This window comes from Hyperolius riggenbachi, chromosome 12 (assembly GCF_040937935.1).
Source record: "Hyperolius riggenbachi isolate aHypRig1 chromosome 12, aHypRig1.pri, whole genome shotgun sequence".
Classification (NCBI taxonomy): Eukaryota; Metazoa; Chordata; class Amphibia; order Anura; family Hyperoliidae; genus Hyperolius; species Hyperolius riggenbachi.
In genome coordinates this window covers 63549523-63693701 of record NC_090657.1, presented here as the reverse complement: position 1 = coordinate 63693701, position 144179 = coordinate 63549523, and the positions used below count along the sequence as shown (strand labels likewise).

Genomic DNA, 144179 nt, shown 5'->3' with positions numbered 1-144179 from the left:
TGAGGCATAGGGGGTGGCAGTTTTGAAGGGGGATAAGGGGGATAGGTGGTCATCATGAGTACCACTCTTACACCTTCAAGTGTAAAGTCTGGAACCCATGACAACCACCTGATAAATAATTGGGACCCAGTTGGTCCCCCTTAGGCCTGGTTCAACATTGGGATCGCAAAAGGAAAATCACAATCGCCTATGGAGTGTGATTGCGTTTTTACCAAGCAATTGTGGCTCCATGTTGCAGTGATTGCGTTTTTCGAGTCTCATTCCAAAGAATGAGAATGGCATTCTAACTGCCACCGAAATGTTGCACGCAGTGCACCTTTGCGACATATGCACACCGCAGGCACTGCAAGGATTTACCACATTGCTTTGCTGAATACCGGCTATCAGCAAAGAGCAGAAATGCTCCCCACCATAAGCACACCAAGTGTGAACTGGCCGTAAGAGAATTTGCTTGGTGATTACAAATTGTTGCAGCCTGCAGTGTAGAACTCAGGGGCATATTTAAAATGATTTAAATATACCCCCAAGTTCTACGTATGGCCTCCTCCTCCCCACAGCCATACCAACCCTCACCAAAAAGTTACAAAGCATAGAAGCGCAAACAAAACAAAAAAGATGCAGGCCGACAATCGTAATTATTGAAAATACCAATTGCACTAGCAAAAACCAGGCAATGCAATTTACATGTTCATCGCCGTGCTGTTGCTATTGGCAAAATGGGCACGATACCTTTTTTTTAATTGTAACGTGCCTAATACTAAAGGGCTCTAATTAGTTGATCTCCCTCTCAGATGGTTTATTATATTCTTTTTGGCAGAGTACTTTGGCTAATCCAATTGGCTAAAAGTAAATCACATTTTGGCCAATAGGATTGTAAGCCGGCCCACCATGGCAAGGTAGACTCTTAGGGCAGGTTGGGGGAAGGGAGTGAGTGAGGCATAGGGGATGGCAGTTTTGAAGGGGGATAAGGGGGATAGGTGGTCATCATGGGTACCACTCTTACACCCTCAAGTGTAAAGTCTGGAACCCATGACAACCACCTGATAAATAATTGGGACCCAGTTGGTCCCCCTTATGCCTGGTTCAACATTGGGATCGCAAAAGGAAAATCACAATCGCTTATGGAGTGTGATTGCGCTTTTACCAAGCAATTGTGGCTCCATGTTGCAGTGATTGCGTTTTTTGAGTCTCATTCCAGAGAATGAGAATGGCATTCTAACTGCCACCGAAATGTTGCACGCAGTGCACCTTTGCAACATATGCACACCGCAGGCATTGCAAGGATTTACCACATTGCTTTGCTGAATACCGGCTATCAGCAAAGAGCAGAAATGCTCCCCACCAAAAGCACACCAAGTGAGAGGTCCAGGCCCACCTACACTCCCCTCCAGGTATCGCGCATTGGCCTTGGGGCCCCGGCAAGTGAGAGAGGTCCGGGGCCCCTGGCCATCGTGCGAACCAATCGTGTGTTTTTAAACGTTATTTTTTCAGCTCTAGGACATGGCAGACAGGTGAGCGGTTAGGGAGGGACCCCTGTGGGAGGGATGCCTGCACGGGGCGGTCCTGCTAGCGACGCAATCTTGCGATTTGCGTCCAACTGAAGCCTCCCACCTGAATGCTAATGGCTGCTAGATGTGGTATGGCAGGTAAAGGGTGTATGACAGTGCATCCTGATTGGCTGACGAGCACCTGCTGACGACTTAAATGTAGCTGCATGCATGTATTGCTGTGTTCTATTGCTTGTGTGTGTCGAATTTAGCATTCAGTATGGAGGCAGTGTTGGTGGGTTTTCTGGATGTGAGAGGTCCAGAGCCTGGGTGTGAGAGGTCCAGGCCCACCTACACTCCCCTCCAGGTATCACGCATTGGCCTTGGGGCCCCGGCCAGTGAGAGAGGTCCGGGGCCCCTGGCCATCGTGCGAACCAATCGTGTGTTTTTAAACGGTTTTTTTTCAGCTCTAGGACATGGCAGACAGGTGAGCGGTTAGGGAGGGACCCCTGTGGGAGGGATGCCTGCACGGGGCGGTCCTGCTAGCGACGCAATCTTGCGATTTGCGTCCAACTGAAGCCTCCCACCTGAATGCTAATGGCTGCTAGATGTGGTATGGCAGGTAAAGGGTGTATGACAGTGCATCCTGAGTGGCTGACGAGCACCTGCTGACGACTTAAATGAAGCTGCATGCATGTATTGCTGTGTTCTATTGCTTGTGTGTGTCGAATTTAGCATTCAGTATGGAGGCAGTGTTGGTGGGTTTTCTGGATGTGAGAGGTCCAGAGCCTGGGTGTGATGGCCCATACTCACGAGTGACATTTGTCGCCGCAACACGCGGCGCGCGCGTGTTGCGGCGACAGGTCGCCCGTGAGTATGGGCCGCCGCACGCGCGCGCACCCCGAACTGTCGCCCGCCGCTCTTGTCGCCATGCGATTGAAAGTTTCAATCGCATGGCAACAGTCGCCGCCGCACCTCCGCCGCAACTGTCGCTAGTCCGCGTGAGTACGCGGACTAGCGACAGCAACCTCCATAGAGGTGAATGAAGCTTCCGGCGGGGGGAGGAGGAACGTCGGCGACAGCTTCCGTCTCGCCGCTGGTCCCTCTTCCGCGTGTGTACGCGGAGGGACCTGGAGAGAAGCTGTCGCCGGCCTGTCGCTAGCACGCTCACGTGTGCTGGCGACAGGCCACTTCTGCAGCCCGTGAGTACGGGCCATGAGAGGTCCAGGCCCACCTACACTCCCCTCCAGGTATCGCGCATTGGCCTTGGGGCCCCGGCCAGTGGGAGAGGTCCGGGGCCCCTGGCCATCGTGCGAACCAATCGTGTGTTTTTAAACGGTTTTTTTTCAGCTCTAGGACATGGCAGACAGGTGAGCGGTTAGGGAGGGACCCCTGTGGGAGGGATGCCTGCACGAGGCGGTCCTGCTAGCGACGCAATCTTGCGATTTGCGTCCAACTGAAGCCTCCCACCTGAATGCTAATGGCTGCTAGATGTGGTATGGCAGGTAAAGGGTGTATGACAGTGCATCCTGATTGGCTGACGAGCACCTGCTGACGACTTAAATGTAGCTGCATGCATGTATTGCTGTGTTCTATTGCTTGTGTGTGTCGAATTTAGCATTCAGTATGGAGGCAGTGTTGGTGGGTTTTCTGGATGTGAGAGGTCCAGAGCCTGGGTGTAAGAGGTCCAGGCCCACCTACACTCCCCACCAGGTATCGCGCATTGGCCTTGGGGCCCCGGCCAGTGAGAGAGGTCCGGGGCCCCTGGCCATCGTGCAAACCAATCGTGTGTTTTTAAACGTTTTTTTTTTTCAGCTCTAGGACATGGCAGACAGGTGAGCGGTTAGGGAGGGACCCCTGTGGGAGGGATGCCTGCACGGGGCGGTCCTGCTAGCAACGCAATCTTGCGATTTGCGTCCAACTGAAGCCTCCCACCTGAATGCTAATGGCTGCTAGATGTGGTATGGCAGGTAAAGGGTGTATGACAGTGCATCCTGATTGGCTGACGAGCACCTGCTGACGACTTAAATGTAGCTGCATGCATGTATTGCTGTGTTCTATTGCTTGTGTGTGTCGAATTTAGCATTCAGTATGGAGGCAGTGTTGGTGGGTTTTCTGGATGTGAGAGGTCCAGAGCCTGGGTGTGAGAGGTCCAGGCCCACCTACACTCCCCCCCAGGTATCGCGCATTGGCCTTGGGGCCCCGGCCAGTGAGAGAGGTCCGGGGCCCCTGGCCATCGTGCGAACCAATCGTGTGTTTTTAAACGGTTTTTTTTCAGCTCTAGGACATGGCAGACAGGTGAGCGGTTAGGGAGGGACCCCTGTGGGAGGGATGCCTGCACGGGGCGGTCCTGCTAGCGACGCAATCTTGCGATTTGCGTCCAACTGAAGCCTCCCACCTGAATGCTAATGGCTGCTAGATGTGGTATGGCAGGTAAAGGGTGTATGACAGTGCATCCTGAGTGGCTGACGAGCACCTGCTGACGACTTAAATGTAGCTGCATGCATGTATTGCTGTGTTCTATTGCTTGTGTGTGTCGAATTTAGCATTCGGTATGGAGGCAGTGTTGGTGGGTTTTCTGGATGTGAGAGGTCCAGAGCCTGGGTGTGAGAGGTCCAGGCCCACCTACACTCCCCTCCAGGTATCGCGCATTGGCCTTGGGGCCCCGGCCAGTGAGAGAGGTCCGGGGCCCCTGGCCATCGTGCGAACCAATCGTGTGTTTTTAAACGTTTTTTTTCAACTCTAGGACATGGCAGACAGGTGAGCGGTTAGGGAGGGACCCCTGTGGGAGGGATGCCTGCACGGGGCGGTCCTGCTAGCGACGCAATCTTGCGATTTGCGTCCAACTGAAGCCTCCCACCTGAATGCTAATGGCTGCTAGATGTGGTATGGCAGGTAAAGGGTGTATGACAGTGCATCCTGAGTGGCTGACGAGCACCTGCTGACGACTTAAATGTAGCTGCATGCATGTATTGCTGTGTTCTATTGCTTGTGTGTGTCGAATTTAGCATTCAGTATGGAGGCAGTGTTGGTGGGTTTTCTGGATGTGAGAGGTCCAGAGCCTGGGTGTGAGAGGTCCAGGCCCACCTACACTCCCCTCCAGGAATCGCGCATTGGCCTTGGGGCCCCGGCAAGTGAGAGAGGTCCGGGGCCCCTGGCCATCGTGCGAACCAATCGTGTGTTTTTAAACGTTATTTTTTCAGCTCTAGGACATGGCAGACAGGTGAGCGGTTAGGGAGGGACCCCTGTGGGAGGGATGCCTGCACGGGGCGGTCCTGCTAGCGACGCAATCTTGCGATTTGCGTCCAACTGAAGCCTCCCACCTGAATGCTAATGGCTGCTAGATGTGGTATGGCAGGTAAAGGGTGTATGACAGTGCATCCTGATTGGCTGACGAGCACCTGCTGAGGACTTAAATGTAGCTGCATGCATGTATTGCTGTGTTCTATTGCTTGTGTGTGTCGAATTTAGCATTCAGTATGGAGGCAGTGTTGGTGGGTTTTCTGGATGTGAGAGGTCCAGAGCCTGGGTGTGAGAGGTCCAGGCCCACCTACACTCCCCCCCAGGTATCGCGCATTGGCCTTGGGGCCCCGGCCAGTGAGAGAGGTCCGGGGCCCCTGGCCATCGTGCGAACCAATCGTGTGTTTTTAAACGTTTTTTTTTCAGCTCTAGGACATGGCAGACAGGTGAGCGGTTAGGGAGGGACCCCTGTGGGAGGGATGCCTGCACGGGGCGGTCCTGCTAGCGACGCAATCTTGTGATTTGCGTCCAACTGAAGCCTCCCACCTGAATGCTAATGGCTGCTAGATGTGGTATGGCAGGTAAAGGGTGTATGACAGTGCATCCTGATTGGCTGACGAGCACCTGCTGACGACTTAAATGTAGCTGCATGCATGTATTGCTGTGTTCTATTGCTTGTGTGTGTCGAATTTAGCATTCAGTATGGAGGCAGTGTTGGTGGGTTTTCTGGATGTGAGAGGTCCAGAGCCTGGGTGTGAGAGGTCCAGGCCCACCTACACTCCCCTCCAGGTATCGCGCATTGGCCTTGGGGCCCCGGCCAGTGAGAGAGGTCCGGGGCCCCTGGCCATCGTGCGAATCAATCGTGTGTTTTTAAACGTTTTTTTTCAGCTCTAGGACATGGCAGACAGGTGAGCGGTTAGGGAGGGACCCCTGTGGGAGGGATGCCTGCACGGGGCGGTCCTGCTAGCGACGCAATCTTGCGATTTGCGTCCAACTGAAGCCTCCCACCTGAATGCTAATGGCTGCTAGATGTGGTATGGCAGGTAAAGGGTGTATGACAGTGCATCCTGATTGGCTGACGAGCACCTGCTGACGACTTAAATGTAGCTGCATGCATGTATTGCTGTGTTCTATTGCTTGTGTGTGTCGAATTTAGCATTCAGTATGGAGGCAGTGTTGGTGGGTTTTCTGGATGTGAGAGGTCCAGAGCCTGGGTGTAAGAGGTCCAGGCCCACCTACACTCCCCTCCAGGTATCGCGCATTGGCCTTGGGGCCCCGGCCAGTGAGAGAGGTCCGGGGCCCCTGGCCATCGTGCTAACCAATCGTGTGTTTTTAAACATTTTTTTTTCAGCTCTAGGACATGGCAGACAGGTGAGCGGTTAGGGAGGGACCCCTGTGGGAGGGATGCCTGCACGAGGCGGTCCTGCTAGCGACGCAATCTTGCGATTTGCGTCCAACTGAAGCCTCCCGCCTGAATGCTAATGGCTGCTAGATGTGGTATGGCAGGTAAAGGGTGTATGACAGTGCATCCTGATTGGCTGACGAGCACCTGCTGACGACTTAAATGTAGCTGCATGCATGTATTGCTGTGTTCTATTGCTTGTGTGTGTCGAATTTAGCATTCAGTATGGAGGCAGTGTTGGTGGGTTTTCTGGATGTGAGAGGTCCAGAGCCTGGGTGTAAGAGGTCCAGGCCCACCTACACTCCCCACCAGGTATCGCGCATTGGCCTTGGGGCCCCGGCCAGTGAGAGAGGTCCGGGGCCCCTGGCCATCGTGCAAACCAATCGTGTGTTTTTAAACGTTTTTTTTTTTCAGCTCTAGGACATGGCAGACAGGTGAGCGGTTAGGGAGGGACCCCTGTGGGAGGGATGCCTGCACGGGGCGGTCCTGCTAGCAACGCAATCTTGCGATTTGCGTCCAACTGAAGCCTCCCACCTGAATGCTAATGGCTGCTAAATGTGGTATGGCAGGTAAAGGGTGTATGACAGTGCATCCTGATTGGCTGACGAGCACCTGCTGAGGACTTAAATGTAGCTGCATGCATGTATTGCTGTGTTCTATTGCTTGTGTGTGTCGAATTTAGCATTCGGTATGGAGGCAGTGTTGGTGGGTTTTCTGGATGTGAGAGGTCCAGAGCCTGGGTGTGAGAGGTCCAGGCCCACCTACACTCCCCTCCAGGTATCGCGCATTGGCCTTGGGGCCCCGGCCAGTGAGAGAGGTCCGGGGCCCCTGGCCATCGTGCGAACCAATCGTGTGTTTTTAAACGTTTTTTTTCAGCTCTAGGACATGGCAGACAGGTGAGCGGTTAGGGAGGGACCCCTGTGGGAGGGATGCCTGCACGGGGCGGTCCTGCTAGCGACGCAATCTTGCGATTTGCGTCCAACTGAAGCCTCCCACCTGAATGCTAATGGCTGCTAGATGTGGTATGGCAGGTAAAGGGTGTATGACAGTGCATCCTGATTGGCTGACGAGCACCTGCTGACGACTTAAATGTAGCTGCATGCATGTATTGCTGTGTTCTATTGCTTGTGTGTGTCGAATTTAGCATTCAGTATGGAGGCAGTGTTGGTGGGTTTTCTGGATGTGAGAGGTCCAGAGCCTGGGTGTAAGAGGTCCAGGCCCACCTACACTCCCCTCCAGGTATCGCGCATTGTCCTTGGGGCCCCGGCCAGTGAGAGAGGTCCGGGGCCCCTGGCCATCGTGCGACCCAATCGTGTGTTTTTAAACGTTTTTTTTTTCAGCTCTAGGACATGGCAGACAGGTGAGCGGTTAGGGAGGGACCCCTGTGGGAGGGATGCCTGCACGGGGCGGTCCTGCTAGCGACGCAATCTTGCGATTTGCGTCCAACTGAAGCCTCCCACCTGAATGCTAATGGCTGCTAGATGTGGTATGGCAGGTAAAGGGTGTATGACAGTGCATCCTGAGTGGCTGACGAGCACCTGCTGACGACTTAAATGTAGCTGCATGCATGTATTGCTGTGTTCTATTGCTTGTGTGTGTCGAATTTAGCATTCGGTATGGAGGCAGTGTTGGTGGGTTTTCTGGATGTGAGAGGTCCAGAGCCTGGGTGTGAGAGGTCCAGGCCCACCTACACTCCCCTCCAGGTATCGCGCATTGGCCTTGGGGCCCCGGCCAGTGAGAGAGGTCCGGGGCCCCTGGCCATCGTGCGAACCAATCGTGTGTTTTTAAACGTTTTTTTTTCAGCTCTAGGACATGGCAGACAGGTGAGCGGTTAGGGAGGGACCCCTGTGGGAGGGATGCCTGCACGGGGCGGTCCTGCTAGCGACGCAATCTTGCAATTTGCGTCCAACTGAAGCCTCCCACCTGAATGCTAATGGCTGCTAGATGTGGTATGGCAGGTAAAGGGTGTATGACAGTGCATCCTGATTGGCTGACGAGCACCTGCTGACGACTTAAATGTAGCTGCATGCATGTATTGCTGTGTTCTATTGCTTGTGTGTGTCGAATTTAGCATTCAGTATGGAGGCAGTGTTGGTGGGTTTTCTGGATGTGAGAGGTCCAGAGCCTGGGTGTAAGAGGTCCAGGCCCACCTACACTCCCCTCCAGGTATCGCGCATTGTCCTTGGGGCCCCGGCCAGTGAGAGAGGTCCGGGGCCCCTGGCCATCGTGCGACCCAATCGTGTGTTTTTAAACGTTTTTTTTTTCAGCTCTAGGACATGGCAGACAGGTGAGCGGTTAGGGAGGGACCCCTGTGGGAGGGATGCCTGCACGGGGCGGTCCTGCTAGCGACGCAATCTTGCGATTTGCGTCCAACTGAAGCCTCCCACCTGAATGCTAATGGCTGCTAGATGTGGTATGGCAGGTAAAGGGTGTATGACAGTGCATCCTGATTGGCTGACGAGCACCTGCTGACGACTTAAATGTAGCTGCATGCATGTATTGCTGTGTTCTATTGCTTGTGTGTGTCGAATTTAGCATTCAGTATGGAGGCAGTGTTGGTGGGTTTTCTGGATGTGAGAGGTCCAGAGCCTGGGTGTAAGAGGTCCAGGCCCACCTACACTCCCCTCCAGGTATCGCGCATTGGCCTTGGGGCCCCGGCCAGTGAGAGAGGTCCGGGGCCCCTGGCCATCGTGCGAACCAATCGTGTGTTTTTAAACGTTTTTTTTTCAGCTCTAGGACATGGCAGACAGGTGAGCGGTTAGGGAGGGACCCCTGTGGGAGGGATGCCTGCACGGGGCGGTCCTGCTAGCGACGCAATCTTGCGATTTGCGTCCAACTGAAGCCTCCCACCTGAATGCTAATGGCTGCTAGATGTGGTATGGCAGGTAAAGGGTGTATGACAGTGCATCCTGATTGGCTGACGAGCACCTGCTGACGACTTAAATGTAGCTGCATGCATGTATTGCTGTGTTCTATTGCTTGTGTGTGTCGAATTTAGCATTCAGTATGGAGGCAGTGTTGGTGGGTTTTCTGGATGTGAGAGGTCCAGAGCCTGGGTGTGAGAGGTCCAGGCCCACCTACACTCCCCTCCAGGTATCGCGCATTGGCCTTGGGGCCCCGGCCAGTGAGAGAGGTCCGGGGCCCCTGGCCATCGTGCGAACCAATCGTGTGTTTTTAAACGTTTTTTTTTCAGCTCTAGGACATGGCAGACAGGTGAGCGGTTAGGGAGAGACCCCTGTGGGAGGGATGCCTGCACGGGGCGGTCCTGCTAGCGACGCAATCTTGCGATTTGCGTCCAACTGAAGCCTCCCACCTGAATGCTAATGGCTGCTAGATGTGGTATGGCAGGTAAAGGGTGTATGACAGTGCATCCTGATTGGCTGACGAGCACCTGCTGACGACTTAAATGTAGCTGCATGCATGTATTGCTGTGTTCTATTGCTTGTGTGTGTCGAATTTAGCATTCAGTATGGAGGCAGTGTTGGTGGGTTTTCTGGATGTGAGAGGTCCAGAGCCTGGGTGTGAGAGGTCCAGGCCCACCTACACTCCCCTCCAGGTATCGCGCATTGGCCTTGGGGCCCCGGCCAGTGAGAGAGGTCCGGGGCCCCTGGCCATCGTGCGAACCAATCGTGTGTTTTTAAACGTTTTTTTTTCAGCTCTAGGACATGGCAGACAGGTGAGCGGTTAGGGAGGGACCCCTGTGGGAGGGATGCCTGCACGGGGCGGTCCTGCTAGCGACGCAATCTTGCGATTTGCGTCCAACTGAAGCCTCCCACCTGAATGCTAATGGCTGCTAGATGTGGTATGGCAGGTAAAGGGTGTATGACAGTGCATCCTGATTGGCTGACGAGCACCTGCTGACGACTTAAATGTAGCTGCATGCATGTATTGCTGTGTTCTATTGCTTGTGTGTGTCGAATTTAGCATTCAGTATGGAGGCAGTGTTGGTGGGTTTTCTGGATGTGAGAGGTCCAGAGCCTGGGTGTAAGAGGTCCAGGCCCACCTACACTCCCCTCCAGGTATCGCGCATTGGCCTTGGGGCCCCGGCCAGTGAGAGAGGTCCGGGGCCCCTGGCCATCGTGCTAACCAATCGTGTGTTTTTAAACGTTTTTTTTTCAGCTCTAGGACATGGCAGACAGGTGAGCGGTTAGGGAGGGACCCCTGTGGGAGGGATGCCTGCACGAGGCGGTCCTGCTAGCGACGCAATCTTGCGATTTGCGTCCAACTGAAGCCTCCCACCTGAATGCTAATGGCTGCTAGATGTGGTATGGCAGGTAAAGGGTGTATGACAGTGCATCCTGATTGGCTGACGAGCACCTGCTGACGACTTAAATGTAGCTGCATGCATGTATTGCTGTGTTCTATTGCTTGTGTGTGTCGAATTTAGCATTCAGTATGGAGGCAGTGTTGGTGGGTTTTCTGGATGTGAGAGGTCCAGAGCCTGGGTGTAAGAGGTCCAGGCCCACCTACACTCCCCACCAGGTATCGCGCATTGGCCTTGGGGCCCCGGCCAGTGAGAGAGGTCCGGGGCCCCTGGCCATCGTGCAAACCAATCGTGTGTTTTTAAACGGTTTTTTTTTTCAGCTCTAGGACATGGCAGACAGGTGAGCGGTTAGGGAGGGACCCCTGTGGGAGGGATGCCTGCACGGGGCGGTCCTGCTAGCGACGCAATCTTGCGATTTGCGTCCAACTGAAGCCTCCCACCTGAATGCTAATGGCTGCTAGATGTGGTATGGCAGGTAAAGGGTGTATGACAGTGCATCCTGAGTGGCTGACGAGCACCTGCTGACGACTTAAATGTAGCTGCATGCATGTATTGCTGTGTTCTATTGCTTGTGTGTGTCGAATTTAGCATTCGGTATGGAGGCAGTGTTGGTGGGTTTTCTGGATGTGAGAGGTCCAGAGCCTGGGTGTGAGAGGTCCAGGCCCACCTACACTCCCCTCCAGGTATCGCGCATTGGCCTTGGGGCCCCGGCCAGTGAGAGAGGTCCGGGGCCCCTGGCCATCGTGCAAACCAATCGTGTGTTTTTAAACGTTTTTTTTTCAGCTCTAGGACATGGCAGACAGGTGAGCGGTTAGGGAGGGACCCCTGTGGGAGGGATGCCTGCACGGGGCGGTCCTGCTAGCGACGCAATCTTGCAATTTGCGTCCAACTGAAGCCTCCCACCTGAATGCTAATGGCTGCTAGATGTGGTATGGCAGGTAAAGGGTGTATGACAGTGCATCCTGATTGGCTGACGAGCACCTGCTGACGACTTAAATGTAGCTGCATGCATGTATTGCTGTGTTCTATTGCTTGTGTGTGTCGAATTTAGCATTCAGTATGGAGGCAGTGTTGGTGGGTTTTCTGGATGTGAGAGGTCCAGAGCCTGGGTGTAAGAGGTCCAGGCCCACCTACACTCCCCTCCAGGTATCGCGCATTGTCCTTGGGGCCCCGGCCAGTGAGAGAGGTCCGGGGCCCCTGGCCATCGTGCGACCCAATCGTGTGTTTTTAAACGTTTTTTTTTTCAGCTCTAGGACATGGCAGACAGGTGAGCGGTTAGGGAGGGACCCCTGTGGGAGGGATGCCTGCACGGGGCGGTCCTGCTAGCGACGCAATCTTGCGATTTGCGTCCAACTGAAGCCTCCCACCTGAATGCTAATGGCTGCTAGATGTGGTATGGCAGGTAAAGGGTGTATGACAGTGCATCCTGATTGGCTGACGAGCACCTGCTGACGACTTAAATGTAGCTGCGTGCATGTATTGCTGTGTTCTATTGCTTGTGTGTGTCGAATTTAGCATTCAGTATGGAGGCAGTGTTGGTGGGTTTTCTGGATGTGAGAGGTCCAGAGCCTGGGTGTAAGAGGTCCAGGCCCACCTACACTCCCCTCCAGGTATCGCGCATTGGCCTTGGGGCCCCGGCCAGTGAGAGAGGTCCGGGGCCCCTGGCCATCGTGCGAACCAATCGTGTGTTTTTAAACGTTTTTTTTTTTCAGCTCTAGGACATGGCAGACAGGTGAGCGGTTAGGGAGGGACCCCTGTGGGAGGGATGCCTGCACGGGGCGGTCCTGCTAGCGACGCAATCTTGCGATTTGCGTCCAACTGAAGCCTCCCACCTGAATGCTAATGGCTGCTAGATGTGGTATGGCAGGTAAAGGGTGTATGACAGTGCATCCTGATTGGCTGACGAGCACCTGCTGACGACTTAAATGTAGCTGCATGCATGTATTGCTGTGTTCTATTGCTTGTGTGTGTCGAATTTAGCATTCAGTATGGAGGCAGTGTTGGTGGGTTTTCTGGATGTGAGAGGTCCAGAGCCTGGGTGTGAGAGGTCCAGGCCCACCTACACTCCCCTCCAGGTATCGCGCATTGGCCTTGGGGCCCCGGCCAGTGAGAGAGGTCCGGGGCCCCTGGCCATCGTGCGAACCAATCGTGTGTTTTTAAACGTTTTTTTTTTCAGCTCTAGGACATGGCAGACAGGTGAGCGGTTAGGGAGGGACCCCTGTGGGAGGGATGCCTGCACGGGGCGGTCCTGCTAGCGACGCAATCTTGTGATTTGCGTCCAACTGAAGCCTCCCACCTGAATGCTAATGGCTGCTAGATGTGGTATGGCAGGTAAAGGGTGTATGACAGTGCATCCTGATTGGCTGACGAGCACCTGCTGACGACTTAAATGTAGCTGCATGCATGTATTGCTGTGTTCTATTGCTTGTGTGTGTCGAATTTAGCATTCAGTATGGAGGCAGTGTTGGTGGGTTTTCTGGATGTGAGAGGTCCAGAGCCTGGGTGTGAGAGGTCCAGGCCCACCTACACTCCCCTCCAGGTATCGCGCATTGGCCTTGGGGCCCCGGCCAGTGAGAGAGGTCCGGGGCCCCTGGCCATCGTGCGAACCAATCGTGTGTTTTTAAACGTTTTTTTTTCAGCTCTAGGACATGGCAGACAGGTGAGCGGTTAGGGAGGGACCCCTGTGGGAGGGATGCCTGCACGGGGCGGTCCTGCTAGCGACGCAATCTTGCGACTTGCGTCCAACTGAAGCCTCCCACCTGAATGCTAATGGCTGCTAGATGTGGTATGGCAGGTAAAGGGTGTATGACAGTGCATCCTGATTGGCTGACGAGCACCTGCTGACGACTTAAATGTAGCTGTATGCATGTATTGCTGTGTTCTATTGCTTGTGTGTGTCGAATTTAGCATTCAGTATGGAGGCAGTGTTGGTGGGTTTTCTGGATGTGAGAGGTCCAGAGCCTGGGTGACGACTTAAATGTAGCTGCATGCATGTATTGCTGTGTTCTATTGCTTGTGTGTGTCGAATTTAGCATTCAGTATGGAGGCAGTGTTGGTGGGTTTTCTGGATGTGAGAGGTCCAGAGCCTGGGTGTGAGAGGTCCAGGCCCACCTACACTCCCCTCCAGGTATCACGCATTGGCCTTGGGGCCCCGGCCAGTGAGAGAGGTCCGGTGCCCCTGGCCATCGTGCGAACCAATCGTGTGTTTTTAAACGGTTTTTTTTCAGCTCTAGGACATGGCAGACAGGTGAGTGGTTAGGGAGGGACCCCTGTGGGAGGGATGCCTGCACGGGGCGGTCCTGCTAGCGACGTAATCTTGCGATTTGCGTCCAACTGAAGCCTCCCACCTGAATGCTAATGGCTGCTAGATGTGGTATAGCAGGTAAAGGGTGTATGACAGTGCATCCTGATTGGCTGACGAGCACCTGCTGACGACTTAAATGTAGCTGCATGCATGTATTGCTGTGTTCTATTGCTTGTGTGTGTCGAATTTAGCATTCAGTATGGAGGCAGTGTTGGTGGGTTTTCTGGATGTGAGAGGTCCAGAGCCTGGGTGTAAGAGGTCCAGGCCCACCTACACTCCCCACCAGGTATCGCGCATTGGCCTTGGGGCCCCGGCCAGTGAGAGAGGTCCGGGGCCCCTGGCCATCGTGCAAACCAATCGTGTGTTTTTAAACGTTTTTTTTTTCAGCTCTAGGACATGACAGACAGGTGAGCGGTTAGGGAGGGACCCCTGTGGGAGGGATGCCTGCACGGGGCGGTCCTGCTAGCAACGCAATCTTGCGATTTGCGTCCAACTGAAGCCTCCCACCTGAATGCTAATGGCTGCTAGATGTGGTATGGCAGGTAAAGGGTGTATGACAGTGCATCCTGATTGGCTGACGAGCACCTGCTGAGGACTTAAATGTAGCTGCATGCATGTATTGCTGTGTTCTATTGCTTGTGTGTGTCGAATTTAGCATTCAGTATGGAGGCAGTGTTGGTGGGTTTTCTGGATGTGAGAGGTCCAGAGCCTGGGTGTAAGAGGTCCAGGCCCACCTACACTCCCCTCCAGGTATCGCGCATTGGCCTTGGGGCCCCGGCCAGTGAGAGAGGTCCGGGGCCCCTGGCCATCGTGCGAACCAATCGTGTGTTTTTAAACGTTTTTTTTTTCAGCTCTAGGACATGGCAGACAGGTGAGCGGTTAGGGAGGGACCCCTGTGGGAGGGATGCCTACACGGGGCGGTCCTGCTAGCGACGCAATCTTGCGATTTGCGTCCAACTGAAGCCTCCCACCTGAATGCTAATGGCTGCTAGATGTGGTATGGCAGGTAAAGGGTGTATGACAGTGCATCCTGATTGGCTGACGAGCACCTGCTGAGGACTTAAATGTAGCTGCATGCATGTATTGCTGTGTTCTATTGTTTGTGTGTGTCGAATTTAGCATTCAGTATGGAGGCAGTGTTGGTGGGTTTTCTGGATGTGAGAGGTCCAGAGCCTGGGTGTGAGAGGTCCAGGCCCACCTACACTCCCCTCCAGGTATCGCGCATTGGCCTTGGGGCCCCGGCCAGTGAGAGAGGTCCGGGGCCCCTGGCCATCGTGCGAACCAATCGTGTGTTTTTAAACGTTTTTTTTTCAGCTCTAGGACATGGCAGACAGGTGAGCGGTTAGGGAGGGACCCCTGTGGGAGGGATGCCTGCACGGGGCGGTCCTGCTAGCGACGCAATCTTGCGATTTGCGTCCAACTGAAGCCTCCCACCTGAATGCTAATGGCTGCTAGATGTGGTATGGCAGGTAAAGGGTGTATGACAGTGCATCCTGAGTGGCTGACGAGCACCTGCTGACGACTTAAATGTAGCTGCATGCATGTATTGCTGTGTTCTATTGCTTGTGTGTGTCGAATTTAGCATTCAGTATGGAGGCAGTGTTGGTGGGTTTTCTGGATGTGAGAGGTCCAGAGCCTGGGTGTGAGAGGTCCAGGCCCACCTACACTCCCCTCCAGGTATCGCGCATTGGCCTTGGGGCCCCAGCCAGTGAGAGACGTCCGGGGCCCCTGGCCATCGTGCGAACCAATCGTGTGTTTTTAAACGTTTTTTTTTCAGCTCTAGGACATGGCAGACAGGTGAGCGGTTAGGGAGGGACCCCTGTGGGAGGGATGCCTGCACGGGGCGGTCCTGCTAGCGACGCAATCTTGCGATTTGCGTCCAACTGAAGCCTCCCACCTGAATGCTAATGGCTGCTAGATGTGGTATGGCAGGTAAAGGGTGTATGACAGTGCATCCTGATTGGCTGACGAGCACCTGCTGACGACTTAAATGTAGCTGCATGCATGTATTGCTGTGTTCTATTGCTTGTGTGTGTCGAATTTAGCATTCAGTATGGAGGCAGTGTTGGTGGGTTTTCTGGATGTGAGAGGTCCAGAGCCTGGGTGTGAGAGGTCCAGGCCCACCTACACTCCCCTCCAGGTATCGCGCATTGGCCTTGGGGCCCCGGCCAGTGAGAGAGGTCCGGGGCCCCTGGCCATCGTGCGAACCAATCGTGTGTTTTTAAACTTTTTTTTTTTCAGCTCTAGGACATGGCAGACAGGTGAGCGGTTAGGGAGGGACCCCTGTGGGAGGGATGCCTGCACGGGGCGGTCCTGCTAGCGACGCAATCTTGCGATTTGCGTCCAACTGAAGCCTCCCACCTGAATGCTAATGGCTGCTAGATGTGGTATGGCAGGTAAAGGGTGTATGACAGTGCATCCTGATTGGCTGACGAGCACCTGCTGACGACTTAAATGTAGCTGCATGCATGTATTGCTGTGTTCTATTGCTTGTGTGTGTCGAATTTAGCATTCAGTATGGAGGCAGTGTTGGTGGGTTTTCTGGATGTGAGAGGTCCAGAGCCTGGGTGTGAGAGGTCCAGACCCACCTACACTCCCCTCCAGGTATCGCGCATTGGCCTTGGGGCCCCGGCCAGTGAGAGAGGTCCGGGGCCCCTGGCCATCGTGCGAACCAATCGTGTGTTTTTAAACGTTTTTTTTTCAGCTCTAGGACATGGCAGACAGGTGAGCGGTTAGGGAGGGACCCCTGTGGGAGGGATGCCTGCACGGGGCGGTCCTGCTAGCGACGCAATCTTGCGATTTGCGTCCAACTGAAGCCTCCCACCTGAATGCTAATGGCTGCTAGATGTGGTATGGCAGGTAAAGGGTGTATGACAGTGCATCCTGAGTGGCTGACGAGCACCTGCTGATGACTTAAATGTAGCTGCATGCATGTATTGCTGTGTTCTTTTGCTTGTGTGTGTCGAATTTAGCATTCAGTATGGAGGCAGTGTTGGTGGGTTTTCTGGATGTGAGAGGTCCAGAGCCTGGGTGTGAGAGGTCCAGGCCCACCTACACTCCCCTCCAGGTATCGCGCATTGGCCTTGGGGCCCCGGCCAGTGAGAGAGGTCCGGGGCCCCTGGCCATCGTGCGAACCAATCGTGTGTTTTTAAACGTTTTTTTTTCAGCTCTAGGACATGGCAGACAGGTGAGCGGTTAGGGAGGGACCCCTGTGGGAGGGATGCCTGCACGGGGCGGTCCTGCTAGCGACGCAATCTTGCGATTTGCGTCCAACTGAAGCCTCCCACCTGAATGCTAATGGCTGCTAGATGTGGTATGGCAGGTAAAGGGTGTATGACAGTGCATCCTGAGTGGCTGACGAGCACCTGCTGACGACTTAAATGTAGCTGCATGCATGTATTGCTGTGTTCTATTGCTTGTGTGTGTCGAATTTAGCATTCAGTATGGAGGCAGTGTTGGTGGGTTTTCTGGATGTGAGAGGTCCAGAGCCTGGGTGTGAGAGGTCCAGGCCCACCTAAGCTCCCCTCCAGGTATCGCGCATTGGCCTTGGGGCCCCGGCCAGTGAGAGAGGTCCGGGGCCCCTGGCCATCGTGCGAACCAATCGTGTGTTTTTAAACGGTTTTTTTTCAGCTCTAGGACATGGCAGACAGGTGAGCGGTTAGGGAGAGACCCCTGTGGGAGGGATGCCTGCACGGGGCGGTCCTGCTAGCGACGCAATCTTGCGATTTGCGTCCAACTGAAGCCTCCCACCTGAATGCTAATGGCTGCTAGATGTGGTATGGCAGGTAAAGGGTGTATGACAGTGCATCCTGATTGGCTGACGAGCACCTGCTGACGACTTAAATGTAGCTGCATGCATGTATTGCTGTGTTCTATTGCTTGTGTGTGTCGAATTTAGCATTCAGTATGGAGGCAGTGTTGGTGGGTTTTCTGGATGTGAGAGTTCCAGAGCCTGGGTGTGAGAGGTCCAGGCCCACCTACACTCCCCTCCAGGTATCGCGCATTGGCCTTGGGGCCCCGGCCAGTGAGAGAGGTCCGGGGCCCCTGGCCATCGTGCGAACCAATCGTGTGTTTTTAAACGTTTTTTTTTTCAGCTCTAGGACATGGCAGACAGGTGAGCGGTTAGGGAGGGACCCCTGTGGGAGGGATGCCTGCACGGGGCGGTCCTGCTAGCGACGCAATCTTGCGATTTGCGTCCAACTGAAGCCTCCCACCTGAATGCTAATGGCTGCTAGATGTGGTATGGCAGGTAAAGGGTGTATGACAGTGCATCCTGATTGGCTGACGAGCACCTGCTGACGACTTAAATGTAGCTGCATGCATGTATTGCTGTGTTCTATTGCTTGTGTGTGTCGAATTTAGCATTCAGTATGGAGGCAGTGTTGGTGGGTTTTCTGGATGTGAGAGGTCCAGAGCCTGGGTGTGAGAGGTCCAGGCCCACCTACACTCCCCTCCAGGTATCGCGCATTGGCCTTGGGGCCCCGGCCAGTGAGAGAGGTCCGGGGCCCCTGGCCATCGTGCGAACCAATCGTGTGTTTTTAAACGTTTTTTTTTCAGCTCTAGGACATGGCAGACAGGTGAGCGGTTAGGGAGGGACCCCTGTGGGAGGGATGCCTGCACGGGGCGGTCCTGCTAGCGACGCAATCTTGCGATTTGCGTCCAACTGAAGCCTCCCACCTGAATGCTAATGGCTGCTAGATGTGGTATGGCAGGTAAAGGGTGTATGACAGTGCATCCTGATTGGCTGACGAGCACCTGCTGACGACTTAAATGTAGCTGTATGCATGTATTGCTGTGTTCTATTGCTTGTGTGTGTCGAATTTAGCATTCAGTATGGAGGCAGTGTTGGTGGGTTTTCTGGATGTGAGAGGTCCAGAGCCTGGGTGTGAGAGGTCCAGGCCCACCTACACTCCCCTCCAGGTATCGCGCATTGGCCTTGGGGCCCCGGCCAGTGAGAGAGTTCCGGGGCCCCTGGCCATCGTGCGAACCAATCGTGTGTTTTTAAACGTTTTTTTTTCAGCTCTAGGACATGGCAGACAGGTGAGCGGTTAGGGAGGGACCCCTGTGGGAGGGATGCCTGCACGGGGCGGTCCTGCTAGCGACGCAATCTTGCGATTTGCGTCCAACTGAAGCCTCCCACCTGAATGCTAATGGCTGCTAGATGTGGTATGGCAGGTAAAGGGTGTATGACAGTGCATCCTGAGTGGCTGACGAGCACCTGCTGACGACTTAAATGTAGCTGCATGCATGTATTGCTGTGTTCTATTGCTTGTGTGTGTCGAATTTAGCATTCAGTATGGAGGCAGTGTTGGTGGGTTTTCTGGATGTGAGAGGTCCAGAGCCTGGGTGTGAGAGGTCCAGGCCCACCTACACTCCCCTCCAGGTATCGCGCATTGGCCTTGGGGCCCCGGCCAGTGAGAGAGGTCCGGGGCCCCTGGCCATCGTGCGAACCAATCGTGTGTTTTTAAACGTTTTTTTTTTCAGCTCTAGGACATGGCAGACAGGTGAGCGGTTAGGGAGGGACCCCTGTGGGAGGGATGCCTGCACGGGGAGGTCCTGCTAGCGACGCAATCTTGCGATTTGCGTCCAACTGAAGCCTCCCACCTGAATGCTAATGGCTGCTAGATGTGGTATGGCAGGTAAAGGGTGTATGACAGTGCATCCTGAGTGGCTGACGAGCACCTGCTGACGACTTAAATGTAGCTGCATGCATGTATTGCTGTGTTCTATTGCTTGTGTGTGTCGAATTTAGCATTCAGTATGGAGGCAGTGTTGGTGGGTTTTCTGGATGTGAGAGGTCCAGAGCCTGGGTGTGAGAGGTCCAGGCCCACCTACACTCCCCTCCAGGTATCGCGCATTGGCCTTGGGGCCCCGGCCAGTGAGAGAGGTCCGGGGCCCCTGGCCATCGTGCGAACCAATCGTGTGTTTTTAAACGTTTTTTTTTCAGCTCTAGGACATGGCAGACAGGTGAGCGGTTAGGGAGGGACCCCTGTGGGAGGGATGCCTGCACGGGGAGGTCCTGCTAGCGACGCAATCTTGCGATTTGCGTCCAACTGAAGCCTCCCACCTGAATGCTAATGGCTGCTAGATGTGGTATGGCAGGTAAAGGGTGTATGACAGTGCATCCTGAGTGGCTGACGAGCACCTGCTGACGACTTAAATGTAGCTGCATGCATGTATTGCTGTGTTCTATTGCTTGTGTGTGTCGAATTTAGCATTCAGTATGGAGGCAGTGTTGGTGGGTTTTCTGGATGTGAGAGGTCCAGAGCCTGGGTGTGAGAGGTCCAGGCCCACCTACACTCCCCTCCAGGTATCGCGCATTGGCCTTGGGGCCCCGGCCAGTGAGAGAGGTCCGGGGCCCCTGGCCATTGTGCGAACCAATCGTGTGTTTTTAAACGTTTTTTTTTCAGCTCTAGGACATGGCAGACAGGTGAGCGGTTAGGGAGGGACCCCTGTGGGAGGGATGCCTGCACGGGGCGGTCCTGCTAGCGACGCAATCTTGCGATTTGCGTCCAACTGAAGCCTCCCACCTGAATGCTAATGGCTGCTAGATGTGGTATGGCAGGTAAAGGGTGTATGACAGTGCATCCTGAGTGGCTGACGAGCACCTGCTGACGACTTAAATGTAGCTGCATGCATGTATTGCTGTGTTCTATTGCTTGTGTGTGTCGAATTTAGCATTCAGTATGGAGGCAGTGTTGGTGGGTTTTCTGGATGTGAGAGGTCCAGAGCCTGGGTGTGAGAGGTCCAGGCCCACCTACACTCCCCTCCAGGTATCGCGCATTGGCCAGGGGCCCCGGCCAGTGAGAGAGGTCCGGGGCCCCTGGCCATCGTGCGAACCAATCGTGTGTTTTTAAACGTTTTTTTTTCAGCTCTAGGACATGGCAGACAGGTGAGCGGTTAGGGAGGGACCCCTGTGGGAGGGATGCCTGCACGGGGCGGTCCTGCTAGCGACGCAATCTTGCGATTTGCGTCCAACTGAAGCCTCCCACCTGAATGCTAATGGCTGCTAGATGTGGTATGGCAGGTAAAGGGTGTATGACAGTGCATCCTGATTGGCTGACGAGCACCTGCTGACGACTTAAATGTAGCTGCATGCATGTATTGCTGTGTTCTATTGCTTGTGTGTGTCGAATTTAGCATTCAGTATGGAGGCAGTGTTGGTGGGTTTTCTGGATGTGAGAGTTCCAGAGCCTGGGTGTGAGAGGTCCAGGCCCACCTACACTCCCCTCCAGGTATCGCGCATTGGCCTTGGGGCCCCGGCCAGTGAGAGAGGTCCGGGGCCCCTGGCCATCGTGCGAACCAATCGTGTGTTTTTAAACGTTTTTTTTTTCAGCTCTAGGACATGGCAGACAGGTGAGCGGTTAGGGAGGGACCCCTGTGGGAGGGATGCCTGCACGGGGCGGTCCTGCTAGCGACGCAATCTTGCGATTTGCGTCCAACTGAAGCCTCCCACCTGAATGCTAATGGCTGCTAGATGTGGTATGGCAGGTAAAGGGTGTATGACAGTGCATCCTGATTGGCTGACGAGCACCTGCTGACGACTTAAATGTAGCTGCATGCATGTATTGCTGTGTTCTATTGCTTGTGTGTGTCGAATTTAGCATTCAGTATGGAGGCAGTGTTGGTGGGTTTTCTGGATGTGAGAGGTCCAGAGCCTGGGTGTGAGAGGTCCAGGCCCACCTACACTCCCCTCCAGGTATCGCGCATTGGCCTTGGGGCCCCGGCCAGTGAGAGAGGTCCGGGGCCCCTGGCCATCGTGCGAACCAATCGTGTGTTTTTAAACGTTTTTTTTTCAGCTCTAGGACATGGCAGACAGGTGAGCGGTTAGGGAGGGGCCCCTGTGGGAGGGATGCCTGCACGGGGCGGTCCTGCTAGCGACGCAATCTTGCGATTTGCGTCCAACTGAAGCCTCCCACCTGAATGCTAATGGCTGCTAGATGTGGTATGGCAGGTAAAGGGTGTATGACAGTGCATCCTGATTGGCTGACGAGCACCTGCTGACGACTTAAATGTAGCTGTATGCATGTATTGCTGTGTTCTATTGCTTGTGTGTGTCGAATTTAGCATTCAGTATGGAGGCAGTGTTGGTGGGTTTTCTGGATGTGAGAGGTCCAGAGCCTGGGTGTGAGAGGTCCAGGCCCACCTACACTCCCCTCCAGGTATCGCGCATTGGCCTTGGGGCCCCGGCCAGTGAGAGAGGTCCGGGGCCCCTGGCCATCGTGCGAACCAATCGTGTGTTTTTAAACGTTTTTTTTTCAGCTCTAGGACATGGCAGACAGGTGAGCGGTTAGGGAGGGACCCCTGTGGGAGGGATGCCTGCACGGGGCGGTCCTGCTAGCGACGCAATCTTGCGATTTGCGTCCAACTGAAGCCTCCCACCTGAATGCTAATGGCTGCTAAATGTGGTATGGCAGGTAAAGGGTGTATGACAGTGCATCCTGATTGGCTGACGAGCACCTGCTGACGACTTAAATGTAGCTGCATGCATGTATTGCTGTGTTCTATTGCTTGTGTGTGTCAAATTTAGCATTCAGTATGGAGGCAGTGTTGGTGGGTTTTCTGGATGTGAGAGGTCCAGAGCCTGGGTGTGAGAGGTCCAGGCCCACCTACACTCTCCTCCAGGTATCGCGCATTGGCCTTGGGGCCCCGGCCAGTGAGAGAGGTCCGGGGCCCCTGGCCATCGTGCGAACCAATCGTGTGTTTTTAAAGGTAGACTCTTAGGGCAGGTTGGGGGAAGGGAGTGAGTGAGGCATAGGGGATGGCAGTTTTGAAGGGGGATAAGAGGGATAGGTGGTCATTATGAGTACCACTCTTACACCCTCAAGTGTAAAGTATGGAAACACAACGACCACCTGATAAATAATTCGGACCCAGGTGATCCCCCTTAGGCCTGGTTTAACATTGGGATCTCAAAAGGCAAATCACAATCGCCTATGGAGTGTGATTGAGTTTTTACCAAGCAATTGTGGCTCCATGTTGCAGTGATTGCGTTTTTTGAGTCTCATTCCAGAGAATGAGAATGGCATTCTAACTGCCACCGAAATGTTGCACGCAGTACACCTTTGCGACATATGCACACCGCAGGCACTGCAAGGATTTACCACATTTATTTGCTGAATACCGGCTATCAGCAAAGAGCAGAAATGCTCCCCACCAAAAGCACACCAAGTGTGAACTGGCCCTTAAGAGAATTTTATTGGTGATTACAAATTGTTGCAGCCTGCAGTGTAGAACTCAGGGGCATATTTAAAATGATTTAAATATACCCCCAAGTTCTACGTATGGCCTCCTCCTTCCCACAGCCATACCAACCCTCACCAAAAAGTTATAAAGCATAGAAGCGCAAACAAAACAAAAAAGATGCAGGCCGACAATCGTAGTTATTGAAAATTCCAATTGCACTAGCAAAAACCAGGCAATGCAATTTACATGTTCATCGCCGTGCTGTTGCTATTGGCAAAATGGGCACGATACCATTTTTTAATTGTAACGTGCCTAATACAAAAGGGCTCTAATTAGTTGATCTCCCTCTCAGATGGTTTATTATATTCTTTTTGGCAGAGTACTTTGGCTAATCCAATTGGCTAAAAGTAAATCACATTTTGGCCAATAGGATTGTAAGCCGGCCCACCATGGCAAGGTAGACTCTTAGGGCAGGTTGGGGGAAGGGAGTGAGTGAGGCATAAGGGATGGCAGTTTTGAAGGGGGATAAGGGGGATAGGTGGTCATCATGAGTACCACTCTTACAACCTCAAGTGTAAAGTCTGGAACCCATGACAACCACCTGATAAATAATTGGGACCCAGTTGGTCCCCCTTAGGCCTGGTTCAACATTGGGATCGCAAAAGGAAAATCACAATCGCCTATGGAGTGTGATTGCGTTTTTACCAAGCAATTGTGGCTCCATGTTGCAGTGATTGCGTTTTTCGAGTCTCATTCCAGAGAATGAGAATGGCATTCTAACTGCCACCGAAATGTTGCACGCAGTGCACCTTTGTGACATATGCACACCGCAGGCACTGCAAGGATTTACCACATTGCTTTGCTGAAAAACGGCTATCAGCAAAGAGCAGAAATGCTCCCCACCAAAAGCACACCAAGTGTGAACTGGCCCTTAAGAGAATTTGATTGGTGATTACAAATTGTTGCAGCCTGCAGTGTAGAACTCAGGGGCATATTTAAAATGATTTAAATATACCCCCAAGTTCTACGTATGGCCTCCTCCTCCCCACAGCCATACCAACCTTCACCAAAAAGTTACAAAGCATAGAAGCGCAAACAAAACAAAAAAGATGCAGGCCGTCAATTGTAATTATTGAAAATACCAATTGCACTAGCAAAAACCAGGCAATGCAATTTACATGTTCATCGCCGTGCTGTTGCTATTGGCAAAATGGGCACGATACCATTTTTTTATTGTAACGTGCCTAATACAAAAGGGCTCTAATTAGTTGATCTCCCTCTCAGATGGTTTATTATATTCTTTTTTGGCAGAGTACTTTGGCTAATCCAATTGGCTAAAAGTAAATCACATTATGGCCAATAGGATTGTAAGCCGGCCCACCATGGCAAGGTAGACTCTTAGGGCAGGATGGGGGAAGGGAGTGAGTGAGGCATAGGGGATGGCAGTTTTGAAGGGGGATAAGGGGGATAGGTGGTCATCATGGGTACCACTCTTACACCTTCAAGTGTAAAGTCTGGAACCCATGACAACCACCTGATAAATAATTGGGACCCAGTTGGTCCCCCTTAGGCCTGGTTCAACATTGGGATCGCAAAAGGAAAATCACAATCGCCTATGGAGTGTGATTGCGTTTTTACCAAGCAATTGTGGCTCCATGTTGCAGTGATTGCGTTTTTCGAGTCTCATTCCAGAGAATGAGAATGGCATTCTAACTGCCACCGAAATGTTGCACGCAGTGCACCTTTGTGACATATGCACACCGCAGGCACTGCAAGGATTTACCACATTGCTTTGCTGAATACCGGCTATCAGCAAAGAGCATAAATGCTCCCCACCAAAAGCACACCAAGTGTGAACTGGCCCTTAAGATAATTTGATTGGTGATTACAAATTGTTGCAGCCTGCAGTGTAGAACTCAGGGGCATATTTAAAATGATTTAAATATACCCCCAAGTTCTACGTATGGCCTCCTCCTCCCCACAGCCATACCACTCCTCACCAAAAAGTTACAAAGCATAGACACGCAAACAAAACAAAAAAGATGCAGGCTGACAATCGTAATTATTGAAAATACCAAATGCACTAGCAAAAACCAGGCAATGCAATTTACATGTTCATCGCTGTGCTGTTGCTATTGGCAAAATGGGCACGATACCTTTTTTTTAATTGCAACGTGCCTAATACAAAAGGGCTCTAATTAGTTGATCTCCCTCTCAGATGGTTTATTGTATTCTTTTTTGGCAGAGTACTTTGGCTAATCCAATTGGCTAAAAGTAAATCACATTTTGGCCAATAGGATTGTAAGCCGGACCACCATGGCAAGGTAGACTCTTAGGGCAGGTTGGGGGAAGGGAGTGAGTGAGGCATAGGGGATGGCAGTTTTGAAGGGGGATAAGTGGTCATCATGGGTACCACTCTTACACCTTCAAGTGTAAAGTCTGGAACCCATGACAACCACCTGATAAATAATTGGGACCCAGTTGGTCCCCCTTAGGCCTGGTTCAACATTGGGATCGCAAAAGGAAAATCACAATCGCCTATGGAGTGTGATTGCGTTTTTACCAAGCAATTGTGGCTCCATGTTGCAGTGATTGCGTTTTTCGAGTCTCATTCCAGAGAATGAGAATGGCATTCTAACTGCCACCAAAATGTTGCACGCAGTGCACCTTTGTGACATATGCACACCGCAGGCACTGCAAGGATTTACCACATTGCTTTGCTGAATACCGGCTATCAGCAAAGAGCAGAAATGCTCCCCACCAAAACCACACCAAGTGTGAACTGGCTCTTAAGAGAATTTGATTGGCGATTACAAATTGTTGCAGCCTGCAGTGTAGAACTCAGGGCATATTTAAAATGATTTAAATATACCCCCAAGTTCTACGTATGGCCTCCTCCTCCCCACAGCCATACCAACCCTCACCAAAAAGTTACAAAGCATAGAAGCGCAAACAAAACAAAAAAGATGCAGGCCGACAATCGTAATTATTGTAAATATTAATTGCACTAGCAAAAACCAGGCAATGCAATTTACATGTTCATCGCCGTGCTGTTGCTATTGGCAAAATGGGCACGATACCATTTTTTAATTGTAACGTGCCTAATACAAAAGGGCTCTAATTAGTTGATCTCCCTCTCAGATGGTTTATTATATTCTTTTTTGGCAGAGTACTTTGGCTAATCCAATTGGCTAAAAGTAAATCACATTATGGCCAATAGGATTGTAAGCCGGCCCACCATGGCAAGGTAGACTCTTAGGGCAGGTTGGGGGAAGGGAGTGAGTGAGGCATAGGGGATGACAGTTTTGAAGGGGGATAAGGGGGATAGGTGGTCATCATGGGTACCACTCTTACACCCTCAAGTGTAAAGTCTGGAACCCATGACAACCACCTGATAAATAATTGGGACCCAGTTGGTCCCCCTTAGGCCTGGTTTAACATTGGGATCGCAAAAGGAAAATCACAATCGCCTATGGAGTGTGATTGCGTTTTTACCAAGCAATTGTGGCTCCATGTTGCAGTGATTGCGTTTTTCGAGTCTCATTCCAGAGAATGAGAATGGCATTCTAACTGCCACCGAAATGTTGCACGCAGTGCACCTCTGCGACATATGCACACCGCAGGCACTGCAAGGATTTACCACATTGCTTTGCTGAATACCGGCTATCAGCAAAGAGCAGAAATACTCCCCACCAAAAGCACACCAAGTGTGAACTGGCCCTTAAGAAAATTTGATTGGTGATTACAAATTGTTGCAGCCTGCAGTGTAGAACTCAGGGGCATATTTAAAATGATTTAAATATACCCCCAAGTTCTACGTATGGCCTCCTCCTCCCCACAGCCATACCAACCCTCACCAAAAAGTTACAAAGCAAACAAAACAAAAAAGATGCAGGCCGACAATCGTAATTATTGAAAATACCAATTGCACTAGCAAAAACCAGGCAATGCAATTTACATGTTCATCGCCGTGCTGTTGCTATTGGCAAAATGGGCACGATACCTTTTTTTAAATTGTAACGTGCCTAATACAAAAGAGCTCTAATTAGTTGATCTCCCTCTCAGATGGTTTATTATATTCTTTTTTGGCAGAGTACTTTGGCTAATCCAATTGGCTAAAAGTAAATCACATTATGGCCAATAGGATTGTAAGCCGGCCCACCATGGCAAGGTAGACTCTTAGGGCAGGTTGGGGGAAGGGAGTGAGTGAGGCATAGGGGATGACAGTTTTGAAGGGGGATAAGGGGGATAGGTGGTCATCATGGGTACCACTCTTACACCCTCAAGTGTAAAGTCTGGAACCCATGACAACCACCTGATAAATAATTGGGACCCAGTTGGTCCCCCTTAGGCCTGGTTTAACATTGGGATCGCAAAAGGAAAATCACAATCGCCTATGGAGTGTGATTGCGTTTTTACCAAGCAATTGTGGCTCCATGTTGCAGTGATTGCGTTTTTCGAGTCTCATTCCAGAGAATGAGAATGGCATTCTAACTGCCACCGAAATGTTGCACGCAGTGCACCTGTGCGACATATGCACACCGCAGGCACTGCAAGGATTTACCACATTGCTTTGCTGAATACCGGCTATCAGCAAAGAGCAGAAACGCTCCCCACCAAAAGCACTCCAAACACCAATAAATTACTGTGCGCGGTACAAAGTAAGTAAAAATATGGGGTGTACTGTAATATAGAAAAATTTATATGTTACGGCCAGAACCCGAAGTTTCAGGTTTTGGTCGGCCAATGTGCGAAGTGGCCACTGCGCTGCGGCCAGTGTTAGAAATGAAATGTTTCCTGATAGATGAATGTATTTTCTGGCCGTCTCGCTGCGGCCGAATGTATGAAAAGTTAATTAATTTAATGAAATTAAGACGGCAGCAATGTAGCCGCCGGCTTCCTCTCTGCCTCTCTCTCCTCCCCCCTGCCTCTCTCTCTCTCCTACTGGCAGCCGGGGGGGGGACACGCGTGTCCCCGAGAGTCGTTCGTCGCAGCAGGGAATCCTGCCGTTCTTGCAGAGCGGGTGTTGGCACAAGCAATGTCTGCAGCCTTCCCCGCTATGCTTCCCTGGTGTGACGAACGACTCTCGGGGACACGCGTGTCCCCCCCGGCTGCCAGTAGGAGAGAGAGGCAGGGGAAGGAGAGAGAGGCAGAGCTGAAGCCAGCGGCTTCATCTGCTACATTTGCCGCCGGCTTAATTTCATTAACATTAACTAACTTTTCATACATTCAGCGAGACAGCCAGAAAATACATTCATCTTTCAGGAATCATTTCATTTCTAACACTGGCCGCAGCGCAGCAGCCACATTGGCCGGCCAGAACCCGAAGTGGCCAGCCAGAACGCGAAGTGGCCAAACTTCAGGTTCTGGCCGTAACATATACACCAAATATAAACACACTGGCTCAAAATTCAGACTTGGTAGAAAAAGTAATTACAGTGACAAATGTTACATGATGAATAAAATGTATAACACATTTCAAGACACAACATGTTGAGAGAGCCTTGTCCTTGTGAGTTTACTATCTATGGGAATTCGGGGGATGGGGTAGTAAACAACATGTATACCAAGAGGTGATGTGTTTTTAGGTTTGCTAGTGAGGAGCACAACTTGGCCAGAGGCTGATGTGGGAGTGGCGTAAGTTGTAGTGTGTATACTTGTTGGAAAATGTAGCTATCAAGTGTGATGCTTTTTTCAGGACCATATACTAGCACAGAGTAATAATTCATAGCAGCAATTCATAGCTGTTGCATGAAATAACTGGAGAATTGTTGCCACCCTGTCATCCTATAAATTGTAACACCAGATTACTATCAAGTGTGACCATGTTTCAGGGCCGTATACAGTCACGCTCTGTCAGTCAGTTGTAAATGGTGGTGAGAAATGACTTTGCGGTACCTCTCCCATTTGTAGAGCTGCAGGACTGTCTTACAGGATGTATACTCTGCAGAATCTGGCACCTGGCCTCCAGTACTGCAGAGTGACCAGGATCTGCTTTCCTTTCCGTCCTCTTCCCCAATGTGCATGCATACTAGAACAGCAGTGAAAAGCACCACCTGAGAGGGCGTGGACCAGAGGTTCCCAGCATCCTCTATCTATACCCAGCTGAGTATTGTGAGGTCATCAGGTAATCCTGACCAGGGCAGTTTCTAGGCAAAAATACACTCAGGGCGAGGGTGTGAAAAGTGCACCCCCTCCACGTGGAGCCAGGTATAGGGGCCTGCAGTATAGGTTAGCAAGGTCTAGTTGCACTAAGTATAGGTAGCCAACTATAAGTCCCCTCAGTATAGGTAGCTAGGCATAGGTGCCCCAGTATAGGTAGCCAGCTATAGGTCCCCACAGTATAGGTTAGCCAGGTAGGTGCCTCCAGTATAGGTATGCAGTATTGTTGTCCCGGCATAGGTTAGATAGGCAGGTGTCACCGCTATAGGTTAGATAGGTAGGTGCCCCCAGTACAGGTTAGCTAGGTGGGTGTCTCCAATATAAGTAGCCAGAATAGTTGCCCCAGTATAGGCTAGCTAGGTAGGTGCCCCCAGTATAGGCTAGCTAGGTAGGTGCCCGCAGTATAGGCTAGATAGGTAGGTTCCCCCAGTATAGGTTAGATAGGTAGATGCCCCCAATATAGGTTAGATAGGTAGCTGCCCCCAGTAAAGGCTAGATAGGTAGGTGCCCCCAGTACAGGTTAGATAGGTAGGTGCCCCCAGTATAGGCTAGATAGGTAGGTGCCTCCAGTATAGGCTAGATAGGTAGGTGCCTCCAGTATAGGCTAGATAGGTAGGTGCCTCCAGTATAGGCTAGATAGGTAGGTGCCTCCAGTATAGGATAGATAGGTAGCTGCCCCCCGTATAGGTTAGATAGGTAGGTATGACAAAAAAGGGAGCCTCATATACAACGTATCAAAAATATTTTTTATTCAAAAAGCATAGTGTGAATAACCCCCCCTGCCCAATTTAAAACCATAAAAATGGCTGCGGTTCCCATAGAGGATGGTAGGCCTAGCGCTAGATGAATTTGGAGTGCACTTCTATTATTCAAGCATAAGCAACAGTTACCAATAGCGTATTTCTTCTGGATCCCCTTTATGTACACTCAGGATGCTAACAATCCTTGTGATGTTCTCTATAGGTATCCAGGTCATGTGCCATATGTCATGGATAGCATATGATGAATAGACTTCAGCCTCTTACTTTAGCTCCCCTTTTTATATGCAGAACATCCACAGCAATTTTTCTAAGCAGACCGGCACTTGCCGGGACTCACCTGTCCTTTTGTATAAGTGTATTACGCTATAATGGCGGGTACTTCCGGCACTAGCAACGTCCATATGCCAGGTTCCCTTGCGTGCCACTCGTCTGCCGCCGTCCGTTTATGTGCACCGGCTACTTCAGCTGTTCGGGCGTTTTGAAGCAGGAACCAGGATGCTGGGAGGAGAGAGCGAGGCCGTACACCGAGATCCGTCACATGACCGTAGCCTCACGTGACGCATTTCACCCGGCGTCGGGTTTCTTCAGACAGGTAGGTACCTGCAATATAGGTTAGATAGGCAGCTGCCCCCAGTATAGGTTAGATAGGTAGGTACCAGCAATATAGGTTAGATAGGTAGCTGCCCCCAGTATAGGTTAGATAGGTAGGTACCAGCAATATAGGTTAGATAGGCAGCTGCCCCCAGTATAGGTTAGATAGGCAGGTACTTCCAGTATAGGTTAGATAGGTAGGTGCCCCCCAGTATAGGCTAGACGGGTAGGTGCCCCTAGTATATGTTAGATAGGTAGGTACCCCTGTATTGGTTAGATAGGTAGGTGCCCCCAGTATAGGTTAGATAGGTAGGTACCTGCAATATAGGTTAGATAGGTAGGTGCCCCCAGTATAGGTTAGATAGGTAGGTACCTGCAATATAGGTTAGATAGGTAGCTGCCCCCAGTATAGGTTAGATAGGTAGGTACCAGCAATATAGGTTAGATAGGCAGCTGCCCCCAGTATAGGTTAGATAGGCAGCTGCCCCCAGTATAGGTTAGATAGGTAGGTACCTGCAATATAGGTTAGATAGGTAGGTGCCCCCAGTATAGGTTAGATAGGTAGGTACCTGCAATATAGGTTAGATAGGTAGCTGCCCCCAGTATAGGTTAGATAGGTAGCTGCCCCCAGTATAGGTTAGATAGGTAGATGCCCCACAGTATAGGCTAGATAGGTAGGTGCCCCCAGTATAGGTTAGATAGGTAGGTGCCCCCAGTATAGGTTAGATAGGTAGGTACCCCCAGTATAGGCTAGATAGGAGGCTGCCCCCGTATAGGTTAGATAGGTAGTTTTTCCCCGGATAGGCTAGATAGGTAGGTGCCCCCAGTATAAGTTAGATAGGTAGGTACCTCCAGTATAGGCTAGATAGGTAGGTGCCCCCAGTATAGGTTAGATAGGTAGGTGCCCCCAGTATAGGTTAGATAGGTAGCTACCCCCAGTATAGGCTAGATAGGAGGCTGCCCCCGTATAGGTTAGATAGGTAGTTTTTCCCCGGATAGGCTAGATAGGTAGGTGCCCCCAGTATAAGTTAGATAGGTAGGTACCTCCAGTATAGGCTCGATAGGTAGGTGCCCCCAGTATAGGTTAGATAGGTAGGTACCCCCAGTATAGGTTAGATAGGTAGCTGCCCCTAGTATCAGCTAGATAGGTAGGTACCCTCCTCCCCATCATGGAGGGGGGAGTCAGCCGAGGGGAGAGCGACCCAACCTCTCCCTTCCTTCCTCTCCCGGGCTGCCCTCCGTGCTCCCCCTTTGATGCAGAGTAAAGCGCAGCAGGAAGCAATGTAGAGAGCAACAGGAAGCAATGTAGAGCGCATCTGCCTGTGTTCCAATCGCCGGTCACTAGCCGCTGGTCTCCTCCTCTGCATAGCCGCTTATACACACACTATACTTCCTGCTAAACCAGTACCCCCAAACAAGAAGTATAGTGTGTATAAGCAGCTAAGCAGAGGAGGAGACCAGCGGCTAGTTACCGGCGATTGGAACTCAGGCAGGTGAGTTGCTCTCTACATTTTCAATTTCACCGTGATGTTGCGCTCAGTCCTCAAGCTCCTGTGTGGCTGCTGACTATGCACAGAGACAAGTCCCAGTGAAACAAATCCAATCAATTAGACGTGCCAATGGTCCACACACGCCCAATTCAGATTGTGTTTTTATTTTTAAGGTCTCACAGACAAGAGGGTCTCCTCATAGTGAGTATTGCCTCAATACAGTACACCCTAGTGCCAACACACACTGCGTGAGGGTAATAGCTATCACCAAAAGGCAGGAGATCACCCCCCCTCTCAATCCCCACTCACCGGATGGCTTCTTTTAATAATTACACATCAAACATTTCATTCCGGCTGCACATGAAGATCTGAAGAGATGCACACCCCGCTGAAGGTCTAATGAAGATGTGCCCAGGCTGCTCGATCACCACTCGAGTACATATAGCAAAGAAGTAAAGCCGGCACCATCAAAGCTCTTTTACTTTTTATTAAAGACTGTCATACATAACAGCGACGTTTCGGAGCAGATGTTATGCTCCTTTATCAAGCTATGGCAGTCTCAAAGTGTAAGTTTTCAACAGTAGTTTATATAACACACCCACATTTTAAATTCACCAATTGTAGGCTATCAAAATATAATAGACCAATCCCCTGTCTCCACACAAGGGAGGACCTGATGGGGAACTATGCACGAAAATGTAGGAGCCAATGGAGAAAAGGAGAACTCACCTGCGTCATATGCAATCACACTCCACATCCGCATCACGCCAGGTCTGCCCCACAGCTCGGCGTCACAGTGATGGAACCACTCCCACCAGTCGCACGGACCAGATGGGAAACTGAGCGTCGAGTAGGCGGTGCTACAACGTCACATGGACGTTGTCAGGGGAACAGTGAAGACGCCACGGAGAGAGCCCCGTGCGTCTATCAAACCAGTGGATGACGTCACTGTGGTCCTGGCCAATCAGGTGGCTCCATGGTCCACCAATTGGCCGGCACGCTGTTACACCACATGGCTACGTGTAGACCAGCTTACACGTTGCCATAGCGATGTACACGCCGGGGCAGAGATGCGGATGTAGAGAGGAACACACAGAGCATAAACAGCCCAGAATAGCCACCGCGCAGCAGCAGTCACCGGGTCTCATCCAAACACAGCACATCACTTGATCTCTATAGTCCAGATTAGGAATAAAAATCAAACCACAGACATTAAGGGGAAGAATGCCCAGAAAAAATAAAAGAAAAAAGATAAAAAAGGATATGATCTTAAGATGAGATCAGTTGTAAAAAAATCTATTGTTGCAAAAAATTACAAGGAATCACAAAAGGGGCAATAGATCGTATTCACGATTCATGCCCCGTGGTTCCAAAGTGTCAAGAACACGTATCCAGTGAGCCTCGCGGCGTAACAGTAGCCTGTGTCTATCGCCACCCCCGTTTTAAAGGAGGCACGCTGTCAATAATTTGACAGCGTAACTGACTAACAGAATGGTTAACTTGGGCGAAGTGACAGGCCACTGGTTGCTCCACCAGGCGTTCCCGGATAGCATGTTTATGAGCAGACAGTCTAATCTTGAATTTTTGAGTAGTCTCCCCCACATAGAGAAGGCCACAAGGGCACTTCAATATGTATATCACATATTGGGAATCACAGTTATAGATACTCCTAATCTCAAACTTGGTACCCAATCTAGGATGAGTGAAAAAGTTGCTCCTGATAACTGAGTTGCAGTGCACACAATTAAGGCACGGATACATGCCTCTCCTAGAGCCCCCACATTTTTTGTCAGAAGGTTTAATTTCAGCGTGTACAAGTTTATCCCTGAGTGTAGGGGCCCTTTTGTAAGAGAATAAAGGCGGATTCTGGAACTCAGGGACAGCGGGGAGCGACTGCGAAAGAGCACCCCAATGTTGCTTAATAATTCTCCCAACTCTTCCGGCTGCACATAAAATAAACTGGTATGTTTGCATATCACAATACCCATCCGCCGACACCGGTCACCTCACACATGCCCAGGCCGCGTCTGGTTCAGTATTCAGTTTGTGTGCGTCCTCCAAGCTCCGCCCTACGCATTTCGTCAGGATTGTGACTCAGTCAGGAGGACGCACGCAAACTGAATACTGAACCAGACGCGGCCTGGGGATGTGAGAGGTGACCGGTGTCGGCGGACGGGTGTTGTGATATGTAAACATACCAGTGTATTTTATGTGCAGCCGGAATGAAATGTTTGATGTGTAATTATTGAAAGAAGCCATCCGGTGAGCGGCGATTGAGGGGGGGGGGGGTGATCCCCTGCCTTTTGGTGATAGCTATTACCCTCACGCAATGTGTGTTGGCAGTAGGGTGTACTGTATTGAGGCAATACTCACTATGAGGAGACCCGCTTGTCTGTGTTTTTATTTTTAAGGTATCACAATCTTAATTGGGCATGTGTGGACCATTGGCGCCACTAATTGATTGGATTTGCTCTCTACATTGCTTCCTGTTACTCTCTACATTGCTTCCTGCTGCGCTTTACTCTGCATCAGAGAGGGAGCATGGAGGGCGGCCCGGGAGAGGAAGGGAGAGAGAGGTCGGGCCACTCTCCCCACAGCTGCAGCTCCCCCTCCATCACTGCGCCCCCCTCAGGGTGGCCACACGGCCCTACAAAACGGGCCTGATCCTGACTCTATGGAAGGAGTTAATAAGCCTGAGGTAGAGAATATAACCTTGTGAGCCAATCATAACCATAAAGAAAAAGTAATATTAATAAGCAGAGATAAGATGGAACTGTGCCCCATTGTAGAATGGAATCTCCACTTTCACACATATCATACTTGATCAGATATCAGATACTTGACTCAGATGCTTCCAGCTAGTTGTTATGCCTGGTACATACACACCATGCAATTTCCCATCTGATAGACGGGTCCAAACGATGATTTCTGACAGGTCCAATCTGATCTGATTTCTGATCATGTTTCTGATGCATTTTTTGTAGAAGTTTTTGGAAAGTTTAATTGGAAAAACGATCTGAAATCAGATCTAATCTGTTGGAAATTATCAATTCGATCCGTCCATCTGAAGGAAATTGCATGGTGTGACCCAGGCATAACACCTATAGGATGTAGTCTTCCCAGTGAGTAAATCCTGGTACACACTTTCAATTATGATTGGCCAATCACTAACTAACCTTACCAAAATGCACTATGGGAGCCAACAGATATTGGATTTAATGAGCAGATTGTGCAGGTAAACAATCACACTACATATAGCTAGGTTCACACTTGGTCCGTTAACATATCTGTGGCTCTGTTTTTCAGGCCGGATCAAAACTGGAGCTACGGATACCAGTGTTAAAGATGGCAGTTCTCTTCACCCATAAAAAAAAAACGGATCTGTCTGCGTTCAGGGGGACCCGTTTTTAAAACCTGAACGGACGGTCCGTATTTGCAACATTTTCAAGGACCCCAACTAGCTGGAGGGAGAGCGGGGACGGGGGACCCAGGTGAGGGGGGAATGACCCCCCTCCCCACTGACGTTTCCATGGACTGGAAACGTCACCTGTGGCTTTACCCTAGCCTCTGTTTTGTTTAGAGAAAAAAATAAAAAAGGACCCTTTTAAAACGGATTTGATCCTGAACTGACAAGTGTGGACCTAGCCATAGGTGGTAATTGGTAAGTTATTGGCCAATCATAATTGAAAGTGTGTACCAGGCTACTAAACATGTCAAACGTTCCATCGTTCTGCCATGATTGGCCTGCTTGGTGTTAGTAGTTTTCAGATCATCAAATCATTATATTTGTGATCTGTTTATATAACTTTCTATTTGGCTACTAATTACCATAATTTCTGTGAACAGATCACAAATATGATTTGATGATCTGAAAACTACTAACACCAAACTGGCCAATCAGGAATCCACAGTTATGGTTACTAATGCACTTAAGGGGCCCATACAGTGGTTGATTTCAGCGATCGATCGATCAGAAATCGATTCTATCAAATTCCCCATTCGATCGATTTGCGGCCAAGTTCGATCGATTTGATCTATCTGACAGGATCGACCTAAATTTTCCATCCTGTCAGATAGATCAAATCGATCGAAAATTGGCCGCAAATCGATCGAATGGGGAATTTGATAGAATCAATTTCTGATCGATGACCCATAGAGTTGCATTGGCTCTAATGGTCCAATAATGAGTGAGTTTACTATCTATGGGAATTCGGGGGATGGGGTAGTAAACAACATGTATACCAAGAGGTGATGTGTTTTTAGGTTTGCTAGTGAGGAGCACAACTTGGCCAGAGGCTGATGTGGGAGTGGCGTAAGTTGTAGTGTGTATACCTTGCATTGGATTTAATGGTTCAATAATGCATTTAGATTGATTTTCAATAGATTTCAGGAAATCTGTTCCTATTGTGTGGTACATCAGATAGATTCCTGTCAGATTGGACTTGACAGGCATCTGCCATAAATCTATCTGATGGTCAAATCTGCTGCAAATCTATAAGTGTATGGCAACCTTTACACTCAGCTCATACTCAGTGCTTAAAACTGACTGAGGCTGGGTGCACACATAACAGCGTGAAAGGTTGCGTTTTCTGTCATGTGTGGGGTTTTTTGTGTGTGTTTTTAGTACGTTTGCGGTTTTTCCTTGCAGATGCGTTTTTCAAGCGTTTGTGTGCATTTTTATGCATTTGTGTTTGGTATATACAAAACCCATATGTGTTTTGTATGCGCTTTTCAATTGCGTTTTATGCTAATCCCTAGGAAGACAACAGGAAGCGGAAATACATAAGAAAACAATTTTTTAAAATAAAAACGCATATAAAAGCGCATGTAAAATGCAAACATAAAACATAAAAAATGCATACCATTGCGTTCCCATTGACTTTCATTATGTGTGTTTTTTAATATTATGCAACAAAACCTGAATTTTAAAAACGCATGTTTGAAAACGCATATGCGTTTTTATATGCATTTTTCCTGCGGCCCATTGACTTCCGTTCTGCAACGTTAGCGTTTCTGCTAAGTGTGCACCTAGCCTGTATGTTCTCTATTCCATATACTTATTCTTCCTACATGCATCCTCTATGTATAACCAGCTGAGTACTGTGAGGTCATCAGGTAATCCCAGCATTCTCTATACCCAGCCGAGTTTATTGTGAGGTCATCAGGTAATCCCAGCATCCTCTATACCCAGCCGAGTATTGTGAGGTCATCAGGTAATCCCAGCATCCTCTATACCCAGCTGAGTATTGTGAGGTCATCAGGTAATCCCAGCATCCTCTATACCCAGCCGAGTTTATTGTGAGGTCATCAGGTAATCCCAGCATCCTCTATACCCAGCTGAGTATTGTGAGGTCATCAGGTAATCCTAGCATCCTCTATACCCAGCTGAGTATTGTGAGGTCATCAGGTAATCCAAGCATCCTCTATCTGTACCCAGCTGAGTATTGTGAGGTCATCAGGTGGGAAAAAACAGCTATAACTGATCAGTCAAGTTTTCATCTGGAAAGACAATTTACAGCATGTCAGGACTGTTTGCATGTAAATGATAATGTATTCTGTACTAGGGATTTGATTATATTTTCTTTTCATAATTCACGCTGATGTAATGCTTCCTGAGTGAGGTTTGTTGACTTTTTTGTATATATGGACTTTGCTTACCTTTTCAATAAAACGTTTAAACAAAAAATACACACACACACATATATACATATATAGCCATATATATATATATAGCCATCATTTCTTATGTCATTTGGTATATCTGCTTACATCGCTTTTTCTCTGGCTGCTATATATATATATAACGCTTTCATTAATATATTTGCTGTATTAAAATCCTTATGTGACTCTATGATTGATGTTTAAATAATAAAAAGAATAATTACTAAAACATTCCTTCCTTCCGTTGCAGCATCGGAGCTGCGATCAGCGGCAGAGGTGCCCCTCGGCTCGGCGGTCTCTAGGCGAATGCCTCGCTCCCGCAGCGGAGCTTTATACAGCCACAGAGCGGACCACGTTGAGAACACACACAGCCACCGCGTGCCGCTGCGCCACATTTGTGTTTCTTCTCCCGCCTCTTCGCGGGGTTTTCAGGCGATCGGTGACCCCCAAACCCGGGACCACCGGCATGTCTCCATCTCCGGACTCCGCCCCGAAGACCCGAACAGGAATCCCGGAGGAATGCCGCCGCTTTCATGTGGAAATCATACGATCCATGGGCGCCCCCTGGCGGTCACAGCGCCAGCGGTGTGAAGACGGCTGTTCGGGGGCAGATTGCGGGGGTGAGAGGGGGCAGAGAGGAGAGATCGCTGCTGGGGGTGGAGGAGGGCTCTCTGATAGACAGGTGTAATGCTATTTGGGGCCTCCAGGGGGCGGTGATGGGGAGTTATGAGCAGTTTAGTGTGATTGGAGAAGCACAAAGCCTGTCACGTGACCCCGGAGCTGTCGGCACTGGAAGCACAGATGCGGCTCCGTCACGTGCAGAGGGGAGGGGCTCTGGCACATCCCCCCCCGACCCCCACATGCCTTTTTTTACATACAACAAAGGTGGCTGCAAGAAGCCACGCCCCCGCCGCGAGAAGCTCCGCCCCCCTATCCAGGACACTTTGGAGAGGCAGGCAGCCCTGACAGGAATTTGGGATCAGGTGAGAATGTGCATCCCCCATTGCAGCACCCTCACTGAGCTCCACCCCCTTCCAACTAACTTCTCCTTTATCCACACACCGACACTGACCCCTCCCCCCACCTGCACCCACAGTACTTTCTCCCTCAAGAACCCCCCCCCCACACACACACACACACACTGACCCCTCCTTCCACCAATCAACACACACTGATCCCTCACCCCCCCCCCCCCCCACCCCACCCCCAAAACCCACAGTAACTTCTTCCTCATCCAACACACACACACCCTACACCCACACTGGCCTCTCCCTCCACCAATCACCTACACTGACCCATCACCCCCCCCTAGAACCCACAGTAACTTCATACCCCCCCCCACACACACACCCACACACACACACACACTGACCTCACCCTCCACCCACACTAACCTCTCCATCATCCACACTGACCTCTCCCACCCCCCACAATCCACTCTAACTTCTCCCTTCCCTGACAATCATACTGACCTCTCCCTTCCCCGACAATCACAATGACCTCTACCTTCCCCCACCCCCTACACTAACCTGTCCCAACCCCCGGAACCCACACTAACCTCTCCCTTTCCCGACAACCACACTGACCTCTCCCTTCCTCGACAATCACACTGACCTCTCCCTTCCCCCACCCCCTACACTAACCTCTCCCACCCCCCAGAACCCACACTAACTTCTCCCTTCCCCAACAACCACACTGACCTGTCCCTCCCCCGACACCCACACTGACCCCCGCCCAGCACCCATCCTGACCTCTTCCTCCTCCCAGCACCTACACTGAGTTCTCCCTCCTCCAGCACAAGTGGCATAGGAATCTCCATAGGAGCCATAGTAGCTGCTATGGCGGCCTTAGCCAAGGGTCCTATTCTCTTTACCGGCGATAGGGGGGTCTGCTGCGAGCCTCATGGAGACCCATGGCGGTCTACCTGAAGTGTACAGCTAGCAAAGGGGGGACATTTCACCCTGGGCCGGCTGCACTAATGCAATAGAAAATACAGCTGTAACACCGCGACCACTCGATTAGCTCCGCCCCCTCCTCTGTACCTTTCCACCTGGCTGTCATGCCTCTTTGTTGCTTTCTGTGTTGGGTGCCAGGGATGTGATGCTCCTGTCATGCTCCTGCTATTTGCTGCTGTAGTGCTGTGCTCCGCCCCTCCGTCCTGGAACTTTCAATCTGGAAACCGTGGCACAAGTGCCACATGTAACATTGCTGCATTTTCCCTATGGGCTAAAGTGCTGTATTTTCCCTATGGTCTAAAGTGCTATATTTTCCCTATGGGCTAAAGTGCTGCATTTTCCATATGGTCTAATGTGCTGCATTTTATATATTGGCTAACATGCTGCATTTTATATATGGGCCAATATGCTGCATTTTATATATATACTAACATGCTGCATTTTATATATGGGTCAATATGCTGCATTTTATATATGGACTAACATGCTGCATTTTATATATGGGTCAATATGCTGCATTTTGTTTATTGGCTAACGTGCTGCATTTTGTATACGGGCTAACGTGCTGCGTTTTATATATGGGCTAACGTGCTGCATTTTGTATACGGGCTAATGTGCTGCATTTTGTATACGGGCTAACGTGCTGCATTTTGTATACGGGCTAACGTGCTGCATTTTGTATACGGGCTAACGTGCTGCATTTTGTATACGGGCTAACGTGCTGCGTGTTGTATATGGGCTAACGTGCTGCGTTTTGTATACGGGCTAACGTGCTGCGTTCATTATACGGGCTAACGTGCTGCGTTTTGTATACGGGCTAACGTGCTGCGTTTTGTATACGGGCTAACGTGCTGCGTTTTGTATACGGGCTAACGTGCTGCGTTTTGTATACGGTCTAACGTGCTGCGTTTTGTATACGGTCTAACGTGCTGCGTTTTGTCTACGGGCTAACGTGCTGCGTTTTGTCTACGGGCTAACGTGCTGCGTTTTGTATACGGGCTACCGTGCTGCATTTTCCCTATGGGCTAAAGTGCTGTATTTTCCCTATGGTCTAAAGTGCTGTATTTTCCCTATGGGCTAAAGTGCTGCATTTTCCATATGGTCTAATGTGCTGCATTTTATATATTGGCTAACATGCTGCATTTTATATATTGGCTAACATGCTGCATTTTATATATTGGCTAACGTGCTGCATTTTATATATTGGCTAACATGCTGCATTTTATATATGGGCCAATATGCTGCATTTTATATATATACACTAACATGCTGCATTTTATATATGGGTCAATATGCTGCATTTTATATATGGACTAACATGCTGCATTTTATATATGGGTCAATATGCTGCATTTTGTTTATTGGCTAACGTGCTGCATTTTGTATACGGGCTAACGTGCTGCGTTTTATATATGGGCTAACGTGCTGCATTTTGTATACGGGCTAATGTGCTGCATTTTGTATACGGGCTAACGTGCTGCGTGTTGTATATGGGCTAACGTGCTGCGTTTTGTATACGGGCTAACGTGCTGTGTTCGTTATACGGGCTAACGTGCTGCGTTTTGTATACAGGCTAACGTGCTGCGTTTTGTATACGGGCTAACGTGCTGCGTTTTGTATACAGGCTAACGTGCTGCGTTTTGTATACGGTCTAACGTGCTGCGTTTTGTATACGGTCTAACGTGCTGCGTTTTGTATACGGGCTAGCGTGCTGCGTTTTGTCTACGGGCTAACGTGCTGCGTTTTGTCTACGGGCTAACGTGCTGCGTTTTGTATACGGGCTACCGTGCTGCGTTTTGTATACGGGCTAACGTGCTGCGTGTTGTATACGGGCTAACGTGCTGCGTTTTGTATACGGGCTAACGTACTGCATTTTGTATACGGGCTAACGTACTGAATTTTGTATACGGACTAACGTGCTGCATTTTGTATTCGGGCTAACATGCTGCGTTTTGTATTCGGGCTAACGTGCTGTGTTTTGTATTCGGGTTAACGTGCTGCGTTTTATATATGGGCTAACGTGCTGCGTTTTGTATACGGGCTAACGTGCTGCGTTTTGTATCCAGGCTAACGTGCTGCGTTTTGTATACGGTCTAACGTGCTGCGTTTTGTAATCGGGCTAACGTGCTGCATTTTGTATTCGGGCTAACGTGCTGCATTTTGTATTCGGGTTAACGTGCTGCGTTTTGTATATGGGCTAACATGCTGCGTTTTGTATACGGGCTAAAGTGCTGCGTTTTGTATACGGGCTAACGGGCTGCATTTTGTATACGGGCTAATGTGCTGATTTTTGTATACGGGCTAATGTGCTGCGTTTTGTATACGGTCTAACGGGCTGCATTTTGTATACGGGCTAACGTGCTGATTTTTGTATTCGGGCTAACGTGCTGCGTTTTGTATACGGGCTAACGTGCTGCGTTTTTTATACGGGCTAACGTGCTGCGTTTTGTATACGGGCTAACGTGCTGCATTTTGTATATGGGCTAATGTGCTGCATTTTGTATATGGGCTAATGTGCTGCATTTTGTATATGGGCTAACGTGCTGCATTTTGTATATGGGCGAACATGCTGCATTTTATATATGGTTTAAGATGCTGCATTTTCTATGTGGGCAAACATGCTTCTTTTTGTATATGGACTGCATTTTCTATATGGGCTAACATGCTCATTTTATTTTTGGGCTAGCCAACTTATTTTCTATATAGGCAAATGTGCTGCATTTTCCGTATGGTCTAACGTGCTGCATTTTATATATGGGCTTACGTGCTACATTCTCTATATGTGCTAACATGCTGCATTTTCTATATGAGCTAACATGCTGCATTTTATATAAGGGCTTACATGCTGATGACCTGGCGTTACCCGGGTATGTATTTGGCTGGTGTTGGCTCTGCCCACTTTTTCTAACCCTAACACACAATTACTCAATGACCAAGTTTGTGAGCTTTGTGGTCTTTGGCATCAATAATTTGCATTGAAATGAAACAAATCTGATTGGCGGTGGCTCCACCCCTTTTCTGAATTTGATCCCCAGTCACCCAATGACCAACTGTACCAGGTTTGAGGTTTGCGCCATTAACAGTGCAAGAATGGCAGCAATTAAATATTCCCTGTGAAAATCAATAGGTGAATTCTGATTGGCTTTTGTAGGCTCCACCCACTTTTCTGAATATTAATCCCAGTCACCCAGTGGCCAACTGTGCAAAGTTTGAGAACCCTGCTATTACCAGTGTAAGAATGGCTGCAGTTTACATTTTCCCAGTGAAATTTGTATTTGTCTCCGCCCACTTTTTGGTTATGGGGATAAAAAGTATCCTATATGTTATTTCAGGTAATATACTATGTGTGTGCCAAATTTCATTCAAATTCCTTCAGCCATTTTTGCGTGATCGAGTAGTAAACATCCGAACTTCCCCTTTTATAATATTAGTAGGATATGCTGCATTTTATAGATGGTCTACATTTTCTGTCTGGGCTAATATGCTCATTTTATGTGTGGCCTAATCTTTTTAACTTCTATATGGGCTAATGTGCTTCATTTTCTGTATGGGCTAATGTGCTGCAATTCATATATAGGCTGCTGTTTCTATATGGATTAACCTGCTTATTTTCTATATGGGCTAACATGCTTCATTTTATTAATGGGCTGCATTTTGTTTATGGGCTAATGTGCTGCTTTTTATATATGGACTGCATTATGTATATGGGCTAACGTGCTGTATTTTCCATATGGGCTAATGTGCTGCATTTTCCATATGAGCTAAAGTGCTGCATTTTCCATATGGGCTAACGTGCTGCATTTTCCATATGGGCTAAAGTGCTGCATTTTCCATATGGGCTAAAGTGCTGCATTTTCCATATGGGCTGGTAAAAAGAGTGGCACTCATATAAAGCAGGGATATGGGTGCCAAAGCCTCAAAGGATCCTCACACCTCTGGATCCAATTCGTGTAGTAGAAGTATTGGAGGCTGACACTTCCAAACGTGAAAAAAGCTCTTTATTGAAGCATTAAAATTAGTGGTAATACAGCTGTATTACCACAAATTTTAATGTTTCAATAAAGAGCTTTTTTCACGTTTGGAAGTGCCAGCCTCCAATACTTCTACTCTTCCATATGGGCTAACGTGCTGCATTTTGTATATGGGCTAACGTGCTGCATTTTGTATATGGGCTAACGTGCTGCATTTTCCATATGGGCTAAAGTGCTGCATTTTCCATATGGGCTAAAGTGCTGCATTTTCCATATGGACTAAAGTGCTACATTTTCCATATGGGCCAATGTGATACATTTTATATATGGGCTGCATTCGGAGAAGTGATTTTTAGCACTGCTAGATTTGAGCGCAGCCGGCGCCACCATAGACTATTATAGGAATCACATCACACAGCGCTCAGTGAGTAACGTTGGCGCTGTCAGAAGACAGAGCCGAAGTTGCTTAAATCACACAATAAATCGGCCTCCAGCAATCGCTGGAAGCCAAATTATATCATTCCCCCCTATCCATGGCGGCCTGGAGGAGGAATAGTAATTAACACGGCCCGGACTTGTGCAGAAGCAGGATCAGCCAGGGCCGGCCCGCTCATGAGGCGGGGTGAAACTTTTACCTCAGGCGGCAAATTTCTAGGGGCGGCATCCGCCCGTCGGAGGGTGCGGGGAGCCGGCCGCCCAGCTGGAGGGGTAGCGGGCAGGACGGGGGTATTGGGCCTAGCGGCGGGGAGGGGGGTCGGACCCCCCCTCCATCGCCTGGGTCCCCGTCCTCCGCTCCCCTCCAGCCTTAAATACATCAGAACTAGCGCAACTCGTAAGAGGCAGTGGGCGGGGAGGACTCACCTCTTCCTCGCTCGATCCAGCGTGCGCTCCACTGACGTCACTTCCTGCACGCCGCCCACTGTATTGTAAATGGACGGCGCTGCAGGAAGGGACGTCAGTGGAGCGCACGCTGGATCGAGCGAGGAAGAGGTGAGTCCTCCCCGCCCACTGCCTCTTACGAGTTGCGCTAGTTCTGATGTATTTAAGGCTGGAGGGGAGCGGAGGACGGGGACCCAGGCGAGGGAGGGGGGGGGGTCCGACCCCCCTCCCCGCCGCTAGGCACAATACCCCCGCCCTGCCCGCTACCCCTCCAGCTCGGCGGCGGCAGCAATAATTTTTTTTAAAATTTGCCTCAGGCGGCAAAAAGTCTCGGGCCGGCCCTGGGATCAGCTATATACCTGCTGTGTCCTGTGCCCAAGTCTACCGGGCTGATTTCACATGTATGCACTACATTTTCTATACTGGCTAATGTGCTGCATTTTATGATATGTGAGATGGGCCCCTGTATTGGAGGGGGGGGGGAGGTTAGAAGCTGTGCCCCCACAGCTCTGGAACCCCCTGCAGTCACTGGGGCTGCTCTCTGTGGTTACACCTCTGGTATAGATATTGTGGGGACTGCTTGAGTGTCCTGAACGTAACTGCACAACACTTATAAAGCATATACAGTATATTAGAATCTTGCTGCTCAAATAAATTGTTCAAGTAGTCTGAAGTGTGTGTCCAGGTGCCCCCAATGTTCCTGGCATTCCCTTCAGCCATTGCACACTTTAGGTCAGCATTGTCTGACAGTTATCTTCTATTGTTTTTCCTACACCTCCAGCTCACCCCTTTTCCCCTCCCCTTTCCATACAACAGAACAGGCTACTCAGCAGATAGCCCGCTAGCATGCCTATACAGAGATCATTCCTAAATTACCACCTTGAAGTAATGTTTTTTATGTGAATGGAGTCATTCATATTTTAATAATATTAATCAACGTTTATAACAGTATTGATAAATTAAATGTTTTGTTTCCATAACCTCCTCAAGCCCTTGTCGAATAAGTTCTGGATCGGTGGGATCAAGGAGGATTGAGAAGACTCTGAACTCTCCAGAGGCTTCCCACTACTGAGGTAAGTGTTCAATTATCTTTTTTTCACTTCAGGTACCCTTGAAAGGATGCACGAGGTGACATGATGACATAGACATGTGTATGTACAGCGCCAAGCATACAAATAACTATGCTGTGTTCCTTTTTTTCTTTCCCTGCCTGAAAGAGTTAAACATCAGGCATGCAAGTGACTGGCTTGGGACTGGGTGGGACCACAGCGTAACCCTCACTGATAAGGAATTCCAGCTATAATACAGAAAATGGCTTCTGAGAGCAGAAAATAGATTAAAAAGGGTCAACAGTTCATAGATTGTAGCTCTGGCATACTTCAATAAAGGGCTATTGAGCAGAGACAATGAAACAGTAAAAACTTAAAAAGTAGATTTAAATATTAAATAAAACTGGGATATCTAAAAAAACAACAACACATTTTTAGGAGGAGGATCAGGGCATAGGGGCCAAGGTCGCAGCAGTTGCCTGTGCAACCGGGCCCCTGAGGGGCCCGCTTGTTCCTACCACAGTGCTGCCATTGAGGGAGTCATCAGATACTAACTTCGCCACGAACCACGCTCTGCAGCTACAAACTTCTTCCTGTTCTTGTGCTCCATCTCACATTAAGAGTGCTCCCTAGGGGCGCTCTTGCTGTGAGCTGGAACATAGGACAGGAAGAATTTTGTAGCTGCAGAGCGTGGATCTTGGCCGAAGTGACTATCCGATGACAGCTGAGCCACTGCTGCTGCATACCCCCTCCGCCTGGCTACCTATATAGAGGCATCTGATTCTGACTATCTATACAGAGCCATCTAATCCTGGCTACCTATAAAGAAGCATCTAATCCTGGCTATACAGAGGCATCTAATCCTGACTACCTAACCAAAGGCATCTAATCCTGACTATCTGCACAGAGGCATCTAATACTGACTATCTATACAGAGGCATCTAATCCTGGCTATACAGATGCATCTAATCCTGACTACCTATACAGAGGCATCTAATCCTGACTATCTATACAGAGGCATTGAATCCTGACTATACAGAGGCATCGAATCCTGACTACTATACAGAGACATCTAATCCTGACTATACAGAGGCATCGAATCTTGACTACCTATACACAGCCATCTAATACTGACTACCTATACAGAGGCATCTGATCCTGACTACCTATACAGAGGCATCTAATCCTGTCTACCTATACTGCGGCATCTAATCCTGACTACCTATACAGAGGCATCTAATCCTGACTACCTATACAGAAGTATCTAATCCTGGCTACCTATACAGAGGCATCTAATCCTGACTACCTATACAGAAGCATCTAATCCTGGCTACCTATACAGAGGCATCTAATCCTGACTATCTATACAGAAGCATCTAATCCTGGCTACCTATACAGAGGCATATAATCCTGACTTCCTATACAGAAGCATCTAATCCTGGCTACCTATACAGAGGCATCTAATCCTGACTATCTATACAGAGGCATCTAATCCTGACTACTTCTACAAAAGCATCTAATCCTGGCTACCTATACATAAGCGTTTCCTTCCGGGTACCACTTAACTATGCCGCCCATGCCCCCTGCATCAGCGTGTAGCTGCATACGGAGGTCCACCAAGTTTGTAGCTGCAGAGAGTGGATCCTGGCCGAAGTGACTATCCGATGACAGCTGAGCCTCTGCTGCTGTGTCCCCCCTCCGCATGGCTACCTATCTAGAGGCATCTAATACTGACTATCTATACAGAGGCATCTAATCCTGACTACCTATACACAGCCATCTAATACTGACTATCTATACAGAGGCATCTAATACTGACTATCTATACAGAGGCATCTAATCCTGACTACCTACACAGAGGCATCTAATCCTGACTATCTATACAGAGGCATCGAATCCTGACTATACAGAGGCATTGAATCCTGACTATACAGAGGCATCGAATCCTGACTACCTATACAGAGCCATCTAATCCTGACTACCTATACAGAGCCATCTAATCCTGACTATCTATGCAGAGGCATCTAATACTGACTATCTATACAGAGGCATCTAATCCTGACTATACAGAGGCATCTAATCTTGACTACCTATACACAGCCATCTAATACTGACTACCTATACAGAAACATCTAATCCTGACTACCTACACAGAGGCATCTAATCCTGACTATCTATACAGAGGCATCTAATCCTGACTACCTATACAGAGGCATCTAATCCTGACTACCTATACAGAGGCATCTAATCCTGACTACCTATACAGAAGCATCTAATACTGGCTACCTATACAGGGGCATCTAATCCTGACTACCTATACAGAAGCATCTAATCCTGGCTACCTATACAGAGGCATCTAATCCTGACTATCTATACAGAAGCATCTAATCCTGACTACCTATACAGAAGCATCTAATCCTGACTACCTACACAGAGGCATCTAATCCTGACTATCTATATAGAGGCATCTAATCCTGACTACCTATACAGAGGCATCTAATCCTGACTACCTATACAGAGGCATCTAATCCTGACTACCTATACAGAGGCATCTAATCCTGACTATCTATACAGAAGCATCTAATCCTGGCTACCTATACAGAGGCATATAATCCTGACTGTATAGGTAGCCAGGATTAGATGCTTCTGTATAGGAAGTCAGGATTATATGCCTCTGTATAGGTAGCCAGGATTAGATGCTTCTGTATAGATAGTCAGGATTAGATGCCTCTGTATAGGTAGCCAGGATTAGATGCTTCTGTATAGGTAGTCAGGATTAGATGCCCCTGTATAGGTAGCCAGTATTAGATGCTTCTGTATAGGTAGTCAGGATTAGATGCCTCTGTATAGGTAGTCAGGATTAGATGCCTCTGTATAGGTAGTCAGGATTAGATGCCTCTATATAGATAGTCAGGATTAGATGCCTCTGTGTAGGTAGTCAGGATTAGATGGCTGTGTATAGGTAGTCAAGATTAGATGCCTCTGTATAGTCAGGATTAGATGCCTCTGTATAGATAGTCAGGATTAGATGCCTCTGTATAGGTAGCCAGGATTAGATGCTTCTGTATAGGAAGTCAGGATTATATGCCTCTGTATAGGTAGCCAGGATTAGATGCTTCTGTATAGATAGTCAGGATTAGATGCCTCTGTATAGGTAGCCAGGATTAGATGCTTCTGTATAGGAAGAGGCATCTAATCCTGACTATCTATACAGAAGCATCTAATCCTGGCTACCTATACAGAGGCATATAATCCTGACTTCCTATACAGAGGCATCTAATCCTGGCTACCTATACAGAGGCATCTAATCCTGACTACCTATACAGAGGCATCTAATCCTGACTACCTATACAGAAGCATCTAATACTGGCTACCTATACAGGGGCATCTAATCCTGACTACCTATACAGAAGCATCTAATCCTGGCTACCTATACAGAGGCATCTAATCCTGACTATCTATACAGAAGCATCTAATCCTGGCTACCTATACAGAGGCATATAATCCTGACTTCCTATACAGAAGCATCTAATCCTGGCTACCTATACAGAGGCATCTAATCCTGACTATACAGAGGCATCTAATCTTGACTACCTATACACAGCCATCTAATACTGACTACCTATACAGAAGCATCTAATCCTGACTACCTACACAGAGGCATCTAATCCTGACTATCTATACAGAGGCATCTAATCCTGACTACCTATACAGAGGCATCTAATCCTGACTACCTATACAGAGGCATCTAATCCTGACTACCTATACAGAAGCATCTAATACTGGCTACCTATACAGGGGCATCTAATCCTGACTACCTATACAGAAGCATCTAATCCTGGCTACCTATACAGAGGCATCTAATCCTGACTATCTATACAGAAGCATCTAATCCTGACTACCTATACAGAAGCATCTAATCCTGACTACCTACACAGAGGCATCTAATCCTGACTATCTATACAGAGGCATCGAATCCTGACTATACAGAGGCATTGAATCCTGACTACCTATACAGAGCCATCTAATCTTGACTATCTATGCAGAGGCATCTAATACTGACTATCTATACAGAGGCATCTAATCCTGACTATACAGAGGCATCTAATCTTGACTACCTATACACAGCCATCTAATACTGACTACCTATACAGAAGCATCTAATCCTGACTACCTACACAGAGGCATCTAATCCTGACTATCTATATAGAGGCATCTAATCCTGACTACCTATACAGAGGCATCTAATCCTGACTACCTATACAGAGGCATCTAATCCTGACTACCTATACAGAAGCATCTAATACTGGCTACCTATACAGGGGCATCTAATCCTGACTACCTATACAGAAGCATCTAATCCTGGCTACCTATACAGAGGCATCTAATCCTGACTATCTATACAGAAGCATCTAATCCTGGCTACCTATACAGAGGCATCTAATCCTGACTTCCTATACAGAAGCATCTAATCCTGGCTACCTATACAGAGGCATCTAATCCTGACTATCTATACAGAGGCATCTAATCCTGACTATACAGAGGCATCTAATCTTGACTACCTATACACAGCCATCTAATACTGACTACCTATACAGAAGCATCTAATCCTGACTACCTACACAGAGGCATCTAATCCTGACTATCTATATAGAGGCATCTAATCCTGACTACCTATACAGAGGCATCTAATCCTGACTACCTATACAGAGGCATCTAATCCTGACTACCTATACAGAAGCATCTAATACTGGCTACCTATACAGGGGCATCTAATCCTGACTATCTATACAGAAGCATCTAATCCTGGCTACCTATACAGAGGCATCTAATCCTGACTATCTATACAGAAGCATCTAATCCTGGCTACCTATACAGAGGCATATAATCCTGACTTCCTATACAGAAGCATCTAATCCTGGCTACCTATACAGAGGCATCTAATCCTGACTATACAGAGGCATCTAATCTTGACTACCTATACACAGCCATCTAATACTGACTACCTATACAGAAGCATCTAATCCTGACTACCTACACAGAGGCATCTAATCCTGACTATCTATACAGAGGCATCTAATCCTGACTACCTATACAGAGGCATCTAATCCTGGCTACCTATACAGAGGCATCTAATCCTGACTATCTATACAGAAGCATCTAATCCTGACTACCTATACAGAAGCATCTAATCCTGACTACCTACACAGAGGCATCTAATCCTGACTATCTATATAGAGGCATCTAATCCTGACTACCTATACAGAGGCATCTAATCCTGACTACCTATACAGAGGCATCTAATCCTGACTACCTATACAGAGGCATCTAATCCTGACTACCTATACAGAAGCATCTAATACTGGCTACCTATACAGGGGCATCTAATCCTGACTACCTATACAGAGGCATCTAATCCTGACTATCTATACAGAAGCATCTAATCCTGGCTACCTATACAGAGGCATCTAATCCTGACTATCTATACAGAGGCATCTAACCCTGGCTACCTATACAGAGCTATCCAATTCTGGCTACCTATACAGAGCCATCTAATCCTGGCTACCTACACAGAGCTATCTAATCCTTGCTACCTATACAGAGCCATTTAATCCTGACTACCTTTACAGAGGCATCTAATCCTGACTATCTATACAGAGGCATCTAATCCTGGCTATCTATACAGAGGCATCTAATCCGGACTACTTCTACAGAGGCATCTAATCCTGGCTATCTATACAGAGGCATCTAATCCGGACTATCTATACAGAGGCATCTAATCCTGATTACTTCTACAGAGGCATCTAATCCTGACTACTACAGAGGCATCTAATCCTGGCTACCTATACAGAAGCGTTTCCTTCCGGGTACCACATAACAACGCCACCCATGCCCACTGCATCAGCGTTAAGCTGCATACGGAGGTCCACCGTGTGTCATCCACCCAGCACTCTGAAGCCCTGTGTTATGGACTTAGCAGCATCTTGAGACCAGATAGGAAGCAGTTGTCCAATGGATTGAATAGAGATTTCTGCTTTACAACAGTAGCTTCGTTTGTCTCTGGGCGGCAATGTCTTGTGCTTCCACATGCTGCATCGCTTGCTTTTGTACACGCTTCATGGTGCCATATTCCATACTCAAGAGTGCTAACTGATTCAATAACTACGATTGAGTTGTGATCTGGACACTCTGCTGGAATAGTGTGGACACTGCCGGAATTATTGCGTTGGCAATTGTTTGAGGAATGAGAGCATCAGCTTAAGGTGCCAAGCATTATTGCTTTTTCATCATGAATTGTGCTTGATGCTATTAACATGCAAATAAATATCTGGGGATTGCGACCAGAGATACCTGCTCTCTGAAATGTTGCTTATAGCTAGTAGGTGTAGTCCAGCGGACCATTTCTGGCAGGTAGTTGTAGGTGGTGTATGAATGACATTACAACGTTGGCCGGCCATACTGTTTTTAATATTTTGACAGATCTGTCAGATATTTTACAAGATGTTTGTCTGAGTATGCACTTTAACTTTTTCTAATGCACTAATAAAGTGACAACACAGTGGGTTTGTTGGACATACACGCTCATTAGTGTTTTATTTTTTGGGCAACTTTTAAGAAGAAAATAAACGCAGTGGGCAGCATTTCAGCAGAAAATAAACGCAGTGGGCAACATTTCAGCAGAAAATAAACGCAGTGGGCCACATTTCAGCAGAAAATAAACGCAGTGGGCAACATTTCAGCAGAAAATAATGCAGTGGGCCACATTTCAGCAGAAAATAACACAATGTGGGCAACATTTCAGCAGAAAATAAACGCAGTGGGCAACATTTCAGCAGAAAATAAACGCAATGAGGGCAGCTTTTCACCAGAAAATAAACACAGTGAGTGCAGCTTTTCACCTGAAAATAAACGCAATGATGGCAGCATTTCACCAGAAAATAAACACAATGAGGGCAGCTTTTCACCAGAAAATAAACACAGTGAGTGCAGCTTTTCACCAGAAAATAAACGCAATGATGGCGGCATTTCACCAGAAAATAAACGCAATGAGGGCAGCTTTTCACCAGAAAATAAACGCAATGATGGCAGCTTTTCACCAAAAATAAACGCAAAGATGGCAGCATTTCACCTGCAAAGAAAAAAAAATTTACTCACCTGACAGAAGTCTCCTCTCCCGGCGGTCTCTGGTGTGCAGTTCCCCAGATGATGCTCCTGCAGTCTCCCGCGCTGACAGGCAGAATGCAGGGCTACAAGAAGATGGCGCCCGAAGCCCTGTACTGGAGACACAAATAGTCTCCAGTGCAGGGCTTCGGGCGTCATCTTCCCGTAGCCCTGCAGACTGGAGCGGGGCTGCGGGCTATGAACTGTTAAATCCGGGACATAGCGCAGCAGCAATGGCGTGTCTGCAGATGAGGCTATGCGTGCTGGGTCTAGCACGCGTGCCATAGGTTCGCCATAGCTGATCTATACTAAGGTACCTATTCCTGACTACCTATAAAGAGGCATCTAATCCTGACTATCTATACTGAGGTACCTATTCCTGACTGTAGAGAGGCATTTAATCCTGGCTATCTATACTGAGGTACCTATTCCTGACTATATACAGAGGCATATAATCCTGGTGTATACTGAGGTAACTATTCCTGACTATCTATACAGAGGCATCTAATCTTGGCTATTTATACTGAGGTACCTATTCCTGACTATCTATACAGAGGCATCTAATCCTGACTATCTATACTGAGGCATCTAATCCTGGCTACCTATAAAGAGGCATCTAATCCTGACTATCTATAGAGAGGCATCTAATCCTGGCTACCTATACTGAGGCCTCTAATCCTGACTATACAGAGGCATCTAATCCTGGCTATCTATACTGAGGCATTTAATCCTGACTATACAGAGGCATCTAATCCTGGCTATCTATACTGAGGTACCTATTCCTGACTATGTATACAGAGGCATCTAATCCTGACTATACTGAGGCATCTAATCCTGGCTACCTATACTGAGGTACCTATTCCTGACTATAGAGAGGCATCTAATCCTGGCTACCTATACTGAGGTACCTATTCCTGACTATGTATACAGAGGCATCTAATCCTGACTATACTGAGGCATCTAATCCTGGCTACCTATACTGAGGTACCTATTCCTGACTATAGAGAGGCATCTAATCCTGGCTACCTATACTGAGGTACCTGTTCCTGACTATCTATACAGAGGCATCTAATCCTGACTACCTATACAGAGGCATCGAATCCTGACTACCTATACAGAGGCATCTAATCCTGGCTACCTATACTACGGCATCTAATCCTGACTACCTATACAGAGGCATCTAATCCTGACTACCTATACAGAAGCATCTAATCCTGGCTACCTATACAGGGGCATCTAATACTGACTACCTATACAGAAGCATCTAATCCTGGCTACCTATACAGAGGCATCTAATCCTGACTATCTATACAGAAGCATCTAATCCTGGCTACCTATACAGAGGCATATTATCCTGACTTCCTATACAGAAGCATCTAATCCTGGCTACCTATACAGAGGCATCTAATCCTGACTACTTCTACTACAAAAGCATCTAATCCTGGCTACCTATACATAAGCGTTTCCTTCCGGGTACCACGTAACAATGCCGCCTATGCCCCCTGCATCAGCGTGTAGCTGCATACGGAGGTCCACCAAGTTTGTAGCTGCAGAGAGTGGATCCTCGCCGAAGTGACTATCCGATGACAGCTGAGCCTCTGCTGCTGTGTCCCCCCTCCGCATGGCTACCTATATAGAGGCATCTAATCCTGACTATACAGAGGCATCGAATCCTGACTATACAGAGGCATTGAATCCTGACTATACAGAGGCATCGAATCCTGACTACCTATACAGAGCCATCGAATCCTGACTACCTATACAGAGCCATCTAATCCTGACTATCTATGCAGAGGCATCTAATACTGACTATCTATACAGAGGCATCTAATCCTGACTATACAGAGGCATCTAATCCTGACTACCTATACAGAGCCATCTAATACTGACTACCTATACAGAAGCATCTAATCCTGGCTACCTATACAGAGGCATCTAATCCTGACTGTATAGATAGTCAGTATTAGATGCCTCTGTATAGATAGTCAGGATTAGATGCCTCTGTATAGATAGTCAGGATTAGATGCCTCTGTATAGGTAGCCAGGATTAGATGCTTCTGTATAGATAGTCAGGATTAGATGCCTCTGTATAGGTAGCCAGGATTAGATGCTGCTGTATAGGTAGTCAGTATTAGATGGCTCTGTATAGGTAGTCAGGATTAGATGCCTCTGTATAGATAGTCAGTATTAGATGCCTCTGTATAGATAGAGGCATCTAATCCTGACTACCTATACAGAGCCATCTAATACTGACTACCTATACAGAAGCATCTAATCCTGGCTACCTATACAGAGGCATCTAATCCTGACTATCTATACAGAAGCATCTAATCCTGGCTACCTATACAGAGGCATCTAATCCTGACTATCTATACAGAAGCATCTAATCCTGGCTACCTATACAGAGGCATCTAATCCTGACTATCTATACAGAAGCATCTAATCCTGACTATCTATACAGAGGCATCTAATCCTGGCTACCTATACAGAGCTATCCAATTCTGGCTACCTATACAGAGCCATCTAATCCTGGCTACCTACACAGAGCTATCTAATCCTTGCTACCTATACAGAGCCATCTAATCCTGACTACCTTTACAGAGGCATCTAATCCTGACTATCTATACAGAGGCATCTAATCCTGGCTATCTATACAGAGGCATCTAATCCGGACTACTTCTACAGAGGCATCTAATCCTGGCTATCTATACAGAGGCATCTAATCCGGACTATCTATACAGAGGCATCTAATCCTGATTACTTCTACAGAGGCATCTAATCCTGACTACTACAGAGGCATCTAATCCTGGCTACCTATACGGAAGCGTTTCCTTCCGGGTACCACGTAACAACGCCACCCATGCCCACTGCATCAGCGTGTAGCTGCATACGGAGGTCCACCGTGTGTCATCCACCCAGCACTCTGAAAGCCCTGTGTTATGGACTTAGCAGCATCTTGAGACCAGATAGGAAGCAGTTGTCCAATGGATTGAATAGAGATTTCTGCTTTACAACAGTAGCTTCGTTTGTCTCTGGGCGGCAATGTCTTGTGCTTACACATGCTGCATCGCTTGCTTTTGTACACGCTTCATGGTGCCATATTCCATACTCAAGAGTGCTAACTGATTCAATAACTACGATTGAGTTGTGATCTGGACACTCTGCTGCAATAGTGTGGACACTGCCGGAATTATTGCGTTGGCAATTGTTTGAGGAATAAGAGCATCAGCTTAAGGTGCCAAGCATTATTGCTTTTTCATCATGAATTGTGCTTGATGCTATTAACATGCAAATAAATATCTGGGGATTGTGACCAGAGATACCTGCTCTCTGAAATGTTGCTCATAGCTAGTAGGTGTAGTCCAGCGGACCATTCCTGGCAGGTAGTTGTAGGTGGTGTGTGAATGGCATTACAACGTTGGCCGGCCATACTGTTTTTAATAGTTTGACAGATCTGTCAGATATTTTACAAGATGTTTGTCTGAGTATGCACTTTAACTTTTTCTAATGCACTAATAAAGTGACAACACAGTGGGTTTGTTGGACATACACGCTCATTAGTGTTTTATTTTTTGGGCAACATTTAAGAAGAAAATAAACGCAGTGGGCAGCATTTCAGCAGAAAATAAACGCAGTGGGCAACATTTCAGCAGAAAATAAACGCAGTGGGCCACATTTCAGCAGAAAATAAACGCAGTGGGCAACATTTCAACAGGAAATAACGCAGTGGGCAACATTTCAGCAGAAAATAAACGCAGTGGGCAACATTTCAGCAGAAAATAATGCAGTGGGCCACATTTCAGCAGAAAATAACACAATGTGGGCAACATTTCAGCAGAAAATAAACGCAGTGGGCAACATTTCAGCAGAAAATAAACGCAATGAGGGCAGCTTTTCACCAGAAAATAAACACAGTGAGTGCAGCTTTTCACCTGAAAATAAACGCAATGATGGCAGCATTTCACCAGAAAATAAACAAAATGAGGGCAGCTTTTCACCAGAAAATAAACACAGTGAGTGCAGCTTTTCACCAGAAAATAAACGCAATGATGGCAGCATTTCACCAGAAAATAAACGCAATGAGGGCAGCTTTTCACCAGAAAATAAACACAGTGAGTGCCGCTTTTCACCAGAAAATAAACGCAATAATGGCAGCTTTTCACCAGAAAATAAACGCAATGATGGCAGCTTTTCACCAAAAATAAACGCAAAGATGGCAGCATTTCACCTGCAAAGAAAAAAAAATGTACTCACCTGACAGAAGTCTCCTCTCCCGGCGGTCTCTGGTGTGCAGTTCCCCAGATGATGCTCCTGCAGTCTCCCGCGCTGACAGGCAGAATGCAGGGCTACAAGAAGATGGCGCCCGAAGCCCTGTACTGGAGACACAAATAGTCTCCAGTGCAGGGCTTCGGGCGTCATCTTCCCGTAGCCCTGCAGACTGGAGCGGGGCTGCAGGCTATGAACTGTTAAATCCGGGACATAGCGCAGCAGCGATGGCGTGTCTGCAGATGAGGCTATGCGTGCTGGGTCTAGCACGCGTGCCATAGGTTCGCCATAGCTGATCTATACTAAGGTACCTATTCTTGACTACCTATAAAGAGGCATCTAATCCTGACTATCTATACTGAGGTACCTATTCCTGACTGTAGAGAGGCATTTAATCCTGGCTATCTATACTGAGGTACCTATTCCTGACTATATACAGAGGCATATAATCCTGGTGTATACTGAGGTAACTATTCCTGACTATCTATACAGAGGCATCTAATCTTGGCTATTTATACTGAGGTACCTATTCCTGACTATCTATACAGAGGCATCGAATCCTGACTATCTATACAGAGGCATCTAATCTTGGCTATTTATACTGAGGTACCTATTCCTGACTATCTATACAGAGGCATCGAATCCTGACTATCTATACTGAGGCATCTAATCCTGGCTACCTATAAAGAGGCATCTAATCCTGACTATCTATAGAGAGGCATCTAATCCTGGCTACCTATACTGAGGCCTCTAATCCTGACTATACTGAGGCCTCTAATCCTGACTATACAGAGGCATCTAATCCTGACTATACAGAGGCATCTAATCCTGGCTATCTATACTGAGGTACCTATTCCTGACTATGTATACAGAGGCATCTAATCCTGACTATACTGAGGCATCTAATCCTGGCTACCTATACTGAGGTGTAATAAAAAGGAGTTTGAAGTGCAAAGCGTGATTAAACCAATACTTGACAAGGGATTAAATGGTATGAAAAATCATCGCTTTATTGTATCAAAAAAGGGTAAAATGCAATATTGGATGTCAGAAGCCCGATGCCTGTCCAACCCACCCACCAATAAAAACCCAAATGTCCGTGGAGCGAGGATCACCCAAGTGTTGGAAGCCAACACTGGGAAAATGCAGCCAAAGAAATATAAATTCACTGCCAGTTCAATAATGACACGGAAGGTAAATGGCACTCCAGATAGCTGTCACAAACTGGGTCTAGCACGCGTGCCATAGGTTCGCCATAGCTGATCTATACTAAGGTACCTATTCTTGACTACCTATAAAGAGGCATCTAATCCTGACTATCTATACTGAGGTACCTATTCCTGACTGTAGAGAGGCATTTAATCCTGGCTATCTATACTGAGGTACCTATTCCTGACTATATACAGAGGCATATAATCCTGGTGTATACTGAGGTAACTATTCCTGACTATACAGAGGCATCTAATCTTGGCTATTTATACTGAGGTACCTATTCCTGACTATCTATACAGAGGCATCTAATCCTGACTATCTATACTGAGGCATCTAATCCTGGCTACCTATAAAGAGGCATCTAATCCTGACTATCTATAGAGAGGCATCTAATCCTGGCTACCTATACTGAGGCCTCTAATCCTGACTATACAGAGGCATCTAATCCTGGCTATCTATACAGAGGCATCTAATCCTGGCTATCTATACTGAGGTACCTATTCCTGACTATGTATACAGAGGCATCTAATCCTGACTATACTGAGGCATCTAATCCTGGCTACCTATACTGAGGTACCTGTTCCTGACTATCTATACAGAGGCATCTAATCCTGGCTATGTATACTGAGGTACCTATTCCTGACTATAGAGAGGCATCTAATCCTGGCTACCTATACTGAGGTACCTATTCCTGACTATCTATACAGAGGCATCTAATCCTGGCTACCTATACTGAGGTACCTATTCCTGACTATCTATACAGAGGCATCTAATCCTGACTATGTATACTGAGGTACCTATTCCTGGATATCTATACAGAGACATCTAATCCTGGCTATGTATACTGAGGTACCTATTCTGGACTATACAGACTATGTATCCTGAGGTACCTATTCCTGACTATCTATACAGAGGCATCTAATCCTGGCTACCTATACTGAGGTACCTATTCCTGACTATCTATACAGAGGCATCTAATCCTGACTATGTATACTGAGGTACCTATTCCTGGATATCTATACAGAGACATCTAATCCTGGCTATGTATACTGAGGTACCTATTCTGGACTATACAGACTATGTATCCTGAGGTACCTATTCCTGACTATCTATACAGAGGCATCTAATCCTGGCTACCTATACTGAGGTACCTGTTCCTGACTATACAGAGGAATCTAATCTTGGCTATCTATCTGAGGCATCTAATCCTGACTACCTATAAAGAGGCATCTAATCCTGACTATACTGAGGTACCTATTCCTGACTATCTAGACCAGTGGGCCTCAAACTAAGGCCTGCGGGCCGAATGTGGCCCCCAGAGGCATTTTTACCGGCCCCCCACACACAAAATGTATTACTTAAAGATGCGATCAGCTACATCTTTAAATATTGGTGGTCCGCATATAAAATAGCAGTGCTGGCACCACCCATCCACATGGAAGCCAGAAAGCAGTAATTCGCTGCATTCCAATTATATAGGTAGAAAAAAACAACGTTTTGTAAAAAATAATACCTTTTAATGGCTAACTAATAGAGTTAAATGATGCAAGCTTTCTGGGATCTAGTCCCCTTCTTCAGGCATATTTCCAGATGTATATTTCCAACTTTTTTGCTGCTTTCCATTCAAATTCCACATCAGATGACACTGCTGTCCAATTGGACTGCAGGTTGTTACCTGGGTATGCTTTACTGTCTGGCCCGCAGACTTCTACATCATTTTATATATACTCCGGGCCCCCAGCTGTCTGAAGTATGTTGACCCGGCCCTCGACCCAAAACATTTGGGGACCCCTGATCTAGACAGAGGCATCTAATCCTGGCTATCTATACTGAGGTACCTATTTCCTGACTATCTATACAGAGGAATCTAATCCTGGCTATGTATACTGAGGTACCTATTCCTGGCTATCTATACAGAGGCATCTAATCCTGGCTATGTATACTGAAGTACCTATTCCTGACTATCTAGACAGAGATAACAATGAAGCAACGACCTTATTATCTTCTTGTATGTAGGTAGGCATAGGTAGGAGTCCCAGTATAGGTAGGTAGTCCCAGTAGTTAGCTAGGCATAGGTAGGAGTCCCAGTATAGGCATGTAGGCATAGGTAGGTGCCCCAGTAGTCAGCTAGGCATAGGTAGGAGTCCCAGTATAGGTAGGTAGGTAGACATCTAATCCTGGCTATCTATACTGAGGTACCTATTCCTGACTATCTATACAGAGTCATCTAATCCTGACTATACTGAGGCATCTAATCCTGTCTATCTATACTGAGGCATCTAATCCTGGCTACCTATAAAGAGGAATCTAATCCTGACTATACTGAGGTACCTATTCCTGACTATCTAGACAGGCATCTAATCCTGGATATCTATACTGAGGTACCGATTTCCTGACTATACAGAGGCATCTAATCCTGGCTACCTATACAGAGGCGTTTCCTACCGGGTACCACGTTGCAACACCGTCCATGCCACCTGCATCAGCGTGCCATCAGTGTGTAGCTGCATACGGAGGTCCGCCGTGTGTCATCCACCCAGCGCTCTGTGCAGCGCGGCTCTGAGCTGAAGCCCTGTGTTATGGACTTAGCAGCATCTTGAGACCAGATAGAAAGTGGTTGTCCAGCGCATGGGTGAGAGACTTCTGCTTTACAACGGTAGCTTCGTTTGTCTCTGAGCCGCAATGCCTTGTGTTTTTACACATGCTGCATTGCTTGCTTTTGTACACGCTTCATGGTGGCATAATCCTGACTGAGGTACCTATTCCTGGCTACCTATAAAGAGGCATCTAATCCTGACTATCTATACTGAGGTACCTATTCCTGACTATCTAGACAGAGGCATCTAATCCTGACTATCTATACTGTGGTACCTATTCCTGGCTATCTATACAGAGGTATCTAATCCTGCCTATCTATACTGAGGTACCTATTCCTGACTATCTATACAGAGGTATCTAATCCTGACTATCTATACTGAGGTACCTATTCCTGGCTATCTATACAGAGGCATCTAATCCTGACTATCTATACTGAGGTACATATTCCTGGCTATCTATACAGAGGTATCTAATCCTGCCTATCTATACTGAGGTACCTATTCCTGGCTATCTATACAGAGGTATCTAATCCTGACTATCTATACTGAGGTACATATTCCTGGCTATCTATACAGAGGTATCTAATCCTGCCTATCTATACTGAGGTACCTATTCCTGACTATCTATACAGAGGCATCTAATCCTGTCTACTGTATGTATAATGAGGTACCTATTCCTGACTATCTATACAGAGGCATCTATTCCTGGCTATCTATACTGAGGTACCTATTCCTGTCTATCTATACAGAGGCACCTATGGTACCTATACTGAGGTACCTATTCCTGACTATACAGAGGCATCTAATCTTGGCTATGTATACTGAGGTACCTATTCCTAACTATCTAAACAGAGATAACAATGAAGCAACTACCTTATTATCTTCTTGTATGTAGGTAGGCATAGGTAGGAATCCCAGTATAGGTAGGTAGGCATAGGTAGGTGTCCCAGTAGTTAGCTAGGCATAGGTAGGAATCCCAGTATAGGTAGGTAGGCATAGGTAGGTGTCCCAGTATAGGTAGATAGGCATAGGTAGGTGCCTCAGTAGTTAGCTAGGCATAGGTAGGAGACCCAGTATAGGTAGGTAGGCATAGGTAGGTGCCCCAGTAGTTAGCTAGGCATAGGTAGGAGTCCCAGTATAGGTAGGTAGGCATAGGTAGGTGTCCCAGTATAGGTAGATAGCCATAGGTAGGTGCCTCAGTAGTTAGCTAGGCATAAGTAGGAGACCCAGTATAGGTAGGTAGGCATAGGTAGGTGCCCCAGTAGTTAGCTAGGCATAGGTAGGTGTCCCCGTATAGGTAGGTAGGCATGGGTAGGTGTCCCAGTATAGGTAGATAGGCATAGGTAGGTGCCTCAGTAGTTAGCTAGGCATAGGTAGGAGACCCAGTATAGGTAGGTAGGCATAGGTAGGTGTCCCAGTATAGGTAGGTAGGCATAGGTAGGAGTCACAGTATAGGTAGGTAGGCATAGGTAGGAGTCACAGTATAGGTAAGTAGGCATAGGTAGGTCCCCTAATGTAGGTAGGTAGGCATAGGTAGGTGTCCCCGTAAAGGTAAGTAGGTGCCCCAGTAGTTAAGAAGGCATAGGTAGGTGTCCCAGTATAGATAGTTAGGCAGGGCCTGGCTGGCACAGTAATAACAATTACCAAGGTCCAGCTGCAACAGATAGGGCTGTATAATGTCAGTGTCAGTGAGCAACACAAAAAAAAAACACATCAGGAGAATATTAGCTCTCAAAAGAGCTGTTGGTTGGTACTATTTTAGCAATAACAATCAGCCAGGAGCAAGCTAACAAGCCAAGAGCCTAACTAATCTTTCCCTAGGAGAAACAGTCTGAAGCAGCTCACCCTACTCTCACTATTGCAGGCACACGAGTGAGTGTAATGGCCAGCGGAGCCTGCCTTATATAAGGGGGGAGTGGCTCCAGGACTGAGTGTAGCCTGATTGGCTACAATGTGCCTGCTGACTGTGATGTAGAGGGTCAAAGTTGACACTAATGGAGCATTTTGGGGTGAATCGAACTTCCAGGAAAGTTCGCCGGCGAAGGCGAACCACCCAAAGTTCGCCTCGAACCATTCGGGCCATTTCTAATTGGCAATTGTTTGAGGAATGACAGCATCAGCTTAAGGCGCCAAGCATCATTGCTTTTTCATCATGAATTGTGCTTGATGCTATTAATAAATGAATATCTGGGGATTGCGACCAGAGATACCTGCTCTCTGAACTGTTGCTCATAGCTAGTAGGTGTAGTCCAGCGGACCATTCCTGGCAGGTAGTTGTAGGTGGTGTGTGAATTGCATTACAGCATGGGCCGGCCATATTGTTTTTTTATATTTTGACAGATCTGTCAGATATTTTACAAGATGTTTGTCTGAGTATGCACTTTAACTTTTTCTAATGCACTAATAAAGTGACCACACAGTGGGTTTGTTGGACATACACGCTCATTAGATTGTTATTTTTTCCCCTTACCTTTTTGAATTACCTATACAGAGGCATCTAATCCTGACTATCTATACAGAGGCATCTAATACTGGCTACCTATACTGTGGTACCTATTCCTGACTATCTATACAGAGGCATTTAATCCTGGCTATGTATACTGAGGTACCTATTCCTGTCTATCTATACAGAGGCATCTAAACCTGGCTATGTATACTGTGGTACCTATTCCTGACTATCTATACAGAGGCATCTAATCCTGGCTATGTATACTGAGGTACCTATTCCTGACTATCTACACAGAGGCATCTAATCCTGACTACCTATACTGAGGTACCTATTCCTGACTATCTATACAGAGGCATCTAATCCTCCTGGCTATGTATACTGAGGTACCTATTCCTGACTATCTATACAGAGGCATCTAATCCTCCTGGCTATGTATACTGTGGTAGCTATTCCTGACTATACAGAGGCATCTAATCCTGGCTATGTATACTGAGGTACCTGTTCCTGACTATCTATACAGAGGCATCTAATCCTGGCTATGTATGCTGAGGTACCTATTCCTGACTTGGTATCAGCGAATAATTGCGCACAGCGCCTATGCATAAAATTGGCGCCGCATTAAAAAGATACGCTTATCGCTATTTATCGTTAGTACTGCATAATAATGGCGCACAGGGAAAAAAGAAGAAAAACGGCACACAGTAACGTTATTTATCAATAGTGCTGTTCATATGCCAAACAGCAGACGTTATTGTGCACAGTAACATTATTTATCAATAGCGCCCTACATAAGCCAAACTGCAGAAGTTATTTAACTGCAAAACAGTGAATGGATTTAATGTAACACTGTCAAGGTTAGGCACCACCAGGGGAGATTTAGGGTTAGGCATCACCATGGAGGTCTTAGGGTTAGGCACCACCAGGGGAGTGGTTAGGGTTAGGCACTACCAAGGGGGTGGTTAGGGTTAGGCATCACCAGGAGGGTGGTTAGGGTTAGGCACCACCAAGGGGGTGGTTAGGATTAGGCACCGCCAGGGGGGTGGTTAGGGTTAGGCACCACTGGGAGGTCTTAGGCTTAGGCACCACCATGGAGGTGCTTAGGGTTAGGCACCACCAGGGGAGTGGTTAGGGTTAGGCACCACCAAGGGGGTGGTTAGGGTTAGGCACCATCAGGGGGGTGGTTAGGGTTATGCACCACCATGGGGGTGGTTAGGGTTAGGCACCACCAGGGGGGTGGTTAGGGTTAGGCACCACCAGGGGGGGGTTAGGGATAGGTACAGAGAGGGTTCTGTGTGTTAACGCTAAATAACAATAAGGCTTTAACGTTAAATAGCGATAAGGCTTTAACGTTAAATAGCAATAAGCGTCAAACGGATTAGCAACAACACCGTGCGCCATTATTCGCAGGTGCCATTTTCAGATGGACCCTTACCCGGGGCTTCCTTAAGCCCCTTGTGGCCACTCGGCCCCTCTACAACTCCCCTGGTGGCTCCTGCTGCACGGGGCGATAGCCTGGCCAAGTCACGTTTTGTCGAGTATGTGTGGGCTGGCTGCAAGCATGCCCCCGTCGCTGGGAGCGTCCTGAGCCTGCTGGAGCATGACTGGGGCAAGTGTGCAGCCGGGCCGTAAACGCGCGACAAAGCACAACGCAGCCAGGCTATCGGTAGTGGCGTGGCTAAGGAGCAATGGGCCCTGGTGCAAGTTTTACATTGGGGCTCCCCAAGCACTCTATACACAACAATTGATAGGGCGCACCAAATCCTGCCAAGGAGAACCACAGTGTCAGAGGTGCAAGAAGGAGATGGGGACAGTGTGCTAATAATTACTATTACTATTCAAGGCATCTATAGAAGTGATTATTACAAGCACAGGACCAATAGAGAGCTAATACTGTGGTTGAGGTAGGGCCCCTCTGGCCCAAGGGCACTGATGCAGTTGCAATCTCTGCACCCCCTATTGCTACGCCACTGTTAGTACAAAACACCTATTGGGCTATTGTAATATACTACTTTTTGGACCACCAACTACCAGACAGGCTCCCCTTTAATCTGCACTGAACATGGCTGAAATTGAAAACGTCAGCGATTTTCAATTTTGTGGGCAAATGTTTTTCCTCTGCCAGCGCTTGGGGGGGGGGGGGAGCTGCGTTTTTTATCCGCTTTTGCAGAGCGATTTGTTTTTTCACTACCTGACGTCAGTCAGGAAGTGAACTCTTTGAACCGGAAAATAATTAATACAATGGGCTTGATTCATAAAAGCGTGATAACTCAGTTATCACGCCTAAAAACTTAGTTATCACGCCTAAAAGCTTTGCACGTGCAAACTAGGGTGCTGAGTAGTTTGCACCCTAGTTTGCAAGTGCAAAGCTTTTAGGCGTGATAACTCAGTTATCACCCTTTTGTGAATCAAGCCCATTGTATTTATTCTTAAAAGCGCCTGGGAAATCGCTAAGCAAAGCGCTTTTTCAAGGGTTGTGCGATTCCCCTATACTTTCCATTGAGGCATACTATACTTTTCCATTGAGCGGATCGGAAATGAGAAGCTCAAATGTGAACACTCTCATAGGGAATCATTGCACAAGCACTTTGAAGGGGATTTTCAAAATCGCCGGTGCTTGAAAAAAACGCAAAACGCCCTAGGAGTGAACAAGCCCTTAACCCTAACCTACAAAGCTCTCTACAATCTCTCTCCCCTCTACAGGTAGCCATACACTGGTTGATTTGCCATCAGATCCGACCAACAGATAGATCCCTCTCTGATCGAATCTGATCAGAGAGGGATCGTATGGCTGGCTTTACTGCAAACAGATTGTGAATCGATTTCAGCATGAAACTGATCACAATCTGTGGTGGTGGTGCTGCCGCGGCCCCCTCCCCTTGCATACATTACCTGCTCTGGCCGGCGCATGTCCCCTGGTCTCCGTTGTCCCTTCTCTGTGCTCGGCTCCTCCAGCTTCACTGAACTTCCTGCCGGGGAAGTTTAAACAGTAGAGGGCGCTCTACTGTTTAAAGTTCCTGCCGGGACACTAAGTTCATTGAAGGTGGAGGAGCAGAGCACAGAGAAGTGACAGCGGAGACCAGGGGACATGCCCCGGCCGGAACAGGTAATGTATTGCAGCTAGCGTCGGTCGTCGGGCATTCGAACGCCGCTATAGCTGTGTAGATACATGACGTCATAATTATTGGTTTATTAACATGATCATCACCTGATCATTGCTGATAGTGCCGGCTTTGGCTACTTATGGCCACCCAGCACATACCTTACTGGAATCTTTAAAACACTGTATTGTTTGCTATCAAATGGCGATCACCTGCCATCTATAGGTCGCTTGGAAGTGAAAGCAAATAAATGAGCTTTGCCTTAGGTCTTGCCATGTTTTCATTTCACACCGGTAATCACCGATAGAATCAATACAGCGCTGCACGTTAAGCATGAAGATGCCCTCGCGTCGTATCAGCTTGTGTTTGTTGAATAACATCATTTCTGATTACCGCACTGCTCACTTGCAGGTAAACAGCTGAAGTGGGTCAGAAGCTATTAGTGCTACACATAGACAAAACTTATAGTCAATACAAGAGACTGCCTCTTCCGCACCTATTCTCCAAGCTCTCTAATGCAGATGTGAATATTTATTTCCGATGTCAGTGACTCAGTCACAGGGTACAAGTTACTTACAGACAGCAGATGTTTGCCAACTGACAGTATTTGAAAGAAAGGAATAAATAAAATAAATTCCAGTATTTGTATAGTGCTTTTCTCCTGTCGGACTCAAAGCGCCTTGCGAGGCAGCCACTGGAGCGCACTCATTAGAACGGTGTAGTGTTAGGGTGTCTCACCCAAGGTCTCCTTACTGAATAGGTGCAACTTACTGAACAGGAAGAGTAGAGATTTGAACCCAGGTCTCGTGTCAGAGGTAAAGTCCTTGACCATTACACTTTCTAGCCAAAGGAAGGATCTGAGACTAATTGATTACAGGTTTGTTATCACTATCTGCCGCGCGTGGCAGCACTTCCTGTTCTGCGAGGACACAGATGAATCCCAGAAGCTGTGCCATGCACAGCTATGGTATTAGAAATATCATCCAATATCAATGGAATAGAAATATCATCATTGAGCTGTAATTTGGGTGCTCCCAGTGCCCAATTAATAACGGGCACTGCATCGGCTATTTATTGGGCAATCAAATCACAGCTCAATGCCAATATTCCTATAGGTGCCTACGGCGGCGCCCAAGCTTTCAGCATTAGCGGGGAACCCAAATTGCCTGCTTCACCCCTCCATCCCACTCTAACCTTGGGAGAAAAAACAAATATGGAAATATTTAAAGGACCACTGCTGTGAAAATCTTTACTTTTAAAATACATGTAAACACATACAGATAAGAAGCAGATAAGAAGTTTCTTCCAGAGTAAGACGAGCCATACATTACTTTTCTCCTGTGTTGCTGTCACTTACAGTAAGTAGTGGAAATCTGACATTACTGACAGGTTTTGGGCTAGTCCATCTCTCCATAGGGGATTTTCAGCATGGCCTTTATTCTTTATAAAAACACTCCTTGGAAAAGATTTATAAAAAGATGCTGGCCAGCCTGCCTGCTCGCTGCACACTTTCTTGGCAGTTGGGCGGAGCAACTGCCATTAACTAAGTGCTTTTCAAAATAAAGAAAACCCATGAGGAGATGAGCTAGTCCAAAACGTGTCGGTTCTGTCAGTTTTCTACTACTTACTGTAAGTGACAGCAACATAAGAGAAAAGTAATTTATAGTTCATTTTACTCTGGAAGAAAAGTACTGTACTTCTTATCTGTATATGTTTACATCGATTTAAAATTTTAAGATTTTCGCAACAGAGGTCCTTTAAGTAATTGCTATAATATCTCCAAATCGGATGGCAAATTTTCCCCAAATTTCCTTGAATACAATTGCTCTGGGATTGCGGCAAAAATGGTGCAGGCAGCAGCTGTGGAATCACCTTCCCAGGGTTCTACTGCTGCAGCGCTTTTCTGACCGCAGCTGATCGCAAAGTGCCGGGATCCCAGCCCTTACTCTTAGGTCACAGATACATTCTATCATCCTGAATGGCTTCTTTGTGCAACTCGAGGTCCCAGTTTTTGCTGAAACAGAAGCTCGACTCTGCAGATGACAATAATTGGTGGTCAAATATATTTTATTGATTTTCCTGTAACCATAACACACACAGCTGAAGCACAGGTATAAAAGCATCACCTAGAGTAGATAAACAGTTCATACATGACAGATGTAAGAAATATTAGGTAATATGGATTTCATTTTACATCATGAGTCCTATGGGAGAAAAGTGCTAAAGAAATGTTATTGGTATTGTTGTTATCACTTCATAGCTATAATGCAGTACAATATAATTTTTGTTTGTTTGAAAAACACAGACAATAACGTCAGCATAAAAGAAACGCAATAACATCATACTGAACAAGAGCAAAGAGCAACACCTATCAGCGTTAGGACAGCACCCAAACAACAAATAAACAGTCTTAGTGATTTACTGCAGTAGTGTAGTTGGCATGGCTTGTCCTATACAGAGCACTTGGCAATAACAAACATAGCCTGGCTGTCCACCAAGCTGCGCTCTAAACTCAATATTTTACTAACGTGATTGTAGTTGTCAAAAGCGAGAGACTTGCCTGGATATTGTGGATTTACCTTTCTTTGATTAGGTAAGAAGGGGAATAGGGTTCATAAAAGTTGCCAGGGCCGAGGCAGAGGCGAGAGAGGCTCCATCCTCAGGGCGCAGTGTAGGAGGCGGCGCACAACTCATTCAGCTATCAATACCCTATTGTGTCTGAAGCAGAGAGAAATAAGAAAAGGGGATACATGGCAGTGACTGCAAGCCAGATTACTAGAGATTAAGGTGGTGGTGGGGCAGGGGGGGGGGGGGTTTCTAGTAATCAAATAGCAACCAGAGTGTAAAGACTGTGGTAGGGGTGATGGAGGGCACCCTTTGGTGTCTCAGTCTTGGGTGCTGGAGGACCTTGTCCCGGCTCTGGTTGCCAGCCAGGCCCCTGAACACGGATTAGGCTCTAGGCACCTGCCTTGGGTGGCCTTGTGAATGATACAGCTTTGGTGTGATGTGTGAAGTACAGAGATAGGCAATAAGATGTCTATAATTCCAGTTTACGTGCACATTGTATGCAGCTAGAAACTGAGTTAATCAAAACGGGTAGGAACTGATTACATAGCTTCAACTGTCCCTTTCAAAAACTGCAAGCAGTTGTGCTTTTGTGTCTAATGACTTGAAGAAGCATCACCAGATTTGAAAGGAGTTGTCATGGTAGATCTGGTACATTTGATGCTTTAATGTGATTTTAAGAAGATTAAATAAAGTGGCTTTAACTGAATGGTGCGGATCCTTATGTGAAGAGATTCAACGCAATTCCCTTTAAACTCCAGGGGACAGATCTTGCACACCAATACAGGGGCTGGACAAAATAATGGAAACACCTTTTGGCATCATAATCTTTGAACATGTTTTAAGCAATCAAAACTTGACATATGTTAATTTTTATTATTTTTGTCATTTGATGTTTAATGAAAATAATAGTTTTTTACAGATATTTAAACAAAAGTTGGTTATCTATATATATAAAATCGTATGTATGTATGTATATGTGTGTGCATGTATGTATGTGTGTATGTATGTGTGTGTGCCGCGATCACGCGAAAACAGCTCGACCGATTTGAACTAAACTTGAACCAGGAGGACCTGGGAATTCACACTGAGCCAGATTACTTGTGTTTATTCTGTTATACTTCAGACTAGTTTCAGGGTGTAGAGACCACAGATCCCTTACTACCTGGGATGATATGTTCTGGGGGTCTCGCGGCACCCCTGCACACCTGGGCGGAGCTACAAACAGCCAATCAGATTTCACCCATTCAAGTCAATGGAAAAAATGTAAAAGGCTGTGTGAGAAAACGCGGAAAAGCCGCCGCGTGTACTAGCAGCAAGGTGGCTGATTCCGCGTCCAATGCGGCGGTCTGCACGCGGAAGCGTGCATCTAGTGACATGGCAGAACGCGGAAAAGCTGTCGCATGTATTGATAGCGAGGCGGCTGGTTCAGCGTCCAGCGTGGCGGTTTGCACGCAGCAGCGTGCAGCCGGGGTGGCTGAGCCTGTTAGTTCACATAGGTTTAGGAATACACGCGCGCGCGCTGAAAAGCAGAACTTTTATGATGGCCAAGGGGGGATCAGCTGACCAGGCTGGTCAGCTGACCTCAGAGCTGGTAACCATTGGTTGATCATTTTAGGGCGGCGCCAGTGAGCACTGCTCTATATATGGTTACTGCTGGCCACTCTCAAATTGTCTGCCATTGCGATCACTACGTGGAAGCACTCAGACCTTAGTCAGATCCTACAGTGTGTTTGAACCAGGAGGACCTGGGAATTCACACTGAGCCAGATTACTTGTGTTTATTCTGTTATACTTCAGACTAGTTTCAGGGTGTAGAGACCACAGACCTCACACCCAAGACTAGGGAACTTGTGTTATCATTCTGTTATACATCAGACTAGTTCCAGGGTGTAGAGACCACGGATCTCACACCCAAGACTAGGCATTGTTTGATATTTGTTATGACCTGTTACTTTCCTGACTATCCCTCTGCTCTCTGAATCGGTACCACCCATATCTGATATACCGTTGCCAAACCCTGCCTGCCCTGGATACCGAATCAGCCTTCTGTCTTTTGTACTTTGTCTGTCCGTGTGTTGCCGACCTGGCTTGTCCGACCTCGAGAGCTATCTCTCTCCACTTAAGAGATAGTCTCCAGATCTGTCAGTGACATCCACCTCCAGGTGTCACTCACTCTCTGGTCCTTCCTACCTTCAGCCTGATTCCACCCCTTGGAGAGTCTCAAGCTGCTGGAAGGTTTCTGTACTCTCTATAGCAGTACTTCCTGTACTGCCTAGGGCCACCTGCTCTTCAGGTGGGTTACTCAAAGTTATACTGTTACACCAAACACTCACTATATACTTTAAGAGGTGTCCAGAGGTTAGCACTATATCTGTATTGTTGGTGATTCTGCAGATCATCCATAACCAGGTATAGATCTGTATTCTTGGTGATACTGCAGATCACCAATAATCAGATTCTCTCTGCGAGCTGACACCGATCGTTACAGGCTGCCATTCTCACAGTAATCAAGCCAGAGTCCCCACACTTGGCACAGTTGGTCACTTGGTGACTGAGGTTACAAATCCAGGAAAAGTGGGAGGAGCATAACACAGCCAATCAAATTTCAGCCATTCATTTTAAATGGAAACATGTAAATGCCATTCTTAGACTGGGTTCTCATACTTGCCACAGTTCGTCACTGGGTGAATGTGATTAAGATTCAAGAAAGTGGGTGGAGCCTACAACAGCCAATCAAAATTCACCTATTGATTTTCAAGGGGAATATTAAAACTGCTGCCATGCTTACACTGTTAGCGGCAGAGGCTTCAAACCTGGTACAGTTGGTCATTGGGTGACTGGGGTCCAAATTCACTAAAGGGGCGGGGCCACAAACAGCCAATCAGATTTCCTTGCTGGATAAACTGCTTCCATTCACACATTTTTGATGCCAGGAACCTGAAAGCTCACAAACTTGGTCATTGAGTGACTGTGTGTCAAGGTTACAAAAAGTGGGCGGAGCCAAAAATAAAGTTCACTAGGAAAATATAAACTGCAGCCATTCTTACACTGTTTCTGGCAGGGGTCTCAAACTTTGCACAGTTGGTCAATGGGTGAATAGGATGAATATTCAAGAGAGTGGGTGGAGCCTACAACAGCCAATTAAAATTCACCTGTTGATTTTCAAAGGGAATATTTACATTGCTGCCATTCTTACACTGTTAATGGCAGATGCTTCAAACCTGGTACTGTTAGTCACTGGGTGACTGGGGTTCAAATTCAGAAAGGGGGCGGAGCCACAAACAGCCAATCAGATTTATTTAATTTCAATGGGAATACACAAATAATTGATACCAAAAGCCCAAAGCTCATAAACTTGATCATTGAGTGACTGTATGTTAAGGTTAGAAAAAGTGGGCAGAGCCAACAACTATATTTTATTCCAGGGGAAAATATAAACTGCAGCCATTTTTACACTGTTAATGGCGGGGTTCCCAAACTTGACACAGTGGGCCACTGGGATTAATATTCAGAAATGTGGGTGGAGCCAACAGCCAATCAAATTTCACCTATTGATTTTCAAGGGGAATATTTACATTGCTACCATTCTTACACTGTTAATGGCAGAGGCCTCTTAGCTGATAGGTGACTGGGGTCCAAATTCACTTAAGGGATGGAGCCACAAACAGCTAATCAGATTTGTTAGATTGATTTCAGCCATTCTGTTATTGGCAGGGTTCTCAAACGTGACACAGTTGGTCAATGGATGAATGGGATTAATATTCAGGAAAGTGGGTGAAACCTACAACAGCCAATCAAAATTCACCTATTGATTTTTAAGGGAAATATTGAAACTGCTGCCACTCTTACACTAATAATGGCAGAAGCCTCAAACCAGCTACAGTCGGTAATGAAGTGGCTGGGGTTCAAATGCACTAAAGGGGTGGAGCCACAAACAGCCAATCAGATTACTTTACTGGATAAACTGCTTCCATTCACACAATTTTGATGGCAGAAACCCAAAAGCTTAAAACTTGGTCACTGGGATTTTCCGGGATTAATATTCAAAAAAGTGGGTGGAGCCTAAAAAGAAAATCAAAATTCACCTGTTGATTTTCAAGGGGAATATTTAAATTGCTGCCATTCTTGCACTGCTAATGGCACAAGCCTCAAACCTGGTACAGTTGGTCATTGGGTCACTGGGGTTCAAATTCAGAAAAGGGGTGGAGCTACAAACAGCCAATCAGATTTGTTTCATCTCACTGGTAAATTACAAATTAATGATGCCAAGGACCCCAGAGCTCACAAACTTGGTCATTGAGTGACTGTGTGTCAAGGTTACAAAAATTGGGCAGAGCCAAAAACAAATTTCAATAGGAAAATATAAACTGCAGCCATTCTTACACTGTTAATGGCAAGGGTTCTCAAACTTTGCCCAGATGGTCACTGGGTGACTGAGATTAATATTATGGGAAGTGGGTGGAGCCTATAATAGCCAATCAAAATTCACCTGTTTATTTTCAAGGGGAATATTTAAATTGCTTCCATTTTTGCTCTATTAATAGCAGATGCCTCAAACCTGCTACAGTTGGTCATTGGGTGACTGGGGTTCAAATGCAGAGCCACAAACAGCCAATCTGATTTGCTCAATTTCTATGGGAATATACAATTTATTTATTTTTAACAGAGAATTTTTATTGTTTTTTTTTAAAGCAGTACAATAAAAACATAAAATAGAGAAAGAAAAAAAGAAAAACATTCCAGCGTACATACGAATATTGGCACAGATCAATGATTTGATTATAATCAGCAGTTGGTCATAAACATTAATATTTTAGACAAACTTTGATTTCTCACAGGGTGCATGTATTATTGACATTCGTTGTGGTGAAGGTGGCATTGATGCCCATAAATGTGTCTGCAAACATCTTTTTTAAACCCATTGTAGGTCTTGAACAGCTACGCTTATATCGAGATTAGGGATTGTAGTTTCCGTAGCATCTACCCATCTATACCAGATTTTATCGAATTTTTTGAATTGGTTTCGTGACTGGTAGGTGATTTTGTAAAGTGGGAGCGCTGAATTTACCAGTTTTTTCCAGTCTCTTATTGAGGGAATTGTAGGTAGTTTCCATTTTAAGGCTACAGCTTTTCTGGCATAATATAGAAGAATTTTAACTAGGATAGACTGATATTTGCTACAGGGTATGTCTCCCAGGATCCCTAACAAGCACAGCTGTATATCTAGCATCACCGGTAGTTGTAGAGTATCTCGTAGAAAATGTATGACAGATTTCCAGTAGTTATTGACTAAAGGACAGCTCCATACGCAGTGGAGGAAGTCAGCGTGGGGGGCTTTGCACTTAAAGCAACAATCATCATAAGAGGAACTCATTTTAGCTAATCTTAGTGGTGTATAGTAAACTTGGTGAAACCATTTAATATTTGTAATTTTGTCATATGAGGCAATGATATTCTTATTAAAGCCTTCCGCATGTTCTGACCATTTCTCTTGGGATAAATTTGGATCGATAGCCGACCATCGGTTTCTCGAAACCAGGATTCTCCTGTTATTTCCGTGGGTGCTTAAAAAATTGGATAAGGTGGATAGTTGTTTTGTGTGATCTTTTTTGAGGAGAAGTTTTTCTAGTTCCGAGGGTTCAAGGGTTACCCCTGTTAGCCCAATTTGTGCTTTTAAGGCGTGTCGTAATTGAAAATACCGAAATAGAGCATGTTTGGGTAGACCAAATTCTAAGCGTAGAGTATTAAAGTCTTTAAAAGTGCCACTGTCATGCAGTTGGGATATATACTTGACATTATGTGTATGCCAGAAGATAATATCAGGCAGTGTATGTAATTCAGGGAGCTTGGGGTTGCCCCATAAGGGAGAACTAAGGGAGACATATCTCAGGGGTTCATCTAGTAGTTTTCGCGCTTTTTTGTACATTCGTATGGTGTTACAAATGAGGGATGTTCCCTCTAGACCTCCAGAGACTTTATATCGATAGACCGCACCGCATAATGATTCATAGGAGCCTGCAATGTCCGCTTCCACCGCTAAGCTGGAATTTGATCTGTCATCACTCAGCCAACTTTGAATGGGAATTAGTTGTGCCGCCATGTGATATAGCATAAAATTAGGTAAGGCCAGGCCTTCTAAAGCTGGGGGGAGTTGGAGTGTAGCTAATGATATGCGCGTTGGGGAGCCGGACCAAATGAATGAAAGTATCATAGAGTTGATACGTTTAAAAAAGGATTGTTGGATCCAAACTGGGGACATCTGCATAATATATAGTATTTTGGGGGCTATTACCATTTTAATAATACATATTCTACCAGCTAGATTTAGGGGCAAAGAGGCCCACTTTCGTAGTTTTAATTCAACCTGTGTCATAACAGGGTCGAGATTTGTCTCTATGAAGGATTTTAGATGGCGTCTTACCCATATTCCTAGGTATTTAAATTCCTCCACTACCTGTAGTTGAGAGAGTTTGGAAATTCTCTGGTGGTCAAAGGTATCCAGAGGAAACAAGATTGATTTGGACCAATTGATAGAGAGTCCCGATATTTTATAAAAGGCATTATATATATTTAAAGTGGCCTCTAAAGAGGGACCTGGATCTGCCAAATATACCAGCATGTCATCGGCATATAGGGAGATGCGTTCTTCAACATTGTGTATTTTGAGGCCTTGAATTAAAGGGCTGTGACGGATAGCTTGGGCAAGGGGTTCAATAGCAATGGCAAAAAGAAGAGGTGAAAGTGGGCATCCCTGCCTCGTACCTCTAGAAATAGAAAAAAGAGGGGAAATCAAAGAGTTAATTCTTATCTTGGCTTTTGGTTTGTTATATAAAATCTGGAACCAATTTTGAAAGACTGGACCAAAGCCGAAGGCTTTGAGAACTGCTCTTACATATATCCATTCGATTGAGTCAAGCGCTTTATTAGCGTCGAGTGATAAGATTACTCTTGAACCAGAATTTTTGTGTGGAAATTGTAAGTTTGAAAAAAGTCTCCTTATATTAAGCCTGGTAGAGCGATTGGGGATAAAGCCCGTTTGGTCTTGGTGTATAATGGAGGTAATGCAGTTATTGAGTCTAGAGGCCAGAATTTTAGTGAGAATTTTTATATCAGTGTTAATAAGTGATATTGGACGATATGAATCACACGAGGTGGGGTCTTTGTTAGGTTTAAGAATTAACGTAATTAAAGCTTCATACATAGTATCAGGGAGAGAGCCAGTGTCATATATGTGTTGAAATAAAGATACTAGGTGGGGAATTATAGAGGACTTATTTTTTGCATACCATTCGATAGGTATACCATCCGGTCCTGGGGCTTTGTTATGTTTAAAGGAGGAGATGGTTATACTTATTTCCTGGGGTGTTATGGGAGCATCAAGGGTTTTAATTGCCTCTTCTGATAGAGTTGGCAGATCCAGATCTCGAAGAAACACCTCGATTTCTGTGTCTATATTTCCAACTTTAGTGGAGTATAGGTCTGTATAGAAATTAGTGAAGGCATGAGCAATGTCAGGAGATTTATTACATACAGTGCCAGCGGGGGACTTGATGTTGGGAATTGCCATAGACTCTGACGTAGATTTTAATAGATATGTTAGCAATTTGCTACACTTATTCCCATATTCAAAATACCGCTGAGACTGAATGATGTCCTTGCGTTTGGTTCTTTGTAAATTGATTAATTCAAGCTTTCTGCGGGCTATTTGCCATCTGGTATAGTTGTCATCCGAGGGGTTATTAATTAAAGCGGTTTGGGCGTCATTGGTGGCTTCTTCATGATATTCCTGCGATGCGGTTTCGTTTTGTCTAATTCGTGAGAGAGATGCACGAAAGTGGCCTCTAAGCACCGCCTTGCCTGCATCCCAGCATATGTTCTCCCCAGCTGTCCCTGTGTTAATGCGCCAGAAGTCATCCATACCCCTCTGACATTCCTGAAGAACCATCTCGTCTTCTAGCCAACATGGATTCATTCGCCACAATGTTTGGGAGGTCAGGGTAGGGAGCCGTAGTTTGCAAAGCAGGGGGAAATGATCTGATATACCATGTGGTAAATAGTTAATAGAGTCTATTAGTGGTAGGGTATCTGAGGAGCCTAGGCACATATCAATTCTAGACATAGTTTTATATGGGTCTGAGAAACAGGAAAATACTTTAGAGTCAGGGAATTTCCATCTCCATATGTCCTGTAAATTGTATGTGTCTAGCCAGTTTAGTAATGTTGGAAAGGATCTCCCCCCTGTTTTTAGTCTATCTATGTCTGGGTCTAGAACTGCATTAAAATCTCCGATTATGATTAATGGACCGTCTAGCAGGGAATGTGTCTTGGACATCAGTGCTGATAATACAGATATGTCAAAAGGAGGTGGCTATATATATGGATGCAAATATAAATGAGCGCCCTTCTATTAGGCATTTAATTATTACGAAATTTCCCTTGGGATCCACCCTGACCTCCGAGACACTACCCTGGAATGTTCTAGTGACCAAAATGGCCGTGCCCCTCGAGTAGGAAGAATAGTGTGCCAAGTAATATTTGGCTACCCAGGGTTTTTTAAGGAGAAATGCTCTGGCTCCTAATAGGTGGGTTTCTTGCAGGCAGATTATTTGTGGGGCTAATTTACGGATATGGTTGAACACTAGTTTACGTTTAATAGGATTATTCATTCCCCTGACGTTCCACGACAGTATTGGAATCAGAGCCATAGATATATTGTTTCATATGTCTTAAAGAATGGGTTATTCACTATTATTCCTTCTCTAATGACACTGTGAGACAAAAGTTGTCTATCACATTTTGCTGGAATGGAGTAAAAGAAGAAAAGGGAAAAAGAAAAGGGAAGAGAAAAATAACCAAAAATCCCTAGGAGGACGTCTCGTCATTACGAGATTACCTACCTAAAACAAACTCAAACACCCTACTCCCTGTTCCAACTACAGAGAGTCTTGTGCCCTAAACTAACGAAAGGAGTAAGCAACAAAGGGTCGACTATGTCCAACTCACCATCAGAAAAAATGTTTTTCTCCCATTATTTGAGATAGAATAGTACCTTCATGTTTAGAGAAAACAAACTCAATGACATTAGTGTCTTAGCAGTCTCAGGTTAAGGGGAGGGGGGGGGGGAGGTTGAGGGGAGGAGGGTACAGGGGGGAGGGGAGCATATATTGCTAGAATAACAACATACATGGATAAAAACATATAAGTGTCAATGTAACATTTCAGCCTGCTACCATAATAGTTAACTAAAAGAGATTATTCTGTGTAGATAGTTAAAGATTATTATGTTATCCGGTGTCCAATACAGCAAGAGGTAGTATGCGGTTGGATATTTGAAATCAGAGAACCATTTGGAGTATGAGAAAGCAGCTGAGAAAAACATTTAAACCATTAATTCAAAAGCATGCCAGTAGGTGTCGCTGTTGTATTACAAATGGTTATATGGTGCTGATAAACTTATATTCAATTGAAAGTTGAAAGTGGGAACCTGTGGAAAAAAAACAAAATAGGGAAGTCATCCCAGGAGGAAAGTTATCTTGGTATGCTGTTATTGGTTGGGGAAGAGAGTCAGTAAACTGATTTGAATTATTACACAGTTAGTTTGTAATTTAAGGAAAACCAGCACACATCTATGCTATGAACATTGGAGCATGAGAAAAAAAAAAGGATCTAGTGGGCTGGTGTATTGATCCAGTGTCAAATTTTCCAAGGACCTAAATTCCAGACCTGTAAATCAGTGTATATAAGTAGATAGGTTGCTGCATTACTGTTCAGCGTTTTGGCTTGTTGGAGATGATTGGAATTGGAATATCCTGTTCCTCCATCCAAGCAGCTGCTTCAGCAGAAATTGTAAAGAAGAGTGCTTTGCCTTTAAACAGGATCTTCAGCTTGGCTGGAAAAAGCATACTGTAATTAATCTGTTTGTCCCTGAGGCCTGCTTTAACAGCTTGGAATGTGGCCCTGAGTTTTTGTATTTCAGCAGAGAAATCTTGATAGATGGAGATTTTTTTGCCGTTATATTCCATTTGAGGAGCCAGCCTGGCTTTCTGCAGAATCTCGGTTTTGTCTCTGTAATTTAGCAATTTAGCAATCATAGGTCTCAGGGGTTTGCCTGGTGTTGGGTTCCCACCTGGGATTCTGTGCGCCCTTTCTATTGAAAAGGAGTGTGTGAGAACTAAGTTTGCATACCCCCCAACCGTCCCGTTTTCGTCGGGATTCTCCCGATTTGGGGGGGCCCTCCCGCTATCCCGGGCCCCCCCTCTCGAATCCCGACGGCTGGCAGAGAATAGAGGCGGAAAAACTGATCGAGGCTCCAGCCGCGGTACTGAGGGATGCGGGAGCCCGGCTTCAATACTTCCTCCCTCCCTCCCTCTGTGAATGCCCCCTAATGTATGTCCGTGTGCCCCCCTCTCCTCCCCTCCCTATAGGCAGAGTGAGCGCAGCGGAGCGGGCAGTCGGGTCCTCTTACCGCTGGCTGATGCACGCGTACTGTCTCTGGCATCGGACTTCCATGTGCTTCCTGTTTACTATGACGTCACAGGAAGCACATGGAGGTCGGATGCCAGAGACAGTACGCGTGCATCAGCCAGCGGTAAGAGGACCCGACTGCCCGCTCCGCTGCGCTCACTCTGCCTATAGGGAGGGGAGGAGAGGGGGGCACACGGACATACATTAGGGGGCATTCACAGAGGGAGGGAGGGAGGAAGTATTGAAGCCGGGCTCCCGCATCCCTCAGTACCGCGGCTGGAGCCTCGATCAGTTTTTCCGCCTCCATTCTCTGCCCAGGCGCCCCCCCCCCCCCACCTAAAAGTGGCACCCTCCTCCCCACCCACGGTGACGGGCATTCTCCCCCCCTCCACTGACAACCCCCCTAATTAATCACATAATGGGACACTGGGGGCACATTAGGAGGGAGGGAGGGAGAAGCTTAATAGCGTCCATGCGGCATCCATGCCGCATACGCATCCCCGGGCTGGTGCCTCGATCGGGTTTTCTTTTCCCCCCCTCGGCCACCCTCACCACCCTCCTCCCCCTCCCACTGGCACCCTCCCTTTCGGGAGTAATTAATTACATTTTTTTAATAAAAAATAAATTAAAAAAAATAACATAAAATAGTGGGCGTGACTAGGGGGTTGGGGGCGTGGCCTAAGTGTCCCACTTTCGACACTTAAAATGTTGGGAGGTATGACGTTTGGAATGGTGGACTTCAGCCATTGTTCTAGAAAGTTCTCTGGGGCGGTTCCCTCTGACTTTTCAGGGAATCCCACAAACCGTAAATTGGATCTCCTTGATCTATTCTCTAGGTCATCTAATTTCAGAGCGTGTGAGGCTGAAGTTTTTATCATGGTATACTGTGCTGCTTGCATGGGTTTTATAGCATCTTCAATGTCACTGATTCTTCTATCTGATGCTGCAGCCTTTCCCTTAGTTTTCTCAAATCATCTTTTACCAGAGATAAGTCAGATTGTACTGTATCGAGTTTGGCTGTCACATTAACTTGTAATGCTCTTATTGCTTCTAGAAGCTCGGCTCTGGATGGCTCCCTCTCCCCCTTGTCTGATTCCCCATCACTAGATGTTTCTGCCCGCTTTTTTTTCCTGCTGGATTCCCCTTCATGAATCTTGGGGCTGGGGCATCTACTCACAGTTTGAGAGGTTGTGTGTTCTGTCTCCCCCTCCTGTTCCATGTCTGTGTCGTCGCTCGAGAGAGTGTCAGCTTGTATGACGGGCGGGTTGGCTGGGAACGGAGCGGCGCCATCTTGGCTGGCCCTGTGCGCATATTTAGCCAGCTTCTCTGCCGCCTCCTCGGCTCTGGCTTGCGCGGATTTCGGCATGTCGGGGCTCAATTGGGAGCTGAGGTGATCCGCCGTCACTGGGGCAAGGTTGCGTGGCAGTTGGGCTGCTGGGAGAATCAGGATACCGCAGGATTAGAGGTGAGGTGGAGGAGCCGCGGGAGATCGCGTCTTCACTCCTGCATAGCCGGCCACGCCCCCGGGAATATACAAATTTTTGATGACAAAGACTCCAAAGCTCACAAACTTGGTCATTGAGTATTTGTGTGTTAGGGTTAGAAAAAGTGGCCGGAGCTAACACCAGCCAAATACATACCCGGGCAACGCCGATTCATCAGCTATTATTCATAAAAGTGGATGGAGCCTACAAAAGCCAATCAAAATTAATCTATTGATTTTCAAGGGAAGTATTTCATTACTGCCATTCTTGCACTGTTGATGGCACAAGCCCCAAACTGGGTACAGTTATTTATTGGGTGACTGGGGTTCAAATGCAGAAAAGGGGTGGAGACACAAACAGCCCAAGACTGCAAAGCTCACAAATTTGGTCACTGAGTAATTAAGTAATTGTCTGTTACTATTAAAAAAGTGGGCATAGCCATCACCAGCCTAATACATACCCAGGCAATGCTGGGTCATCAGTGGGCGGAGACAAATAGAAATGTCACCGGGAAAATGTAAACTACAGCCATTCTTACACTGTTAACGGTAGAGTTCTCAAACTTTGCACAGTTGGTCACTGGGTTACTGGGATTAATATTCATAAAAGAGGGTGGAGCCTACAAAAGCCAATCCAAATTCATTTATTGCTTTTCAAGGGGAATATTCAATTGCTGCCATTCTTGCACTGTTAAGGACACAAGCTTAAAACCTGGTACAGTTGGTCATTTGGTGACTGGGGTTCAAAATCAGAAAAGAGGGTGGAGCCACAGCCAATCAGATTTGTTTCATTTCAATGCAAATTATTGATGCCAAACAATGCAAAGCTCACAAACTAGGCCATTGAGTCATTGTGTGTTTGGGTTAGAAAAGTGGGCGGGGCCAACACCAACCAAATACATACCCGGGCAATGCCGGGCAATCAGCTAGTAATTTATAAAAATGGCAGATCTCTCAGACTTTCAAAGAGGCCAAATTGTTGGTGCTCGTATGGCAGGCGCTACTGTAACAAAAACTGCCCGAATGCTTGGATATTTCAAGAGGTACTGTCTCAAAAGAAAGGACTGCCTTTGAGAGAGAAGGAAAAACGTCCTCAGCAAAGCACAGGTGTGGCCGAAAGTCGAAGTTGTCTGAGAGAGACCGTCGGACTCTAAATCGAATTGTTACAAAAGCTCGCAAGACCACGGCTCCTAAAATCACTGCAGAGCTGAATGAACACCTGCAGAACCCAGTTTCCACAAAAACTGTTCATTGGGAGCTGCACAAATCTGGATTCCACGGAAGAACTGCAATTAGAAAACCTCTGCTCTCAATGACAAATGTTTCAAAGCGTGTGAGAAGAGTGGTGTAGAAACCACCAGAATTGGTCCCTCGAGCAGTGGAAAAATTAGATTTTCTCTGACGAATCATCGCTTACCTTATTTCTGGCCGAGTGTACGTTTGGAGACAGCCGAAAGAAGCATTTCATCCAGACTGCCTTCTCCGAACCATAAAACATGGCGGGGTTCTGTGATGATCTGGGGTGCTATTTCTTGGAAATCCGCCAGGCAAATGATTTCCCTTTTGTAACGATGGGTGTCAACACGCAGAGAGAATCTGATTACTGGTGATCTGCAGAATCACCCGCAATGCAGATATACACCAGATTATGGATGATCTGCAGTATCACCAATAATCCGGGTATGTCTAACCTCTGGACACCAGTATAATGTGAGTGTTTGGTGTAACAGTACAACTCTGAGTATAGACCACCAGGGACCCCGGTGGCCTGAGTGACTTGAGGAATACTCCCCTGACTGTGGGGAATATTCCTGTAGCCTGAGGACTCCCTAGGAGAGGGACCCAGGCTGGGTTGCAGGAAGCCCTGCTGCTAATATGAACAAACTGGCCCTAACTAGGTGTGAGGGCCTATTCTCTATGCCCTGGAACCGGGCTAAGGCAAATACACATACAATACAATCCTAGCTCTGGGTGTGAGGTCCGTGATCACAACACCCTGGAACTAGCCTACCGAATACCCTAGTCTTGGGTGTGAGGTCCGTGATCACAACACCCCGGAACTAGTCTAGAGCATAACATAGAACTGACACAATATCCTAGTCTTGGGTGTGAGGTCCATAGTCACAACACCCCGGAACTGGGCTAAAGCATAACATAGAACTGACACAGTATCCTAGTCTTGGGTGTAAGGTCCGTAGACACAACACCCTGGAACTGGTCTAAAGCATAACATAGAACTGACACAGTATCCTAGTCTTGGGTGTGAGGTCCGTAGTCACAACACCCTGGAACTGGTCTAAAGCATAACATAGAACTGACACAGTATCCTAGTCTTGGGTGTGAGGTCTGTAGTCACAACACCCTGGAACTGGTCTAAAGCATAACACAGAACTGACACAGTATCCTAGTCTTGGGTGTGAAGTCCGTAGTCACAACACCCTGGAACTGGTCTAAAGCATAACATAGAACTGACACAGTATCCTAGTCTTGGGTGTGATGTCCGTAGTCACAACACCCTGGAACTGGTCTAAAGCATAACATAGAGCTGACACAGTATCCAAGTCATGGGTGTGAGGTCCGTAGTCACAACACCCTGGAACTGGTCTAAAGCATAACATAGCCACAAGAGTAATCTAGCTCAGTGTGAATCCCTAGGTCCACCTGGCTCTTAACACACTGTAGGATCTGACTGTGGTCTGTGTGCCAACACATAAGCATTCGCAACGGCAGACAACGTGAGACTGAAGGACAAGCAGCTATATAGTGCAGCGCAGATCAGCGCCGCCCAGTCCCTTTCAGCCAACCGCCGTTCGTTCTGGGATCAGCTGACCAGTAGAGTCAGCTGACCCCTTTCTGCTTCCCATAAAGCTTCTGCCTCTCAGCGCGCGCGTGCGTATTCCTCAGCCTATGTGCACAGGAAGGCTGAACCACATCAGACACATGTCGCCGCGCAGAAACCGCCGGGCTGAACGCGGAACCAGCTGCCGCGCAGTCAGAGCACGCGGCGGCTTTTCCACAATCCTTCACAGTACCCCCCCCCCCCCCCCCGAGGAGTGGACTCCGAACACTTCCCGCCAGGCTTCCCAGGATGTAAGTCATGGAACTCTTTCCTTAACTCCTCTGCGTGCATGCGACATTCTGGCACCCGAGTCCTATCCTCCACATCATAACCTTTCCAGTGCACCAGATACTGCACGGAGTTCTGCACTAGCCGTGAGTCCAGAATCTTTTCAACCTCATACTCAGGTTGATCATCAATCAACACAGGGGGGGGGGAGCAGAATCCACCTGTACTGCCGGCTTGAGCAATGACACGTGGAAAGATCTTACACCTCGCATACTGGTAGGAAGATCTACAGCATAAGTGACAGCATTAATCTTTTTGGTCACTGGAAAAGGCCCAACAAACCTAGGCCCCAATTTGGGTGACAGTTGTTTCAGTGCCAGGTGTCGCGTAGACACCCAGACCAAATCTCCTGGTGAAAAGTCCCATTCAGTAGACCGCCTTTTGTCCGCCTGTTTTTTCTGAGACTTGAATGCCTACTCCAAATTTGTTTTCACCATAGCCCAAATCTGTTTTAACGCCCCCTGCCAATCCTCTAATGCTGGGAAAGGACTAGATGTCACTGGCAAAGGAGCAAACTTAGGTGACCTTCCTGACACCACCTGAAATAGGGAAAACCCAGAGGAAGAACTTCTCAGATTGTTGTGCGCAAACTCTGCAAAAGGCAAAAACTTAACCCAGTCGGTTTGCGCATCAGCCACATAACATCTGAGAAACTGTTCCATGGATTGGTTGACTCTTTCTGTCTGGCCATTGGTCTGCGGGTGGTAGCCTGATGAAAACGAAAGATCCATGCCCATTAGATGACAAAATGCCCTCCAGAACTTAGAAACGAATTGGACTCCCCTATCTGACACCACATTCTCCGGAATGCCGCGCAGCCGGAAAATGTGCTGGATGAAGAGATTAGCCAGCTCCTGGGCTGAGGGGAGTCCTTTCAGAGGGACAAAATGGGCCATCTTGCTGAATCTGTCTACTACCACCCAAATGACAGACATGCCTTCTGACCTGGGGAGTTCACCCACAAAATCCATGGACAGATGAGTCCACGGTTCATTTGGCACCGGCAAAGGCTGCAAAGTTCCCACTGGTGCCTGATGGGAAGGTTTACTCCTAGCACACACAGCACACTCTCTCACAAACTCCTTACAGTCCGTGGCTAAAGATGGCCACCATGCACACCTGGCAAGGAGATCCTGTGTCCTGGTGGCCCCTGGATGACCAGCATTCTTATGAGAATGAAATAACTGTAAGAGCTGTAGGCGAAAAGGCAGGGGCACAAACAACACTCCCTCAGGCTTTCCTTCAGGAACATCCTGCTGATATGGGGCCAGTGTGGCAGCCCAATCCTTCCAGGTATCTGTGGCTGCCAAAACCACCTTCCAAGGCAGAATAGTCTCGGGTGCTGAGGGCTGTGCCGTCTCGGGCTCGAAACACCTGGACAAGGCATCAACCTTAACGTTTTTACTACCAGGAGTGTATGTAATTACAAAATTGAATCTGGAAAAGAACAGTGACCACCGGGCCTGTCGGGGACTGAGTCTCTTAGCGTTTTCTATGTACTCTAAATTTTTATGGTCCGTGTTAACCATAAAATAATGATAATGTGTTCTGCTCCCTCTAGCCAATGCCGCCATTCCTCAAAGGCTAACTTGATGGCCAGGAGTTCTCAGTTACCTATATCGTAGTTTCTCTCTGCTGGGGAAAACCTACGAGAGAAGTAGGCACATGGGTGAAGCTTACCCTGCAAACCAGAACGCTGAGACAGCACAGCCCCCACCCTCACCTCTGAGGCATCGACCTCCAGTATAAAAGGGAAGGTGACATCAACGTGTCTCAAAATTGGTGCAGAACAAAACAGTTTCTTCAGTGTGTCAAACGCCATAAGAGCCTCCTCGGACCAGTGGTAAGTATCAGCCCCCTTCTTGGTAAGACTGGTGAGGAGCGCGACCACTGTAGAGTACTCCTTTATAAATCTCCTGTAGTAATTTGCAAAAACCCAGGAATCTCTGGATGGCCTTCAAACCCAGAGGCTGCGGGCAGTCCAGCATTGCAGAGACCTTCCCAGGATCCATAGATAGGCCCGAGGTGGATATTAAATACCCCAAGAAAGCAACAGAGGTCACCTCAAAAATACACTTTTCCAGTTTGGCATACAATTGATTTTGTCTTAGTCTTCCCAGCACGAACTTGACATGTCTCCGATGCTCTGAAAGAGTAGCTGAAAAGATCAGTATATCATCGAGATATACCAAGGCAAATTTGCCCAAAATCGGTCTAAAGACCTCGTTAATCAGCTCTTGGAAGACGGCAGGAGCGTTGCACAACCCGAAGGGCATCACCAGATACTCGTAATGCCCATCGGGTGTATTAAAGAATGTCTTCAACTCATCACCGTCCCTGATATGTACAAGGTTGTATGCACCCCTTAAGTCCAATTTCGAGAAAATTTTAGCATTTGTGATCTGAGAAAATAAATCATCAATCATAGGCAGGGGGTAACGATTTTTTACTGTGATCTTGTTTACGCCCCGATAGTCAATGCAGGGACGTAGGCCCCCATCTTTTTTCTTGCCAAAAAAGAACCCGGCCCCCGCAGGTGACCGAGAGGGGCGGATAAAACCCTTGGCTACATTTTCTTTGATGTATTCTTGCATTGCCAATTTCTCTGGCCCGGACAAGTTATATAGATGACCCCTAGGGGGCATACAACCAGATCTTAAGTCAACTGGACAATCAAAGGGACGGTGAGGAGGCAGTCTATCTGCTCAACAAAAGTTAGATGGCGCTGCCTGAATAAAGCTAAAAAGATCCTGATACTGCCCACCTGCTGCTTCCCAGATGAGGTGGGTATCCCCCTCCTCCCACCTTAAAAAACACTACTTTCAAATCCTAATTATGGGTGCGCAGGTGCTGAATAATATGGATGGAGAATTAATCGATAATAAATGGATCAATATTTTATTATAAAAGTCAAAATTACATGCATAATCCACATGCATTACCCTCAATCACACTGTATCCACACATGCATGGGAGTCATATGGTGTCCATTAAAAAATGTGTAAATTACATATATACTTAGAGACTCCGCAGGGTTTTTCTTTAAAAATACTAAAAGACTGAAAGAGTATCTCTAATCAATCCCACAGTTCCGTGGCTGTTATCAGCTTTCCCTGTATATGTTTATGTCCCAAACAAATTGTTGTCCACAAATATGCACTATATATACTGTTTGGTGGGTTTTGAAAAAAAAAGGTTGATGTCACCTGACACTGTGGTATTCCTGATGCTTAGTTCGTTTTGAACTCCCGACCTGGGTAGCGGCGAGCTACGCTTTGATCTCCGTGGCTCCACGTAGGTACTGGACGGTGTCACCGGCCGAGTTCTCCTATAGTCTCGTGGGAACTCGCCGGACTCTCCAGTCATACAACTCAGAGCGCTCCTGCGCGGTGACGTCACGTCTTTTCCCAGTGGTATGGAGCTGCGTATTGGTCAGTACTGATTCTGAGGAAGACAATAGTTATTGTCGAAACATGTCAATCAAAGTCAGTCTGTAGGGGCGCCCCATTGACTGCTGAAGTACCGAGCACTAGGAGGTTTGACTGACATCTGAAGTTGATGCTAAAAAATCTGCTGTTTATTTCAACTCTTGCAATCCAGGAAGCGCTGTGGAACGCATCCAATCCAGGAAGCGCCGTGGAACGCAAAACAGCAAGGTGAAAACCCGGAGCTTAACACAAAATAGAGCGGACCAATACGCAGCTCCATACCACTGGGAAAAGACGTGACGTCACCGCGCAGGAGCGCTCTGAGTTGTATGACTGGAGAGTCCGGCGAGTTCCCACGAGACTATAGGAGAACTCGGCCGGTGACACCGTCCAGTACCTACGTGGAGCCACAGAGATCAAAGCGTAGCTCGCCGCTACCCAGGTCGGGAGTTCAAAACGAACTAAGCATTTTTTTTTCAAAACCCACCAAACAGTATATATAGTGCATATTTGTGGACAACAATTTGTTTGGGACATAAACATATACAGGGAAAGCTGATAACAGCCACGGAACTGTGGGATTGATTAGAGATACTCTTTCAGTCTTTTAGTATTTTTAAAGAAAAACCCTGCGGAGTCTCTAAGTATATATGTAATTTACACATTTTTTAATGGACACCATATGACTCCCATGCATGTGTGGATACAGTGTGATTGAGGGTAATGCATGTGGATTATGCATGTAATTTTGACTTTTATAATAAAATATTGATCCATTTATTATCGATTAATTCTCCATCCATATTATTCAGCACCTGTGCACCCATAATTAGGATTTGAAAGTAGTCTATCTGCTGCCTTTGGACAAAATACATCAGCAAATTCTTTATACTGCTCTGGCAATCCTTACACCTGAATTCTGGTGTTACCCATGGTTACCTTCGCCAAACAATGATGATGGCAGTGGGTAGACCAGTTTGTTAGCTGACCAGAGGCCCAATTAATCTGAGGGGCGTGAAGTCGTAACCACGGCAGGCCAAGGATAACCGTGGAAGTTGCCATCCGTAACACAAAAAACTGCAGACTCTCTCTATGTAAAACCCCTATGGTGACCCCCAACTCTGGAGTCTGAGACAGAGGGTATTTACTCTGCAGAGGAGAGTCATCCACCGCAGTAGCCAACACTTTATGATCTAATGGGAGAATAGGAATTCCCAATTTTCTGGCAAATTCGTAGTCGATAAAATTGGCCGCAGAGCCAGAGTCAAGAAAGGCCTCAGTAGAAACTGTCTGACCTTCCCATGAAATTATACATGGGAGAAGCAACCGATCATCATGAAGAGATAAATTCTGCACGCCTAGGGTATTACCTCTGACTACTCCTAGGCGGCAGTGTTTCCCGACTTCTTGGGACAGTTCTGCCCTTTATGACCCTCCTCTGCACAGTACAAACAGAGCTGCTCGGCTTTCCTGCGACTCTGCTCGACCCGAGACAATTTTGACCTACCAATCTGCATGGGTTCAGGAGGAGGTGACGTAGGTGGAGACGAGGCATAGGAAACATATATCACACTATTCCTGCCCCGAGTCTGCCTCTGATATCGTAAGCGACGATCCACTCTGACTGCTAGTGTAATGGCCTCATCAATGGACTTTGGTTCAGGATAGCCTAACATCAGACTAGAAACTGCATCTGATAATCCTGACAAGAAGCAGTCTAACAGTGCGAATGAGCCCCATCTAGCCGACACCGCCCACTTCCTGAACTCAGCTGCATAAATCTCTACCGAATCCTTGCCCTGCCGCAGAGTCTTGAGATTCCGCTCAGCGGTCGAAGCAATATCCGGATCATCGTAAATTATAGCCATAGCTTTAAAAATTCCTCCACCGAGGTCAGGGCCTTATCCCCTGGTTGCAGACCATATGCCCAGGTCTGAGAATCCCCTGTCAACAGAGTCTTAATAAAGATAATTCTCTGTGCGACAGTACCAGATGAATTAGGTCTTAACCCAAAGTATGATAACACTCGATCTTTAAAGTTTCGAAAGTCAGATCTGTGACCAGAAAACTTCTCGGGCACCGGCATGCGTAAATCGGTAACAAGAGGGGACCGCACTGCATTAACAGTCGTCTGAAGGGCTTGTATAGACCCAGACAAAGCATCGATCTGGGTCTAATGACTATCCAGCACGCTGATGCAATTCTCCACCGAGGTGGTGAATGCAAGCAGACGACTGTCAAGTGCGTCCATATTGTTTTGGTCTGCCGTTCTGTATCGATGGGTGTCAACACGCAGAGAGAATCTGATTACTGGTGATCTGCAGAATCACCCGCAATGCAGATATACACCAGATTATGGATGATCTGCAGTATCACCAATAATCCGGGAATGTCTAACCTCTGGACACCAGTATAATGTGAGTGTTTGGTGTAACAGTACAACTGTAAAGTATAGACCACCAGGGACCCCGGTGGCCTGAGTGACTTGAGGAATACTCCCCTGACTGTGGGGAATATTCCTGTAGCCTGAGGACTCCCTAGGAGAGGGACCCAGGCTGGGTTGCAGGAAGCCCTGCTGCTAATATGAACAGACTGGCCCTAATTAGGTGTGAGGGCCTATTATCTATGCCCTGGAACTGGGCTAAGGCAAATACACATACAATACAATCCTAGCTCTGGGTGTGAGGTCCGTGATCACAACACCCTGGAACTAGCCTACCGAATTACCCTAGTTCTGGGGTGTGAGGTCCGTGATCACAACACCCCAGAACTAGTCTAGAGCATAACATAGAACTGACACAGTATCCTAGTCTTGGGTGTGAGGTCCGTAGTCACAACACCCCGGAACTGGTCTAAAGCATAACATAGAACTGACACAGTATGCTAGTCTTGGGTGTGAGGTCCGTAGACACAACACCCCGGAACTGGTGTAAAGCATAACATAGAACTGACACAGTATCCTAGTCTTGGGTGTGAGGTCCGTAGTCACAACTAGTGTTGGGCGAACAGTGTTCGCCACTGTTCGGGTTCTGCAGAACATCACCCTGTTCGGGTGATGTTCGAGTTCGGCCGAACACCTGATGGTGTTCGGCCAAACCGTTCGGCCGCATGGCCGAACTAAGAGCGCATGGCCGAACGTTCCCCGAACGTTCGGCTAGCGCTGTGATTGGCCGAACGGGTCACGTGGTTCGGACCCGAACGCGCTCTGATTGGCCGAACTGTCACGTGGTTCGGGTAAATAAATACCCGAACCACGTCATATTTCCGCCATTTGTCTGTGGGTTTAGCTTTGGGTAGGCAGGCAGGGTAGTTCGCACTCCAGCCACGCTAGCCAGGGTCCCCCCAGTCATTGTGTCGCTGCTGGGAATAGTAGTACACCGCTCGCTCAGCATTGTGTTTACTGCCACTGTGTACCTCGCTCAGCCACACTATATAGCATTCTGTTTACTGTTCTGTGTCTGCTGGGAATAGTAGTACACCGCTCGCTCAGCCACACTATATAGCATTCTGTTTACTGCCACTCTGTCTTCTGGGAATAGTGGTACACCGCTCACCCGCCACTGTATAGCATTGTGCTCTGTGTTGCTGCTGGGAATAGTGGTACACCGCTCACCCGCCACTGTATAGCATTGTGCTCTGTGTCGCTGCTGGGAATAGTGGTACACCGCTCACCCGCCACTGTATAGCATTGTGCTCTGTATCGCTGCTGGGAATAGTGGTACACCGCTCAGCCACACTATATAGCATTCTGTTTACTGTTCTGTGTCTGCTGGGAATAGTAGTACACCGCTCGCTCAGCCACACTATATAGCATTCTGTTTACTGCCACTCTGTGTACCTCGCTCAGCCACACTATATAGCATTCTGTTTACTGTTCTGTGTCTGCTGGGAATAGTAGTACACCGCTCGCTCAGCCACACTATATAGCATTCTGTTTACTGCCACTCTGTGTACCTCGCTCAGCCACACTATATAGCATTCTGTTTACTGTTCTGTGTCTGCTGGGAATAGTAGTACACCGCTCGCTCAGCCACACTATATAGCATTCTGTTTACTGCCACTCTGTGTACCTCGCTCAGCCACACTATATAGCATTCTGTTTACTGTTTTGTGCCTGCTGGGAATAGTAGTACACCGCTCGCTCAGCCACACTATATAGCATTCTGTTTACTGCCACTCTGTGTACCTCGCTCAGCCACACTATATAGCATTCTGTTTACTGTTCTGTGTCTGCTGGGAATAGTAGTACACCGCTCGCTCAGCCACACTATATAGCATTCTGTTTACTGTTCTGTGTCTGCTGGGAATAGTAGTACACCGCTCGCTCAGCCACACTATATAGCATTCTGTTTACTGTTCTGTGTCTGCTGGGAATAGTAGTACACCGCTCGCTCAGCCACACTATATAGCATTCTGTTTACTGCCACTCTGTGTACCTCGCTCAGCCACACTATATAGCATTCTGTTTACTGTTCTGTGTCTGCTGGGAATAGTAGTACACCGCTCGCTCAGCCACACTATATAGCATTCTGTTTACTGCCACTCTGTGTACACCGCTCAGCCAGACTATATAGCATTGCGTACTCTGCCAGTCAGTGTGTATATTGCTGGGATCAGTAATACTCCACTCACCGCCAACCACTATATGAGCTCACCATGAGTTCCTCAGAGACCTCCGCTGTGAGCAGCACTCCCAACAACAGCAACAGCCAACGCCCCACGCAAGCTATAAACTCCACCCCAGCAGCCAGTGGTCAGCAGCAGCCCTCCCCGGAGGAGAACGTTGTGTCCATCGGTCCGTCGCCAGAGCGATTAATGAGGGCTGCCATTGAGGAGATGATGGGGCCTGATGTGGAGGAGGAGGTCTGGCTCAGGCCAGCATCCCAAGTTAATGTTGAGGACGATGAGGGGTCTGTGTCTGGGGATGTTGGGGTGGCAGAGGTGGTGGGTGGGTCAGACTCAGGAGAAGAGTTGTATGATGAGGATGATGATCGGGACCATCTGTATGTGCCTCAGAGTCCGACCCCGGAAAACATGTTGTATCGTGTGTTTAGGTACTAAAATCTGCGTTCCCACTTCCCAGTACTGCCCGCAGTGCCCGGGTCCACGGATCCATATAATTTTTTGGGCAGCACTATCAAACTGTGGTACTATGAGTGAGTTGCCATGGTCCTTCTGTGCTGCCTGTCACACTCACCGTCTGTCTGCAGATGGATTGTTCAACACAGCTACGCCATCTGACATGTAGTCCTGGACCTTGACCATCTTCTCCAGGCGATTGGTGTTGGAGGACGTGGAACTGCCCGATTGCTGTTCTGTGGGCTGCTGCATGGGTGTCAGAAAATGTTCCCACTCCAAGGACACTGCCAATACCATTCCCTTTTCGGCACTAGCAGCAGCTTGTGTTCTTTGCTGCCCTCCTGGTCCTCCTGGGTTTGCTGAAGTCAGTCTGTCGGCGTACAACTGGCTAGAGAAGGAGGAGGATGTCAATCTCCTCTCTAAAGTCTCCATCCTCAAGGGCCTGCTGGAATTGTTCCATTTTTGACCTGTCTGACACTTTCTTCAATCAGTTTTTTAACATTGTGTTTGTATAAACTGGGTATAAACCCAGTAATTGGTGTTGTCCAGATTCCAGAATAATGAATAATAATGAATAGTGAATAATGCGCGGGCCGCGTTCAATGCAGTCTAGCATGAATTGAGCCATGTGTGCCAGAGAGTCCTGCCAGACTCCTCTGTCTTCATGTTCTTGTGAGCGTTGTGATTGTTGTGATGCACCATATTCGTCACCAGCATCACTTTCTTCCTCTTCTGCTGTCCATTCCCGCTAAATTGTGGAAGTCCAACGTGCACCGCTCTGTCCCTCGGCAGTGGGGGCATCCAATTCCTGCTCCAACTCCAGCTGTTCCTCGTCCTGTTCTTTGTCATAGCTGGGACCAGCGTTTCCTGAGGCAGGTTGCCTGATGTTGGTATCATCACGCTGATCGTTTTCATCTTCAGAATCCCCCACTTGCATCATGCCAGCGGTTTCCATCTTCAACATTGATTTCTTCAGTAAACACAGCAGTGGTATTGTAATGCTGACTGTAGAGTTGTCACTGCTCAGTCACGCAACGTGGATTGCTCAAAATTTTGGAGGACTTGGCAGAGATCTAACATGGTGGCCCAATCAGATCCACAGAAGCTTGGTAGCTAGCTGCTGGAATGCGCCTCGGCACTGCGCAAAAGCGTGCTAGCATGTGCAGCGTAGAATTCCAGCGCGTAGGGAGGGACATCACCCAGCGAGCGATGAAGCATCTCCTGCATCTCTTGGTGAGTCCTTCAGAAGCGGTACTGGACTTTTAACAATGTTTTTTTTTTTTTCCTTCAACAGAAGATCTGCCACGTTGGAGTGAGGAGGACGCCGCCGACCCCGACACCAAGCTGAACCCCGGCGAACTCCAAGCAGAGGATCTTCAGGAACCCTCAAGGCTTTGAGCAAGCTGAGGAGGATCAGCAGTCCCGACGAGACCTCTCCTCATATGCGACTGAGTGCAGTGGAGCTCCCCAGAACAACCTCTCAGTTGTCACTTTGTCACTGGTCACTTTGTCATTTTGTCACTTGTCATTTTGTCACTTTGTCACTTGTCACTTTGTCACTTGTCACTTTGTCATTTTGTCACTTTGTCACTGGTCACTTTGTCACTTGGTCACTTGTCACTTGGTCACTTGTCCAGATGATCTCGGTACACCTCCTGCGATTCAAATTCCTGCACACATTGCTCTGGGATTTGGGTGTGATGAATGATGCATCTAACTGGCCACCGGAGGCAATTAAGGCCTTCAAAACATTGAAAGCAGCTTTCTGTTCCGCCCCCATTTTGCGTCATGTTGAGTTGTTGACGTCATGTTCATCCTCGGCCTCGCCTTGCATTTCAGTGCGAGGTGCATTTTCCACAGAAAAAGGTTGTGAATCCGGGCACAACATTTGTGGCTGTTCCATTGACCTTTCACAGGTAGAAGATTGTGGGGGTGGGAATAGCTCCTCCGAATAGCCCATTGTGTCCTGAAAACTACTCATTGCATTGCTTTGCGCACACATTTTTTTGTCCTCATGCAAGGCCTGAGTTGCACCTGAAAGCGTGGCCTTCTCCTCCTGCGCCTCCTCCTGTTCCATCACGTCTGCTGCTGCTGCTGGGTTAGCGTTGACGCCCGGTCCCCGTTTATTGAACCTCTTATCTTTATTACATTTATGACTGCATGGCGTTAAAAAGCATGCTATCCGCACGCTTCTTGTCCTCATGCAAGGCCTGGGTTGTTGTGTCTCAAAAAGCATGGCCTTCTCCTCCTGCGCCTGCTCCTGTTCCATCACGTGTGCTGCTGCTGCTGGGTTAGCGTTACCGGTCCCTTTTCCTGGAACCTCTTCTCTGTATTACATTTATGACTGCATGGCGACAAAAAGCATGTTACCTGTGCAAAGAAACATGACATTTTCCACATTTAAAAGACAGTTTTTCCTTTGAAACTTTACAATCAATTTTCTCAAAAACTATAAGCTCTTTTTCAAATATTTTTTTTCCTCTTGTACCCACTCCCAAGGTGCACATACCCTGCTAATTTGGGGTATGTAGCATGTAAGGAAGCTTTACAAAGCACGAAAGTTCGGGTCCCCATTGACTTCCATTATGTTCGGAGTTCGGCGCGAACACCCGAACATCGCGGCGATGTTCGGCGAACGTTCGCGAACCCGAACATCTAGGTGTTCGCCCAACACTAGTCACAACACCCTGGAACTGGTCTAAAGCATAACATAGAACTGACACAGTGTCCTAGTCTTGGGTGTGAGGTCCATAGTCACAACACCCTGGAACTGGTCTAAAGCACAACATAGCCACAAGAGTAATCTAGCTCAGTGTGAATCCCCAGGTCCACCTGGCTCTTAACACACTGTAGGATCTGACTGTGGTCTGTGTGCCAACACATAAGCATTCGCAACGGCAGACAACGTGAGACTGAAGGACAAGCAGCTACATAGTGCAGCGCAGATCAGCGCCGCCCAGTCCCCTTCAGCCAACCGCCATTCGTTCTGGGATCAGTTGACCAGTAGAGTCAGCTGACCCCTTTCTGCTTCCCATAAAGCTTCTGCCTCTCGGCGTGCGCATTCCTCAGCCTATGTGCACAGGAAGGCTGAACCACATCAGACACATGTCGCCGCGCAGAAACCGCCAGGCTGAACGCGGAACCAGCCGCCGCTCCGTCAGAGCACACGGCGGCTTTTCCGCAATCCTTCACACCTTCATGGAAGAATTAACAGCAGAGACTATTTAGGAATTTTGGGTGACCAAGTTCATCCTATGGTTCAAGAACGGTTTCCGGAGGGGAATGTCATCTTTCAAGATGATAATGCCCCAATCCATACAGCTAGAATAGTTAAAGAATGGCACGGGGAACATTCTAATGAAGTTGAGCATCTCATCTGGCCACCACAATCCCCAGACCTTAACATTAATGAGCATTTACAGACGTTTTTAGAGATTTTAGTTACATAGTTGTTTAGGTTGAAAAAAGACATACGTCCAACGAGTTCAACCAGAGAACAAAGTACAACACCAGCCTGCTCCCTCACATATTTATCCAGAGGAAGGCGAAAAACCCTTACAAGGCATGGTCCAATTAGCCCCAAAAGGTAAAAAAATTCCTTCCTGACTCCAAATGGCAATCAGATAATATCCCTGGATCAACATCACTGGGCATTACCTAGTAATTGTAGCCATGGATGTCTTTCAACGAAAGGAAAGCATCTAAGTCCCCTTTAAATGCAGATATAGAATTTGCCATAACTACTTTCTGTGGCAATGCATTCCACATCTTAATCACTCTTACTGTAAGGAACCCTTATCTAAATAAATGGCTTAAATGTTTTTCCTCCATGCGCAGATCATGTCCGCTAGTCCTTTGAGAAGGCCTAGGGACAAAAAGCTCATCCACCAATCTTTTATATTGCACTCTGATGTATTTATACATGTTAATTAGATCCCCTCTAAGGCGTCTTTTCTCTAGACTAAATAAACCCAGTTTATCTAACCTTTCTTGGTAAGTGAGACCTTCCGTCCCTCATATCAATTTTGTTTCTCATCTCTGCACCTGCTCTAAAACTGCAATATCTTTCCTGTAATGTGGTGCCCAGAACTGAATTCCATATTCCAGATGTGGCCTTACTAGAGAGTTAAATAGGGGCAATATTATGCTAGCATCTCAAGTTTATATTTCCCTTTTAATGCATCCCAAAATTTTATTAGCTTTAGCTGCAGCGGCTTGGCATTGAATACGATTATTTAACTTCCTTGCCTTCCTCTGGATCAACAGGGACATGTGAGGGAGTAGGCTGATGTTGTACTTTGTTCTCTGGTTGAACTCGATGGACGTATGTCTTTTTTCAACCAAAATAACTATGTAACTTGCTGTCGATGAGTACTCCTAAGTCCTTCTCCAAGTTTGATGTCCCCAACTGTATCCCATTTATTTTATATGGTGCTAGGCCATTGGTATGACCAAAATGCATGACTTTACATTTTTCAACATTGAATTTCATCTGCCATTTATGTGTCCATATAGCCATCCTTTCCAGATCCTGTTGCAATATGTCACTATATTCCTGAGAGTTGATGATCTACTGCATCTACTAGGTCATTAATAAATAAATTGAAGAGCACTGGACCCAGTACAGATCCCTGTGGGACCCCACTGCTAACAGTCTCCCATTTTGAGTATGATCCATTGACCACAACTCTTTGTTTTCTGTCCATTAGCCAGTTCCCTATCCATGCACACAGACTCTTCCCCAGTCCTTGCATCCTCAACTTTTGCACCAGTGGGGAACAGGTTCGAAGGCCTTAGCAAAGTCCAAGTATATCACAACTACAGCATTCCCAATATCCACATTAGCGTTCACTACCTCATAAAAGCTGAGCATGTTAGTCAAACAGGACCTGTCTTTAGTAAACCCATGCTGATGCTCAGAAATAAGATTATTTTCTACTATGAAGTCCTGCATAGTATCTCTTAGTAACCCTTCAAATAGTTTACATACAACTTATATACGCTTACAGGTCTATAATTTCCTGGATCTGATTGTTTGCCCTTCTTAAATAATGGGAAAATGTGGGCTGTACGCCAATCCACTGGGACTCTGCCAGTTGAAAGAGACTCACAAAAAAGATAAGATAAAGGGGTTTATCTCTAACTGAACTTAATTCCCTTAGGACCCGAGGATTTATGCCATCCGGGCCAGGTGCCTTGTCTATTTTTTATTTATTTAGTCTTGCCTTCACTTCTTCCTGAGTTAAGTATTTTAATATTACAAGTGAAAGATTGAGACTCTTCTGCATCTGTAATTTGCAACAGTGATGTTTCCCTTGTGAACAGGGGTGCTTCTACCAAAATGCAGTACAAGCAACTGCTTGAGGTGCTGTGTGGGGAAAAGGCGCCCCTCCCCCACCGCTACTACCATTATGCTGACCGGCTGCCATGTATTTTGTTTATAGCCTAGCAGTCCAAGCCTACAGCAGCACTCGCACGCTCCTACCACATGTGAGGAAGTACTTCAGCCTGGATACACACTATGCCCTCCATCCCCGGCAACATGGTGTGCAGAGTGCATTGCTCAAGACTACCTATGTCCCCTGGCTTGTGGAGTTGAGCGTGCAAGCAATTTATTTGCAGTGCAATGATCGGGGATGCTTCCTGTGCAGCAATGGCTGTATCTCAAATCTATGACACCATCTAGTTGCTTCTTGAGACACTGCTGCATCATCCTTGGGGCACCTTTAGCTATGGGGAGGGGGCTGACTTGTACCGGGGGCACATCTGGCTATTCTGGAGGGGGCTATACTGGAAAAGGGGCATGTATGCGAGTCAATCATTTTTTTCCTGGTTTCCTTTGCATGTCGCTCGCCTGTTCTCCTTTCTGCCCCCCACATTATGCCTAAATGTCCCCCAGATCCCTCTTCCGGGTCGCCAGAGTCGGGCTTTACTGAGCAGGTGCTGGACGGGCTGTACGCGTCCTACAGTGATGTCACTACGTCATGTGAATTAAGTCATATGCATGTGCAGAGCTCTCCCAGCCACAGGCGTGCGCTGTAGGATGCGCACAGCCTGGCCAGCATCTGAGCAGTAAAGCCTGACTCCGGCAACCTGGAAGAGGGTCCCGGGGGGCATTTAGGCATAATGCGGGGGGCAGAAAAGAGAATGGGGGGAGCGACAGGCATCAGGACAGGTAAGACTATATGCCTGCTCCCTCCGTTTCTATTACTATTTTCACATCTGGTACCCTTTAAGTTTAAAGATTGCCAATAAAGTGTGTCATATGTAATTAAAATAAGAACAATATGCAGCTGGGGGCCTCAGATCTCTTTAAAGTGATTTAAAACCCTGACATAATATTCAATAAAAACATGTTTTCCTACTTTTTATATGCCATACGGTTATCATATTTGCATATGTGCATAAGTATTATTATTCATTTAGAAGTTATAGGTTTCCAAAAGTACAGTTTTTTGCTTTGTGAGCTGACTTTGCATTGTATTAATAACTGTTTTTATTCATTATGTATTAAAGGCAGACATGCTTTGAGTCTCTGTGTTGAGCTGCTTCTCCGCAGTCAGAGAATGTGTCACATTCCTCACTTGATACATTTAAGTAAACACAAGATAACATAATCTAAATCTTCGGATGTGTCCAGATTTCACTGCACTGAACTTTCAAGCTCTGTGTGTAACCCTTCGAATAAAAAAAATATGCTGATTTCATATAATATGCTGTAAACAATGTTTTAGAGCAAATATGAAATGCTGGGTTATATTCTGCTTTAAGGGAGTAAAGAGTCATAATTAGTTACATGAATAATCTGGGGACAATTTAGAGTTAACCCCATATCTTCATCATAAGTACACTTAATACTATAAGACAACAGAACTAAAGTGCAAAACAGTAACAGTTTCTGAATAGAAAATCTTGCTATTGGTCACCCAGTATTAGCTGATAGTAGCTCCTCCCCTCTGCGGTGCACACTCCACCAGCCTGGAGTTTATTTTCGTGAAGCAAGGTGTTTACGAGTGAAGCTATTTACACTGCCAGTGTTTCAGCACTGTCTCTAGAACTGGTATGTTGACACTCGGTGCTGCCAAGAAATGTCCCCACCTTATAAATACCACATTATGTAAGCTGATCTCTGAAGCTGGTAAACATTAGTATTTTGGCATGTGTGCAAGCGAGCGCAGGCTGCTTTACTGATGAAGGTAGGAGATAAGATAAGCCAATACTTGTGTCAGTGATGTGACGTCCTACAGAATGGGGCTGCTGTCAACCAAGTTCGTGAAGTGCAGATGTCATAACCCTAAGATGAAGTTGACGTAAAAGTCACAGATACGGCAGGTACAAGGCTTTGGATGGGGCCCTCCCACCCCCCTCGCTTTCTGCACAGGAAAACTGAGGACCTGTAACGATTGGTGTCAGCACACAGAGAGAATCTGATTATTGATGATCTGCAGAATCATCAACAATACAGATGTATACCTGATTATGGATGATCTGCAGAATCACCAATAATACAAGTATGACTAACCTCTGGACACCTAATGAAGTATAAGTGTTAAGTGTAACTGTAGGCTATCTCCCGTGAGGCGGGAGATACAGGCAGCTCGGCCAGGAACCACCTGAGGGGCAGGTGGCCCTGGACTGTGCAGGGACTATCTCCTAGAGAGAGGAGATAGTGATAATCTGGCAGCCAGTGATTCCTTGGTAAACTGGAAATCAGACTGTACTGCAGCCAAGGGACTCCAATGGGATAGAGGCCACTGGCTGTGTTGCAGGAAGGACTCTCGGATGAGCAAGAGGTCCTTGCAGCTAACTGACACTTGGTGGAATAGTGTCACGGGTAGTACAGACAGACTGAACGCTCAAGGGATGAGTGACAGCCAGAAGGGTCGGCCAGGCCAGGTCGGCAAAACACGAGCAAATGGTCATAACAGATATAAATCACAATCCTAGTCTGGGGTGTGAGGACCTTGGTCTAGACACCCAGGAATTAGTCTAAAGAATAACACAGTATCCTATGCTTGGGTGTGAGGTCCTTGGTCTCAACACCCTGGAACTGCTGGAACTGGTCTAGAGTATAACACAGTAATGACACAGTAATCCTAAGCTTGGGTGTGAGGTCCTTGGTCACAACACCCTGGAACTGGTCTAAAGTATAACACAGTAATGACACAGTAATCCTAAACTTGGGTGTGAGGTCCTTGGTCACAACACCCTGGAACTGGTCTAAAGTATAACACAGCATATAACAATAGCGTAATCTGGCTAAGTGTGAATTCCCAGGTCCACCTGGTTCTAACACACTGTAGGATCTGACTGAGGTCTGAGTGGTCACACGTAAGTATTCGCAACGGCAGACAAGCAGCAACTGACAAGCAAGATCTATATATACTTGCAGTGTTGTGCAGCTCCGCCCGAGCCACTCAGCCAATCCAGAGTCCAGCTGGGATCAGCTGATCGGCCTGATCAACTGATTCCCCTTCTGCTGATATAACTGTCCTGTCGCCTGGCGCGCGGCGTAGCTCTCCATCTGTGTGAACTAGAAGGTCCAGCCAAGCCAGACGTGTGTCGCTGCGCGGAAACCGCCGGTTTGACCGCGGAGATAGCCGCCCTGTCACTAGACCATGCGGCGGCATCTCCGCTGTTCATTACAGGACCAATGTGTTTTCCCCATGCTGATAAAAACACTTAGACTTAAAGGAAACGTCAGGCAATCTATGCTACCCCTAGATCTACTTACCCGGGGCTTCCTCCAGCCCCTTGCAGCCGACAAGTCCCTTGTCGAAGCTCTGCTCCCACTACATACATACACACACAGCCGTATTATCTTACTACATGAGAGCACATGCTATATGGAGGAACAACAATGGCATGCTGAACATAAGAAGATATAGTATTTACTGTAACTTTGGCAAAACATTCAAAATGTCACTGATTGATACTGTTATTACAGGATCTTGGACTCCATGTGAGACAACAAGCTCTCAAAAAGGCAGCAACAGTCAGACATCAATCTCCACTCCACTGTGTTGTAAATGTAATCAGAGCCATAAGGTCATTAGCCTGTGTGTGATAAGAATCTAGGAATCCTTTCGGAGTGATTGCTGAAAAGGGAAAGTCTTCAACTTTTTTTCAAAACGTGACTACTTTGTAAGGTTGTACATGAAGTCATCAGAACTTTGCAGCAGTTAGAGACAGATGTTTTTTTATGAACCCTAAGGAGCAGGGACAGTGTATGAGTCCTTATCTGTGTCATATGCAGTCAATATAACAATGGTGCGAGAGCAGAATACGTTTTTTCTCTCCATGTCCTTAGCTGTCAGACACTCAAACTGTTCCCCCCACGGGCCCCCTGTGGCTTCTGGGCCCCCTGCGGAGGCATCCCTTGCATGGTCTATTGTTACGACCCTGAATTTGAAATAAAGGTGTATTTTTTCTGTTTTGAGTTTTTCTCAGGGGACAGGACAGGCTGTGGAGTATCTGGTTTTTTTTATAATTCCAACAGAGGGGCAGAACACTGGGCATGTCTAGTGCACCACATGTGCCATGCCATAAACAAGCCAGCCAGTCTCACCAAGTCCAGTAGAGAGGCCCATGGAGACAACAAGTAACATGGTCCTACAGTGCCCATGTGCCACCACAAGCTGATCTGCCCCATTTGTCTGCAGAGTGCAGATGCCTGGGGTATGTGCATCACTCATGTCCAAGGCATGCAATTGTTTTTGCCAGCTGAATGTGTTAGGAATTAACTGGTAAGCTTCACAACAGCAAGAAATACAACAAACTATAAAACACAGATCAGCAGAATGCACAATAACAGCATCAAACATAAAAGTGTACCTGATGTGTTAACCTCCCTGGCGGTAAGCCCGTGCTGAGCACGGGCTATGCCGCCGGGAGGCACCGCTCAGGCCCCGCTGGGCCGATTTGCATAATTTTTTTTTGCTACACGCAGCTAGCACTTTGCTAGCTGCGTGTAGCATCTGATCGCCGCCGCTACCCGCCGATCCGCCGCAATTCCTCTCGCCGCGGCCGCCCCCCCCCCAGACCCCGTGCGCTGCCTGGCCAATCAGTGCCAGGCAGCGCTATGGGGCAGATCGGAGTCCCCTCTGACGTCACGACGTCGATGACGTCGGTGACGTCATCCCGCCCGTCGCCATTTGAACGGGATCTCCTGATCTCTGATCGGAGGGGCTGGGGGGATGCCGCTGAGCAGCGGCTATCATGTAGCGAGACTTTGTCTCGCTACATGAAAAAAAAAAAAAAATTAAAAAAAAAGATTTGCTGCCCCCTGGCGGATTTTTTGCAAACCGCCAGGGGGGTTAATATAGTGACTCTACACAACCCTCTAAGATGGAGTGATGGCTGGATGAAAGAAGTAGCCTGGAGCTGTCTGATTAGTCTCTCAAACACCAACGTTAAGTATATATTAACAATTTTTCACCTCTGGTTTACTTTAACAAACTAACATTATACAGTATAGCATATTGACAGAATGAATTAAAGGACAACTGTAACGAGAGGGATATAGAGGCAGCCATATTTATTGACTTTTTAAAAAAAAATACCAGTTGCCTGGCAGCCCTGCTGATTCTCTGTCTCTAATACTTGTAGCCATAGACCCTGAACAATCATATGCAGATCAGGTGTTTCTGATAATTGTAACGATTGGTGTCAGCACACAGAAAGAATCCGATTATTGATGATCTGCAGAATCACCAATAATACAAGTATGACTAACCTCTGGACACCTGATAAATTGTAAGTGTTTTGGTGCAACAGTAGGCTGTCTTCCGTGGGGCGGGAGACGCAGATAACAATGAGCATGGACCACCTGAGGAGCAGGAGGCCCCTGGCTGTGTGTGAACTATCTCCTAGGAAAGGGGATAGAGATAACCTTCGAGCCAGTGATTCCCTGCAATACTGGGAATCAGACTATACTGCAGCCAAAGGAATCCTAAGGGATAGAGCCCCTGACTGGACTGCCGAGAGGCCTCTCTGAGGAACAGGAGGTCTCTGCAGCTACCTGACACTTGGCGGGGTAGTGTCACAGGTAGTACAGACAGACTGAACACTCAAGGTATGAGTGACAGCCAGAAGGGTCGGCCAGGCCAGGTTGGCAACACACAAACAGATAAGGTACAGAGACAGAAGGCTGATTCGGTAACCAGGTACAGGCAGAGTTTGCAACAGGTAGGCAGATATGCATAGGTACCGAATCAGAAAGCAGGAGAGAGGTCGAGAGAGCAATTGGTCATAACAGATAAAGCAGAGGCCTAGTCTAGAGTGTGAGGTCCGTGGTCTCAACACCCAGGAACTAGTCTAAAGTATAACACAGCAATGACACAGTATTCCTAAGCTTGGGTGTGAGGTCCTTGGTCACAACACCCTGGAACTGGTCTAAAGTATAACACAGCAATGACACAGTATTCCTAAGCTTGGGTGTGAGGTCCTTGGTCACAACACCCTGGAACTGGTCTAAAGTATAACACAGTAATGACACAAGCGTAATCTGGCTAAGTGTGAATTCCCAGGTCCACCTGGTTCTAACACACTGTGGGATCTGACTATGGTCTGAGTGCTCACACGTATGTATTCGCAACGGCAGACAACCTGAGACTGACCAGCGAGATTTATATATAGTGCCGCGCTCCTCAGTGCCACCCAGCGCTACTCAGCCAATGACAGTCTGCGCTGGGATCAGCTGACAAACCTGATCAGCTGATCCCTCTCCTCCTGGCATAAAGGTCCTGCCTCTCAGCGCGCGCGCGTAGCTCTCCATCTGTGTGCACTAGAAGGCTCAGACAAACCAGACGCATGCTGCTGTGCGGAAACCGCCGGTCTGAACGCGTAGACAGCCGGCATCTCCGCAATCCTTTCCAGTACCCCCCCCCCCCCCCCCCCCCCCGAGGAGTGGACTCCGGACACTTCCCACCAGGCTTCCCAGGATGTGAGTCATGAAACTCTTTCTTTAATTCTTCCGCATGCATGCGACAATCTGGCACCCAAGTTCTTTCCTCTACACCATATCCCTTCCAATGAACCAGATACTGCACGGAATTCTGCACTAACCGAGAGTCTAGAATCTTTTCAATCTCATATTCCGGTTGGTCATCAACCAACACAAGGGGGGGGGGGGAGGAATCCACGTGCACTGCCGGCTTCAACAGAGACACATGGAATGATCTCACACCTCGCATGCTGGCTGGGAGATCAATAGCATAAGTGACGTTATTGATTTTTCTGGTCACTGGAAAAGGTCCTATAAATCTAGGACCCAGTTTGGGTGACAGTTGCTTCAAGGCCAAATGCCGAGTGGACACCCACATCAAGTCCCCTGGAGAGAATTTCCACTCTGCGGACCGCCTTTTGTCCACCTGCTTTCTCTGGGTCTGGAAGGCTTTCCCCAAGTTTCTCTTAACCATTCACCAAATCTCCTTCAAAGCCCTCTGCCAGTCCTCCAGGGCCGGGAATGGTGTAGAAGCCACTGGCAATGGGGCAAACTTGGGCGATCTTCCCGACACTATCTGAAATGGGGAAAACCCTGAAGAGGAACTCTTCAGGTTGTTGTGTGCAAATTCTGCAAACGGCAAAAATTTTACCCAATCGGATTGCGCATCTGCAACATAACATCTAAGAAATTATTCCAGGGACTGGTTAACTCTCTCGGTCTGGCCATTGGTCTGTGGGTGGTAGCCTGATGAGAATGCAAGATCCATGTCCAGCTGATGGCAAAAAGCTCTCCAAAACTTAGATACAAATTGGACTCCCCGATCTGACACTACATTTTCCGGAATGCCATGCAGCCGGAAAATGTGCTGGATGAAGAGATCGGCCAATTCCTGGGCTGAGGGGAGTCCTTTCAAGGGGACAAAGTGAGCCATCTTACTGAATCTGTCTACTACCACCCAAATGACCGTCTTGCCCTCAGACCTGGGGAGTTCTCCCACAAAATCCATGGACAAGTGAGTCCAAGATTCACTCTGGACTGGTAAAGGTTGTAAAGTACCAACAGGAGCCTGACGAGAAGGTTTACTCCTAGCACACACTGCACACTCTCTTACAAACTCCTTACAGTCTGTTGCTAATGTAGGCCACCAAGCACATCTGGCCAGCAAATCCTAAGTTCTGGTGGCATGACCAGCATTTTTGTGAGAATGGAACAGCTGTAACAGTTGTAGACGGAAAGGTAGTGGCACAAACATAACCCCGTCAGGCTTCCCCTCTGGAACATCCTGTTGGTAAGGGATCAGAGTGACTGTCCAATCTTTCCAGGTCTCAGTGGCTGCCAAAACCACCTTCTGAGGTAGAATGGTCTCAGGGGCTGAGGGCTGTACCGTCTCGGGCTCGAAACACCTGGACAAGGCGTCGGCCTTGACGTTTTTACTACCAGGGGTATACGTAATTACAAATCTAAATCTCGAGAAGAACAAAGACCATCGGGCCTGACGGGGGCTAAGTCTCTTGGCACCCTCTATGTACTCCAAATTTTTATGATCTGTATAAACTGTGATAGTGTGTTCTGCACCTTCTAGCCAATGTCGCCATTCCTCAAAGGCTAACTTGATAGCCAAAAGCTCCCGGTTGCCTATATCGTAGTTTTTCTCTGTGGGTGAAAACCTACGAGAGAAGTAGGCGCATGGGTGGAGTTTACCCTGTAAACCCGAACGCTGAGACAATACAGCCCCCACCCCTACCTCTGAAGCATCCACCTCCACGATGAAGGGGAAGGTGACATCCACATGTCTCAATATGGGTGCAGAATAGAACAGTTTTTTCAGTGTGGAAAAAGCAGTATGTGCCTCTGCTGACCAGTGGTAAGTATCAGCCCCCTTTTTGGTGAGACTGGTGAGGGGCGAGACTTCTGTAGAGTACCCCTTTATAAACCTCCTGTAGTAGTTGGCAAAGCCCAAAAACCTTTGGAGCGCCTTCAGTCCCACAGGCTGAGGCCACTCCAAGACAGCAGAAACCTTACCAGGATCCATAGAGAGGCCAGACGTAGAGATAATCTACCCCAGGAAGGCAACAGAGGTCACTTCGAAAAGACATTTCTCAAGTTTAGCGTAAAGCAGATTCTGTCTTAACTTCCATAGGACAAACTTGACATGCTTTCGGTGTTCCGAGAGATTAGACGAAAAGATCAGAATATCGTCCAGATATACTAGGACAAACTTCCCCAACACCTCCCTGAACACCTCATTAATCAACTCCTGGAAGACGGCCGGGGCGTTACACAACCCGAAGGGCATCACCAGGTACTCGTAGTGTCCGTCGGGTGTGTTGAAGGCCGTCTTCCATTCGTCACCATCCCTGATACAAACTAGGTTGTATGCACCTCTCAAATCTAATTTCGAGAAAATCTTGGCGTTAGTAACCTGAGTGAACAAATGGTCAATCAAGGGCAGAGGATAACGATTTTTTCACTGTAATCTTGTTTAAACCTCGGTAATCAATGCAAGGACGAAGGCCTCCATCTTTTTTCTCAAAAAAGAATCCTGCCCCTGCTGGTGAACGAGAGGGGCGGATGAACCCTTTAGCCAAATTTTCTTTGATATACTCCTGCATTGCCAGTTTCTCAGGCCCAGATAGATTATAGAGGTGACCTCTGGGAGGCATACAACCAGATCTTAAATCGATGGGACAGTCAAAGGTACGGTGGGGGGGAAGTTTATCAGCTGATTTGGAACAAAACACGTCTGCAAATTCTGCGTATTGGCTTGGCACACCTTTAACCTGAATCTTGGTGTTATCATCACTGTTTAGCGAAAGTAACCGTGGGTAACAATGGGTAGACTAGCTTGTTAGCTGACCTGAAACCCAGTCTATCTGAGGTGAGTGAAGCTGTAACCATGGCATACCAAGAATAACGGTGGAGGTTGCCATACGCAAGACCAGAAACTGTAGACTCTCTTTATGTAGTACCCCAACACTGAACCCCAACTCCGGGGTCCGAGACAGGGGATGTCTACTTTGCATAGGAGAGTCATCTACTGCAGTGACCAAAAACCTACAGGTCCAATGGAAGTATGGGAATCCCCAACTTTTTTGCAAACTCGTAATCCATAAAGTTGGCCGCTGAGCCAGAGTCTAAGAAAGCTTCAGTGGAAACAGTCTGACCTTCCCATGTGACAGAACAGGGAAGGAGCAAGCGATTATCGTTTAGAGGTAAAGACTGCGCGCCTAGGGTATTACATCTGACTACACCTAGGCGGCAGCGTTTCCCGACTTCTTGGGACAATTCTGTACCTTATGACCCTCCTCTGCACAGTATAAACAGAGCTGTTCTGTTTTCCTGCGATTCTTTTCCACCCGTGTCAATTTTGACTGCCCAATTTGCATTGGCTCTGGTGGAGGTGACACAGGTGGAGGAGAGGCGTAGGAGACATATCTCACAGTGTTCTTACCCCGGGTCTGTTTCTGATAGCGTAAACGCTGATCAACCCGTACTGCTAAGGCGATTGCCTCATCGATAGACTTAGGTTCAGGGTGTCCCAACATCAAATCTGAGACTGCGTCTGACAACCCTGATAAAAAACAGTCTAACAATGCAAATGTCCCCCACCTAGCTGACACAGACCACTTCCTGAACTCAGCTGCGTAGACTTCTACCGGATCCTTGCCTTGACGCAAAGTTTTGAGCTTCCGCTCAGCAGTGGAGGCAATGTCCGGATAATCATAAATTATGGCCATGGCCTTAAAAAATTCCTCGACTGACGTCAAAGCCTCATTCCCTGTCTGAAGGCTATATGCCCATGTTTGAGAATCCCCTGACAGCAGGGTCTTAATAAATGTAATGCTCTGTGTGTCAGTTCCTGACAAGTTGGGTCTCAACTCAAAATATGACATTACTCGATTTTTAAAATTCTGAAAGTCAGATCTATGACCAGAAAACCTTTCGGGTACAGACATACGTAAGTCTGTAACTGGAGGGGATCGCACTGAATTCACAGCCGTCTGAAGGACTTGTATGGACCCAGACAAGGCAGTGATCTGGGTCTGATGACCGTCCAGCACTCTGATGAAATTCTCCACCGAGGTGGTGAGTGCATCAAGATGGCTGTGGAGTGCATCCATTTTGTTTTTTGGGTCTGCCGTTCTGTAACGATTGGTGTCAGCACACAGAGAGAATTTGATTATTGGTGATCTGCAGTATCACCAACAATACAGATATATACCCGGTTATTGATGATCTGCAGAATCACCAATAATACAAGTATGACTAACCTCTGGACACCTGATAAATTGTAAGTGTTTTGGTGCAACAGTAGGCTGCCTCCCGTGGGGCGGGAGATGCAGATAACAATGAGCATGGACCACCTGAGGAGCAGGAGGCCCCTGGCTGTGTGTGAACTATCTCCTAGGAAAGGGGATAGAGATAACCTGCGAGCCAGTGATTCCCTGCAATACTGGGAATCAGACTATACTGCAGCCAAAGGAATCCTAAGGGATAGAGCCCCTGACTGGACTGCCGTGAGGCCTATCTGAGGAACAGGAGGTCTCTGCAGCTACCTGACACTTGGCGGGGTAGTGTCACAGGTAGTACAGACAGACTGAACACTCAAGGCATGAGTGACAGCCAGAAGGGTCGGCCAGGCTAGGTTGGCAACACACGAGCAGATAAGGTACAGAGACAGAAGGCTGATTCGGTAACCAGGTACAGGCAGGGTATGGCAACAGGTAGGCAGATATGCATAGGTACCGAATCAGAAAGCAGGAGAGAGGTCGAGAGAGCAATTGGTCATAACAGATAAAGCAGAGGCCTAGTCTAGAGTGTGAGGTCCGTGGTCTCAACACCCAGGAACTAGTCTAAAGTATAAAACAGCAATGACACAGTATTCCTAAGCTTGGGTGTGAGGTCCTTGGTCACAACACCCTGGAACTGGTCTAAAGTATAACACAGCAATGACACAGTATTCCTAAGCTTGGGTGTGAGGTCCTTGGTCACAAAACCCTGGAACTAGTCTAAAGTATAACACAGCAATGACACAGTATTCCTAAGCTTGGGTGTGAGGTCCTTGGTCACAACACCCTGGAACTGGTCTAAAGTATAACACAGCAATGACACAGTATTCCTAAGCTTGGGTGTGAGGTCCTTGGTCACAAAACCCTGTAACTGGTCTAAAGTATAACACAGCAATGACACAGTATTCCTAAGCTTGGGTGTGAGGTCCTTGGTCACAACACTCTGGAACTGGTCTAAAGTATAACACAGTAATGACACAAGCGTAATCTGGCTAAGTGTGAATTCCCAGGTCCACCTGGTTCTAACACACTGTGAGATCTGACTATGTTCTGAGTGCTCACACGTATGTATTCGCAACGGCAGACAACCTGAGACTGACCAGCGAGATCTATATATATAGTGCCGCGCTCCTCAGCGCTACCCAGCCAATGACAGTCTGCGCTGGGATCAGCTGACCAACCTGATCAGCTGATCCCTCTCCTCCTGGCATAAAGGTCCTGCCTCCCAGCGCGCGCGTAGCTCTCCATCTGTGTGCACTAGAAGGCTCAGACAAACCAGACGCATGCTGCTGTGCGGAAACCGCCGGTCTGAACGCGGAGAGAGCCGCCCCCCCGCCAGACTGCGCGGCGGCATCACCGCAATCCTTTAAAATAATATTGTCAGATTTGACAAGATTAGCTGCATGCTTGTTTCTGGTGTGATTCAGACACTACTGCAGCCAAACAGACCAGCAGGGCTGCCAGGCACCTGGTATTGTTTAAAAGGAAATAAATATGTCCGCCTCCATGTCCCTCTCGTTACAGTTTTCCTTCAAGGCTCGTACCCACGTCGTGATTTTGTAGGTTATTCTTCCAGCCACCAGCGATTTTATGAGCAACAAGCGATTGTTTCCATGATCTCGCGATGTGAGTATGAGCGTGCTATTAGAGGAACAATGTTTTGTAGCACGCATCGATTATGACTGTCATGGCGGAACAGATTGTTAAGATCCCGGATGACTCCCGCAGAAAGTGCGGCGATGGTTTGAACTCTCCTTTGCGCCCGACGTGTGCCATAACGTGACATTGCATGTTCCCACGGGCAGGACGATGGGTGGGGGAATGCTCTTAGTCTGGTGTTCTCATTGTGATCCATCTTCCTGTGTCTTCAGGTGAGTATTCAGAATTTAGCATTTCACTGCCATCAAAACTAACAATACTTAATATTGCTAAATGCTGCCATCTTGTGGTAAACAATAAAAATGCACTCAATGCTAGAAACAATACTGATAATCTAGACTGAGATCAAATAAATCACAAAAACATCCATATATTACCGGGATGTTAGAAAGCTGGAGGCAATATTGGTCGATTTTAATAAAAAAGGAGAATGATAACCCACCTTCTAATCACATCCAGGGAGGCAGCATCCCTTCTAAACAGGAGGCTCAAACTGATGACTTCCACTACTGATATGCTGCTGGGAATAAAGAGAAATAAATAATGGATTCATGAGAATAAAAATGTATTGTAAATATTATAAGGAAAAAAATAAAACTGTAAGAAAAATGTATTGATTGATCTGTCCTAAATATGGATATGGGATAGGCAAAGTGAACAATGTTAAAGTAAACCTGAGATGAACGGGACAAAGAGATGCTTACTTCCCTGAGGCTTCCCTTTAGTCCAGTGGTCCTCAAACTAAGGCCCGCGGGCCGAATATGGCCCCCTGAGGCTTTTTTTACCGGCCCCCAAACACAAAATGTATAACTTATAGATGCGGTCAGCTACATCTTTAAATATTGGTGGTCTGCATATAGAATAGCAGTGCTGGCCACCCATTCACATCCAATCAAATTCCACATCCGGTGACACTGCTGTCCAATTGGACTGCAGTTTGTTACTTGGGTATGCTTCACTGTCTGGCCCGCAAAGACTTCTACATCATTTTATGTATATTCCGGCCCCCCAGCAGTCTGAAGTATGTTGACCCGGCCCTCGACCGAAAACCTTTGGGGAACCTGCTTAAGTCTGTCAATGCCCTCCCAGTCCGATCCGCTATGCCACTGTCAGCGATGGGGGCGGCTATGGCTGGCTAAGCTATACTGGCAACAATACCTTTGGCTGGCTAACCTATACTGGGGGTTCCTATGGCTGGCTAACCTTTTACGGCTGCACCTATGGCTGACTAACCTATACTGTGGGCACCTATGACTGGCTAACCTATACTGGGGGCACCTATGGCTGGCTAACCATTACTGGGGGCACCTATGGCTGGCTAACCTTTACATGGGGGCACCTATGGCTGGCTAACCTATACTGGGGGCACCTTTGGCTGGCTAACCTTTACTAGGGGCACCTATGGCTGGCTAACCCTACACTGGCGGCACCTATGGCTGGCTAACCTTTTACGGCAGCACCTACGGTTGGCTAACCTATACTGGGGGCACCTATGGCTGGCTAACCCTACACTGGCGGTACCTATGGCTGGCTAACCTTTACTGGGGTCACCAATGGCTGGCTAACCTATACTGGGCCACCTATGGCTAACTAACCTTTACTGGGGCACCTATGGCTGGATAACCTACTATGGGGCGCCTATAGCTGGCTACCTATACTTGGGGGCTAATTATCGCATCGTAATTACCATTCTCAAGCCCACGGGGGAGGGGGGTACAATATTAAAACCCTTGCCCCCATCATGCTGTGGTGCCCAGGAGTGTTCTGCAAATGGGAACTTCATTAAGATTGTAACTGCGCCTGAGCAGAACGCCCCCGGTCACGGGAGAACGATCGAGGTGGTGTGCGCCCAGAACAGCGCATGCACAGTAACCCGCAACCCAGATGGATCACAGACTTCATAGCAGCACAGCAGATCGGACCCGGAGGACATTGAGGGAACTAATAGACTACAGGGGGCTGGAGGAAGCCCCAGGTAAGTACAAATCATCTCAGGTTTATTTTAAGGGCAACGAACAGAAAATTGTGTAAATAAGACCAAACACTTACCAAGTGTGTAAATAAGACCCAACACATTGTATTTATTCATGACTTTCAGGGCAGCAGCCCTTGCAGCCTCCCCCCTTAGTCTTTTAAATGTATCGGCTCCCTTCATGTCCCCTCCATTGTGCCACTGCCCCCCTCAGAAAGATCTACAACCATTTTTTGTTGGGGGTTGCTGCGCATGCGTGGTCCTATCCGTGTGCCTGCTTGATTGCGCTCAAGTCTCTTGGATCATTTTGTGCACTTTCCTTTAGGCTGCTTACACACCAAGACGTTACAGGCGCACGTTAGTGCGCCTGTAACGCTCCCCCAACGCACAGCAATGTAACACAAGTGGGCTGTTCACACAGCCCACGTTGCGTTACATGTAACGCTGCACGTTCTCCGCAAAGTGCAGCATGCTACGGCGTTGGAGCGGCTATAGCCGTGTTAGACTGTTTGCACATGCGCAGTGGGGGGCGGAGAGGAGGCGGGAAGAGCCAGCTACAGTAGCCGCGCACATGGCTACTTAATATTCACTGCACTGGCGGGCGCTGATTGGCCGGCGGGACCACGTGATGCGGAGTGTCTCGCTCCGCATCACGTGGACCCACTGGCCAATCAGCGCCACTCTGGGAGACATTATAGGAATCGAGCCGCCTAACGCGGCTCACTCTACCGTCGGCTCTTGCAGCACCGTACGTTGTGTTAGGTGCACGTTATGCGACCTTAACGTAGCACCTAACGCAACGTCTTGGTGTGCAAGTAGCCTTAGGGCTTGTTCACACTATGAGTTTTTGCTGAATTTTTTAAGCGCTGGCAATTTTGCAAATCGCTCTAAAAGCGTTTGTGCAATAACTTCCTATGAGAATGTTCACATTTGAGCGTTTGGATTTTTTTTATAAATGCTAACGCACTACCTGTACCATTGTCGGAGCATTTTGGCTCAATGGAAGGTATAGGGAAATCGCAAAGCTTTTGAAAAAGCCCTTTGTATAGCGATTTCACAAGCGATTTTAAGAATAAATACATTGTATTTATTCATTTCTGGGTTAAAGAATTCACTGATGTCAGGAAGTAAAAAAACATTCGCTCCGCCGAAATCGCTCTGAAAGCTCCTGTAAAAGCGCTTTCAAAATCCCCCCATAAATCGCCAGCGCTTGCGATAGCGCTGGCGATTTATAATGTGAACAAGGCCTTAAAGTGGACCTGAACTCTTGCACAGGGAAGAAGGAAAACATCTCATCTGTGTCCAATCACAAGTTGTAATTTGAACTCTCCCACGTCTGCCACGGTAGATAAGCTCATTTGAAAGCACGGGATATTAACAATATGTCTGCTTCCATGAAAACAGGAAGTAGACACACTGCAGATTTATTGTAGGATTTGTATCAGCTGTAACAAAGACATGTTTTTCTTTAAAGGTTATTATCCTGTTGGGTATCTTTTAGAGCAGAGAAGAAGTTCTGAATTCAAGTCCACATTAAATGCCTTTTTTCTATTCCATCTTTCACTATTTACTTTCTATAATTAAAAGGGTTAATCTCACTTCTGTTTACACTAAACTTTTCACCTTGAGGTTGTGCCTATATCCCAGTTAGTTAATACATATAGCTTGGATCACACCTGCTAAAATAGTGTGTGTACCACTTTAAGTCAGATAATAAAATAGTGTACAGGGCACTCAACAAGAAACTGATAATAACATCAGCATCTGTGTAAAACACTTCACGTAATGTCCTTTCAGATTAGCATTTAATACAAAAGAGTCCTCATAAGCTTCCCTCAATGCTGATTGTCACGGACGGTTGCGTGGCCGCAAACGCGTCAAAGAACCGCCTGTGAAGAAAATGCGAACGCAATCGATTCTCTGCATCGATTGCGATTCAGATCAATAGGATCTGGATTGGTTGTGTAGGGGCTACCTGTAGCAACCTGGAGTTTCTCTTTCTCCCAGCTGTCACGGAAAAGCCGGGAGGAACGATTTTTCCAAATTCTTGGTCAGATTTGCCAGTCGTGCAAGCGATCAGAAAATTACTTCTTTGTGTTTTTTTTTTAAAAACACACGATTGGTTCACACGATGGCCAGGGGCCCCGGACCTCTCTCATTGGCCGGGGCCCCAAGGCCAACACGTGATACCTGGAGGGGAGTGCAGGTGGGCCTGGACCTCTCACACCCAGGCTCTGGACCTCTCACATCCAGAAAACCCACCAACACTGCCTCCATACTGAATGCTAAATTCAACACACACAAGCAATAGAACACAGCAGTACATGCATCCAGCTACATTTGAAATTGGTCAGCAGGTGCTCGTCAGCCAATCAGGATGCACTGTCATACACCCTTTACCTGCCATACCATATCTAGCAGCCATTAGCATTCAGGTGGGAGGCTTCAGTTGGACGCCATCGCAAGATTGCGTCGCTAGCAGGACCGCCCCGTGCAGGCATCCCTCCCACAGGGGTCCCTCCCTAACCGCTCACCTGTCCGCCATGTCCTAGAGCTGAAAGAAAACAGCTCTAGGACATGGTGGACAGGTGAGCAGTTAGGGAGGGACCCCTGTGGGAGGGATGCCTGCACGGGGCGGTCCTGCTAGCGACGCAATCTTGCGATGGCGTCCAACTGAAGCCTCCCACCTGAATGCTAATGGCTGCTAGATATGGTATGGCAGGTAAAGGGTGTATGACAGTGCATCCTCATTGGCTGACGAGCACCTGCTGACCAATTTCAAATGTAGCTGGATGCATGTACTGCTGTGTTCTATTGCTTGTGTGTGTTGAATTTAGCATTCAGTATGGAGGCAGTGTTGGTGGGTTTTCTGGATGTGAGAGGTCCAGAGCCTGGGTGTGAGAGGTCCAGGCCCACCTGCACTCCCCTCCAGGAATCACGTGTTGGCCTTGGGACCCCGGCCAGTGAGAGAGGTCCGGGGCCCCTGGCCATCGTGTGAACCAATCGTGTGTTTTTAAACGTCTTCTTTCAGCTCTAGGACATGGCGGACAGGTGAGCGGTTAGGGAGGGACCCCTGTGGGAGGGATGCCTGCACGGGGCGGTCCTGCTAGCGACGCAATCTTGCGATGGCGTCCAACTGAAGCCTCCCACCTGAATGCTAATGGCTGCTAGATATGATATGGCAGGTAAAGGGTGTATGACAGTGCATCCTGATTGGCTGACGAGCACCTGCTGACCAATTTCAAATGTAGCTCGATGCATGTACTGCTGTGTTCTATTGCTTGTGTGTGTTGTTGTTTTTTTTAAACCAGAGATCTGTCCCCCTGTGAGCAAAGCATTCCCCTCACCCCTCAGGAATGTCGCACGTGGCCAGATTCCCTGCAGGGACCAGCTCATTCCCCCCACAGCCAAATGGCTCCATGAAAAGAGCCAGGAAGCTGGCTTCCCAGGGGGGCCCCGAGAAAGCCAGCCGGGGCGGCACCGATAGTGACAGATATGAATGCATGTGATGTATGGTTTCTTACCTATTATATGGAGACCGTATATCGCACAGCTATAGTCTTATTCGTTAAAGTCTGCCCAACGCGCTGATATAACATTCATGGCAACATCTCGTCCAGTTATTGCGGTATGAATCTTCTCAGGAACCTGACCCGCTGCCTTAGTCATGTCTGATGTCATATTAATCAGTATTTTCTGACAATTAGGAATCTGCTATCCACCTAAATATGACATGTATCGTCCACGAGTTACGGCATTTTATAAGTTTAAACCTCAAATCTCTCTCAGAGAGAATGAACTGTCATTGGTTGGTAATTCAGAGAGGACGGGCATTGCCACACCCCCGAGCCAGCTTCATCAAAAGCACGGTGCCAGCAGGCGGACTTCAGTCCTCCAAATTCCATCTTTATGAGAGCCTGTCTGCTGCTAGCCAGAGGATACATGGTTAGCGGCCATCCTGTTTGGACTTTGCTCTGAGCTGAAACTAAAGAACTTTGCTGAAATTGAAACCAAGGACTTTATGATTTTCCCACAAAAGGACATCTCTCCATGAACTTTAAGTATCCGTGTTTTTCTCCCTTTTATTTTCATACTGTGTTATCTCATGTCTCAATAATTGTTGATTTTAATAATTTTCTGTATATATTAATTATTTATATTGCATATTTTATTAAAGGACGTTCAAACGTCCTTTGTTTATTCAGCTACCCTATTATTCAGCTATACACAGAAACTGAACCCAGACTTCTGAGGAGACGCTACTTTCGTTGCTAGCTAGACAGAATAGAGTGTGTTTTATTTGCAGGTCTAGAAATAGCTAGTCAGTGGGTGCTTCTGGCCCAGGAAAGCAGAAGTGGTGGCAGTTCAGTGGCGGACATACGGCCGTGCAGGCCGTGCCGCCGCACGAGGGCCCCTGAAGTTCCGTTTTCTTCAGGGGCCCATTAAGTATTTTTTTTTTAATTATTTTATTCCCCGGGGGGCCCCCCGATTCCTATCCTCCCTCCCTCCCTCACCTCGGGGGGCCCCCCTCCCGATATGCGCGGCGGGAGAGCGAGCGAGCGAGCGGCAAATGCAGGAAGTCTTCAGGGCTCTCCAGGCATCCGCTAGAGGCCCAGCCGCTTAGTCTCCAATATGTCTCCAGTTGGAGACATATTGGAGACTCAGCGGCTGGGCCTCTAGCGGATGCCTGGAGAGCCCTGAAGACTTCCTGCATTTGCCGCTCGCTCTCCCGCCGCGCATATCGGGAGGGGGCCCCCCGAGGTGAGGAAGGAAGGGAGGGAGGGAGGGAGGATAGGAGTCGGGCCCCCCACCCGGATAGCTACCCACCCGGCTACCTAACCACCTACCCACCCGGCTACCTATCTACCCACCCACCAGGCTTCCTACCTACCCACCCGACTACCTAACCACCCACCAGGCTTCCTACCTACCTACCCACCCGGCTACCTACCCACCCACCAGGCTTCCTACCTAACCACCCACCTAACTACCTAACCACCCACCCGGCTACCTACCCACCCACCAGGCTTCCTACCTAACCACCCACCCGGCTACCTACCCACCCGGCTACCTACCTACCTACCCACCCGGCTACCTACCTAACCACCCACCCGGCTACCTACCTAACCACCCACCCGGCTACCTACCGGGCTAGTTACCAACCCACCCACCAGGCTACCTACCCACCCACCAGGCTACCTACCTACCTACCCACCCACCCACCCACCAGGCTACCTACCCACCCACCAGGCTTCCTACCTACCCACCCGGCTACCTACCTACCCACCCACCCGGCTACCCACCCACCAGGCTTCCTACCTACCTACCCACCCGGCTACCTACCTAACCACCCACCCGGCTACCTACCGGGCTAGTTACCAACCCACCCACCAGGCTACCTACCCACCCACCAGGCTACCCACCCACCCACCAGGCTACCTACCTAACCACCCACCCGGCTACCTACCTAACCACCCACCCGGCTACCTACCGGGCTAGTTACCAACCCACCCACCAGGCTACCTACCTAACCACCCACCCGGCTACCTACCGGGCTAGTTACCAACCCACCCACCAGGCTACCTACCCACCCACCAGGCTACCTACCTAACCACCCACCCACCAGGCTACCTACCTAACCACCCACCCACCAGGCTACCTACCTAACCACCCACCCACCAGGCTACCTACCTAACCACCCACCCGGCTACCTACCGGGCTAGTTACCAACCCACCCACCAGGCTACCTACCTACCCACCCACCAGGCTACCTACCTAACCACCCACCCGGCTACCTACCGGGCTAGTTACCAACCCACCCACCAGGCTACCTACCTACCCACCCACCGGGCTACCTACCCACCCACCCACTCACTCACCCACTCACTCACTCACTCACCCACTCACTCACCCACCCACCCACTAACCCACCCACTAGGCTACCTATCCACCCAACCACCCATGGGAGCTGCGCGCCGGATGGAGGCTGGGACAGGAGGTCTGCTGCTGCAGGTGAGTAAATGTTTTTGTTTTATTTATATTAGCAGGTGTATGTTCTGGGCAGGTCTGCCACATGATTGCATGTATTTTCTGGGCATATCTGCCGACATGATTGCACGTATTTTCTGGGCATATCTGCCGACTTGTTTGCACGTATTTTCTGGGCATATCTGCCGACTTGATTGCATGTATTTTCTGGGCATATCTGCCGACTTGTTTGCACGTATTTTCTGGGCATATCTGCCGACTTGATTGCATGTATTTTCTGGGCATATCTGCCGACTTGATTGCACGTATTTTCTGGGCATATCTGCCGACATGATTGCACGTATTTTCTGGGCATATCTGCCGACATGATTGCACGTATTTTCTGGGCATATCTGCCGACATGATTGCACGTATTTTCTGGGCATATATGTGTATTTTCTTGAGAAAACCTGCACAATTATGTGAATTTTCTGGGGAAAGGGTCACCAAAACTTGGGCCCACTGTCTTTGCGTTGCACTTTTCAAGGGAACCTGAGGTGAGAATAATATTGAGGCTGACATATTTCTCTCCTTTTAAGCAATACCAGTTGCCTGGCTGCCGTGCTGGTCCTCTGCCTCTTATTCTTTCAACCATAGACCCTGAACAAGCATGCAGCAGGTCAGGGGTTTCTGACAATATTGTCAGAACTGAGAAGATTAGCTGCATGCTTGTTGCTGGTGTAATTCAGTTTATTACTGCAGCCAAATAGATCAGCAGGGCCGCCAGGCAACTAGTATTGTTTAAAAGGAAATAAACCCTCACCCCGGGTTCGCTTTAAGTTACAGTTAGCTCCGCCCTCATCCGGTCATTGCCACGCCCATTTTTTGCCGCGGCTCTATCCACTATTTTTTGCCGCGGCGCGCTTAGCGCGCCGCAGGTTGTAGCCACGCCCATATTTTGCCGCGGCGCGCTAAGCGCGCCGCAGGTCATAGGGGGACCACAATTACAATTTTGCACAGGGGCCCACTGCTGGCTGTGTCCGCCACTGTGGCAGTTATACCCTGAAATATGTGTAAGTTGTAATTACCGTACCTCACTGGCTCCCTTCTGGTCGGGCTGCTGCAAAAATTCTGTCGATTTCTGCCCAGTGATCGCGACCACAGCTTGCATGGTCTGTGTACTGAAACCGATTGGAAGGCAATTTGTGGTCTGGCCACCAGGGGCTCTGTGACACTGATGACCCTTGAGGTTTAACGATCACTCCCTCCAATATAGGATTTCCTAAGCCTCAAACAGGCTGGATATAGTGTAACTCCGATTTTATTAAAATATTTAAAAAAGTAGTGCACTGCGGAGCCAAAGGAGCGAAGCAGAAACTAGATGAGCCCGGGATAATTTGATCTGATATGCACATTTTAAAGTGGAAATTTGTAAGTGCACTACTTTTTTTTAAATATTTTAATAAAAACGGAGTTACACTATATCCAGCCTGTTTGAGGCTTAGGAAATCCTATATTGGAGGGAGTGATCGTTACACGCTTTCAAGCTCTGACTGCTGATCTGTGCTGGGTCGGCCAGCATTTCTGGTGAGAGGCTTAAAGGGGAACTGAAGAGAGAGGTATATGGAGGCTGTCATGTTTATTTCCTTTTAATCAATACCAGTTGCCTGGCAGCCCTGCTGGTCTATTTCTCTGCAGTAGTATCTGATTAAAACCAGAAACAAGCATGCAGCTAGTCTTGTCAGATCAGACTTATAAGTCTGAACCACTGAAACACCTGATCTGCTGCATGCTTGTTCAGGGGCTATGGCTAATAGTATTAGAGGCAGAGGATCAGCAGGGCTGCAAGGCAACTGGTATTGTCTAAAAGGAAATAAACATGACAGCCTCCATATACCTCTCTCTTCAGTTCCCCTTTAAGTTTCTAGCTCGGTGGTGGAACACTGGGTGCTTGAGTTCTGCTAAGGAACACTGGTGGTGTTGTGGTAGCTTGGAAAAGCCATACAGTGAGTGTTGCACTATTGTGTTGTTATTTGTTGTTACATGCATGGAGCCATGAAGATCGGAGGTGGAGTACATGTGGCATATCTGTGAACTGGCAAGGCCAGAGGCATGTGTTGCTGATCCTAGATTGGACAGCCATATTATCTGGTGAGCGTATACTTGTACTATTGGTGAAGGAGCTGCCTAGGGAAGAGTTTAAACCTCAAGGGTCATCAGCATTGAGGGAAGCTTATGAGGACTCTTTTGTATTCATTACGTGAAGTGTTTTACGCAGATGCTAATGTTATTATTATCAATTTCTTGTTGAGCGCCCTGTACACTGTTTTACTTTCTATAATTGTCCTATCAGATCTGTGGTATAGCTGTAAGATATTTGCATTCTGTCCTTTGTCACAAGAGCCAACAACTAAGCAAGCTTTTTGTGTGACCTCAATGTGCTGCTATATAATGATGTCTCAAGGATGCACTTGAATTTAGTATTTACTGAACTCCAATAAAGTTAGTTAGGGCTGGTTCAGATGTACAGCAACTGTCCCTGACGTTTAACGCTAGGAATCCACCGCGCTGTAATTAAGATGAGTGGGAGCGTTCATATCCTTTACTGTCGTTTGCTGCAGGTTGATTTTTCTGGAGTCGATTATGTTCGCAGCTACATAACTCCCTTGGGCTCTTAAAGGGAAACTTAAGTCAGTCTAAAAAATGAAGTATAGTACTCAAGGATGCTCTGGTCCCCTGCCGCAGATCTGTTTAGCTTTTGGCGACAAAAGGCCACTGAGCCTGGGCTGCATGCACCCTCGTACTCGCCTGGAGTGTCCTGCGCAGGCGCAGTAGAGATTTTCTCATACTGCACCTGCGTAGGAAGATCCCAGTGACGGGAGCGCGAATGAGGACACGCACAGCCAGGGTCATGCAGGTGCTGTGGCCAGCCACAGACTCAGTCGCCAAAATCGAAACGGAGCCGTAGCAGGGGATTGCAGCATCCTACAGTACAGGCCGACTGCAAGGGGTCGGTAGAAGCCCCAGGTAAGAAATATTGAATTTTTTATCCCTTTAAAGCAAATCTGTATCTGTAAGAAAGGGAAAAGTTAGACACTTACATGGGTAGATGGCCAGGTTCCAGAGGCTTCCCACAACCTCCTTGAGACCACCACTGGACCCCGGGACCCTCTGGACGTTCGCAGGCACTCTCCCGTTGATGAACAAGCACAGCTGCATTGCACAGGTGCTGAACACCTCGTGCCTGCGCAGTGGTCACTCCGGCTTGGCTGTTTCTGCCGATCCCCTGCAGCATCCTGCACCTGCGCAGTGTGGCTGAGCTCGTTCAGAGACTGGAGGGTAGTAGGGCACTCTTCAGCAAGCCCTTGTCAAAGACATTTGTGGGCTCCCTGCACTGGATCAGTGGAAGCGAAGGGGATGGGGGAAGTCTCTGGATTATCCGGTGAATTACCTTTACTAAGGTAAGTACCTATTTAGGGCACATTTTAACCCTTCAGGTTTCCTTGAGGCACACCTGCACTGCAAGTGAGTGTTGTGTTACCGTCTTTTACTGCAATGCAATTCAATGGAGCTTAGCACACTTACCGCATCACGCCAGAAGTGCACAATCCGGCACCACAAAGCCAACAGCGCGTTACCGCTGGACTTTCGCTACGGTGGAAGTAATGTAAGGCAATGGATAATGCATAGCTTTTAAATGGTTGGCGCCAGCATTGCGGCGCACAACAATGAGAATACGATGGGGATCCCCTGGAGTCCCTTTAACATACTTCCTGTCCAGCAGGGAGTATGTCACTGAGTGAGGGGCGGTGAGGGGAGCACCTGTGATTTTGTGCGTTGTGGTTCGATGCAGCGGGGGTGGGGCATCACACTGCAAACACACGCCTCAAGTGTAAAACCGGCCTTAGAAAGAAACTGTAACCAAAATAACATAACGGACAAATTTGTTTATTCTTTTACAATATTCATAGCTGGTCAACCAGAAAGCGCTGGGGGAAGAATTCCGCATAATAAACAGCCTAGGCTAAGCGTCACTGGGAGGGCGGAGCTACACGCCAGTATACAGATACAGGAAGTGTTTCTGATGCTGAAACCAGGAAAATTAGAGAAAAACTGGGTATCCTGAATAATTTACTGCATGCTACTCTATGTCATTACAGTTCCTTTTTTTAATGATGACAAACAAACTAAGTCTGTCCTTCTGGACCGGCCCTTTTAATGTTATATCTTTGCTGGCATGTCATTTGGCAACAGAGTATCGTATCAGAAGAGATCATAATGTTTGATAATAGTCTGCATTACACAATGTGACAGCTTTATAGACACTAATAGAAGAAAAAAATAACGGCTTTTCCAAACGCGCCTGATATATCATTGTTTGTTATACAGTCAGTGCAGCAGTAGCTGCTGCTCACACAGAGGGATCAGGACACAGGAGAGGTGAGACTGGTCATTATCATAGCATCTTATAAAAGCTGGAACGCAGCGGCCTAACTAAGGAGCTTGGGGCCCTGGTTGCGAGTTTTACAAGGGGCCCCAAGCACTATCAGTATGGAGAGCTGCAGTGTCAGAGAGGTGTAATCAGAGTAAGACAATAGCTTTTTAGGGATTATTACTATTCAATGCATATATAGAGGTGTTAATTAGCAGCATAGCACCAATAGAAAGTGAATAAGATGACTGAAGGAGTTACCCTAGCAGGCCCCTCTGGCCCAAGGGCCCAGGTGTGGTCTCTACCTCTGCACCCCCTATTGCTACGCCACTCCTGATATGCTTGTTTCCTGTTCATTATTGTGGCTGGGGCAAGAAATATAGTATCAGTAAAAATATATTCTTTTAGTTCAGCTGTTTAAAGCAAATCTGAAGAGAAAAAAAAATTATGATATAATGAATATTATGTGCACTATGGATAATGACTACAACATTAGTAGTGAAGAAAAGAGTCCCGTATTTTTATTTTCCGTTATATAGCCTTTTTTTTTGTATAACATTGCATCATACTGTCCCAGTTTCCATTATAAAACCACGCTGTCTTTTAAGCTAAAAAAAACAAAGCAGAGATAATGACACTTTAAAGGGGAACTGAAGTAAGAGGTATACGGAGGCTGACATATTTATTTCCTTTTAATCAATACCAGTTGCCTGGAAGCCCTGCTGGTCTATTTCTCTGCAGTAGTATCTGAATAACACCAGAACCAAGCATGCAGCTAGTCTTGTCAGATCTGACTTTAAAGTCTGAAACACCTGATCTGCTGCATGCTTGTTCAGGGGCTATGGCTAATAGTATTAGAGGCAGAGGATCAACAGGGCTGCAAGGCAACTGGTATTGATTAAAAGGAAATAAATATGGCAGCCTCCGTATAACTCTTACTTCAGTTCCCAGTTGGTCCCCCTTAGGCCTGGTTCAACATTGGGATCGCAAAAGGCAAATCACAATCGCCTATAGAGTGCATTTTTACTAAGCAAATGTGGCTCCATGTTGCAGTGATTGCGTTTTTCGAGTCTCATTCCAGAGAATGAGAATGGCATTCTAACTGCCACCGAAATGTTGCACGCAGTGCACCTTTGCGACATATGCACACCGCAGGCACTGCAAGTATTTACCACATTGCTTTGCTGAATACCGGCTATCAGCAAAGAGCAGAAACGCTCCCCACCAAAAGCATACCAAGTGTGAACTGGCCCTTGAGAGAACTTGATTGGTGATTACAAATTGTTGTAACCTACAGTCTAGAACTCAGGGGCATCTTTAAAATGATTGAAATATACCCCCAAGTTCTACTTATGGCCTCCTCCTCCCCACAGCCATACCAATCCTCACCAAAAAGTTACAAAGCATAGAAGCACAACCAAAACAAAAAAGATGCAGGCCGGCAATCGTAGTTCTGGAAAATACCAATTCTTTTTTATTACTTTACTTTATTCTTTTTTGGCAGAGTACTTTGGCTAATCCAATTGGCTAAAAGTAAATCACATTTTGGCCAATAGGATTTTAAGCCGGCCCACCATGGCAAAGTACACTCTTAGGGCAGGTTGGAGAAAGGAAGTGAGAGAGGTATAGGGGATGGCAGTTTTGAAGAGGGATAAGAGGGATAGGTGGTCATCATGGGTACCACTCTTACACCCTCAAGTGTAAAGTTTGGAAACACGACGACCACCTGATAAATAATTGGGATCCAGTTGGTCCCCCTTAGGCCTGGTTCAACCTTGGGATTGCAAAAGGCAAATCACAATCGCCTATAGAGTGTGATTGCATTTTTACCAAGCAAATGTGGCTCCATGTTGCAGTGATTGCGTTTTTCGAATCGCATTCCAGAGAATGAGAATGGCATTCTAACTGCCACCGAAATGTTGCACGCAGTCCACCTGTGCGACATATGCACACCTCAGGCACTGCAAGGATTTACCACAGTGCTTTGCTGAATACCGGCTATCAGCAAAGAGCAGAAACGCCCTCCACCAAAAGCACACCAAGTGTGAACTGGTCTTGAAAGAATTTGATTGGTGATTACAAATTGTTGCAGCCTGCAGTGTAGAACTCAGGGGCATATTTAAAATGATTTAAATATACCCCCAAGTTCTACGTATGGCCTCCTCCTCCCCACAGCCATACCAATCCTCAACAAAAAGTTACAAAGCATAGAAATGCAAACAAAACAAAAAAGATGCAGGCCGACAATCGTAATTATTGAAAATACCAATTGCACTAGCAAAAACCAGGCAATGCAATTTACATGTTCATCGCCGTGCTGTTGCTATTGGCAAAATGGGCACGATACCATTTTTTTATTGTAACGTGCCTAATACAAAAGGGCTCTAATTAGTTGATCTCCCTCTCAGATGGTTTATTATATTCTTTTTTGGCAGAGTACTTTGGCTAATCCAATTGGCTAAAAGTAGATCACATTTTGGCCAATAGGATTGTAAGCCGGCCCACCATGGCAAGGTAGACTCTTAGGGCAGGTTGGAGAAAGGAAGTGAGAGAGGTATAGGGGATGGCAGTTTTGAAGAGGGATAAGAGGGATAGGTGGTAATCATGGGTACCATCTTACACCCTCAAGTGTAAAGTCTGGAAACACAACGACCACCTGATAAATAATTCGGACCCAGTTGGTCCCCCTTAGGCCTGGTTTAACATTGGGATCTCAAAAGGCAAATCACAATCGCCTATGGAGTGTGATTGCATTTTTACCAAGCAATTGTGGCTCCATGCTGCATTGATTGCGTTTTTCGAATCGCATTCCAGAGAATGAGAATGGCATTCTAACTGCCACCGAAATGTTGCACGCAGTCCACCTGTGCGACATATGCACACCTCAGGCACTGCAAGGATTTACCACAGTGCTTTGCTGAATACCGGCTATCAGCAAAGAGCAGACACGCACTCCACCAAAAGCACACCAAGTGTGAACTGGCCCTTGAGAGAATTTAATTGGTGATTACAAATTGTTGCAGCCTGCAGTGTAGAACTCTGGGGCATATTTAAAATGATTTAAATATACCCCCAAGTTCTACGTATGGCCTCCTCCTCCCCACAGCCATACCAACCCTCACCAAAAAGTTACAAAGCAAACAAAACAAAAAAGATGCAGGCCGACAATCGTAATTATTGAAAATACCAGTTGCACTAGCAAAAACCAGGCAATGCAATTTACATGTTCATCGCCGTGCTGTTGCTATTGGCAAAATGGGCACGATACCATTTTTTAATTGTAACGTGCCTAATACAAAAGGGGTCTAATTAGTTGATCTCCCTCTCAGATGGTTTATTATATTCTTTTTTGGCAGAGTACTTTGGCTAATCCAATTGGCTAAAAGTAAATCACATTTTGGCCAATAGGATTGTAAGCCGGCCCACCATGGCAAGGTAGACTCTTAGGGCAGGTTGGGGGAAGGGAGTGAGTTAGGCATAGGGGATGGCAGTTTTGAAGGGGGATAAGGGGGATAGGTGGTCATCATGGGTACCACTCTTACACCCTCAAGTGTAAAGTCTGGAACCCATGACAACCACCTGATAAATAATTGGGACCCAGTTGGTCCCCCTTATGCCTGGTTCAACATTGGGATCGCAAAAGGAAAATCACAATCGCTTATGGAGTGTGATTGCGTTTTTACCAAGCAATTGTGGCTCCATGTTGCAGTGATTGCGTTTTTCGAGTCTCATTCCAGAGAATGAGAATGGCATTCTAACTGCCACCGAAATGTTGCACGCAGTGCACCTTTGCGACATATGCACACCGCAGGCACTGCAAGGATTTACCACATTGCCTTGCTGAATACCGGCTATCAGCAAAGAGCAGAAATGCTCCCCACCAAAAGCACACCAAGTGTGAACTGGCCCTTAAGAGAATTTGATTGGTGATTACAAATTGTTGCAGCCTGCAGTGTAGAACTCAGGGGCATATTTAAAATGATTTAAATATACCCCCAAGTTCTACGTATGGCCTCCTCCTCCCCACAGCCATACCAACCCTCACCAAAAAGTTACAAAGCAAACAAAACAAAAAAGATGCAGGCCGACAATGGTAATTATTGAAAATACCAATTGCACTAGCAAAAACCAGGCAATGCAATTTACATGTTCATCGCCGTGCTGTTGCTATTGGCAAAATGGGCACGATACCTTTTTTTTAATTGTAACGTGCCTAATACAAAAGGGCTGTAATTAGTTGATCTCCCTCTCAGATGGTTTATTATATTCTTTTTTGGCAGAGTACTTTGGCTAATCCAATTGGCTAAAAGTACATCACATTATGGCCAATAGGATTGTAAGCCGGCCCACCATGGCAAGGTAGACTCTTAGGGCAGGTTGGGGGAAGGGAGTGAGTTAGGCATAGGGGATGGCAGTTTTGAAGGGGGATAAGGGGGATAGGTGGTCATCATGGGTACCACTCTTACACCCTCAAGTGTAAAGTCTGGAACCCATGACAACCACCTGATAAATAATTGGGACCCAGTTGGTGCCCCTTATGCCTGGTTCAACATTGGGATTGCAAAAGGAAAATCACAATTGCTTATGGAGTGTGATTGCGTTTTTACCAAGCAATTGTGGCTCCATGTTTCAGTGATTGCATTTTTCGAGTCTCATTCCAGAGAATGAGAATGGCATTCTAACTGCCACCGAAATGTTGCACGCAGTGCACCTTTGCGACATATGCACACCGCAGGCACTGCAAGGATTTACCACATTGCTTTGCTGAATACCGGCTATCAGCAAAGAGCAGAAATGCTCCCCACCAAAAGCACACCAAGTGTGAACTGGCCCTTAAGAGAATTTGATTGGTGATTACAAATTGTTGCAGCCTGCAGTGTAGAACTCAGGGGCATATTTAAAATGATTTAAATATACCCCCAAGTTCTACGTATGGCCTCCTCCTCCCCACAGCCATACCAATCCTCACCAAAAAGTTACAAAGCATAGAAGCGCAAACAAAACAAAAAAGATGCAGGCCGACAATCGTAATTATTGAAAATACCAATTGCACTAGCAAAAACCAGGCAATGCAATTTACATGTTCATCGCCGTGCTGTTGCTATTGGCAAAATGGGCACGATACCTTTTTTTTTAATTGTAACATGCCTAATACAAAAGGGCTCTAATTAGTTGATCTCCCTCTCAGATGGTTTATTATATACTTTTTTGGCAGAGTACTTTGGCTAATCCAATTGGCTAAAAGTAAATCACATTTTGGCCAATAGGATTGTAAGCCGGCCCACCATGGCAAGGTAGACTATTAGGGCAGGTTGGGGGAAGGGAGTGAGTGAGGCATAGGGGATGGCAGTTTTGAAGGGGGATAAGGGGGATAGGTGGTCATCATGAGTACCACTCTTACACCCTCAAATGTAAAGTCTGGAACCCATGACAACCACCTGATAAATAATTGGGACCCAGTTGGTCCCCCTTAGGCCTGGTTCAACATTGGGATCGCAAAAGGAAAATCACAATCTCCTATGGAGTGTGATTGCGTTTTTACCAAGCAATTTTGGCTCCATGTTGCAGTGATTGCGTTTTTTGAGTCTCATTCCAGAGAATGAGAATGGCATTCTAACTGCCACCGAAATGTTGCACGCAGTGCACCTTTGCGACATATGCACACCGCAGGCACTGCAAGGATTTACCACATTGCTTTGCTGAATACCGGCAATCAGCAAAGAGCAGAAATGCTCCCCACCAAAAGCACACCAAGTGTGAACTGGCCCTTAAAAGAATTTGATTGGTGATTACAAATTGTTGCAGCCTGCAGTGTAGAACTTAGGGGCATATTTAAAATGATTTAAATATACCCCCAAGTTCTACTTATGGCCTCCTCCTCCCCAAAGCCATACCAACCCTCACCAAAAAGTTACAAAGCAAACAAAACAAAAAAGATGCAGGCCGACAATCATAATTATTGAAAATTCCAATTGCACTAGCAAAAACCAGGCAATGCAATTTACATGTTCACCGCCGTGCTGTTGCTATTGGCAAAATGGGCACGATACCATTTTTTAATTGTAACGTGCCTAATACAAAAGGGCTCTAATTAGTTGATCACCCTCTCAGATGGTTTATTATATTCTTTTTTGGCAGAGTACTTTGGCTAATCCAATTGGCTAAAAGTAAATCACATTATGGCCAATAGGATTGTAAGCCGGCCCACCATGGCAAGGTAGACTCTTAGGGCAGGTTGGGGGAAGGGAGTGAGTTAGGCATAGGGGATGGCAGTTTTGAAGGGGGATAAGGGGGATAGGTGGTCATCATGGGTACCACTCTTACACTCTCAAGTGTAAAGTCTGGAACCCATGACAACCACCTGATAAATAATTGGGACCCAGTTGGTCCCCCTTATGCCTGGTTCAACATTGGGATCGCAAAAGGAAAATCACAATCGCTTATGGAGTGTGATTGCGTTTTTACCAAGCAATTGTGGCTCCCATGTTGCAGTGATTGCGTTTTTCGAGTCTCATTCCAGAGAATGAGAATGGCATTCTAACTGCCACCGAAATGTTGCACGCAGTGCACCTTTGCGACATATGCACACCGCAGGCACTGCAAGGATTTACCACATTGCTTTGCTGAATACCGGCTATCAGCAAAGAGCAGAAATGCTCCCCACCAAAAGCACACCAAGTGTGAACTGGACCTTGAGAGAATTTGATTGGTGATTACAAATTGTTGCAGCCTGCAGTGTAGAACTCAGGGTCATATTTAAAATGATTTAAATATACCCCCAAGTTCTACGTATGGCCTCCTCCTCCCCACAGCCATACCACTCCTCACCAAAAAGTTACAAAGCATAGAAGCGCAAACAAAACAAAAAAGATGCAGGCCGACAATCGTAATTATTGAAAATACCAAATGCACTAGCAAAAACCAGGCAATGCAATTTACATGTTCATCGCCGTGCTGTTGCTATTGGCAAAATGGGCACGATACCTTTTTTTAATTGTAACGTGCCTAATACAAAAGGGCTCTAATTAGTTGATCTCCCTCTCAGATGGTTTATTATATTGTTTTTTGGCAGAGTACTTTGGCTAATCCAATTGGCTAAAAGTAAATCACATTTTGGCCAATAGGATTGTAAGCCGGCCCACCATGGCAAGGTAGACTCTTAGGGCAGGTTGGGGGAAGGGAGTGAGTGAGGCATAGGGGATGGCAGTTTTGAAGGGGGATAAGGGGGATAGGTGGTCATCATGGGTACCACTCTTACACCTTCAAGTGTAAAGTCTGGAACCCATGACAACCACCTGATAAATAATTGGGACCCAGTTTATCCCCCTTAGGCCTGGTTCAACATTGGGATCGCAAAAGGAAAATCACAATCGCCTATGGAGTGTGATATCATTTTTACCAAGCAATTGTGGCTCCATGTTGCAGTGATTGCGTTTTTCGAGTCTCATTCCAAAGAATGAGAATGGCATTCTAACTGCCACCGAAATGTTGCACGCAGTGCACCTTTGCGACATATGCACACCGCAGGCACTGCAAGGATTTACCACATTGCTTTGCTGCATACCGGCTATCAGCAAAGAGCAGAAATGCTCCCCACCAAAAGCACACCAAGTGTGAACTGGCCCTTAAGAGAATTTGATTGGTGATTACAAATTGTTGCAGCCTGCAGTGTAGAACTCAGGGGCATATTTAAAATGATTTAAATATACCCCCAAGTTCTACGTATGGCCTCCTCCTCCCCACAGCCATACCAACCCTCACCAAAAAGTTACAAAGCATAGAAGCGCAAACAAAACAAAAAAGATGCAGGCCGACAATCGTAATTATTGAAAATACCAATTGCACTAGCAAAAACCAGGCAATGCAATTTACATGTTCATCGCTGTGCTGTTGCTATTGGGAAAATGGGCACGATACCATTTTTAGTTGTAACGTGCCTAATACAAAAGGGCTCTAATTAGTTGATCTCCCTCTCAGATGGTTTATTATATTCTTTTTTGGCAGAGTACTTTGGCTAATCCAATTGGCTAAAAGTAAATCACATTTTGGCCAATAGGATTGTAAGCCGGCCCACCATGGCAAGGTAGACTCTTAGGGCAGGTTGGTGGAAGGGAGTGAGTAAGGCATAGGAGATGGCAGTTTTGAAGGGGGATAAGGGGGATAGGTGGTCATCATGAGTACCACTCTTACACCCTCAAGTGTAAAGTCTGGAACCCATGACAACCACCTGATAAATAATTGGGACCCAGTTGGTCCCCCTTAGGCCTGGTTCAACATTGGGATCGCAAAAGGAAAATCACAATCGCCTATGGAGTGTGATTGCGTTTTTACCAAGCAATTGTGGCTCCATGTTGCAGTGATTGCGTTTTTCGAGTCTCATTCCAGAGAATGAGAATGGCATTGTAACTGCCACCGAAATGTTGCACGCAGTGCACCTTTGCGACATATGCACACCACAGGCACTGCAAGGATTTACCACATTGCTTTGCTGAATACCGGCTATCAGCAAAGAGCAGAAATGCTCCCCACCAAAAGCACACCAAGTGTGAACTGGCCCTTAAGAGAATTTGATTGGTGATTACAAATTGTTGCAGCCTGCAGTGTAGAACTCAGGGGCATATTTAAAATGATTTAAATATACCCCCCAAGTTCTACGTATGGCCTCCTCCTCCCCACAGCCATACCAACCCTCACCAAAAAGTTACAAAGCATAGAAGCGCAAACAAAACAAAAAAGATGCAGGCCGACAATCGTAATTATTGAAAATACCAATTGCACTAGCAAAAACCAGGCAATGCAATTTACATGTTCATCGCCGTGCTGTTACTATTGGCAAAATGGGCACGATACCTTTTTTTTAATTGTAACGTGCCTAATACTAAAGGGCTCTAATTAGTTGATCTCCCTCTCAGATGGTTTATTATATTCTTTTTTGGCAGAGTACTTTGGCTAATCCAATTGGCTAAAAGTAAATCACATTATGGCCAATAGGATTGTAAGCCGGTCCACCATGGCAAGGTAGACTCTTAGGGCAGGTTGGGGGAAGGGAGTGAGTGAGGCCTAGGGGATGGCAGTTTTAAAGGGGGATAAGGGGAATAGGTGGTCATCATGGGTACCACTCTTACACCCTCAAGTGTAAAGTCTGGAACCCATGACAACCACCTGATAAATAATTGGGACCCAGTTGGTCCCCCTTAGGCCTGGTTCAACATTGGGATCGCAAAAGGAAAATCACAATCGCCTATGGAGTGTGATTGCGTTTTTACCAAGCAATTGTGGCTCCATGTTGCAGTGATTGCGTTTTTCGAGTCTCATTCCAAAGAATGAGAATGGCATTCTAACTGCCACCGAAATGTTGCACGCAGTGCACCTTTGCAATATATGCACACCGCAGGCACTGCAAGGATTTACCACATTGCTTTGCTGAATACCGACTATCAGCAAAGAGCAGAAATGCTCCCCACCAAAAGCACACCAAGTGTGAACTGGCCCTTAAGAGAATTTGATTGGTGATTACAAATTGTTGCAGCCTGCAGTGTAGAACTCAGGGGCATATTTAAAATGATTTAAATATACCCCCAAGTTCTACGTATGGCCTCCTCCTCCCCACAGCCATACCAACCCTCACCAAAAAGTTACAAAGCATAGAAGCGCAAACAAAACAAAAAAGATGCAGGCCGACAATCGTAATTATTGAAAATACCAATTGCACTAGCAAAAACCAGGCAATGCAATTTACATGTTCATCGCCGTGCTGTTGCTATTGGCAAAATGGGCACGATACCTTTTTTTTAATTGTAACGTGCCTAATACTAAAGGGCTCTAATTAGTTGATCTCCCTCTCAGATGGTTTATTATATTCTTTTTTGGCAGAGTACTTTGGCTAATCCAATTGGCTAAAAGTAAATCCCATTATGGCCAATAGGATTTTAAGCCGGCCTACCATGGCAAGGTAGACTCTTAGGGCAGGTTGGGGGAAGGGAGTGAGTGAGGCCTAGGGGATGGCAGTTTTAAAGGGGGATAAGGGGAATAGGTGGTCATCATGGGTACCACTCTTACACCCTCAAGTGTAAAGTCTGGAACCCATGACAACCACCTGATAAATAATTGGGACCCAGTTGGTCCCCCTTAGGCCTGGTTCAACATTGGGATCGCAAAAGGAAAATCACAATCGCCTATGGAGTGTGATTGCGTTTTTACCAAGCAATTGTGGCTCCATGTTGCAGTGATTGCAAATCTCTCTCCTCCCTTTTGCCTCAAAAATTCTTGAACGCCTGGCCCACCAACGCCTGACCAACTTCCTTAACTCCAACTCCCTTCTCGATCCCCTGCAATCTGGTTTTCGCACAGCCCATTCTACAGAAACTGCCCTCACCAAAGTGGTAAATGACCTCGCCCTTGCCAAAGCCGAAGGTAAATACTCCATCCTGCTCCTCCTGGACCTCTCCTCGGCATTTGACACTGTCGACCACTCCCTCCTCCTCCACTCCCTGCAGCTAATGGGCATTCAGGACCTAGCCTTAGCCTGGATCTCCTCCTACCTCTCCAACCGCTCCTTTACAACATTTTTCAATGGCTCCTCATCCACTCCTACACCCCTCTCAGTTGGTGTTCCTCAAGGTTCCGTCCTAGGACCCCTACTGTTCTCACTCTATACTGCCTCAATTGGCAAAATCATCTCCTCCATGGGCTTCAATTACCACCTGTATGCCGACGACACCCAGATATATCTCCACACCCCAGACCTCTCCTCCTCTACCATGGACAAAGTCTCTGCCTGCCTCACATCCATTTCCTCCTGGATGGCTGCCAGGTACCTGAAGCTTAATTTGGACAAGACTGAGCTTCTAATATTCCCACCCCGCACAGCTGCACCCCTCCCAGATCTGCACGTCACTATTGGAAATACTATAATCCACCCTACCTCCCAAGCCCGCTGTCTAGGCGTTACTCTGGACTCTGAACTTTCCTTTACCGCCCACATCCAAGGTATTGCCAGATCCTGCAACTTCCACCTCCGCAACATCTCCAAGATCCGCTCCTACCTGTCCCCTGACACCACTAAACTCCTTATCCACGCCCTTGTCATCTCCCGCCTAGACTACTGCAATTCTCTTTTATCTGGCCTCCCCTCTAACCGTACTGACCCACTTAAATTGGTAATGAATGCGGCAGCCAGACTGATACATTCTTCTCACCGCAGTGCCTCTACAACTCCGCTCTGTAAAGCACTACACTGGCTCCCCATCAGCTTTAGGATCAATTTCAAAATCCTGTGCTTTGCCTACAAATCAGTGCACAAGACCTGCCCAACCTACATCTCTGATCTGGTCCACAGGCACATACCAGCCCGCCCCCTCCGATCCTCCAATGACCTGCGCCTAGTCGCACCACGCATAACTCAGTCACACGCACGATTGCAGGACTTCACCAGGGCCGCCCCTACTCTCTGGAACTCTCTCCCACCAGCCGTCAGACTCGCCCCCACCTTTAATTCCTTCAAACAAGCTCTCAAGACTCACCTCTTCACGCTCGCATACCCCCCTACACCAGCACCATAATATGTTCTGTTAGACCCCCTCTCAAAAAACGCACCTATTGTCTCCACCCCACCCTTTAGATTGTAAGCCTCCGGCAGGGCCCTCCTCCCTAACGTATCCAGCTTGATTATGCAATCTTACTCGCAACCACCCCTCTTGTAGACTCGAACAGTCTCTATTTTGACCTATGATACTGTATTGTTATCAAATCATTTGCATGATCTTGTTTTGTTGTGAGTTTCCATATGTTCTACCTGTATGTTAAACCATTTATCTATTGTGCAGCGCTGCGTAAGATGTTGGCGCTTTATAAATACAATAAATAATAATAATAATAATAATTGCGTTTTTCGAGTCTCATTCCAAAGAATGAGAATGGCATTCTAACTGCCACCGAAATGTTGCACGCAGTGCACCTTTGCAACATATGCACACCGCAGGCACTGCAAGGATTTACCACATTGCTTTGCTGAATACCGGCAATCAGCAAAGAGCAGAAATGCTCCCCACCAAAAGCACACCAAGTGTGAACTGGCCCTTAAGAGAATTTGATTGGTGATTACAAATTGTTGCAGCCTGCAGTGTAGAACTCAGGGGCATATTTAAAATGATTTAAATATACCCCCAAGTTCTACGTATGGCCTCCTCCTCACCACAGCCATACCAACCCTCACCAAAAAGTTACAAAGCAAACAAAACAAAAAAGATGCAGGCCGACAATCGTAATTATTGAAAATACCAATTGCACTAGCAAAAACCAGGCAATGCAATTTACATGTTCATCGCCGTGCTGTTGCTATTGGTAAAATGGGCACGATACCATTTTTTAATTGTAACGTGCCTAATACAAAAGGGCTCTAATTAGTTGATCTCCCTCTCAGATGGTTTATTATATTCTTTTTTGGCAGAGTACTTTGGCTAATCCAATTGGCTAAAAGTAAATCACATTTTGGCCAATAGGATTGTAAGCCGGCCCACCATGGCAAGGTAGACTCTTAGGGCAGGTTGGGGGAAGGGAGTGAGTGAGGCATAGGGGATGGCAGTTTTGAAGGGGGATAAGGGGGATAGGTGGTCATCATGGGTACCACTCTTACACCCTCAAGTGTAAAGTCTGGAACCCATGACAACCACCTGATAAATAATTGGGACCCAGTTGGTCCCCCTTATGCCTGGTTCAACATTGGGATCGCAAAAGGAAAATCACAATCGCTTATGGAGTGTGATTGCGTTTTTACCAAGCAATTGTGGCTCCATGTTGCAGTGATTGCGTTTTTCGAGTCTCATTCCAGAGAATGAGAATGGCATTCTAACTGCCACCGAAATGTTGCACGCAGTGCACCTTTGCGACATATGCACACCGCAGGCACTGCAAGGATTTACCACATTGCCTTGCTGAATACCGGCTATCAGCAAAGAGCAGAAATGCTCCCCACCAAAAGCACACCAAGTGTGAACTGGCCCTTAAGAGAATTTGATTGGTGATTACAAATTGTTGCAGCCTGCAGTGTAGAACTCAGGGGCATATTTAAAATGATTTAAATATACCCCCAAGTTCTACGTATGGCCTCCTCCTCCCCACAGCCATACCAACCCTCACCAAAAAGTTACAAAGCAAACAAAACAAAAAAGATGCAGGCCGACAATCGTAATTATTGAAAATACCAATTGCACTAGCAAAAACCAGGCAATGCAATTTACATGTTCATCGCCGTGCTGTTGCTATTGGTAAAATGGGCACGATACCATTTTTTAATTGTAACGTGCCTAATACAAAAGGGCTCTAATTAGTTGATCTCCCTCTCAGATGGTTTATTATATTCTTTTTTGGCAGAGTACTTTGGCTAATCCAATTGGCTAAAAGTAAATCACATTTTGGCCAATAGGATTGTAAGCCGGCCCACCATGGCAAGGTATTCTCTTAGGGCAGGTTGGGGGAAGGGAGTGAGTTAGGCATAGGGGATGGCAGTTTTGAAGGGGGATAAGGGGGATAGGTGGTCATCATGGGTACCACTCTTACACCCTCAAGTGTAAAGTCTGGAACCCATGACAACCACCTGATAAATAATTGGGACCCAGTTGGTCCCCCTTATGCCTGGTTCAACATTGGGATTGCAAAAGGAAAATCACAATCGCTTATGGAGTGTGATTGCGTTTTTACCAAGCAATTGTGGCTCCATGTTGCAGTGATTGCGTTTTTCGAGTCTTATTCCAGAGAATGAGAATGGCATTCTAACTGCCACCGAAATGTTGCACGCAGTGCACCTTTGCGACATATGCACACCGCAGGCACTGCAAGGATTTACCACATTGCTTTGCTGAATACCGGCTATCAGCAAAGAGCAGAAATGCTCCCCACCAAAAGCACACCAAGTGTGAACTGGCCCTTAAGAGAATTTGATTGGTGATTACAAATTGTTGCAGCCTGTAGTGTAGAACTCAGGGGCATATTTAAAATGATTTAAATATACCCCCAAGTTCTACGTATGGCCTCCTCCTCCCCACAGCCATACCAATCCTCACCAAAAAGTTACAAAGCATAGAAGCGCAAACAAAACAAAAAAGATGCAGGCCGACAATCGTAATTATTGAAAATACCAATTGCACTAGCAAAAACCAGGCAATGCAATTTACATGTTCATCGCCGTGCTGTTGCTATTGGCAAAATGGGCACGATACCTTTTTTTTAATTGTAACGTGCCTAATACAATGGGCTCTAATTAGTTGATCTCCCTCTCAGATGGTTTATTATATTCTTTTTTGGCAGAGTACTTTGGCTAATCCAATTGGCTAAAAGTAAATCACATTATGGCCAATAGGATTGTAAGCCGGCCCACCATGGCAAGGTAGACTCTTAGGGCAGGTTGGGGGAGGGGAGGGAGTTAGGCATAGGGGATGGCAGTTTTGAAGGGGGATAAGGGGGATAGGTGGTCATCATGGGTACCACTCTTACACCCTCAAGTGTAAAGTCTGGAACCCATGACAACCACCTGATAAATAATTGGGACCCAGTTGGTCCCCCTTATGGCTGGTTCAACATTGGGATCGCAAAAGGAAAATCACAATTGCTTATGGAGTGTGATTGCGTTTTTACCAAGCAATTGTGGCTCCATGTTGCAGTGATTGCGTTTTTCGAGTCTCATTCCAGAGAATGAGAATGGCATTCTAACTGCCACCGAAATGTTGCACGCAGTGCACCTTTGCGACATATGCACACCGCAGGCACTGCAAGGATTTACCACATTGCTTTGCTGAATACCGGCTATCAGCAAAGAGCAGAAATGCTCTCCAGCAAAAGCACACCAAGTGTGAACTGGCCCTTAAGAGAATTTGATTGGTGATTACAAATTGTTGCAGCCTGCAGTGTAGAACTCAGGGGCATATTTAAAATGATTTAAATATACCCCCAAGTTCTACGTATGGCCTCCTCCTCCCCACAGCCATACCAACCCTCACCAAAAAGTTACAAAGCATAGAAGCGCAAACAAAACAAAAAAGATGCAGGCCGACAATCGTATTTATTGAAAATACCAATTGCACTAGCAAAAACCAGGCAATGCAATTTACATGTTCATCGCCGTGCTGTTGCTATTGGCAAAATGGGCACGATACCATTTTTTAACTGTAACGTGCCTAATACAAAAGGGCTCTAATTAGTTGATCTCCCTCTCAGATGGTTTATTATATTCTTTTTTGGCAGAGTACTTTGGCTAATCCAATTGGCTAAAAGTAAATCACATTTTGGCCAATAGGATTGTAAGCCGGCCCACCATGGCAAGGTAGACTCTTAGGGCAGGTTGGAGAAAGGAAGTGAGAGAGGTATAGGGGATGGCAGTTTTGAAGAGGGATAAGAGGGATAGGTGGTAATCATGGGTACCACCCTTACACCCTCAAGTGTAAAGTCTGGAAACACAACGACCACCTGATAAATAATTCGGACCCAGTTGGTCCCCCTTAGGGCTGGTTTAACATTGGGATCTCAAAAGGCAAATCACAATCGCCTATGGAGTGTGATTGCGTTTTTACCAAGCAATTGTGGCTCCATGTTGCAGTGATTGCGTTTTTCGAGTCTCATTCCAGAGAATGAGAATGGCATTCTAACTGCCACCGAAATGTTGCACGCAGTGCACCTTTGCGACATATGCACACCGCAGGCACTGCAAGGATTTACCACATTGCCTTGCTGAATACCGGCTATCAGCAAAGAGCAGAAATGCTCCCCACCAAAAGCACACCAAGTGTGAACTGGCCCTTAAGAGAATTTGATTGGTGATTACAAATTGTTGCAGCCTGCAGTGTAGAACTCAGGGGCATATTTAAAATGATTTAAATATACCCCCAAGTTCTACGTATGGCCTCCTCCTCCCCACAGCCATACCAACCCTCACCAAAAAGTTACAAAGCAAACAAAACAAAAAAGATGCAGGCCGACAATGGTAATTATTGAAAATACCAATTGCACTAGCAAAAACCAGGCAATGCAATTTACATGTTCATCGCCGTGCTGTTGCTATTGGTAAAATGGGCACGATACCATTTTTTAATTGTAACGTGCCTAATACAAAAGGGCTCTAATTAGTTGATCTCCCTCTCAGATGGTTTATTATATTCTTTTTTTGGCAGAGTACTTTGGCTAATCCAATTGACTAAAAGTAAATCAAATTTTGGCCAATAGGATTGTAAGCCGGCCCACCATGGCAAGGTAGACTCTTAGGGCAGGTTGGGGGAAGGGAGTGAGTTAGGCATAGGGGATGACAGTTTTGAAGGGGGATAAGGGGGATAGGTGGTCATCATGGGTACCACTCTTACACCCTCAAGTGTAAAGTCTGGAACCCATGACAACCACCTGATAAATAATTGGGACCCAGTTGGTCCCCCTTATGCCTGGTTCAACATTGGGATCGCAAAAGGAAAATCACAATCGCTTATGGAGTGTGATTGCGTTTTTACCAAGCAATTGTGGCTCCATGTTGCAGTGATTGCGTTTTTCGAGTCTCATTCCAGAGAATGAGAATGGCATTCTAACTGCCACCGAAATGTTGCACGCAGTGCACCTTTGCGACATATGCACACCGCAGGCACTGCAAGGATTTACCACATTGCTTTGCTGAATACCGGCTATCAGCAAAGAGCAGAAATGCTCCCCACCAAAAGCACACCAAGTGTGAACTGGCCCTTAAGAGAATTTGATTGGTGATTACAAATTGTTGCAGCCTGTAGTGTAGAACTCAGGGGCATATTTAAAATGATTTAAATATACCCCCAAGTTCTACGTATGGCCTCCTCCTCCCCACAGCCATACCAATCCTCACCAAAAAGTTACAAAGCATAGAAGCGCAAACAAAACAAAAAAGATGCAGGCCGACAATCGTAATTATTGAAAATACCAATTGCACTAGCAAAAACCAGGCAATGCAATTTACATGTTCATCGCCGTGCTGTTGCTATTGGCAAAATGGGCACGATACCTTTTTTTTAATTGTAACGTGCCTAATATAAAGGGCTCTAATTAGTTGATCTCCCTCTCAGATGGTTTATTATATTCTTTTTTGGCAGAGTACTTTGGCTAATCCAATTGGCTAAAAGTAAATCACATTATGGCCAATAGGATTGTAAGCCGGCCCACCATGGCAAGGTAGACTCTTAGGGCAGGTTGGGGGAGGGGAGTGAGTTAGGCATAGGGGATGGCAGTTTTGAAGGGGGATAAGGGGGATAGGTGGTCATCATGGGTACCACTCTTACACCCTCAAGTGTAAAGTCTGGAACCCATGACAACCACCTGATAAATAATTGGGACCCAGTTGGTCCCCCTTAGGCGTGGTTCAACATTGAGATCGCAAAAGGAAAATCACAATCGCTTATGGAGTGTGATTGCGTTTTTACCAAGCAATTGTGGCTCCATGTTGCAGTGATTGCGTTTTTCGAGTCTCATTCCAGAGAATGAGAATGGCATTCTAACTGCCACCGAAATGTTGCACGCAGTGCACCTTTGCGACATATGCACACCGCAGGCACTGCAAGGATTTACCACATTGCTTTGCTGAATACCGGCTATCAGCAAAGAGCAGAAATGTTCCCCACCAAAAGCACACCAAGTGTGAACTGGCCCTTAAGAGAATTTGATTGGTGATTACAAATTGTTGCAGCCTGCAGTGTAGAACTCAGGGGCATATTTAAAATGATTTAAATACACCCCCAAGTTCTACGTATGGCCTCCTCCTCCCCACAGCCATACCAACCCTCACCAAAAAGTTACAAAGCAAACAAAACAAAAAAGATGCAGGCCGACAATCGTAATTATTGAAAATACCAGTTGCACTAGCAAAAACCAGGCAATGCAATTTACATGTTCATCGCCGTGCTGTTGCTATTGGTAAAATGGGCACGATACCATCTTTTAATTGTAACGTGCCTAATACAAAAGGGCTCTAATTAGTTGATCTCCCTCTCAGATGGTTTATTATATTCTTTTTTGGCAGAGTACTTTGGCTAATCCAATTGGCTAAAAGTAAATCACATTTTGGCCAATAGGATTGTAAGCCGGCCCACCATGGCAAGGTAGACTCTTAGGGCAGGTTGGGGGAAGGGAGTGAGTTAGGCATAGGGGATGGCAGTTTTGAAGGGGGATAAGGGGGATAGGTGGTCATCATGGGTACCACTCTTACACCCTCAAGTGTAAAGTCTGGAACCCATGACAACCACCTGATAAATAATTGGGACCCAGTTGGTCCCCCTTATGCCTGGTTCAACATTGGGATCGCAAAAGGAAAATCACAATCGCTTATGGAGTGTGATTGCGTTTTTACCAAGCAATTGTGGCTCCATGTTGCAGTGATTGCGTTTTTTGAGTCTCATTCCAGAGAATGAGAATGGCATTCTAACTGCCACCGAAATGTTGCACGCAGTGCACCTTTGCGACATATGCACACCGCAGGCACTGCAAGGATTTACCACATTGCTTTGCTGAATACCGGCAATCAGCAAAGAGCAGAATTGCTCCCCACCAAAAGCACACCAAGTGTGAACTGGCCCTTAAGAGAATTTGATTGGTGATTACAAATTGTTGCAGCCTGCAGTGTAGAACTTAGGGGCATATTTAAAATGATTTAAATATACCCCCAAGTTCTACGTATGGCCTCCTCCTCCCCACAGCCATACCAATCCTCACCAAAAAGTTACAAAGCATAGAAGCGCAAACAAAACAAAAAAGATGCAGGCCGACAATCGTAATTATTGAAAATACCAATTGCACTAGCAAAAACCAGGCAATGCAATTTACATGTTCATCGCCGTGCTGTTGCTATTGGCAAAATGGGCACGATACCATTTTTTTATTGTAACGTGCCTAATACAAAAGGGCTCTAATTAGTTGATCTCCCTCTCAGATGGTTTATTATATTCTTTTTTGGCAGAGTACTTTGGCTAATCCAATTGGCTAAAAGTAGATCACATTTTGGCCAATAGGATTGTAAGCCGGCCCACCATGGCAAGGTAGACTCTTAGGGCAGGTTGGAGAAAGGAAGTGAGAGAGGTATAGGGGATGGCAGTTTTGAAGAGGGATAAGAGGGATAGGTGGTAATCATGGGTACCATCTTACACCCTCAAGTGTAAAGTCTGGAAACACAACGACCACTTGATAAATAATTCGGACCCAGTTGGTCCCCCTTAGGCCTGGTTTAACATTGGGATCTCAAAAGGCAAATCACAATCGCCTATGGAGTGTGATTGCATTTTTACCAAGCAATTGTGGCTCCATGCTGCATTGATTGCGTTTTTCGAATCGCATTCCAGAGAATGAGAATGGCATTCTAACTGCCACCGAAATGTTGCACGCAGTGCACCTGTGCGACATATGCACACCTCAGGCACTGCAAGGATTTACCACAGTGCTTTGCTGAATACCGGCTATCAGCAAAGAGCAGAAACGCCCTCCACCAAAAGCACACCAAGTGTGAACTGGCCCTTGAGAGAATTTAATTGGTGATTACAAATTGTTGCAGCCTGCAGTGTAGAACTCAGGGGCATATTTAAAATGATTTAAATATACCCCCCAAGTTCTACGTATGGCCTCCTCCTCCCCACAGCCATACCAATCCTCACCAAAAAGTTACAAAGCATAGAAATGCAAACAAAACAAAAAAGATGCAGGCCGACAATCGTAATTATTGAAAATACCAATTGCACTAGCAAAAACCAGGCAATGCAATTTACATGTTCATCGCCGTGCTGTTGCTATTGGCAAAATGGGCACGATACCATTTTTTTTATTGTAACGTGCCTAATACAAAAGGGCTCTAATTAGTTGATCTCCCTCTCAGATGGTTTATTATATTCTTTTTTGGCAGAGTACTTTGGCTAATCCAATTGACTAAAAGTAAATCACATTTTGGCCAATAGGATTGTAAGCCGGCCCACCATGACAAGGTAGACTCTTAGGGCAGGTTGGGGGAAGGGAGTGAGTTAGGCATAGGGGATGGCAATTTTGAAGGGGGATAAGGGGGATAGGTGGTCATCATGGGTACCACTCTTACACCCTCAAGTGTAAAGTCTGGAACCCATGACAAGCACCTGATAAATAATTGGGACCCAGTTGGTCCCCCTTATGCCTGGTTCAACATTGGGATCGCAAAAGGAAAATCACAATCGCTTATGGAGTGTGATTGCGTTTTTACCAAGCAATTGTGGCTCCATGTTGCAGTGATTGCGTTTTTCGAGTCTCATTCCAGAGAATGAGAATGGCATTCTAACTGCCACCGAAATGTTGCACGCAGTGCACCTTTGCGACATATGCACACCGCAGGCACTGCAAGGATTTACCACATTGCTTTGCTGAATACCGGCTATCAGCAGAGAGCAGAAATGCTCCCCACCAAAAGCACACCGAGTGTGAACTGGCCCTTAAGAGAATTTGATTGGTGATTACAAATTGTTGCAGCCTGCAGTGTAGAACTCAGGGGCATATTTAAAATGATTTAAATATACCCCCAAGTTCTACGTATGGCCTCCTCCTCCCCACAGCCATACCAATCCTCACCAAAAAGTTACAAAGCATAGAAGCGCAAACAAAACAAAAAAGATGCAGGCCGACAATCGTAATTATTGAAAATACCAATTGCACTAGCAAAAACCAGGCAATGCAATTTACATGTTCATCGCCATGCTGTTGCTATTGGCAAAATGGGCACGATACCTTTTTTTTTAATTGTAACGTGCCTAATATAAAAGGGCTGTAATTAGTTGATCTCCCTCTCAGATGGTTTATTATATTCTTTTTTGGCAGAGTACTTTGGCTAATCCAATTGGCTAAAAGTAAATCACATTATGGCCAATAGGATTGTAAGCCGGCCCACCATGGCAAGGTAGACTCTTAGGGCAGGTTGGGGGAAGGGAGTGAGTTAGGCATAGGGGATGGCAGTTTTGAAGGGGGATAAGGGGGATAGGTGGTCATCATGGGTACCACTCTTACACCCTCAAGTGTAAAGTCTGGAACCCATGACAACCACCTGATAAATAATTGGGACCCAGTTGGTCCCCCTTATGCCTGGTTCAACATTGGGATCGCAAAAGGAAAATCACAATCGCTTATGGATTGTGATTGCGTTTTTACCAAGCAATTGTGGCTCCATGTTGCAGTGATTGCGTTTTTCGAGTCTCATTCCAAAAAATGAGAATGGCATTCTAACTGCCACCGAAATGTTGCACGCAGTGCACCTTTGCGACATATGCACACCGCAGGCACTGCAAGGATTTACCACATTGCTTTGCTGAATATCGGCTATCAGCAAAGAGCAGAAATGCTCCCCACCAAAAGCACACCAAGTGTGAACTGGCCCTTAAGAGAATTTGATTGGTGATTACAAATTGTTGCAGCCTGCAGTGTAGAACTCAGGGGCATATTTAAAATGATTTAAATATACCCCCAAGTTCTACGTATGGCCTCCTCCTCCCCACAGCCATACCAACCCTCACCAAAAAGTTACAAAGCAAACAAAACAAAAAAGATGCAGGCCGACAATCGTAATTATTGAAAATACCAATTGCA

The 144179-nt window shown here is 47.1% G+C and overlaps 1 long non-coding RNA gene across 1 annotated transcript; it reads left to right on the top strand.

The window, feature by feature from the left end:
• The first annotated feature begins 38462 nt into the window (after positions 1 to 38462).
• Positions 38463 to 101765, top strand: LOC137541317 (uncharacterized). Its single transcript, XR_011025123.1, has 3 exons — positions 38463 to 38531; positions 45344 to 45426; positions 101282 to 101765. It is a non-coding gene; the product is annotated as an uncharacterized lncRNA (long non-coding RNA).
• Positions 101766 to 144179: the final 42414 nt, after the last annotated feature.